This window comes from Phodopus roborovskii, unplaced genomic scaffold (genome assembly GCF_943737965.1).
Source record: "Phodopus roborovskii unplaced genomic scaffold, PHOROB, whole genome shotgun sequence".
Classification (NCBI taxonomy): domain Eukaryota; kingdom Metazoa; phylum Chordata; class Mammalia; order Rodentia; family Cricetidae; genus Phodopus; species Phodopus roborovskii.
This window is the reverse complement of record NW_026126416.1, coordinates 33372782-33511960: the sequence shown is the minus strand read 5'-3', so window position 1 is coordinate 33511960 and position 139179 is coordinate 33372782. Positions and strand designations below refer to the sequence as shown.

Below are 139179 nucleotides of genomic sequence, written 5' to 3'. Positions count from 1 at the left end.
AGATGAGGCTGGCTTTGAACTCACAGAGATCCTCCTATCTCTGTGTGTCCCTACTACCCCTCTGAGTGTTGGGATCAAAGGTATATGCCATCACTGCCTAGCTAAATTTTTATTTTATTGTTCATGTGTTTTGCCTGCATGTGTGTCTGTGTGAGGATGTCAGGTCCCCTGGAACTGGAGTTAACAACCATTGTGAGCTGCCATGTGGATTCTGGGAATTGAAAAAGTGTACCTAATAGCCTCTTTTCTTTTTAAGACAGGATCTTACTATGTAAACAGAGAATCTACGTGCCTCTGCCTCCCAAGTGCTAGGACTGAAAATGTGTGCCACCACAGTTGGTACCTGGTGCTTTTTAAATTCTGAGACAGAGTCTTATTAAATTTCTTAGGCTGCCCTTGAACTCTCTGTAGCTCAAGAGTCCTTGAATTTAAGATCCTCCTGCCACAAACTTTCCAGTATCTCAGATCATGGGTTTATGTTATAAGCTGGTCTCTTGCTTTATTTTAGGTCTCAGTTTGTGCTCTCTACTTAAATGTGACCTTTGAACAGTGTGATGAAACTGCATATCTTCACAGATAGACCTGGAGCAGATTGGGCACTGATACATTAAGCATATCTTTGGTTTAGTTTAAATTTGATAGATCACGGTGTCACCGCACACAGCAGCATTCTATTTAAGACATGTCAAGATAAATGTGAAGGTTTTTACTGGATGAGATGAAATATAGTGATGGTAGCGAAAGAGATCACTGGACATAAGAAGTGTAGAATTATGGAGTGGGCTATAGGAAAAAGGCAGATAGGTTTGCCCCTTGTGTATGGACCACTTTTTTTTTTTTTTTTTTTTCTTCCAAGACAGGGTTTCTCTGTATTGCTTTGGAGACTGTCCTGGAACTCACTCTGTAGACCAGGCTGGCCTCGAACTCACAGAGATCCGCCTGCCTCTGCCTCTGCTTCTCTAATGCTGGGACTAAAGGTATGTGCCACCAACGTCTGGCTTTTTTTTTAAGGTTTATTTATTATGTATGCAGCGGTCTGCCTGCATGCCAGAAGAGGACACCAGATCTCATAGATGATTGTGAGCCACCATTTGGTTGCTGGGAATTGAACTCAGAACCTCTGGAAGAACAGCCAATGCTCTTAAGCTTGGAAATATCTCTCCAACCCCAAGTACCACTTTTAAAAAAGTACAGATATCAAATAAATCACCCTTAAAAAATACCTTCATGCCAGGTGGTGGCCATGCACACCTTTCACCCCAGGACTCAGAGGCTAGAGGACTAGAGGTAGGCTGATCTCTGTGAGTTTGAGGCTAGCCTGGTCTACAGAGTAAGTTTCAGGACAGGCTCTAAAGCTACACAGAGAACCTGTCTTGAGATAAAAAACAAAACAACAAAAATTCATGTGGATGGAGAGATGACTGAGCAGTTAAGAGTTAAATTGCAGCTCTTCCCTAGGACCCAAGTGTGGTTCCCAGCCACCTGTAATTTGAGCTCCAGGGGATCTGACACTCTCTTCTGTCTTCCTCAGGCACATGTGCATGCATGTGTGTACACACATGCACAAATAAAAGTAATAAAAATCTCTTCATGTGTGCAGTATTGTGGAGACTTCATTGACACACTGTTTTTGCCATCTGTATCTAGGTTATAAAGGGTAAGCCATGTAGTGGTTTGATCAGGAATTCCCTAAGTAGCTTTCTGGATTGAGCTCCAGAAGTAGAGAGGGCAGTTTTCACACTATTAAGGTCTTTGTTGTCTATACACTATTGTAGTGTAACTAATATATGCTACACAAGGTGAAAGTGTACTTATCAGATACATTTATTCATTGGTGGAAAGCCCTCTTGTTTTTTGTTTTATTTTTATTTTTTTTTGCTACAGGGTCTTGCTCTCTACCCCAGGATGTCTGGAAATACTTTCAATCCTAGGCTGGCTTCAAACTTGTGTCAGTTTTCCTTTTCATCTTCCAAGTGCTGAGGTTACAGATTTATGGTCCCAAATAAGGAGTGTATGTGTGTGTGGTTTTTATCTGTCTGTCTACCTACCTACCTACCTACCTACCTACCTACCTACCTACCTACCTATTGGGTTTTTTCAAGATAGAGTTTCTCTATATAGCAGTTCTGGCTGTCCTGGAATTTGCTTTGTCAACATGGCTGGCCTTGAACTCACAGAGATCTGCTTGCCTCTGCCTCTGAGTGCCTCCCTGCAGTATGTTCACTTTGAAGTGCATAGATGTATGGAAGTCAGAGGACAACTTGAGGTAGTTGGTTCTGTCCTTTCACTGTATGGGTTCTGGGTATTGAGTAAAGGTTTTCAGGCTTATGGCTAGTTCCTTTTTCCTTCGGAGCCATCTTGCCAGCCCAGTTTTGGTAACTTTTAATGAATATCTACTAAATATAAATAATATCTACTGTTTCAAGGAAGGACTTGGTTGCAAGCTATAGTCAAAATTTCATTACTGTAATGAATTAGGTTACTTCTTAGGAAGAAAGGTGTACTTAGCTCACAGTTTTGGAGGCTGGAAGCCAACATCATGGTACAGACTCAGGCTCCATGACATCATGGTGAGAGACATGAATAGTTCCATGTGTCTTTCTGCTTACAAAGTTGTCAAAATTCAGTTGTGAAGTTGTAACTTCTGTAAGCCCCACTTCTACACACCATAGCCAAATCAATTTCCTCTTCTCTTAATAGCATCAAGTAATTCTCTGCGGATCAAACTACTGCAAGAAGCTGGGTGTTGTGGCACATGCCTTTAGTTCCAACAGTAGGCACTTAGATCTCTGTGCCAGGACAGCCAGGGCCACAGAGTGAGGCTTTACCTCAAAACAAAACAAACTACTGTAAGAGTTAGAGTAACAAAGCATATTCAAACTAGAGCAAGAGTATATCTAAATACATGTTCTAATGAGTTGGTGTTAAAACTAAATTCTCAAGTCCTTAAATTGATAAAAAAAATTGCTTAGCAGGTACAGGTGCCTGCTGCCAAGCTTGATAATTTGAACTCAGTCCTTGAGACCCAGGTGAAAGGTTCTGGTGGAAGGAGAGAACTGACTCTCACAGGTTGTCCTTTGACTTCCAAAGCTTTACCATAGATGCACGCATGTGCGTGTGTACACACACAGGAGATAAATGTAAAAATTTAAGTTCAGTTCCCAAAACCAATGCCAGGCAACAAATAGCTGCCCTTTTCTGGGTCCACAGGCACTTTCACTCACATGTGCATAAACCCATACACATATACACATAATTTAAAATAATGGGGCTGGAGAGATGGCTCAGGGATTAAGAGCATTTGTTGCTCTTACCGAGGACTTGGATTCTGTTCCGAATACATGGTATCTGTAACTATTTAGTTATCTGTAACTTCAGTTTGTGGGAGACTCCTTAGGCACCAGCTATTTGGTGTGTATACATATATGCAGGCAAGACACTCATATACATAAAGTAAATCTAAAAAATTAAAATCTTAAAAAAAAGGGAGAGATTATTGTTCATATTGCAACATGGATGAATGCAGATATATAATGCTAAATGAAAGAAGTCATACTCATGCCAGTGAAATAGCTCAGCAGTCAAACCTGATAACCTGAATTCAATCCCCAGGACTCACATGGTAGCAAACAGACACCCAAAAGTCCTCTGACCTCCACATACATATACACACACAAAAAAAATAATTTAAAAAAATATACAATGAAAAGTAAGAAGCCATACCCAAAGAGGCTCCAGACCATGTGATTCCATTCTTGTACCAATCTCTGATGGGTTGCTGGGAAAGGAGGAGGAAATTGTGAGGGATGGTGGAGTCCTATACCTTGATTTTAGTAGTGTTAAACTGTATGTATTTGCTAATTTCTTAGAGCCATCCTATATGAATGATGTGTGTGTGTCTGTCTGTGTGTGTGTGTGTGTGTGTGTGTGTGTGTGTGTGTGTGAGAGAGAGAGAGAGAGAGAGAGAGAGAGAGAGAGAGTGTGTGTTTATTTATATTTAGTTATTCAAGACAGGGTTTCTCTGTGTAACCCTAGTTCTAGAACTTACTTCGTAGACCTGACTGGCCTCAGTCTCATAGACTTATGCCTGCCTCTGCCTCCAGAGTGCTGGGACTGAAGATGTATGTTGCCACGCCTTGCTATTTTAAACCATTAAGCATAAATATTGCCATTCAATGCATTTGGTCTATAGGAGTTACCTTTGGTCAAAAGGGGTGTCTTGTGACTTTTAGCCTTTTCAGAATCTGTGCTCATTTTTCAATGACATGAGAAGAGTGAATCTCATGACTGCTTATGAAGAAGAAGAAGCATGTCAGCTGTTAATCTCAGAAGGTCATTTTCTCATCCTGGTCAAGGAAGGACAGTACTCCTAAAATAGAAGGAGACTGACAGAAGAAAACAAATGCTTTTCGTAACAGTCTTCTACTTTAAAATCTATCCTGTACTTCACTTCTAATTGCATAGCACTGCAGCATCAAGGATTGCTACTGCCCATATCGATTAACTGCACTTTGTCTGGCACAGTTGGAAATGTGTTTAGACTAGTAGTAAATCATGACTGCATTAGGAGCCAGGATTCTAATGCCAGGTCAAGTCCTGTACTCTCATGTACTCGCTGTTACTCAGTACAGTATACAGCTTAAGAGACATTACTTAGCCTCTTCTGCTCCATATGCTGCTTTTAAAAATGTGTGTGTAAGTGCTAGAGGGATGGCTTAATAGTTGAGAGCACTGGCTGCTCTTTCTTTCAGAGGTCCTGGCTTTAATTCCCAGTGCCCATATGTCAGCTTAAACTCTCTCTATCCAGTTCCAGGGAGTCCAGACATTCTTGCATGCAAGGAAAACATCATTGCACATAAAATAAAAAGTTATTTTTACATGTGTGTATATATGATGCCTGTATGTGTATGGTGAGTGTGTATGAGCTGACATGCGCAGACGCCAGAGTACAGCTTCTTGGAGTCTGTTCTTTCCTTCCACTTTAATGTGGATTCTGAGAATCATCAGGTCATCAGGCTTTTGAAGAAAGCATTGAGCCATTTCACCAGCCCTCCTTTATCTTTAAGTGGGGTGAAAATACATATTGTGGGTTGTTGTGAAGAACAAGTGTCAGATGCTAAGAAAAGTGCCAGGCATCTCATAAGAGCAGTTCAATTGTCAGCTGGTATATTGCAGAGAGTGCAGCAAGTGACTCTTGTTTTTAAACAACCAGGCTGAGACTATTGGAGAAGTAATAGGAAACCATGTGACAATGGACAATCACTGCTACCACCCTTGTATTTAAGTCACCAGCTCAGGGCAGAGATAGTGAATGGGAGTGTTGGGAGTATCAGATTAGAATTCTGTCCAGAACATGTTTTACTTATTGTGTGACCCTGGATTATATAACAGAAAGATAGCTCCTTTTTTCTGATTCACATTTTCAAAGTATAAAATGGCTTCAGGAACTTACAGGTTGTAAGCTTATTAGATAGAATAGGCACAAAGCTAAATTTACAGTAAACTACAGTAAAAGTTCCTGTGTTGGTTCTTTGCCATTTGGAACATGAAGCAGATTGCCTCTACAAGCATAGCTATTACCATCATTTTCGGTTATTGATACTTGGCAGTGTAGAGAGGAATCTGAAAATCTGAAGGTATCCTCAGTTCCATATCCCGTCTCTTTCACTCCCTCAAAGGAGGGCAGATTTTGAAGCCTCAGTTTTTCACTGTGAATACTGGTCTTGTCTGCTCATGTGCTCAGTGCTCATGGGTATGTACTCAGTTGAAAGCACAGGCACGAAGAGATCAAGGTGGCACTTTTTTTGTTGTGTACGACTGATGTGACTCTTTCTGTCTGTTTAGGAGCTCTTGTCCCTGGCGAAGCGGAAGCGCAGTGACTCTGAGGAAAAGGAGCCTCCTGTGAGTCAGCCTGCAGCCTCGTCAGACTCCGAGACATCGGACAGTGATGATGAGGTAGGTTTGGAGGAGCTAGGCCTGTGTGATTGGCAAGTAGTTGATGATGATTCCTGACTTTCTGATGCCTGATGACCTTGCTTCCTTAAACTAAGACCTACAAGAACTTAGGAGGGAAAAGAAACTGTGAAAAGAAAGCTTTGAATTATGTGCCTTACATGGTGGCCATTTTCTGTGATGGAAGGGCCAAATAGTTGTTACCTTTCAAAGAATTCTCTATGTATCCTTGGCTGTACTGGAACTAGTTCTGTAGACTATAGTCTACAGAGATCCACCTGCTTCTGTCTCCTGATCTCTTGAGTGCTGGGATTAATGGTGTGCCCCACCACTGCCTGATCAATTTTTTTTTTTTTTTTTAAAGAAGAATGTCATCTTTGAAATCCTGCTTTCATGTTAGAAAACAAATTCTAAGTCAGACATGTTCATGCCTATGATCTCACCATTCAGGAAGCTGAAGCAGTAGGATCAAGAGTTCAAGGCCAGCCTGGGTTATACAAGACCCAGTTTCAGGAGAAAGTTAATACAGAAAAAAAAACAAAAAAACAAAACAAAAAAAAAAACACGCCATATTAACTTTAGTGATCAATATTAGACACAAAGCTTTCTTTAGGAAGATTGATTTGCCATCCCTCAAAGTGATGGCATTAACTTCAGAGGAAAGTAAAAAGCAAATCAAACAGCTAGCTGTTCATTGCCCAAACCAGGGTAGTTTTCTCAAATGTTTAACGACGAAAGCAAAGCCCTGAAATACCCGGACCATGGGTAGAAGATGGGCAGGGGTTTGACTTAAAGAACTTTCACCGTAGTGATTTCCTAGAGGGAGAGACGTTGCCCTCTGTTCAATCTCTTGTTCTACAGTCTAGGAGAATACTTGCAACAAATTTAGAAATGTTTATTTAATAAAATGAAGTTTAATTAACATCCAAACAGTATTCACCAGTTCCCATTTTATGTAAGTTGAGAATGTTTGCATTCTGACTGACTGAAGTAATGTTCTTCTAGTCTTAAATAATTCGGTAAACCTCTAGGTGGTGGTGACATGTGCCTTTATGCCTTAGTCCCAGTACTTGGGAGACAGAGACAGGCAGATCTCTTTGAGATCCAGGCCAGCCTGGTCTACAGAGTGAGTTGCAGGACAGGCTCTAAACCTACAGAGAGAAACCCTGTCTCAAAAAACCCAAGTAAACAAACAAAACAAAAACCAAAATTCAGTAAACCTAAAATTTCTTCCCAAAGTAAGACACAGTAAATGTTTATTCCTTTTCTGGTGCAGGGACTGTAATTTGCCTTAATACCTGACCTATTACAAAATTTGTAGGGCCTATGAACTAGATTTTGAGTTTTTAAAAAATATATAAACAATACAGAAAATCTTGTTACTTTGTTTTGAGATAGGGTTTCCCTCTGTAGTCCTGATTGGCAAGAAATTTACTGTGTAGCTGGAACTGACTTTAAACTCATGAGCCTCCTGCCCCTTCCTACCTCCTACACTGTGGGGTTAGAGGCTTGTGCCACCACACTCCTACCCCTTCATTCTTCTTGACTGCTCTACTAGAAAGGTAGAGTATGTCAACTCCACAGCATTAGGGCTCACAGCCGGTACTAGAGTAGATCCAGTGTCCTGATAAACCTTTGTGGTTAGGGTTCCCTTTGTTCTGACTACATGAGCATTCTTTACCTTAGCCAAGCATGATGACCCTAACATTGGAGAGGCTGAGGCAGGAAGATCTTTAATTTGAGACTAGCTGAGACTATACATTAGGATCCTGTCTCAAAGAAGAAGAAACACCCAAACAAGCCAAGCCATCATTCTCTTTCCACTCCTCAGCTATTTGTGTGAGTCAGGAGGAAAGGCTTTATTGTGAGTTTATACCCTGTCACCCATGGAAAGGAATTTCAAGGTTTATTTCTAATTGTCTGTTTATGTGTGGGTATGTGCACATGAGTGTGGGTGCCTGAAGGGGCTAGTAGAGAGCATTAGATCCCCTTAAGCTGGAATTACAGGTAGTTTTGAATTGCCTGATATAGGTCACCAGCCCTCTGTTGTAAGAGCAGCCAGTGTCCTTAACCATTTAGCCATCTCTCCAGCACCCTGTACAAAGTTCTTAACTCCTGCTGCTGTCCCCAGGCCCATAGCCCCACCTGATGGGGACAACCTTTTCATCTGTCCCAGTACAGAACACTTCAGTTTTAGAGCAAGTGTTTTACTACTTTGGACAGCTGGGAAGTTAACAAAGTTTTATTTTGTTTTGTTTTCCTCTTTTTTTTTTTTTTTTTTTTTTTTTTCCGATTTTCATTCTACTCCTGATAGTAGAGAACTCAGTGGTGGTACCATGATCCAGAATTAGTTTGCTATAGATTTTTTTGGTTGGGTAGGGTAGTGAAGAATCCATGAAATATGAAATTAGAGATAGGAACTATTGCCTTTCTTTCTCTGCCATAATGAATGTCCAGCCACACATCTGTCTGGAGTAAAATAGTACTGTGCTATATTTTTTCTGCTTTGATTTTTACATCTTTGCTGTTTGCTAACCAGCCTCTTTAAAACTTTTGGTTGTTGAAGTGACCATCCTCAGTCAGATGGAGTATACATGTACCAGAAGCAACACTGGAGGTTTTTCAAATGTACTCCTTTAGTTTTGTCTTTTTGTTCCTTTGTTCCTTGGCTTGAGACAAGATCTCAATATATGCAGCAGTGCTGGGATTACTGGTATTAGCCACTGTACCTGACTACTTTTGTCATTAGTAGTTTTTGGTCCTCTTATATTTTGTACGATGGAAAATTGATAAGAATAGTTAATTTTAACCTTTAAATTTTTTACCTATCTGTCTGTGTATCTGTTTGGTTTTTCAGGGCAGGGTTTCTGGAACTGTCTCAGTGGATGAGGCTGGGATTAAAGGCATGCACCACCAATATGCCACCACTGCCTGGCCCTTTTAAAATTTTTATTTACTATTCTGTGGGCGAGTGAGTGTAGCATGTGTGTTTGGGCACCCTTGCCATGATGCACAGATAGAGGTAAGAGGACAACTTATAAGAGGAATCAGTTCTTTATTCCTCCATGTGGGTTACAGGAACTGAACTCAGGTCATTGGGCTTGATAGCATGTGCCTTTACTGGCTGAGCTACAAACCAAGATCAGCTAGTTTATAAGGTCAGTGGTAGCTGGCCATGGGAGCACAGACCTGTTATCCAGCACTTAAGTGGAGGCAACATGATCAGACGTTCAGGTCATCTTTACCTGCATATTAAGTTCAAGGCCAGTCTAGCAGGTGGAGGAGTTAATGAGAAATGTCATAAAGAGAAAAGCTCCCTGATTTTAGAGCTACTTAGTTGAATAGGGGATGGGGGAGTGGAGAAAACTTATGACAATTTCCTATCTAGGAGAATATATACACTAGACAGTAAGTATAAGATCCACCAAGTGTGGGAATAAGTGAATGTTTGATATATAGTAATTTTTTTAAAGGTGAAACCCTAGGTTTAATAAATATACTAATGTATTTATGGGGTAAGTGATTCTTGTGACACGCATAAAATAAGCAAAGCTCTTTCTGTTTCATATGGACCAAGCCTCAGAAACTGGAAAGACTTCAGTGGCTGAAGGTCATAATACTGGGATGAAGGTGTAGCTCACAATTAGAGTGCATGCTTGACACCTTTAATCCCAGCACTGAGAAGGGGAGTGAAAGGCACTTGGATCTCTTGAGTTCAAGGCCAGCTTGATCTACAGAGTGAGTTCCAGGACAGCCAAGGCTACACAGAGAAACCTTGTCTCAGTTGGAAAAAAATTCACTTGCTGCTCTTGCAGATGATCTCGGTTTGGTTCCCAGCACCCACATGTCAGTTTGCCTACTCTCCCTCTAACTCCAGTTTTATTAGATTCAAGGCTCTCTCCTGGAATCTATGGGTACCAGGCAGTCATGTGGTACACATATATACGTGCCAGAAAAATACTAATACTGATAAAATAAAAATAAATCTTAAAAACATAACAAAATCAAAAGTTCATGAATTCAGCTGGGTAGCGGTGGTGCATGCATTTAATCCCAGCACTAGGGAGACAGAGGCAGGCAGATCTCTTTGAGTTCGAGGCCAGCCTGGTCTACAAAGCTACACAGAGAAACCCTGTCTCGGAAAATTAAAAAATAAAAGAAAAAAGAAATAGCAGAAGTTTCTGCCTGAACAATAATTATTAATTTACTCTTTTAAATGTTTGATTTTTAAATTTTTATTAATTAATTAGTTTTTTGAGGTGGGTCTCATATAGTCCAGGCTGGCCTCAAACTTGATATGTAGCAGAGAATATGACTATGCAATTCTAAGATTTTTCTCCTCCCACCTCCCAAGTGCTTCGATTATAGGCATTTACTACCATGCCTAGAGAGAGGTAGGTAGGTGTGGGTGTGTGTGTGTGTGTGTGGGGGGGTGTGTGTTCTGGAACTCCTTCACTGAAATCTGCCTGCCTCTGCCTCCCAAGTGCTGAGATTAAAGGTGTGCACCACCATCCAGCCTCCCACTTGTGGTTTTCTCTCTATAACTAGACTATAAATTTGTCTGATTTAGTACAAGGATTCTTTATGCTTTTAAGAAATTATGTGATCACCAGATTATAAAATACAACAGTACCATTTGTACTCTGATTAGTTATATAATAGAAATAAGAAATTTATGGTGTTTATTGTGTGTGTGTGTGTGTGTGTACGTACGTGTATGTGCGTGCGCGCACATGCTACAGCATACATTATGGAAGTTATAGTGCAACTTCCTTTCACCATGTGCGCTTGCTCTAGGGAGCAAACTCAAGTTGCAGGTTAGACAACAAACACCTTTAACCACTGAGCCCTTCCACTAGCCTTCTTTATGTGATTGGTGCTGACATTAAGTTGCATTTACTGTTCAACTCATTTTCTGTATTCAGGAGTGGGTGATGGGGACAACTTCAGGAGTCATGCTATCTCAAATATCTTTGTTGTTTTGGTCACTGTGGGGTCTGTAACAGTGAATACAGAAGCCCTCTGATAATTGCTTTGACATCAGCACAAGAAAGGAGGGAGAAAAACAATCTCAATGGAAGTTCTGATTTTTTTTCCCCCAACATAAAAATAGTTTGTTACGTTTATGTAGAACATGGATTTTGTTTTGTTTTGTTTTGTTGACAGGGTCTCTCTGACTGTCTTGCTTGCTGTGAAGACCAGGATGGCCTCAAATTCACAGAGGTCTTCCTGCCTGCCTCTGCCTCCTGAATGCTGGGATTAAACTTGGGCACTGCCACTCCTTGCTGTTTTTGTTTTTGTTTTTTTTTTTTTCTTTTTTTTTTTTTTTTTTTTTTTTCTCTTTCATTTTTAATTTTCTTTGGTTTTTCGAGATAGGGGTTTTATGTGAAACAGTCCTGGCTGTCCTGGAACTTGATTTGTAGATCAGGCTGGCCTCGAACTCACAGAGATCCACCTGCCTCTGCCACCCAGCTGTCTGTCTGTTTGTTTGTTTGTTTGTTTGAGACGGGTCTAATATGTTCCAGCTTGGCTTCAAATTCACCCTGTGGCCAAAAATGGACTTGAGCTTTTTAAAGAGTGTGTGTTGCGCATGTGAGTGCAGTACTGGTGGAAGCTGGAGCTGTTGGCACTGGACTGATGGGGAGCTGAAACCTGGTCTTCTGCTGATGAGGCATCTCTCCGATCTGAGTTGACCTTCTGATCTTCATGACTCCAGTTGTGGTGTGTTGGAGATCAAAACCGGGCCTTCCTGTGTGCTGTTAGCCCCACTGAGCTCCACACACAACTAGAACATGGTTTATAATGAGATTGCACCCACCTTTCTTACTCTGTCTCCTTTTAGTCTCATGTTACCCCTAGTAAACAGTGAAGTCAATGTGTTACTTGTATTTTATAGATAAGAAAACAGTCTCAGGTTAAAGGCTTAGCTCTCTTCCAATTCTTTTGACCCAATTCCAGCACTGTTTGTTAGTAGCCTAGCTATTATTCTTGAGCACTATTTACTTGAAATGTTTTTATTTCACATAAAAATTCAATTCAGAACCAGCACAGGGATAGATTATAGGAGACCATGCCTATAATCCCTTTGCTAGGTGATGAGCTTCTGTTCAAACTCATTCCTGGCAATGTAGTGGATTTGAGGCCAGCCTGGGCTCCATAAGACCCTGGTTCAAGGGATGGGGGGGGGCGTGGTTTCTGCTCTGGGTCCCAAGACCTGGGCGTGTAGGTATGTTTGCCTCTTAGAGGCTCTCTGAAATCTGGAAGTGTCTTTGTTCTCCTGCCTCCAGAATATTTATAGCACTCAGTATCTAGAGGCTACCCAAGTCTGAAGGAAGCAACCACTTCTACCCTATGTTCCTTCTCTTTCATTTGTTTGGAGGGAAACTGGTCCCAGGCTGCTTGTAACATCCACACACCCTAAGATGATATGGGTAGTATATATAGTACACATCTTGTGATTTGTTATTCAACTGCTGCTCATTAAGCTGTTACCTCAGTGAGAGGCAGACTGTAGTCTGTTTTTTAAATAAGAAATGTCTTCCCTCTAGTCTTTAGTTTGGGCTTGCTTTGCTGTGTGTTTGTATAGCCACTTGCCTGTGTTATGTGAGGCTTACATACAGTTTGCTTAGGAGAGCAGCAGGATGCCAGTGTGTATGAGAGTCCTGACTGACAACCCGATCCTCCTCCTTTTCTTGGTAGTTTGTGGATAGCTCACACTAGAGATGTTCTGTTCTTGCCTTTGTACTCAAGAGTTCAGATGCAGACCAGAGGCTTTACACTGGCATAATTCCTCTGACACTTTTAATCTTCAGGGAAAAAGTAAACAAAACACTGAAGTTCAGAAATCGTGTCTTCTCAGATATCTCTTTTGTGGCCGTTAGTGTCTAGAATAATAAATACAGAGAACCTTCCTGACAAACACCCAGTCCATATAAAATCTTATAGTGTTTAGGGTCTTAGAGATCATTTAGACTCTTGATAGGCATTGAAAAGCTTCCCCTTCACTACTGCCTCAATCCTCAAAACAAATCATCGGAAGCCAGCTCATTTCCTGTACTTGATCCTCAATGAAGAACACAGCGGGACATCATCAGTTCTGGCCTGTTTCCCGTCACTCCCCATTTACTGTCCTACACTGACAGCTAAAGACTTCATCTTTCCTCCTCAGTCAGGAGAATAAGGCTTATGAAGGGAGAAGGGATAGGTGAGTAGTCTCTAACGTAATGGCCAGAGGAAGATATTCCTGTATCATTTCTTCTTGCCAGTAAGTCTTGACTATTTTCATTTATGCTTTGAGTCTGTATTTAGGACTCAAATGAGTATAAATTTTAGTATAAAATATTGCAACTGTGACCTATTCTATAGGGGCAAAAAATTTTTGATTATTGGAACCCTTTGAGTCTTCCCCAAAATGCTCAGATTTTAAGTATTTATTTTTGGCTAGTGGAAATACAGGTAATTCTTCCCACTCTGGTGCTGGGAACTAAACAAAGGGCATTGCATGTGATAGCCAAGTGTTCTGCCATTGAGCATACCTTCAGCCAGAAAATTGCTTTTTAAAAGAATTTTTATTTTGTGTGTGTGTTCATGTGTGCATGCATGAATCATAGCACATGTAGGTCAGAGGACAACTTTCAGGAGTTGGTTCTCTACTCTGTCCATCTTGAGATTGGCTCAGGTTGTCGACCATGGCAGCAAGTGCCCTTACTGAACCATTTCATGAGCCCCAGAAATCTAATGTTAGGTGTAATATTCTAATCCTTAAAGGGTCACATTGCATAATCGGTTATTTTCCTTTGGTGTCATGAGCTCATTGAGTCAGCCTCATGAGGTGGGCAGCATTGATATCTGTTAAAAACTGTTGGAAGGAAAACAGCCAATGTTCTTTTCACATTCAGGTTTAGCAAAAAGCTTCTTTTTAAATCAGCATTTAGATTTTTTCTGTTTTTACCCTTGTTTTAGTCCTCCACATAAAGCAGTGAGTATCATATGCAACAAACAGATGAGAGGCAGCTCAGGCAGAAAAAGAGAGTGGAAGGAGAAGGAAGCCAGGTAACTTTATAGTCCTTCCTCGTTGGGTTCACTGTGTGACTTCACATTTAGGCAGTTTTTGCTCTGGTCAAGACCCACCTCCCCTGGGAGTTCAGAGTTTGGCTCTGTTGCTCATTGAAACCCACAACTGTAGGCAAAAATAGACCTAGCTACTCTGACTCACATGACCCTGGTAGCTCAATCTTTTACTCTGAACCACCTCCTATTTCCGCTGAGGTGGAGTCTAGAGTACCAAACACTGGAAAAGGTAGATTGAGGCTATTTGCCTAACTGAGATGTAAATAACAAGTACTGTGTGTATGTTTGTGTTATTTCTTGTAACAATCATTGGAACAATGTACATTATTGACTCTTAATACTGTCTTTGTAGAAAATTGATGAATTTTTAGTTCAGTTAACTAAAAAGGAAATTGAACATATGGACTATTTTGAATTAATTTAAATTGACTTAAATTTCCTGTGACATTTAAAACTAGAAATGCCTGAAACTTCAAATGTAAGAGAAAATTATAATTTCTTTCTAGATGGTGATCAAGATATTGAAATATAACAGTTTAGAAACTTAATTTGCCTATACAAGTCACATTCACTCACATTTTATTTCAGAATATATAGTTTTATCTTCATTACTCTTTAAATGAAAAAATAAATGACAGTAAATTATATTACACCTATAATCCCAACACCCAGGAGGATTACCAGTTTGAGTTCAACTGAGATAGTTTTCAACAATATTTTATCAGTTGAATGTGGGTCTTATAAGGGCATAACTTCTATGGACTGCCTCTCCAGAGTTATCAAAACAACAGCAAACACTATTCAGCATAAAATAATGTACTGGTCCTTGTGAGCCATGTACAGAGTAAGATGCTGTTTTTGTTAAGTAGTAGCTTTAGAAATTTTAGTTTTCAGAATTGAATAGTCTGTGGTGATGAAGGGATTGTCATAATTTAGTGCACAGTCCTTATAGAAAATTAAAAAGTAGACTAAAACTCATCAAGTACTTTTCACCTAAAGTCATTCTATAATAGCAGGTTAAAGTAGCAAAAATCTTTGGGCTGGAAGTACAAACATGTGCTGCCTGTTGTTTTAATTACTCAAATTGCAGGTTCCTTAAATTTAGAAGTCCAGGATCTCATGAAACATTGTTAAATTGTAATCCAGATTACTACTACTACTACTACTACTACTACTACTACTTCTTTGCTGCTGCTGCTGTTGTTGTTAATGTGTATGGGTGTTTTGCTTGCATATATATCTATGTAAACTTTGGGTGCCTGGTACCACAGAAGCCAGAAAAGGATATTGGATTCCCTGGGATTGGAGTTAAAAGATGGCTGTGAGCTCTGGGAACTAAACCTGGGTCCTCTGAAAGAGCAGCTAATGCTCTTGACTTGTGAGTCATCTCTTCAACCCCCAGTCTTTATAATGTTGCAGTCAGTAAAGTCCTTGCAATGCAGGTATGAAGATAGGGGTTCAGATCCCCAGCATCCACATAGAAGCTGGGTGTCATCGTGGTGCATAACCCTACTACTGGGTCAGTGTAAACAAGAAGGCCTATCAGTGAGCTCTAGGCTCAGTGAGAGACCCTGTCTCAAACACTAAAGTGGAGAGCAGTAGAGGAAGACACTTGGCATTGACCTATAGCATGTACATGCACACGCATCATGTGCAGACATGTCCCCATGTACATGTACACTACCCACAGAAAAATAAGGGAAAGTCACAGGAAGCAGGAGACACTATTGCTACAGGGTATTTTGTGAGTTCTTTGACCGCTCCAAATCTAGTTCTGCAATTACTAGCAATGTGACTGACTCAGTGCCTGTCTCTGACTGAATGGGATCATCTGTAAGAACAGTACGGGCTCTTAACAGTTGAGCTGTCTCTCCAGCCTCATAGGCCAGATTGGTAAACAAGATTCCTACTCAGACTTAACAATCTAACTTTACTTACTGCTTCCTTGGAGTTGACAAAAAGTAGCCTGTCCTTTTCCCCTGTGTTTTTGTCTATTTTTCCTGCAGAAAGTTCTCTGTCTTCCTGAGACACAGCTGAGTGCTCAGCCATCCTGTGTGCTCAGCCAGCATGGCAGCCCTCAGCAATTACTGCCCTCTGCACTACAGAAATTAGGAAAAGCTTTGTGTTTGTTTTTTAAAGTCTGACTATGCAGTTCCAGGCTAGCTTCAGAGTCAGAATCTTCCTGCCTCCCCTTCAAGAATACTGGTATTATAAGCATGTATCACCTCATTAAAGTGCCTAGTCCTATTTCAATTTTCCTTTTTTCCCCCCCTTATAGTGGACATTTGGGAGCAATAAAAATAAGAAGAAAGGAAAAGCCAGAAAAATAGAGAAGAAAGGAACCATGAAGAAACAAGCCAACAAAACTGCCTCCTCAGGCAGTTCAGACAAAGACAGTTCAGCTGAGAGCTCAGCTCCTGAGGAAGGTGAGCTCAGTACCCAGCCCAGAAGGAGGCTGTGAGGATGGGAGGAGGAGCCTGGGTGACAGCTGGGCCTCTGCTGTTAGAGCTGGAGACTTAGTTGTTTTCAGTCTGTACTACCAAAGGGCTGTTAAGGCTGCTGGAGTCTGACCATAGATCCCTGCATCAGCCACCTCTCAATATTAGGGACCTTCTCATTCTTTTTCTGGGTAATTAATGGTCTAAGAAGGGAAATCTTTGAAACAATACCAATTCCCATAGAAAATATTCTTCCATGAAGACAGTTCAGAAATTTAGCTGTTTTTGTCAATACTAGTTTGACAGTTGCACTTGTTCCAGGACTAGAATGGTAACCTATATTTTCTTGCCTCCTCCCCCTCCCCAAAAAAAAAAAGCCTACCCTGGTTTGAAGCCCATGTTCATGAATGTAAGCTGAACCAAACAAATTCTGGTATAACTGATGACTTTATATCCATTAGTAATACATGCTTTTTTGTTTTGTTTTTGGTTTTTTGCTATTCAGGTCAAACTGGCCTTGTATTCTCTATGTAGTTCCTGGTTAGCCTTGAACTGGTGATCCTTCTGTCTCAAACTTCTGAGTCTGAGAAAAATAAAAAAGAATACAGAATTATCAAAATCCACTGGATAGGCTTGAATTTGTGAGGAACAAGATGTTTATGCAGTCTAAAAGCATCACCTAGTACACACTATCCTTTATACAGGGAAATCTGGGAATAGTATCTAACCACCTAATACAAATTACCAGTGCTATTAGTCACAGACAGATGTCAGGTACCCTTGCTGTGACATGGAAAGGGAAGGTAGAGGAGACTTGCCTAGGGGGAGGGGAAAAACTATAGCACACCTAGACCTAGCATAGGTGCCTAGTCAGGGCTGGCACAGTAGGAGGAGGGGCAAGGTGACACTTTTAAAGGGAGTTGGACTGTAGCTTGGTGGCAGCCCTCTTGTCTGTCACTCTCAAAGTCCTGGGTTTCGTCCCCAGCACCATGAGGTCGAGGCAGCGAAGGACATAAATCACTTTTGGAATAATATGCTTACCAAATTCATAGCCTAAATTCTTTCTTGACAGAACAAACCAACTAAAACAAGTTGGGGATCATTGTTGCTATTTAAATGTAAATGAAATAAAACTAATATTTAAAATTTAGTTTCTCCGTTGCACTACTCACATTTCAGTTGTCTGGCAGCTGCCATTCAAGTGAAGACTTATTAATTTATAAAGAATACAGGCTGAGGTGGAGAGATGGTTCAGTGGTTAAGGGCATGTACACTCTTCGAGAAGACCTAAGTTAGGTTCACAGTAAATCACCTGTGACTCTAGCGCCAAGAGAAGGTGATGCTCTGGCCTCTGAAGGCACTGTACTCATACATAGACACAAACACACATGCACACGTATATACAAGAAATTAAAAATAAATGAATAAAAGTAGGACTGGAGAGATGGTTCAGTGGTTGGGAGCACTGGCTGGTTTTCCAGAGGACCCGGGTTCAATTCCCAGCACCCACAGGGCAGCTCACAACTGTATGTAACTCCTATCCTAGTCTGAAACCTCACTCAGATATGCATGCAGGCAAAATACCAGCACACATAAAGTGTGTGTGTGTATGTGTGTGTGTGTGTGTGTGTGTGTGTGTGTGTGTGTATATATATATATATATATATATATATATATATATATATATATATATTAAAGACAGGTTTTCTCTGTAGCTTTGCAAAGTGTCCTGGAACTCTCTGTAGACCATGTTGGCCTCGAACTTACAGAGATCCACCTGCCTCTGCCTCTGGAGTCCTGGAATTAATGGTGTTCACCACCATTGCCCAGCTAAAATAAATTATTAAAAAAAATAATAAAAGTTTTAAAAGATTGCGGGTTTATTCATTCGTGAATATAAAGACTGAGATGTTCAAGACAGGGCATTCCCCTTTGGTACAGCTTTTTGCTGGGGCAGACTCTACAGAATCCAGAGGTAGGCAAGGTGTGGTAGTAAACACTCTCAATCTTAACACTTGTAGGGCAGAGGCAGGACAGCCTGATCTACATAAAGAGTTCCAGGCCAGGCAGGGCTGCATGGTGAGATGGGGGTTAACTTTTCCTGTTGCTGTAATAAAATAAAGGAGCAAAGATTTGTTTTGACTTATAAATTTTGGGAAATAGCCCACCATGGCAGGAAAGGAAGGCATGGAGGCAACAGGCTACATTGCACCTACCATCATGAAGCAGAGAGAGAGGAATGCTGGCCCATAGTTTGCTTTCTTTCTTTGTTTTGTGCATCCAGGACTTAAATCCAGGAAGTGGTACCTTCCCAGGCAGGCCTGCATCTAGATCTAGACAGGTTGACAGTCTTCACCATCACAGAATAAGCTTCACATCACAAAATTCTCTTAAACAATATAGCAGGCCTTAATTCTTCAAAACCGTAATGGCATTGAAAGACAGAGACTGATGCAAGGTTTGGTGGTGCACCCCTGTAGTGTCAGGTGCTCTGGAGGCTGAGGCAGTGCAATCACATGAACTCAGGATTTGGAGGCCAGTCTGGACAACATAGTTAGCCTCCAGCTCAAAACAAAATTAATTGGGCTTGCTGGATGGCTCAGATGATCAAGATGGCTTGCCAGCAAACCTGAGAACTGAGTTAGATCCCTGGGACCCCAGATGATAGGAGATCATTGTCTCCAAAGGTTGTCCTCATGAGCCCTGACACATGCACGCATACACACTAAATAAGTAAATGTAATAAAAAATTAGTTAATTAAAAATTAAGAAATAGGCCGGGCAGTGGTGCCAAGGCCTTTAAACCTAGCACTTGGGAGGCAGAGGCAGGTAGATCTCTGTGAGTTCCAGGCCAGCCTGGTTTACACAGTGATTGCCAGGACAGGCTCCAAATCTACACAGAAAAACCCTGTCTCAAAAAACAAAAAGAAAAAGGGGAAAAAAAAAAAAAATAGAAAGGCTGATCCTTATCAAAAGATACTGGAGAGATGTGTAAAGTTTTATAAGCAGTGTTAACAAGTGAATCTTAAGAGAGTATGAAAGTCAACCTACTTTTGTTTTACTTTTTTAAAACAGGATTTCCCTATGTAGTCCTGGCTGTCCTGGAACTAGTTTTATAGACCAGGCTGTCCTCTGCCTCCTGGGTGCTGGGGTTAAAGTTGTACATCACTATGCAGAGCTAATCTTACAGGTTGTTTTTATAGGTAATTTTTTTCACAGTAACAAAGTTGAGTTGAAAGATGAGTATGGTAGGTAGCATTGGCCTTTAAACCTAAAACTCAGGAGGCAGAAGCAAGAAGAGTTTGAAGTCATCTTGTGCTACGTAACAAACCCTGTCTCAAATAGAAAAGGATGTCCTGTTTTATTTTTCCAGCCTGAATTTTCCAAATCTGTTAGCGTTTACCAAAGGCAGGTTAAGGAGACACTCCAAATGAATGGAAATGAATGGAAATGGCAGTGTGCCATTTCATCTAGGAGAGCCAAGGGGTGTCGAGTGTCATAATGGGCTCACCTCATGTAGTGTGAATTTATGTTGGTCTTTTATTACAGGTGAAGTGTCAGATTCTGACAGCAACAGCTCCTCTTCTAGTTCAGATTCAGACTCATCGTCAGAAGATGAAGAGTTCCATGATGGCTATGGAGAGGACCTTATGGGAGATGAGGAGGACAGGGCCCGACTGGAGCAGATGACGGAGAAGGAGAGGGAGCAGGAGCTCTTCAACCGTATAGAAAAGAGGGAGGTGCTGAAAAGAAGGTAAGGCTGTCTCCATCCTGTGTGCTCAGTTTGTTTCTCACAGTTTGATTTCAGGTTATTTTCAGGCTCACAGGAGTGTGAGGCTGTAACCATATAATTATTCTGTTTTCTCATTCATTATAGTCCAATAAGTTACATGAGATACCAAACACACTTCATCTCCCAGGAGGCTTTGTAAAAGATAATTTTGTGGGGTTTTTTCTATGTATGTTTGTTTGTTTGTTTGTTTGAGACAGGGTTTCTCTGTATTGCTTTGGAGTTGTCCTAGAACTAGCTCTGTAGACTAGGCTGGCCTTGAACTCAAAAAGATCCGCCTGCCTCTTTCTCCCGGGTGCTGGGATTAAAGGTGTGCACCACCAATGCCTGGCATGAAAGATAGTTTTGCCAAACTATAATAACTAAGATTTTGAGAGCTGCCAAGATGGCTCAGTGGGTAAAAGCAATTGCTGCCAAGTCTAGTGACCTGAGTTCGATCCCCAGATGCCATGTGATGGAAGGAGAAAACTGACCCCCAAAAGTTGTCTTCTGACCGCTATAGTTTGTCAAGGCATATGTACATTCTCCCTACCACAAAATAGATAAATAAATAAAGCTGTAAAAGATTGTGAGCATGTGTAAGTCACATGTTTGGTTGGGTGTAGTAATGCACTTTCAGCTCTTGAGTGTTTTAGCTCCCCAGCAGGTTGAGATGCAGTCCTTACGAAACTGAAGGAAATCTGATCATTGGAGTGGACAATTGGACAATTATACAGTGTAAACCAAATAGTCTACTTAAGGTCAGTTTTACTAGTAGGTGTTATCCAGTAGGTTTTTCATTAGTTTCTAGTTCTGGTGGTAGAACCTAGGGCCTCAGGCATGCTAAACAAGATTTCTACTACTGAGCTGTGTCCCCCTTTTTGATTTTTATTTTGAGACAAGTTTTTGTTGGATATAATGGCGCATAGTGTTAATCCCAGCACTTATGAGGTAGAGGCAGGTGGATCTCTTGAGTTTTTGGCCAGCCTAGTCTACATAATGAGTTTCAGGATAGCCAAAGCTACATAGTGAGACCATGTCTCAAAAAAACAAAGCACACAAAGTAAATAAAATATAATTAATTTTTTACCTATTTATTTAGTTATGGTTTTTCAAAGCTGAGTTTCTCTTTGTAGCCCTGACTGCCCTGGAACTCACTTTATAGACCAGTCTGGCCTCTGCCTACTGAGTGCTGGAATTAAAAGCATGTGCCACTACCACCACTGTAATTATTTTTTAAAAATAATAAATAAATAAAAGATAAAGTATATTATTTCATTTCTACTAGACAAAAATTATTGAGAAAGCATTAATCTTGATTTTTATATTGTATGTATGTATGTGTGTATGTATGTATGTATGTGTTTGTTGTGTGTATGTAGGTACTCATGTCTATGTGGTCTGCATATGAAAGTCAGAAGAGGGTATCAAGTGTCTTCTCGTATTCTGCCTATTCATTTATGTCAGGATTTATCCTGGACTCTGGTTTTCTTGGCTAAGCTGGAAGCCAGCAAGCCATACTGATCATTCTGTCTCCATCCCCTTTAGATCTGGAATTATAGGAATGTGTAGACTACCTGGTTTGTTATGTGGATGCTGGGATCAGAACTCTGTATCTCTTTTAATCACTGAGTCATCTCTCCAGCTCTTGAATTTAGATGTCAATTTATTAATTAGCAAAAGTAATGTGAGCCAATTGGTAGCAAGGACCTATAATCCCAGCACTTAGGAAGCCAGGGTAGGAGTATTGCTGTAAGATTAAGGCCAGACTGGGGCTCCAAAATGATACTGTCGTAAATAAAACAAAAGGCTGAAATGTTGGACTGGTGATCAGCTCAGTTGTAAATTGCTTGCATGACTTCCCCAAAAGACACAGGCTTAGTCACTGCTCTGCTGTGCGAGCTGAAGTGTTTAGAAGCTGCTTCAGACGCTGGGGCAAAAAGTTCTTTCTCACCTCCCAAACTGGTAAAAGTAAACTTGGCTTTTGTCTTAGGTAACAGAGTGCCCAGAACTAGCTCCTTTCCTGTCTACCTAGTATTTTGAAAAGAAAATTGAAGCACCTTGACAGTTAGACCATTGCCTCAGGGAGCCTGTTTATTCCTTCTGGAGACCATATTAAGTTTCGGGAGTTATCCTCGACAAGAATGTTAGACTTGCAGTCAGCAGAAAGTGGTAGGCATTCATTTTCAGTGTGAATGCCTCCAAGGTAACCAATATTACAAAAAACAGGATTTGACATATTGCACTGGAGTTGTGGGTGAGGAAGGGTGATTTCTAAAGATTGGCTTTATTTTTGAAGCAGGGTCTCACCTTGTATCTCTGGATAACCTAGAACCTGGTATATAGAGCAGGTTGGCCTTGACCTCACAGAGATCACCTGCCTCTGCCTCCTGAGTGTTGTGGTTAAAAGCATGTGTCACCTCACTGTGAGTTTTACCTTTTTAGGGGAGGAGAGGAGAGGAGCTGGGGATCAAACCCAGACAGCTTTTCTCAAACCCAGAGAGCTTTTCTCATGCTAGGGAAGTATGCTATCACTGATCCCCTTGTTTAAGTTTTTCCCCTTTAAGAAGCAGTTGACATTCAGGGACATTTTTTTAGCAACTAGAAGAATGTTGGAAGGTGATGACAAAACTACTCAGAATCAGAAACACAGTATTCTCTAGCTTAAGTGTTTAGCTCTGGAGCAATACAGCATAGCCACTGAGAAACTCTTCATCTTTTGTTGATATTTTGGAAAGTCTTTTGTTGTTGTTTTCTCAAGCTTTAATTTTGTTGTTTTCCTAAGCTTTAATTTTTTTTGTTGTTGCTTGTTTGTTTTGGTGTTTCCAGGCGGGGCTTCTTTGTGTTCCAGTTGGCTGTGTCCCAGAACTCACTCTGTAGACCAGATTGACCTCAAACTCACAGAGATTGACTGCCTCTGCCTCCTGAGTGCTAGGATTAAAGGTGTGCGCCACCACCACCTGCCCCCCCCTTTAAATTATTGTGTTTTAAATTTTATTTTGTATGTGGGTGTTTTGCTTACTTGTAAGTCTATGCACAATATGTGTGCCTGGAAACTGCAAATGCTAGAAGTGGGCATCAGATCACTTGGAACTAGAATTATAAATGGCTATCAGCCACCATATGTGTTCTGAGAATCCAACCTAGGTCCTCTAGAAATTCAGCCTGTACTCCTAAGCATTGAGGAGCCATCTTTCCAACCTCTAGAGACAGAACCTTGCTATGTTGTCCTGGTACCCCAGAGCTCAAATAGTCTGTCCACCTCAGCACCCACCTCTTGGTGGAATACAGGTGTATGCATTTGCTCAGCTTCACCTAGTATGCTTTAAATTAATCGATGTAGCATATATTGGCATTTCATTCCTTGTTAGAGCTGATTAGCATTCCATTATATGTATACTATAGTTTGTGAGTTTATTCAATTTCCATTAAAGTTGTTCCTGCTTTTTTTTCTACTATGAATAATGCTGTTATACAAGTTGATACAATTCAAATATTTAGATGCCTATATTCAGTTAATTTGGGTGTGTTCTGCTGCATTTTTGATACACAATTATTTTCTTTGAGACAGAGTCTCGTGTATCCCAGGCTGGCCTCAGACTTATTGATTAGCTGAGGATGACCAGATCTGAATATTTTCTCTCAAGTCTATTCCAACTTTATGCTTTTGAATAGTTTGTTTAAGTTTAGTTTATATGTGTGGCTATTTTGCCTGTCTATTTGGTGCCCAAGTCAGAAGAGGGCATCAGACTTCCTGGAGCTACAGACAACTGTGAGATGCCATTTGGGTGGGTACTGATAATGGAGCCTGGGTCCACTGGATGAGCAGACAGTGCTCTGTTAGGAGTAGGAAATCTCCTTAAAGGAGCCACACATGTCTCTGTCTCTAGCAACTGAGCCCAACTGAGAAAAATGCTGCTACCAAGAAGCTTTGCTTGTCTCTGTTCTTTTGTTTGTAAAACCCTTTTTTAAGCTTTTGTTAAGTTTTAAGTGTAAGTTTTCGTGCCCCATGGTGCAGGCGCCATTTTGTTACAAGTAGGTTTCCTGCCATCCTAGTCCCAGAGCCTCACCAGCCCCAAATAACACACAGAGACCTTATATTAGATATAATGCTGTTGGCCTAATACTAGCATTTCTTATTGGCTAGCTCTGTCTTAAATATTAACCCATTTCTATTAATCTAAGTATTTCCACATGGTCTTATCTTACCAAAGAGAGGACTCGGAATTCTGCTCTCTCGGTCCTACATCTTGAGTCTCCTCCTACCTACTTCCTGATCCTCCTTGTCTTCTAGTCCCACCTATCTTGGCCAACAGTGCTTTATTCATTAACCAATAAGAAAAACATATTTACAGAATGACATCTCCCATCAGTGCTTTAAATCATTGAACCATCTCTCTAGCCACACCGTCAATAATTTTAATGTACATACAGTACATTAGAGTTTCTTTTTTTTTTTTTTTTTATTTTAATTGGTGTTTTGCCTGCATGTATATCTGTATGAAAGAGTCATATCTTGGAGTTACAGACTGTTAGCTGCCATGTGTGTGTTGGGAATTGAATCCAGATCCTCTGGGAGAGCAGCCAATACTCTTAACCACTGAGCCATCTCTCCAGCCCCCATTGGAGTTTCTTTCAGGAAGCTAAGAAAATATTTTTTGTGTGTCTAAGACTCATGTTCCAAAATGTTTTACTCCTTTACTTACTTCCTGTCTTCTAGCCAAATAGAAACCGGCCTTTACATGTATTTTATTGCTTTTTAAAAACTAAATATCTTTTAACCAGGTTTGAAATTAAGAAAAAACTAAAAACAGCCAAAAAGAAAGAAAAGAAAGAAAAAAAGAAAAAGCAGGAAGAAGAACAAGAAAAGAAAAAGCTGACGCAGATTCAAGAATCTCAGGTAAAAGGCCATCCACAAGTGTACCTGAGTTTGTGGTGAGTGTTATGAAAACCAGTGCTATTAGCCTAGTCAGTCGTGCAGGTTATTTCATGCATCTTCACCCTGGTCTCATTAGTCTCTGAACACTAACTCACCATTGGCTACACTGACAAACTCCTTAGGACTTACTTGAGTCCGGATAAATAGGACCCTCTAGAGTTTGAGCATCCCTGGATGGTGAGTTGATAACCAGCTTGATTCTGTTTAATGAGACATGTGTCACCTCTTCATTTGAAGTAACATATCAAGAGATATTAGATCATAATATAGAGTGTCTTCCAGGAAGAGTTCACTCTGATAATTCATTAATTTTTTTATTTTATTTTGTGTGTGATAGGGTCTCACTGTGTAGCCTTGGCCATCCTGGAACTTGATAAATAGACCAGGCTGAGTGCTGGCATTTACAGGGATGCAATATTACACCCAGCCTGATGATTTTTTTTTAGGTTTTTCAAGATAGGGTTTCTCTGATAATTCTTAGGTTTTCTATCTATTAGGCAGGCAAAAAGAGGGGTTAGTTTTACTTCTACACCTTCTTTGTCCACAGGATCCCCTCTCTTAGATGGTGTTTTGTTTTGTGTTTTTAAGACTGGGTCTTACTATGTAGCCCTGGCTGTCCTAGAATCCCTCTGTATACCAGACTGACCTTGAACTCAGAGATCCATCTGCCTCTGCCTCCTGAGTGCTGGAACTAAAGTCATGGGCCACAATGCTCAGACAGGTTTTTAAGTTTGTACAGTAGGTATTCACAGGGTTGAAAGTGTTAGTTATTGGCATAGAGATTCTTAGCAACACAATAAAAAGAGCATCCCCGCATACCTCCACAGGTAACCTCCCACAATAAAGAGCGGCGTTCCAAGCGTGATGAGAAACTAGATAAGAAATCTCAAGCCATGGAGGAGCTAAAAGCAGAGAGAGAGAAACGGAAAAACAGAACAGGTAAGTGGGGGAATGAATTTTGACTTGTCTTCCCTTTTTTAGCTCTATATTTTATGGAAGATTCCATATATAATGGCAATAGTATAGTAATTATCTTTCTCATTATTTAGTCTCTCCATATTCATAGTCTTTCTTGTTAATCTATATTCCCCTTTTTCCATTCAGTAATCTTGAAGTGAATGCCAACATCACCATGTTTTAACAGTAATAATTCAACATCTCTATAGACAAGAGCCCCAGTGTTATTTCTTTTTGTGGGTGCTGGAGACAGAAGCCAGGGCTTTATTCATGTTAGCCAGGCCTCTCCATTATGCTATATTCCCAGCTCCAGGACTCAGGTGGGGGTTTGCTTTGTTTTGTTTATCTGAAAGCAGTGTTTCATAGCCCATGCTGGCCTTAGACTCACCGAGTAGCTAAGGATAAACTTGACTCCTGATCCTACCCCCTACTTTCTGAGGCTTGTACCATTAGGCTCAGTCTCATAAATCTCACTAACTCCTTTTTTATTGTTTGTTTGTTTAAAGATTTATTTATTTATTTATATAGTTTATGTACATAGATGCTCTGTCTTCATGCACACCAGAAGAGGGCATTAGATCCCACCATGTGAGCCACCATGTGGTTGCTGGGAATTGAACTCAAGACCTCTGGAAGAGTAGCCAGTGCTCTTAACCGCTGAGCCCTCTCTCCAGCCCTCTGTTTTTTGTTTTTGAGATAAGGTTTCACTATGTAGTCCTGCCTGGCCTGGAACTTGCTGTGGGACCAGGCTGGCCTTAGCAAAGATCTGCCTGCCTGTGCCTCTCACATACTGGAATTGAAAGCATTTGCCACCATGCCCTGTTAAACTTTTCTTTCTTTCTTTTTAAATTTAAATGTAATTTTTAACATTATTTCAAGATTGTATATCTGTGTGTGTGTTTATACCACACACATAACAGGGCATAACAGGGCATCAGATCCCCTGAAACTGGAGATACAATCAGTTGCAAGCCCTATGGGTATTGGGAACTGAACCCAGATCCCCTGTGAGAGCAGCAAGTATTCATAACTGCTGAGCCATCTCTCCAGCCTCTACATATAACGGCTATGCCATAAACACAAGCACGTGCGTGCACATGCACACATGCACATGGAGTAGCAAGGCTGGAGAGATGCCTCAGTGGTTAAGAGTGCATCCTACACAGTCATGAAGAACTGTAGTTTAGATCCAGCACCCACATAACAAGCTGGGCATTTTATAAATGCCTAAAACTACAGTACTGAGGAATCTAATACCTTCTTGGCCTCTGTACACAAGCAGGAGCATGAACCCACCCACACACATGTATATAGACACATACACATAAATAAACCTTTTTGAGGGGGTTAATTTTGATTGTTTTGTTTTTTTGAGACAGGGTTTCTCTGTGTAGACAGCCCTGGCTGTCCTGGAATTATGTAGACCAGGCTAGCTTCAAACTCATAGAGATCTGCCTGCCTCTGATACCCAAGTGCTCGATTAAAGGTGTACATCACCATTGCCTGGCTGTTTTGGGTTTTTTTGAGACAGGGTTTCTTTGTGTACCCTGTCTGTCCTGTAACTCAGCCTGTACATCAGGCTGGCTTCAAACTCAGAGATCCACCTACCTCTGCCTCGGTAGTGCTAGGATTAAAGTTATGTGCCGCCACTGCCTATCAATAATTTTTTTTTTTTTTTAAAGTATTGAATCTCTCATGATCCAATGTATCCTTAGTGTTTGGCTTCCTCATCTGCAGAGATCCCCTGAGCCTTGTAAGGAGAGGGTATGATGTAGATGCTCCATATAGGACTGGGCATTCTATAGTCTTATTCTCTGTACATGGACCAGTTGTAGGAATTTTGTTTCTGGAGACAGGGTTTCTCTGTAGGTTTGGATCCTGTCCTGGACTGGCCTGTAACAGAGATCCTTCTGCCTCTGCCTCCCAAATACTGGGATTAAAGGTACGCACCCCCACCTGCTAGGAATTTATTTTTAATATCTCTGTGAATTTATCCATGTTTTGTTTTATTCTGGTATTACTGTTATTCTTCATATTAGTCAACCAGTTATGGACCCTTGACAAGATCCCAATACTGCTTTCTTCAAACCCTTCTTTCCCTCCCCCTTTGTTAGTAAAATTCCTTCCCAGGAAGAGACATAACATTTACTCCTCCTCCCAAGGTTCCAAGGAGGCATGATACCACCAGAGTTCACTCTGGAGAATCATTGAGTTTATTGGGCATCCCTTTTTGGTTTTTTGTTTTGTTTTGAAACAGGGTTTCTCTGTAGCTTTGGAGGCTGTCCTGGAACTTGCTCAATAAACCAGACTGGCCTCAAAGTCACAGAGATCCACCTGCCTCTGCCTCCTGAGTGCTGGGATTAAAAGTGAGCCACCAACACCCAGCTTTTATTGGGCATCCTTACAAACATGATTGTGTTTGTCAGGTTTCTCTAAGAGTAACAACTTATAGAGTGATTGATATATATATATATATATATATATATATATATATATATGTATGTATGTATGTATGTATGTGTGTGTGTGTGTGTGTGTGATATATATATATATATATATATATATATATATATATATATATGGGATTTATTACAGTGACTTGTAGGCTGTGGTCCAGCTGATGTACCGAAGGTTCAAAAATCCAGTAATTATTCAGTCTTTAGTATATACCGGAATCCTAAAGAAGTAGGCACTAAGGCCAGCATAGGAATGAACTTGCTAGCAAGGGTGGGAGGAAGCAAGCAAAAAGAGAGAGCTTCCCTCTTTGGTGACCTTTATATAGACTCCAACAGAGGGTGTGGCCCAGATTGGAGGCAGGTCTTCCCACCTCAAAGATCCAGTTAGAAATGGATCTTCTCACTTCAATTTGATCCAATTAAGCGAAAACAAACAAACCACTCACAGGTGTGCCCAGCCATTTTCTGTTGTAATTTCATATTTCGTCAAGTTGACAACCAAGAATAGCCAAGACAATGGGTGAAATAATACAGGGCTGTACGTGTTCCTCCCTCCAAAAGCTATATCCGGCAGAGATGAGGGCTCCCCTGAATAGATGGAGCAGCCCCACCCTTCTAGCCCCCACCCTACACTCTAGCCTTCCCTGAAGTCTCAAGCAGTTAAGGCAGATTTACAGCAGGTAGTAGGAATCTACTGTATATTCCGGTGAGGGTTTTGTGACTCTCTCCACTCCTCCCTGAAAGGATGTAAATAGTCAAGCCCAGCTAGGATAATCCCTTCACAGAGGAGTGAAGCTGAACTCCCCAAGATTGCTTTTGCTTGGGCTCAAAGGATAGTCATGCACCATAAATACCCTGTTCTTTCTCTTTTCCTGCCCAAGTCAAGGTTGGACTGGAAACCCTGTACATCTTAGGCAAGTGCTTTTTATCATTGACCAAAGCCTATACCTTTAGTCTTTTAGGAGTGGTAGGATGCTGGGAATGGAACCTAGGGTTTCAGGCATGCCAGCCATGGATTCTGATATTAAACCACATCCTTAGAGTGCCCCAACCTCTCTAGTCTATATGTTCTCTTGTTTTGTAGATTTGGAATTAGCCATTTCTCATAATAACCCTTTCTGCTGATACGGTAGAGAAGCTACAGCATGGGCAGAAGAATATTCATTCTACTGATTATTCCTTCCATTTTTGTGCCCTTTCAGTGTAAAGAACTGGGACTTTGGTTCATTTGTTTGTTGCTTTTTAAGGATAACATTAAAATTTAGGGCTGGGAAGATGGCTCAGCTGTTAAGAGCTCTGGCTGCTCTTTCAGAGGACCTGGGTTAATTCACAACACCCACATGACTGCATACAACCATTGAAATGCCACTTTCAGGGAATTTGGTGCCCTCTTCTGGCCAGGTATGTACATGGTACATAGATGTACATGAAAACAAATTAGCCATACATATAAAATAATAATTTTGTTAAAATCAAACAAAAAAATAAAATCAACACTCCGGAGACAGAGACAGGCAGATCTCTGTGAGTTTGAGGCCAACCTGATGTATAGAGTGAGTTCCAGGACAGCCATGGCTACATAGGTCATAGGTTCTCTTATCTGTGCTTTTGAGCTGTGGTCCTTGTCCTGTTTCCCTTTGAATTCAGTTAATTTCCTACAGTGTTGCACAGAATTCAGGCATGCTTAGGTTTGTTGGTCTGTTTGAGACAAGATCTGAAATTCTGTGCAGTTGTAGTTGACCTTAAATTTGTAATTCTTGTGTTTTCATCTCCTGAGTGCTAGGATTACAGGTGTATACCATCAGGCCTAGTTAGATTATTATAAAGTTAGTTCATTATAAAGGCTATTACAAAGGATACAGCCGAAGTGAATCATAGGGTGGGACATTTGCAAGGAAACTCCCCTATCTCTGGACAGGTCACCCTCCAGGATCTTCCACTGGTTCAACTACCCAGCTTTCCATGTCCTATCCTATGTTTTTTGTTTTTGAGGCTTCATTACATAGGGAAATTGAGCAAATCATTGGCCATTGGTAATCTGCTTAACCTTCAGCCCCTCTCTCCTCCCTAGAGAATCTGAGTCTCAGCCCTCTAATACTACCTTGGTCTTTCCAGGGACCAGACCCTGTTCTGAAGCTACCTATGGGCTTGCAGCCACCAGTCAACTCACTAGCATACTAAAAGACACTATCACTTTGAAGATGCCATGGATTTTAGGAGTTGTGTGCCAGGAAAGGGAATGAAGATGTATTTCGTAATGTCACACAAGGTATATTAAGCAAAGTTCAGCTTCCACATCCTTCTACTTGATGCCTTGCCCCCTCCCATAGTGAGCATCATTTAACATTTCATATATATACCAAGGGAATGGGGTGTCACTTGGTAGGAACTTTGCTATCAATGCACAAAGCTCTGGGTTTGATCTCCAGCAAGTACTAACCAGGCATGATGGCACACCTCTAATCCTAGAATTTGGCCGCAGTGGTTGGAACAGTAGAATCAGAAGTCTGAGGTTATCATTGGCCACGTGGCATGTTCAAAGCCAGTTTAAAATATATCAGACCCCTGTTTCTCTGTTTAGTTCCTGTCTTCTTTTTTATAAACATAAAGACAGACATACATGCTGTCTTCCTTCATTAGTAGGTAGCATACTATACATACATACCTTCTTACCTTCCTTTCTTCCTTGTTAGTTTTGTATTCTGGGTTTTTTTCCTGGTTTGGGGATTAGGGTGGATTTTTTATTGTTGTCTGAGTTTTGTAACTACTGGAGAAAGAACCCTCCTGCAACTATGTATATAAGAACTTTTTTACTTATTTTATGTTGTATATAAGGAGGCACATACATGCCTTACATGTGGGATTCAGAAGACATCTTTTGAGAGTGGGTTCTCTCCTTCTGCCATATGAATTCTAGGGAATCAAACTCAGCTTGGCAGAATTGGTGGCAAGCACCTTTTGAGCCACTTCCCCAACCTATTTTTTTTTTTGTTTGTTTGTTTGTTTGTTTGTTTTGAGACAGGATCTTACTAAATTACCCACACTTGCCTTGAAATCAACTTCCTCCTGGCTCAGCTTCCCAAGTGCCTGAGAGTATAGACAAGTACCAACCACTACACCAGACTCTACTTCCTTTCCTTTATATAGCTGCTAGAAGACTACCATCTTTTGTGAATTACATTTCATTGCCAGCCAGGAGAATTCACAGCATTCACAAGACAGTCTCCATCACCAAGAGAAAAACTTGCATTCGAATAAAACAACACTCATCTGTGTTTGCATGCTGTTCAGACCACCTTTGTGTTGAGCAGCTAAGTAGTTAAAACAGTACAGTGAGCCAGAAGGCTACAGTGTTTACACTGGCCCTTTAAAACTCACCTGTCACTTAGAAAGCAGTATTGTCTCTCTTCCTTTTTTAATTATATCTATGTGCGTGTATTCATGCATCAGAGGATGCCAGGAGAGGGCACCAGATCCTCTGGAGCTAAGTTAGAGGTGGGTGTTGGAACTGAATCAGGTCCTCTGGGAGAGCAATCGTAATTCCTAATTGTGAGCCATCTCTCCAGCACAGCTCTCCTTTTTGACTCACAGCTTTACTGAAATGGAGGTGACATGAGTGACTTGAGTGGTACTCCGAGTTTGCTTTCACTCTTCTGCCATTGCATAGTACTATAAATTCAAAATAAAGTTTTCCTTAAACTCTAGGAAGATAATGATAATGGCCCAGTATGGTGATGAAAGCTTGTGATCCCAAACTAAAGCAGGAGGGGAAAAAAGGTGTGTGTGTATGTGTGTGTGTTTGTTTTGTTTTTTGTTTTCTTTCCTTTTGCAAGACAGGATTTCTCTGTGTAGTTTTGGAGCCTGTCCTGGAACTCTTTGGTAGACCAGATTGGCCTCGAATTCACAGGATCTGCCTGCCTGTGCCTCTTGAGTGCTGGGATTAAAGGTATGCACCACCACCTGACCAGGAGAATTTTGAGTTCACAGATAGCCAAGACTACATAGTGAGATTGTGTCAAAAGCTGAACAGTGCTGGTGGGAAGGTCAGTGGTGAAGAGTGCTTGGTGGTCTTTTATCAGACATGAGTTCTGTTCCCAGTACATATCTCAGGAGATTCTCAGGTACCTGTGACTCCAGCTCCAGGAGCTCTGACGTTTTGTCCTCCGTGGGCACCTTCATATAATGGGGGTGGGAGAGGGGAGACTAGAATTACGAGTTTTCTTCAATCTTTCCTATCTAGCTTCAAGCATCTTGAGTACAGTAAAGACAAGGGAGCCAGCAAAATAGCTCAACAGGTGAAAGGCATTTGCCCCCTTGCCCCTGAGACTAACAACCTGAGTTCAATTTCTAGAACCCACATGATGGAAGGAGAGGCCTGACTCCTGCCTGTTGTCCTCTGACCTCCCTCCTTATACATACATCCATACATCCATGAAGTCATCGAAAGCCTTTTCTTAAAGAGAGCAGGGCCTGAACATATAGCTCACTGGTAGAAGAACACTTGCCTAGCATGTTCAATCCCCAGTATGTAGAGAGGGTTGGGGAATGTCACTATGGTTGGTATCCTTTCTACCTCTTCATAACAACCTTCTGACTTTTATGTTTTTTGTTTGTGGGACCTGACTGTGGTGCCTGAGTATTTAACTGTGGTTTACCCTAGCATGGCTCAGGTTATCATAGTGCAGTCTAGAAAGGGTAGATTGTCTGCTCAGGTCTTTTTTCCTGTGTTCCAGTTCTTTTCAAAGGTGGAGAGTACATAGGTAAATGTTTCCTCTTTTGTTCTAGCTGAGCTCCTCGCCAAAAAACAGCCATTGAAAACCAGTGAGGTCTACTCTGATGATGAGGAGGAGGAAGATGATGACAAGTCCAGTGAGAAATCAGACCGTTCATCCCGAACGTCATCATCTGACGAAGAGGAAGAGTAAGTTGTGTCTATTTTCATCTAGCAGGATAGGTGGAGTGAAAGAGTTTATTTTGTATTAAAGGTTCCATCATTAAGGGAGGCCAAAGAAAGAACCTAAAGCCTAAACCAACAGAAAAATGCTGCTTATGCCTTGCTCAGTATGGCTCTTGACCAGCCAGCTTTTTCATATAACCCAGGACTGTCTGCCCAGGGATGCTACTGCCTACAGTTGGACCCTTCCACAGCAGTCATCAGCAAGAAAATGTCTCATAGACATGCTCACATACCATTCTGATTAAATCAGACAATCCCCAATTTTGTGTTCCTCTTCCCAGATGCTTCAAGTTGACGACTAAGATTAGCTGTCACAGGAGGGTTCTTGGAAGAGAAGCTTAGTGTAGGTGCAGGGGTTGCATCTTTGGCTTGATTCAGTCTTCTGGATTCTGCATTCATTTCCCTGCCTCTGGCTGCATCCACTGGACATTTTCCCTGTGCCTAGCAGATAGGACCTGACTGCATGTCACCTCAAACTGTCCTGTAGCTTCTTTTCTGGAGTGGAACATCAGGCAGTGCAGGGCACACTACTGTAGATTACAGTTCTTGTCTGGTCCTTTAATTTCACCTACTAAGTTGATCACATGCTGTTTGGTAGGGTAGGTACTGAGATTTTTATGTCTGTCTTTCTGGTGGTTTTGTAGTGCATACTGACTATCCTTTGTTTCTCACAGGAAAGAAGAAATCCCTCCAAAATCACAGCCAGTCTCCTTACCTGAGGAATTGAATCGAGTTCGATTATCAAGGCATAAGCTAGAACGTTGGTGTCACATGCCCTTCTTTGCTAAAACTGTCACAGGCTGTTTTGTGCGGATTGGCATTGGAAACCACAATAGCAAGCCAGTTTACCGGGTTGGTATTCTTCCCTTGGACATTTCTGCATATTTTAAATATAATGATTGTCTGCTGGGAGTGGGAGCTGCTGAACAAATCTGTTATTCTTCTGCCACCATTTGACTGTATTAGTCAGCTTCCCTTATAACTAGAAAAAGTAGCCCACGCCTATAATTCCAGCACTTGGGAGGCTAGTTTGAGGATTGCTGTGAGTTTGAAGCCAGTCTGGGCTACAGAGTGAGGCCTTTTCTCAAGAACAGAAAAGTCCAAGTATGGTAACACAGACCTATAATCCTAGCACTTGAGAGACAGAGGCAGGAGAATTGCCATAAGCATCTAGTTTGCAGAGGAAATTCTAGGCTTGCCAGTGCTATTAAGACCGTGAGGGACCACGTGGTGGTCTGGCTCCTGAGTGTCCCCCATATGGTAGGCAATTCTGGGAGGTGGCAGAAACCACTGGGAAGTTCTGTTGGCTTGTTCTTGGTTATTTTTTGTCTTGTTTTGTTTTTCAACACAGGGTTCCTCTGTCTAGTTCTGACTGTCTTGAAACTGTATGTAAACTAGGCTGGCCTTGAACTCAAGAGATCTGCCTGCCTCTGCCTTCCAAGTGCTAGGATTAAAGTCAGGCACTACTGCCCAGCCTCCATCAGGGTCTTTTGTTTTTCGAGACAGAGTTTCTCTGTGTAGACAGTGCTGGCTGTCCTGGAACTCGGCTCTATACAAGGCATTGGCCTCTAGCTCTGATATCCCTCTGCCTCTGCCTCACAAGTGCTAGGATTAAAGGTGTGCACCACTACTGCCCAGCTCAAACCTTTTTGTTTGTTTGTTTGTTTGTTTGTTTGTTTTGTTTTTTGTTTGTTTGTTTGTTTTTCCTGTATTGCTTCAGAGCCTGATCTGGAACTCACTCTGCAGACCAAGCTGGCCTCAAACTCACAGAAATCCACCTGCCTCTTCCTCCCAAGTGCTGGGACTAAAGGTGTGTGCCACCAATGCCCCACTCAAACTTTTCTTTAAAAACAAAACAATATAAATAAGAGCCAGAAGAGCCAGGTTGTAGCCCAATGCTAGAAGCTTGGACTGGGTGCTTGGAAAACAGAGCCAAGAGACTTGTTTAAGTTCAAGAACAGCCTGGCCAACATAGTGAATCCCTGTCTCATTTTAAAAAAGAAAAAGAAAACATAGATATAGATAGATCAGGGAGGAGGTCTTGAGAGTAGCTCAGTGAGTGAGTGCATTTGTCACCAGGTCAATGCTCAGAACCCACATGGTGCCAAGAGAAAAACCGCTCCATAGCTTGTCATCTGAGCTCCTCATATGCCTTGGCAAGAACATTCATTTAGCCAGAATGGGGCAGGGTGAGATGTTTCAGTTCATAAAGGCACTTGTCACCAAACCTGACAGCAGAGTTGGAGAGAACTGACTCTCATAAAGGCATCTGAGCGTACACACACAAAATAAATGAGTAGAGTAAATTTTTGTTTTGTTTTTTAAGGATGTCAGTCACTTACCTAACATAATTCCACACTCATCAACAATGAAAAAAGAAGAATTGACCTTTGGCATTTCTATAATGGGACCCCCAGACTAACTTCCTTTTCTGCTGGACCTTGCTTGCCCTGAGCATAAGGCTTATTAGCAGCCTTAGCCATCTGAATTCTAAGGATGAGACAGGCCCCTGTGGGTTCCTCTTTATGGCTCTTCTGTGTTTGGTAGAATCAAAAGATGGTGTGGAAAGCTCTGGCAGAGGCTTTTTAGTGGTATCTGTTCTTTCTCTTAGGTGGCTGAGATCACAGGTGTTGTGGAAACTGCCAAAGTTTACCAGCTGGGTGGTACCCGAACAAACAAAGGGCTTCAGCTACGGTAAGAGGCACTTCCTGAGCCAGGCATGAAGATATACCCCAGTAATCCTAGCACTCCAGTGGCTGTAGCAGGAGGATCACTGCAAGTTCGAGGCCAGCCTGGTGTGCATGGTGAACTCCAGGCCACCTAGAATTACCTAATGAGATATGCCTTCCCTCTCATCTTCCTCACCTCCTCCTCTGTCTTTTTTGAGATAAGGTCTTGCTGTATAACCCAAGCTGAACACAAACTCATAATTCAGCCTCCATCTTCCAAGGGTTTGGATCACCTGTGTGCCACCACATCCAGGTGTAAGAGGTCCTTCTGTGATGGAGTTAGCTCCCTTTGCAGACTTACTGCTTCTTGGGCTATCATTGCCTCCAATATGATGTTGGTAGCATTGTGCACTAAGTGTGGTCCCCACAATGCACAGAGGAAGCTTGGGTCTATGTTTCTTAGAGAGCAGTTACTGTCTCTGGAAGGGAACTAGGCTGCAATGCGTTAGGGTATACAGAAGGACAGTAACCAGGTCCATGAAACCTTCCTGCCAGAGGCAGAGACATTTTCTGTGAGGACAGTCAGGAGACTTGTTTCCTTCTGTTCCTTAACTCCCATAACTAGCCTCACCTTTGACAAGTAAGGTTAGCTTTCTAGACCCATTTTCCTCTTCAGTGAAATGGAAATGTCATTTACCTGATCTACTCTGTCCCTAGCATTCTTCTTGACAGTAGGAAAAAGGAGCCGACAAATGCACAAATCCCTGCCCCTTCCCTGATAAACCCTAAGAATTCTGAAGACCCCATATCAGGAGGTATAAAAGGAATTTGCCATGATTATGTAGCAGATATCAAGTAACAGATATGGCTATCGACTTGCCCAATTCTTGTCACCACAGTCTTTCCACTCCCCTTCCAAATCCTTGTCCCACAACCTCCCTGGTTTGTTTTTTAAAAAAGGGGGGGGGGAGTTGGGGGGTTAGCAAGATGGCTCAGAGGATAAAGGTGCTTGCTCCCACGATGACGACCTGAGTTCAGTCCCTGGGACCCATGTGGTGGAAGGGAGGGAATCAGCTCTTGCACGTTGTCCTCTGTGACACTTGCTTGCAGTTACTAGCACACATACACAAATTTAGTATTTTTTTTGTTTGTTTGTTTTAATGAGAGCTTGTTGAGGTGCTGGAGAGATGGCTGAGCTGTTAAAAGCACTGACTATTCTTTTAGACCCCAGTTCAATTCCCAGCACCCACATGGCAGCTCACCACTGTCTGTAACTTCTGTTCCAAGGGATCCGACACCCTCATACAGACATTTCATGCAGGCAAAACACCAGTGTACATAAGATAAAAATTATTATTAAATAAAATAAGAGCTGGTGGAAGAGCTGGAGATGAAGACTCAGTTAAGAGTACTTATTGCTCTTTTAGAGGGCCTGGGTTCAGTTTCTGTACCCACATGGTAACTCATGACCATATATAAGTATTTCTGGCCTTCCCAGGCACACATACATAGGTACTTGTGGACAGATACATATATACATTAAAAAAAAAATTAAAGAAGTAAAAAAGAGCTGGTTGGGCTAGTGTTCAGAGAAATCTCTAAGAGGATAGAACTGAGTCCCTCAACTTTGCCAAGCAAAGGTCAGTAGAAGCACTGTTCTTCAGGTCATCCCAGGAACTGTGAAGAGTGCAGACTGATACTGATGGGCTCTGGAGGGTTTTATGATAAACAGAGTTCTGAAGCACTTGCCAGGAATCCAGGAGTCCTTGGTTTCCACTGTTAGTTTTGTAAGCTCAGCTCTGGATACCGATTTAAATGACCCCTGTGAGATTTATTTTGTGGTTGGGTTTAGTAGGTCTAGTTAGTGCTTTGGTGGTACAGTTTTTAATGTTTCCTTGGTAATTCAGAGGGTAGCCAGGATTGAGACCAGAGACGACACAGATAACATACACAGTATGGTATGCTTGCTTAGCTGGTTACAGTCAACATGCACATGTCTCTCTTTTATGTAGGCACGGCAATGACCAACGAGTGTTCCGCCTAGAGTTTGTGTCAAATCAAGAATTCACAGAAAGTGAATTCATGAAGTGGAAAGAAGCAGTAAGTGACTAGGCTGCTAGCAGTTGTGTGTGAACATGTTCTTTCCTAAACCCCTTACTGACAGCTTTTTTTTTTTTTTTTTTTTTTTTTAATATTACATTTTGGTCCAGATGTTTTCTGCTGGCATGCAATTGCCCACTCTAGATGAAATCAATAAAAAGGAATTATCTATTAAAGATGCTCTCAATTATAAATTCAATGATCAGGACATTGAGGAGGTAAGAAACCTGAATCACAGGGCCTGGGTTCTTTAAGAACAAGTTTGGAGAAGATCAAACTTGTCTTGACATTTTCTATTATATGTGAAATTAATTAAAGGATGCTTAATGCTGATATTGTCTTATTTATACTTCATGAAGCTTTCCCTATACGTTCTCATCTACAGTGAGACTACATAGATTCAAGTCTATTAGGATGTGTATTCCCCTATGCTTGGTTCTTCTAGAATTTTCTTTCTCCAAAACATTTTGGTAAAATTCTTGGATCTCTGTTCTCTTGGACAGGGGCTAGCCTTATCATACCAGGCCTTTTGTGCTGCTGCTCTTTATTGACAGCCCCTTCAGACTGTCCCGAGTCTCCATGACCCCAGAAGCAGCATAGCATCCCTTGAAATGAATTTGCTTACCCTCTGGGGTGTGCCACTGCTATAGGATAAGCAGTCCCCTTTAACCAGCACCTAAACTCCTAAGTGGGCTCAATTAGTCCATCTACAAAACAAATTTAGGAATTCCTCACTGCTGATGTCTCCTTCTGGTACAGATTGTAAAAGAGAAAGAAAGGTTCAGAAAAGCTCCACCAAACTATGCTATGAAGAAGACTCAGCTGCTAAAGGAAAAGGTAGGACTTATGCTCAAGCCCCTTTTCTTGTCTTGTTAGATGGAAAAATGACACACTCTGCTGCCAAATCAATGATAGCAGGATGGGGAGAACATGCTGGGTTCTATGATAAGCAAAATGGTATTCTTGATATCCAGGCAGCTTTCCTTCTTGTAAATGCAGTCAATCTTGTTTTTCCATTTTCCTTACTTTCTTGTGCCTTAGTTTTGTTTTATTACGAACCCCACTATGGCAGGTGGTTTTCCATTCCATCCATCACAATAGGATGGACCTCATTAGGGAAATTTAGCCATGTGGGCCTATATTCTAAGGTTAAGTAATGTTGCATCATTACTATCTGGGCTCCTAAAGCCCGGTAACTAATGGGAAGATAGGTTGTCCTACTGTGTGTGTTTTGGGTGGGATGACACCGACACCTTGACTTTGCAAAGTACTTTTTTCACACTGTTTGTCCACATTTCCTATCATTGGTTAATCATGTGGGGTGCTCACCTTACCTGTGCGGTGTGAGATATTTAATAAAGAGCTGGTAGCAGCCAAGAGCTCAATGTCTCTGTGTATACAGGCCATGGCTGAGGACCTGGGAGATCAGGACAAAGCCAAACAAATCCAAGACCAGCTAAATGAGCTGGAGGAGCGGGCAGAAGCCCTGGACCGCCAGCGGACCAAGAACATATCTGCTATCAGGTGTGTTAGTGATTCTGTTTTGATAAGCACCCTGTCCTTGGCTGGCCTGTAGCCTTGTACATTCAGTGCTACACAGACCCCACAGGTCTCTGATGTGCCGAGGTTCCAAGCTGCCCCACCCCTCTCACAGCCCACTGACCCACCCCTCTTACTTTGTAGCTACATCAACCAGCGGAATCGGGAGTGGAACATTGTGGAGTCTGAGAAGGCTCTGGTGGTAAGTTTTAAATTTCACATGGATTACTGGAAAAAAAAACAAACCCTCGAGTAAAATGATGGGGGTTCCAGCATGCTGTCACACCTGTAATACAGCACTTGGGAGGTGGCAGCAGGAGATCAGTAATTCAAGGCCTGCCTCAGCTGCAATACTGCCTGAGACTAGTCTGCATTATATAAGACTTTAAAAAAAAATAATAAAATAAAATTAGGACTAGTGAGATGGCTGAGCCTGTAAAAATGCTTGCCATATGAGCTTGGGGGCTTGAATTCAAGCCCTGGAACCCACATAAAGGTGGGAGGGGCGGAACCAGCTCTACAAACTCATCCTTTGACCTCCACACATTTGTAATCTTGGCAGGCATGCACCTCCCCACAGATAACAAAATAATTTAGGTTAAACAAATAAAATATTTTTTGTATATATCCATGTCTGCTTTTAAGTTATTGAAATGACATGTACTTTTAGCATGAGTTTACTCTGCTTCATATCTGCTCATAGCATTTTTAACATAAGATACAAAGTAATGGTTTTCTTGCCTATGCTGCCCTTACATTCATTTATCTTTGGAGTTGGTGATCCTGTACTCATTTAGTTGTGTGGGGGATGATGGGGGTGGCATGTTCTTGCTCCTGTTGGGGAAGGTTTGGTTCTTGATTCTGTATCTGTTTTGTTGGGGGGAGGTTCTTGCTCCTGTATCTTTTTATAGGGGGAGGTTTGGTTTTGGGGCCTGTATGTATTAGGAGGGTTGTTATTCCTGTATCTATCTTGCTGTGGGCAGATTTGGTCCTTGCTCCTGTACCTGTTCTGTTGGGGTTGATTGTTGCTCCAGCATCCATTCTGTTGGGAGTTGTTTTATTTTTGTTCTTGTTCTGGTTCTGCAGTGTCCAGCCTTGAACTCCAGCCTTATTTGTGCTAGGCAATTGCTTTATCACTGAAAAGCACAGACAGCTTTTGAATTTTTTTCTAGTTCCTTGCAAAGATGTTATTTATATGTAAGATTAGAACGAATGAGAGGAGGGGGAGGAGATCTAATGCATGTTTTCTGCTTTAGGCTGAAAGTCACAACATGAAAAACCAGCAGATGGATCCCTTTACTAGGCGGCAATGCAAACCCACCATCGTGTCCAATGTGAGCACCTGAAGAGGACATTTTTAGTTGGGACCTAGATTCTAGGACATAAAATGAATTCCATTAGGAAATTAAAGAAGTTAAAAATAATGTTTTTTTAGCTGGGATTTTCTTGCCTTGAGCTTGGCTTTGGATTCCTTCTTTATCTTGCTATAGGGCATACAGATAGTGAAAACCTAGGAGTTAACTCTGTATCAGGGTGCATTTTTCAGTGCACAGATGTTAGCATAGGATAAGTCCCTGATCCACAGTGCTTGGGACTAGAAACATTCCAGAGTTCAGGCATCTTTAGACTCGGAAATATTTGCAGTATATATAGTGATACCTTGGGAATGAGACCCAGGCCTATAGAAGAAATACATTTGTTTCCAATGTGTGTATACATCACCTGAAGGTAACTTGTATTCATAATTTTAGTACCCAGTTTTGACTGTACGTGAGATCAGATGTGGAATTTTCCACATGTGGCACCTTCATGGTGCACAAAATTTTAGATATTGAAACATGGGTTTTTGGGTTTTCATTACTAGAGTTTGCATGTATGTTGGTTACCATGGAGGCTTGGTGGGCTTTTTTGAAGGTTTTAATTGTGACTTTTTGCCACTGACTTGAGGGAAATTCCACTGAGCTGCTAATGGATGCCCAGTAGTACTTGTGATGTTAGTGGGAGTAAGTGGAAAAGAATCTGGCATGGGACTGTGAATGTTAGGTAGTCTTTAAAATAATTCATGTATTTTCTCTCCCAGTCCAGAGACCCAGCTGTTCAGGCTGCCATTTTGGCCCAGCTAAATGCGAAGTACGGTTCTGGAGTATTACCAGATGCTCCAAAGGAAATGAGCAAGGCAAGTATAGTACCACTGCGAGGCTGTGGAGCCGGGCTGCTGGCTGGGACCTCAGAGGCCACCTTGCCTTGTGTAGGCCTCGTGTTTGTATAGGGAGGAATGTGGATTGTGCTTGTGGTCCTTCCTTCAGTTACTTACGAGTGTAATCACTGCCTTGTGACTGATTCTAAACTACTACTTAATGAGGCCTTCCTTGACTGTGTCCAGGCTACCAACATCTAGACTTCTGCAGCACACTTTCTCGTATAGAAAACAGTGTGTCCTGTGTATCTTTTGGAGTAATTAGAAGAAACAGGTGACGAGTAAGGATCAGACAGTTGTTACAAGAAAGGCAAAAATAGTAATCCAGGAAAGGCTCATTTATTTAGTTGTTTGATTGATTTTTCTTTTCCCTGACACAGTCTTACTGTGGCCTTGTCTAGACTCGAACTTGCAGAGACCCTTCTGCCTCTGCATCCTTCGATGCTGAGGTTATAGATGTCATGGTACATGCCTATAATCCAAGTACTCAGGAAGTGGATCATCAAGAGTTTGAGGGCCAGCCTCTGTTTCAAGAAACAGGAAGTAAATAGGAGCTGGGGGCGTGGCTCAGTTGGTAGAGTCCTCCCTAGTGCAGCACACCCAGCACCACATGAAGCTGGGGTTGCTTGTGCCCATTATGCTTCCCCAGGGAGCTGATGTTTCCCTGGCTGACACATGAATGCCTTGAGTCTTGGGTCAGAAAGGGGCCTATTGTCTTAAGCCCACCTTTTTCATTCATATGCCACAGACTTATTGTAAGATATTATATTTTATATGCATATACATACATATATATATATTGTTTTAAGAAAAGGTGTTAAAGGGGTAGGAGGCTAGTGAGATGACTCAGTTGGTAAATTCTTCCCTTGAAAGCATGAAAACTTGAATTTGATCCCTAGAACATGTGTAAAAATGCCTAGCATAATGGTTTACATCTGTAATCTCAGTGCTGAGGAGGCAGAGAAGAACTCCTGGACTTTCTGGGAGCTAGCCTAGCTTAATTGGTAAGCTAAAGGCCAATGGGAGATCTGTCTGAAAGGAGATAAGTAGTATTTCTAAGGTTCACACACAAGGTCATTGTCCACATATGTGTACATTAAAAAAGATGGAGGTACTTGTAAAAAGCATATGATTTTGTACAAGAGCTTTGATTATCAGTGGTGCTGTTTCTTTGAATCTATTTGTATTTTATTTATCTTATGTGTATGAATGTTTTACCTGCATTTATATATGTCTACCACATGACGTGTCTGTAGAGGTCAGAAGAAGGCATCTGGTCCCCTGGAGCTGGGGTTATAAATGGTTGTGAACTTTCATGTGGTTGCTGAGAACTGATTCCAGGTTCTCCGAAAGTGCTGTTAACCGCTGAGCCTGCCCTCCAGCCTCTCTGTTTGCATTTATGTTTTATAGTTTGTTTCCTTTTCTCGTTGCAGGGTCAGGGAAAGGATAAAGATTTGAATTCTAAGTCAGCCAGTGACCTCTCAGAAGACTTGTTCAAGGTCCATGATTTTGATGTGAAGATTGACTTACAGGTTCCAAGCTCAGGTGTGTCTGTGTTGGGACTTGGAGGGGGCACTAAAGGACTAGATAAATTCATGGGTCTCTCAGCTTGGAGTCTTGACTGTGGGGAAGAAAAGGGAGTGCCTGCTTCTCATGATCCATAGAGGCAAGGTCAGATAGCCCACAGGTCCTTCTTGAGAGAGCAGGCTCTGGTCAGCAAGGCTACCTGAAGAAGAGAAGCCAAGATCCTTAGTTTGCCAATTTGTTCTTTCCCAGAGTCCAAAGCTTTGGCCATCACCTCAAAGGCCCCACCAGCCAAGGATGGAGCTCCAAGGAGATCTCTGAACTTAGAAGACTACAAAAAACGACGGGGGCTTATTTGAGCACTCCCAGCCTGCTGCTTCCAACTCTGCATGCCCTGTCAGGGTCTGACTTTCCTCTTTTCCTCTGATTTGCCCTCTTTGGGCTGAAGCAGCCATGGAACTGGGAAGAGACTCTAAACTGCCAGTCATTGTAATATAAACCATTTGCTGTATAGACCTCCCTTGTTTGCACCATCTCCTACCAACCCCCAGGCCCCACCCAAGGTGGATCTGTTCCATGTCTTTAGATTTGTGTTTGCCCTCCCCACCGCTTTTGGTTGTTAACTAGCACAGTCTGGCCACTCTGCACATTCAGTATTACGGTAGAACTGGGGTCTGCGATAGAGTTCCTGGTGGCAACAGTGGCAGCACACCTGTCCTCTTCTGGCTGCCTTGGGCCCAACCACTGAACATGGCACCTAACCCTTGCAGAGACAGTGGGGACTGAGCATCTGCCATCCTCCTTCCTCTCTTCATCTTTCCCTTCTTCCTGTGTCCATGGAAGAGGGGTTTCAAAAACAGTTTAGTTTCCAAAAAGTGTACATTTATGGGGAGGGAGGGGGTCTAATTTGAAAGAATGTGTGTGTGGGTGTGTGTATGTGTGTGTGTGGATTTTTTATCATTTTTTAAAATGCAGTACTCTTTGTATCAGTCTGTCATGGATCTACAGCTGTTTCAGATTTTTTTTTTTTTTTTTTTTTTTTTTTTTGAGCTGTACTTGAGCATCTGAAACTGCAAGAAAGAAACTGATTAAATGTGATTCTTCTTACTAAACAGGCCTGACTGCTGTAGCTGTGTGACTTCCCCTCTCTCCCAGCACTGCCCTACCCCACAGGAAATGTCCCTCTAGCCCCTTGCCCCACAGGCTGTGTCCTGGCGGGTGGGCAGGAAGCTCATGGCAGGTCCCAGGGAGGGTAGCCAAAGAGTCTTGCTCATTTCATAGGCACAGCCTGTGGCTTCTTGACTGAACGTAGTGTGTCTCTTCCCCTCCCAGTGTTCCTGTCTTTCCTAGTTGACTCTATTTGATGTTTGGCAAGAATAACATTTTGTTTAGTTTTTTAAAGAAATAATTGAACATGAATGTGGAGAGCAAACAAAAAGACATAGGTTACAAATGTTACCAGCATGTGAAGTGGTGCGCATGTGTGTCTGTGTGTGTGCGTCTGTGTGTGTGCATATGTATGTATGGTAAGCGCATATATATATTGTTGTGCAGCTAGGGTGAAGCCAGCAAAGCGGTGTGTATGTCGTTATGAAATGTTTGAAGAGTTAAGCTGACTGCTTGATAATCATTCTCAGGTGTAAAGCTCCAACTGTAAATAAAAGTGGCATTTAACAAATCTTTTCAGAACAAAGTACAGCTGATGCTTCCCTCCAAGCACTAGGCTAAAAAAGCAGCGAGAGCTGCTGATCTTCACACAGAGAGGACCTGAACTCCTCCTGTAGAATGAAGAGATGGTGGGAAATCATGGAATTAAGTAGTATTTAAACAAAAATGGATTTAGTAGTTCTGATGGTTGAGTAAAGCCTCTGTGTTGCTTTATTTTAGTTTACATTTTTACTTTTTTAAAAAGCAGCAACGGATGGTTTTGAAGAAGTATTGTGACTGTAGAATCTGGAAATGTGGCTGTGCCCCAGCTGTTGTAGCTATGGCACAGAGGTGGGCAAAGGACCGGTAATGGACTCCTTGCAGTCGTATGTACTTGAAGAGTCCATGGATGGAAGCTCTATAGACTGTTGTGTAAATGTGGGATCACAGCTGTTGAACACCACCTGTACTCTAACAGAGTCCTGGAGCTGCTGGGACCTCTCCTATCATGTCAGACTTGGACTTTTTTCTTCTTGTTTAAAGGACATAAAAATCATAGAATCCATATAACCTGTGGAGTCATCCTGACCCACATGTAGATCTGTATCTAGTATCATTTGGATTTGGACAAGTGTCAATGACATTATGGCTGTGTAATAAAATTTTTATTAAAACTGCCACTGTAGCCCCTTTGCCACTCCCCATCTGCAGCTGCTGAAACCCTCATGCTGAGATGCCAAAGCACAGGGCAGGGAGAAAGCCCACCGGAGAAGATTGAAAGGTAACCTGGCAACTGAGCAGCCTGTCTGGTGATTGCAGGCAACATTCAGCATCTCCCTGCAGTCTCAACTGAAGCAGGACCCCTGAGCCAGGATCTCAGCCAGTCCCACCAAACGGGCTTTCTAGTGGGTCAGTTAGTCTTTCATCTGCTGCACAGCCTCAGCGGCCCATCCACCACTCCAGCGTTGCTTCAGTGGTGAATGGCCTAGTACCCAAGGCTGCTGTCTACATTTTCTTCAGTTCTGGGAACTAACAGTCTCCAGCTGTCTAGGTCATCCTGTCTGTAGATCTCACAGTGACAGAGAAAGTCTGTTATTTTTGCGTGTGTGTGAAGTCCTGACTTGTCACTCAAACTGTAAAGATATTTGTAAATAAACTTGACATTTTAACGAGGGATGAGATTTAGTACAAAGCCTGCATCCCACGTGGCACCCTTAAGTCCCGCTTGAAAGTCCAAAGAACTCCTTTGCCCCCATCCCCACCCCTCTTCAGGTTCTGCATCCCAGAATGAAACCAGACCTCCTCTGTTCTTTTTGTTTTTGGTTTGGTTTGGTTTTTGAGGCGGGGTTTCTCTGTGTACCCCTGGCTGTCCTGGAACTCTCTGTAGACCCTGGCCCAGAACTCACAGACCCACATTCTTTGCCTCCACTGTGCAACACTACTGCCCAGCTGTCCTCAACTCTGAAGCAGCGTGAGTTCCAGCACGATGTAATGGAGCCTAGTGTGCTGCCTAACCCCATGGAGAACCTGGTCCTAACAGCTTTCTCTGCCCTAGGTACTGTTCTTTTGCCTTCTTTGTGGGGCAGGAGGCCAAGGGCACAGTATAGCTGGTTTGCAGCAACCCTGCCACACATGGTGAGGTGTGTGAGAGCTCCCATGGTGCTGAGGCTGAGCAGCAAAGACCTGCAGTCACCCTCTACAGAGTGCAAGCCGGGTGCAGGGCTGCCAAGATGGCACCCACAAGTCTACCAGGTGTTACACCCACCGCTTGACTATTAGGTGCGGTGAGACTGTAGAGCACAGAATGGGTGGACAATCAAGCAACTTATGTTTCAGTGTCTCGTTGCTGTGGGGCAGCCACTTGCTTCCTAACTGGAAGAGGGTGACCTCCAATACAGGTGAAGGGTGTGAGACAGCTTCATCTCAGCTTCTCCCATGGGAGGAGACTTCTTCGAGTGGCCCAGCTGCTCTAAGGAGCCAGGAAGCCATTCAACTCAGCTCAAGATTACTTACTTATTATTTTGCGTGATTTCAAAGGTCAACGGCTGACACTGAGTTCCTTTGGGCAGTACTGGGGACTACAAGGAGCAGCATTTGTAAGAGGGTGGACTGCTTCTTTAAGGCTGCAGAGGGAGGCCTACAGCCTTGTCTGGTGGGTAGAACCTGGGATCTAGCCACTGGAGCATAGGCACATCTAGGAACTGCAGCCTGCTCCACACCCAAGATAGCCAAGGCCAGAGGCAGCAGTCCCAGCAGTCCGTTTTGCCAACCACCACTTTATCCTGGGGGACAACCCATTTCTCTGACATAGTACGCCATCTTTAAGTGAAAAATGTGCTGGGCATGGTGGCCCATGTCTAATCCCACCAAAACCAAAACGGGGTTAGATAAATTGGCAGTGCTTGCCTGGCATTCAACAAGGCTCTAGGCTCAATCCTAACAGGGAATGTTGGATGGATAGATTAAAAAAAAAAAAAAGGCTACCTAGCCAATCTGGCTTGGGGAATCTTCCAGAGGCCTTACTCCTGTCTCTGGCCTTCCAACATACACACCACCAAGAGTATTGAAACTCATGCCAGAAAAATAGAAATTTGATTCTTCCCATAACTACATTGAAGCTGGGTCCAGAAGTGCAAGTTTATCTCTATCGACTTAGCCTGGAGAACTCACTAGCCAAAAAGTCACTTGCAGGAAGTGTTCCTGAGACTTACCTCGGCCGTGGGTGTCCTTCCAGCGCCCCCTAGCGCAGCTAACCCCAGTCAGGGAGCACCTAGCCTCGAGGAGCACTTACTGGACCATGGAAAAACTAAAATGAAAGGAGGGGAAAGGATCAAACTGACATCCGGCCAGGACCACCCAGCCGCGGGCTCCCCACGTAACAGAAACCTAGGCTTCCTGTCGGTTGGATTCTAGAAACGCGGCAACGGAAAGGTGGAGCCTGTGGATGGTTAAACGGGTGTGGGTGTGTCTTACTGGATCTGATGGGTCCTGGGTCTTGGCAGCCCTAGTAGGAGCTGCGGCACGAGGCCTGCACCTGTTTGAGCATGCATATGTGGGAATGTGTCGCCCACCCCCTTCATCCCCTCCAAGCTGGAGACTCCCCAGACAGCAAGGTCTTGACACTCAGACTTATCCTGATACATGATACCAGGTGACTTGGTGACCTAAGCTCACATGCAGAGGCCTCTTGCTTCTGGGACCCTGAGCCAATGGCAGCTTCTCCTGGTTCCTGCTTCCGGTTGACTCTGATGTTTTGTGAACCAGGCCCCCTGGGAGGAGATCTAGCCTGCAGGTTTGGAGTTTTAGTTGAGGGCTGCATCTCCTATCCCTTCCACTGGGAAAGGCAGGGAAGTTCCTTGATGAGTACTTCCTATAGGTAGACCCAGTGCATTCCTAGTGTCCTTGGGGCTTTAGCAGCATCAGTTTCACCATGATCTCATGCCATGAGGGAGATTGTCACCTCCAAGAAGCTGCCCACTGGGGGAGACCCTGCAGTTCCCTGCCCTCAAGAGAAGGTGGAGAGACGGGCTCCTAAGAGAAGGCAAACCTTGTTCTGAAGTGTGTCAGGAGAGAAGGTTGTAACAGCACATAAATGGTGAACTGGTTCGTTTTTGACAAGGGTGACATTATGGAGGGTCAGCCAACTGCTAATCCCCAGCTATCATTATGACTGACTGTTCCAGAATATTGCCAAAAAGACTAAGCTATTGGTATGGGACAGATTGTGGAAGAAGAGAGGAAACCCAGAATCAAGAAGTGCTAGCCGCTGGGAAGACCCCCTTGTACATTTCCTTCTCCAGAAGGGTACCTCTTCCACACCCTAAAATTGAGATTGGGTCCTGGTTCCCACCAGCCTTCTATCCAGAATGCCCTAGGAAGAACCAAACATCAGTGACCACTTGAGAATGTTAGATGTCCACAAAGAAACAGAGACCAGGATTCATGGGGTTACACTGACAATCCATTGGAGACTGTGAAGGAAGCTCTGTAGCATTCTATTGCCAGTTTGTTGGCTAGCTCCTTTGTGGTTTTCTTCCATAGAAAATAGGAAATAGGGCTGGAGAGATGGCTCAGCTGTTAAAGGCTAGGCTCACACCAAAAATATAAGAAAATAGGAAATAATAATCATTCCCCATAACAGGGCCATTTGTTCCTACATCCTTTGCATCTAGCACAATGTCTGCTTCATTGCAGCTACTCAACAGGTGTTTGCTTGCTCTGTGACTGAGTCAAGAGGCACTGGAGAGTTAGCTCAGCAATGAGAGTCCTTTTCCAGAAGACTGTAACTCCAGTCCCACGGACCTGACACCCTCTTCTGGCCTCTGTGAGCACTGGGTATTCATGTGGCACACAGATAGGCATGCAGGCAAAACACCCAGACACACACACACACACACACACACACACACACACACACACACACGTTTTGAGCCTGGGTTTTTCTGTGTAGCCTAAAGACCCACCCTCCTCTGCCCCCCAAGTGCTAGGATTAAAAGTGTGTGCCACCACACCTGGTGTGTGTGTGTGTGTGTGTGTGTGTGTGTGTAAAATTTAAAGAAGCTTGAAAATTTGCACCTGGCCTGTTAGAAGTGGGGATAGTGAGCAGTAGTTTTGCTTCAGCACATGGAGTAGAAAAGGATAAAGATAAATTAGACACCACCCCTGCCACATACACACACTACACACCCTGCACACACCACACATACATACACACCCACACCCACATCACACACACACACACACACACACCCCTCATGTTACTCATTCCATTTCCAGGCCTCCCCTTTCCCATATTTTGTAGCCTATGGTTTTCACCCACCAGAAAAGACTGCCTGCACACACATTGAGGCCAGAGGGCCAGGCACAGAGAGAGACTCATGCACCTTAGGATGTAGTATCCAAAGGTATATGAAGACCACCCCACTGAGATGCCTCAAGAGAACAGGCTAAAAACTGGGTGTAGTGGTACATGCCTGTGATCCCAGCCATCAGACTGAGTCAAGATTGGAGGTGGTGGTGCACAACTTTAATTCCACACTCAGAAGGCAGAGGCAGGTGGATCTCTGTGAGTTCCAGGCCACCCTGATCTACAGAGTGAGTTCCAGGACAGCCTCCAAAGCTACAGAGAAACCCTGTCTCAAAGAATAAAAGAAGAGTTGTGTTCTGGGTTTTCTCCCAGCCTACTTATATCCCAGCATTGCCCACATACTGCCTGGCACACAGGTACCCAGTGGCACAGGCGTTCTTTCCTCCCTCTTCTCATCTTCTTCTGTCAGGTCCCAGTCCACCCTCTGAGGAAACCCCTCTGAATTCCCTGGTACAAGCTGGCGTAGCTCTAGGCCTTACATTTCAAAGACCGAGCCTCCTACCTGCCCCAGAAAATGTGTGCATGTCCATTCTTTCGGTCCCTTGACTTACCCGTGAAAGGGGCAAGAGCTCAAATTTGTGTTTTCTCGTGTACTTTCATCCCTTACACACACACACACACACACACACACACACACTCCTTTTCTTCCTTTGTCAGTCCCCTGGGATCTTTTTTACTTTGCCAAAGGTTCTCATTCTGTCTGGATTCTTCTGGCCCATTTTAAATTTTGGCTGAAGAGAGAAAAGGGAAGGCACATGCATACCCTGCCTTTCAGTGTAGGAGGCAATTCTCCTGGAGATGCATCAGCCATTGAAGGCTCTGAGTGTCCAGTGAGGGTACCCCCAATCTTCTGGCATTAAGGGGAAGGCAGAAGAGTCTGGCTTCTGCTCACAGTAGCCCTGTAGCTCAGCTGACCGGCATGCGAAGTCCTCAGACCTATCCAAGGACTGAACTCTGTCAGTACTCTCTTCCCAGTAGCACAGCACAGCCACAACTCTACACCAGGTGAGGTTTTCTTCTATTTACAAACAGGGTTGAAAAAAAGTGCCTAAGAAATGGTAGACTGGCTGTCTACTACAACATAGAGCTTCACACCTTTTTTCCTTTCTTTCGTGTTGGGCACAGAATCCAGCATTTGCTACAAGCTAGGCAGGCAAGTGCTGTACCACTGAGCTGCACACCCAAACCCATCTCTAAATTTTACTCTCACAGCAACCCTGTAAAGTTGACAGCTCCTCTATGAAGGCGAATCAGCAGTTCAGAGAGGAAAGGACTCTTTCGAAGCCATAAAGCTCCAAAAGAAGGGGTGGGGAGGAGAAAGAATTTAGGAACTCCAGCTCCAGTGAGGGGCTGGAGAGGGCGGGGAAAATGCAGGCCACGAGTAGCTGGGATACTTGGAGAAAGTCAGGCTCCGCCTCTTGACCTTGTTCTCTGCCCGCCGGGAAGTCGAGAGCTTTGAGGGATGGGGGTGGGGAGCAATCTCAGCTCGATCCTGGGCAGGCAATCTCCAGTTGGGTGCAAGACTTGGGGTGTGGCTTCCTTGGATGGCTGATGGCCTTGAACTCTGGATTAAGGGGCCCAGGCCAGAGGAAAGCCCCAGAGGCTCAGAAACCTTTGACCAGGGAGGTTGAAACACGGAAGAGTACGAGGAGCAAGCATAGCTTCTTTCTGGGCAGGTCAAGACCCTTGGATCCCATTGAAGGAATTCTTGAAAAGCAGGGGAAAACACAGGATTCAGAGGCGGAGCAGTCCTTCCCGCCTCCTCGAGGGCAGGTCGAGAAAGGCAGTGGGGGCCCGACCCGAGCCTTCCTTACGACTCTGGGGGAACTGCAAGGGATCTGCGGCTGCGAGGACCGCGGGAGGCCCGCGCTTTCTCAGAAAGTGAAAGGAGTGGGCGGGGGGCGCGGCCGGGGCGGGGCCGGGCGGGCGTTGCCGAGGCCCCGCCCCGGGGCAGTCCCAAGCCCCAGGCGCTGAGCGTCTCCAGTCCCCGCCGCGCCGCGGGCTGGTGGGCTCGGCTGCTGCTTTAGTACCGGGAAATGACCCTGCCCGGGCGCCCGACGGGCATGGCGCGGCCACGGGGTGCGGGGCCTTGCAGCCCTGGGCTGGAGCGGGCCCCGCGCCGGAGCGTCGGGGAGCTGCGCCTGCTCTTCGAGGCGCGCTGCGCCGCGGTTGCCGCCGCAGCAGCCGCAGGGGAACCCCGGGCCCGCGGGGCCAAACGGCGTGGGGGACAAGTGCCCAACGGGCTCCCGCGGGCTGCCCCTGCCCCAGTGATCCCGCAGCTCACCGTGACAACCGAGGAGGACGTGGCCCCGGCCAGCCCCGGGCCGCCAGAGCGGGAGGGGGACTGGCTCCCGGCCGCTGGCTCGCACCTGCAGCAGCCACGCCGCCTCTCCACCTCGTCCCTCTCCTCCACCGGCTCCTCGTCGGTGCTCGAGGACTCGGAGGACGATCTACTGAGCGACAGTGAGAGCCGGAGCCGCGGCAATGTGCAGCTGGAAGCTAGCGAGGACGTGGGGCAGGTACGGGCCGCGGGGGCGGGGCCAGCGGGGGCTGCGCGCCCGCCCGGGACTGGGTCCTGGCTCTGCTGGGACCGGCTCGCGTCCCCCGCCGAGAGTTCATACCTCACTGCTTGGGAGATACTTGGGGGGCGGAGAGAGACCCCAGGACGGCCTCTCGCCTTGGCTCGTTTTCGGGGGCTAGGCAGGTGATGGTGGCTGAGCGCTTGGGCGTCTAAAGGAGGGTGAGGAGTACGCGACCCACCGGGAGGGAACCAGCCGGTCCACAGGCATACCTGGGTAACTGTCAGGACTGGAGCGATCAGAGCCCTGTAGCCTTGCCCCGGGAGCCCTGGGAGAGAAAGGGGCGCGTGAGCTCTTGCCTCCTTCTCCTCCCCCTCTCGGTGCCGCGGCCCCACCCCCGCCGTTGCCACGGTTTCCCTCTCTTGAGTGGGAGTGGAGCGGAGCTCCTGGCTCTGCTTCGGAGGCGCTGCCGTCTGCTCCCCGCGCGCGCACGAGGCGTGGACGCGGGAAGGGAGGGGCGCGGGACTGGTAGCTCTGGAACCGAGCGGAACCAAGATCCACCTGGTGCGCCCCCTCCTCCCCCTGGCTCCTAAGGGTGGTGGGGAAGGTAAACTGAAGCTGACGGGGACGGGATTAGTGTGTTAGTTGCTGCCTCTAGTAGCATAGATGTTCCAGAGCCCTCAAATAGCACCGGCTAGTGTGGAGTGAAGTCATTATTCGTGGTGTGGCCCTCCTTGGACATCAGGGCCATTCCTCGATTCCCACCTCTGTACTGAGGATTGAACCCAGGGTCTCAAACACAACACGGTAGGCAAATACTCCACCACTAAACATCCCCAGCCCTCTTTTATTTTGAGACAGTCTCACTAAATTGCCAAGTTAAAAATCAAACACAGTAGGTAGTAGCCCATTCAGGCTTTGAACTTGTGGGTCGTCCTGCTTCAATAATCCCCCTTGTTTTAGCTGTGGCCGGATAGCTAGATTAACTGTCCGTGGACTGTGCAGCGTTGCTGTAGATGCATTTTACGCAAGCGTTCCTCGAGTGGAAAGAGAGGCCGGGAATGCCCCGCTCTGCTTCAGTACCCTCCAGCCCTGCCCAGAAGGCCGGCTCCTGGTGACTTGCAGTGAGAGTAAGACACACGCCTGCGTTGCCTAGACGCCTTGAGAAGAGCGCCAAGGTGTGGCCTGGGCCTTCTGAACTTGGCATCCCTGCCCACTGGGATTGGACCGATCGAGGGAGGCTGTGTAAACGACTCGAAGTACGACTGTGACTCATAGAAGTACAATACCAAAAGAGAGGGGGTTGTCACAAAAGAGAAAACAAGGGAGCTCACAGCAAGGCTGTTGTCTCTCGTTCCGCTTCCTGTGGCCAGGTGTAAGGGGGGGGGGGCTTAGTCGTGAGTCCACTGCGCCCCTCGCCCTGACAGGCCAGCGTACCCTCAGGCAGGTGGTCATTCTTGGGGCGACTCCAGACTACGTACTGACTGAGGCGAATGCTGCCGAGGCTTCCCCAAGACCCTGGCTTGTGAGCAGTGGGAGGACCTCAGAAGAGCCCTAGCGGTAGATCGGCCACTCCCCCGCTCAAATCTCTGACACCTGAGAGGCCCGCCCTCGGAAAGGGCGCTACTGCTGAGCTGGGAGGACCCGGACTGGGACTCAGGCACACCCGCTTCCCTGTTCCACCAGGGAAAGGCTGCTCGCTGCAGGACCCGTAGTCCAAATCTGGGTGTAGGAAGCCCCTGCAGGGGTCAGGACATCAAGGACAAGCCGAAGTTATTTATCCCCTGCAAGTCCTCATCGTCCTCTCCCACCCTGAGGGTTGGCATCTCAGGGAGTCCTCCAGGAGCAGATTCAGATGGCCTCTCATGGCCTTTCAAACTCTCAGACTGTGTCTTCCAGGCCTTCCCAACCCCCAGCCCGCCGGGGCCTCCCCGAAGGCAAACAACCCCGGAGCTACAGATAAGCCTGGAGCTGTTGACAGAGGCTGCCTGCGTCTGCGTGGAAGGGCCAGGAGCGGACTTTGCCTCACAGCAGGCCCCACAGCATGCCCGCCCAGGTTGCCCTTAAGGGCTTCCCCAGGCAGAGCGGGGTCCCACTGACTGTTAAGGATGCACCTGGGGAAAGATGGTGGTTGCACTCTAGGGCTACTACCTAGCCATTGTCCCATACCCAACCCAAGGCCCTAGAAGGCTCGCTCTGCGTGCCTCAGCCATGCTCTCTGATCTTCCCTTTTACTTCCGAGGGCTTGTACAGCCTGCTCAGAGCAGGTAATGTAGAGCTGGGTAGCTTTGCTCCCTCCAGTGGTCTTTCCTCTGTTGGAAGGAAAATTCAGGAATAGGAAAGCTGAGCAAGCCAAGAGAGTAGCTGAAGATCTACTCCAAGGGCAGGTGCTGTGACTCTGAGGCCTTGGCTGTCTCCTCAGACAATTGTGGGGGTGACCCAAGCAGAAGAAAGGGCATTTGGTTCTTATGTGGTTTTATTTTCTCAGTAACTCAGGCTAGGTAAGGAGACCTGGATGCTGTTCCCTCCTGGACTCAGAACCCCCCCCACACACATCATTTTCCACTAATTATAGAGCAGAATTTAGGTTAACAGACTTCCTTTTTAAAAAGCAAATGCCCATGGGAAGGTGAAGTCGTGGGTCACTTATACCTTAGTGCAAATCGTTTTGTGAGTTTAAATTGATTGCTTTCCCGACCATCACCACAGGGAGTGCTCGTTTGACAGGGCAATTGGAACATGGGGAGGGTGTTGGGCTGGTAGAAGCTTCAACCAGGACTGGTGATTCTATGGAATGGTGGTTCTCAACTTTCTTTTCTTTCTTTTCCAAGGCAGGGTTTCTCTGTGTAGCCCTAGCTGCCCTGGACCTAGCTTTTGTAGATCAGGCTGGCCTCACATTCACAGAGACCTGCTTGCCTCTGCCTCCTGAGTGCTGGGACTAAAGGTGTGTGCCACCACTGCTTCTCAACCTTCCTAATGCTTCATCCCTTGAATACAGTCCCTCATGTTGTCATGGTGACCTACCCCCCACCATAAAATTATTTTCATTGCTACTCTAATCTTGCCACTGTAAATATCTGTTTTCTGACTGTCTTAGTCAACATCTGTGAAAAGTTCATTCGTCCCCCAAAGGGGTCAAGACTGACAGGACAAAAAGCTCTGTTATAGAAGCAGGGAACAGGATGGGAGCTAAAGACAGAAAAGGATGCAGTCGGGCAGAAAATAAGCTGTCTGGGTTGATGGGAAGAACAGACGAGCCTAGAAAAGGGAGGACCTGAGACTGGGACACAGCAAGTCCCTGCCTATGGAGACACACTCCCTGCTCATCTGTAGGGTGAGAGATTATCAGAGGGTCCTCCTGTGCCATCATCAGGGAGTCCTGGACACGAACCTCTTGGCCTTTGCACCAAATGTCCAGGTAACATGTGGCTGTGTGTTGGTTGGTAGAAGCAGCCAATCCATGGAGGGAAGGCTGGGCCATATCTTCCCTGCTGTTCTTTATGAGCCAAAATCCTTACCCACGAACCCAAGAATGGTCCTCTAGCAGGCTTTCTGGATGCATTATATTCCCTGCAGAAGGAATCCCTTTTAAGAGGGAAGATGGCAATGAGTTGGCTTCCACAGCGCTTACATCAACTGGTTCCATGATTGGCCATATCTGTTATTGGCAAGGTAGCTATGTCTTGTTATAGGAAACCTCAAGAGGCATCTGGGAGGCTCAGCTGAGATAATGGACATGGAAGCTCTTTGTTACCTGCATAGTTAGAATCTGCTGCTGTTTGCTCATATAAGACTCATAAAACCAAGGCAGCAAAGAGACAAGTTGATACTGTTACCATACATTAACCAATCAACCAAGTGGTAGTATATACTTTTTTTTTTTTTTTTTTTTTTTTTTTTTTTTTGAGTCAGGGTTTCTCTATGTAGCTTTGTAGACCAGGCTGTCCTTGAATTCACAGAGATCCACCGGCCTCTGCCTCCTGAGTGCTGGGATTAAAGGCATGCACCACCACCACCCAGTATATATACATTTTAAAAGATTTATCTCAAATGTTTCTCAAGCTGGCCTCAAAATTCTGGGTTCACACAATCTTCCCTTTTCAGCATCCAAAGCAACTAGGCCTTCAGACATCTGCCACCATGTTTAATCAACCGGCTTCTACCAGGGTCCTCTTCCCTGAATTCCCTGCAAATCCTCTCACTGAAACTAGGAGACCCCAAAATGATGGATAGTACAGTTCCCTTACACAGCCCAGCTGGCCCTCCCGCCAGGGATGACTGCAGAACTAGATGTATCCCGATTAAGTCCATTCATTCCCCCACTCTTCCCTACAATTTTTCTTTTTCCTTCTTGAGGCAGCATTTCTTTGTGTAGCCCTGGCTGTCCTGGAACTCACTCTGTAGACCAGGCTGGCCTTGAACTCAAAGATCCACCTGTCTCTACCTCCTGAGTACTGGGATTAAAGGTGTGCGCCACCATCAGGCTTCCCTCAAAATTTTGTTAGGCTTCTCAAACCACCTGAGCATTTCACCATTAGACTCATCCTTTGGATGAGGGCAGTGGTGACAGACCCTCAGGCCCGGCTTAGAGATCGAGGCCTTCATGACACCATATAACTATAAGTTGTTTCACCTTGTAAAAGTGGCCTGTTATGTGGTATCCCATTTGACCCCCAGCAGGAAAATATAGAAACTGCTAGAATGACTGGACCATGGTAAGGAAGTTGACTGATAGAGAGCATAAGCTAGAGCCTAGGAGTCCAGAAGCAGGGCGTGAGGATGCCAGCTTCTCCGAACCATGGTTTCCTTGTGCAATGGGACTGCTAGCAGCATGCATTCATGCTACATATGGGCATCAGGATCCCCGTGATTGTCAAGTTGAATGTGAGAAAAGAGCTATAGGATGCTTCTACTAAATACATACTACATCCATCACCTTCCTGGAATTTTACTTAAGGATTTGAGAGGAAGGGAGTTTTATAATAAAACTTGGGTTTATTATGCAGCAAAATGCAAACCTTGTATGTATTTAAAGATTTATAAAAGGAGTTTTGAAAGATGTCATGCTTCTAGTGGGCTGCTTCTGGCTACACCCCCGATCCCTGGGGATTGGACATGTGATCACGCCCTAGTGTGCCATGTTGGGAAAGTGAGAGCAGTGATGACTGTGGGAGGTGATGAGAAGGTACCTGGTGTGCAGTAGGCAGTCAGTAAATGGTGGCTCGTGTTAGGGCAGCCGCTACATCCTCCCAGAGGAAACAGGCCCACACGGATGCTTGAACTCACTGAAGGGAACCAGAGCTGGGAGCGACTGCTCACTCCTCACCCAGCCCAGTGCTTGCTTGTCACCAACCCCTCTTCACAGGCAAGGCTTTTTGGTCAGCACTCCCTTTTGGCAAAGGGGTCAGTTCCAGGGTTCTAATAATCCCTCTATAAGACAAGTATCTGTGGAACAAGGCTTCAGACAAAGAGAAGATAAAGGACTGCTGAGCTTAGGGGAAAGATCCAGGGTGTAAGGAGCTTTCAGGATTGGGTGGGAAGCAGAATAATGGCCTTGAGGCAAGAGATAACACCCCCAAATGCCTACATTTACCTGCAGTTTTATCTAAGAGGACAGGCCTCAGCTTTGCATTTCATCTTTGGGCCTTAGGTTTCTCCAACCAGATCACAACCAGGGCTGTCGTGGGCTTTTGGCTTTGTCAGCTAGTAAGATGTGTGGGATTCAAGGGCAGCTAGAGGGTCTTTTCAAAGTCCTGGCAGGCTGCCCTCCCTTCCCCGGTCCTGTGTAAAGGGTTGGTTGTGATTGGTCTGCCTCCCTGTGTGAGAGAATTAGGTCCCAAGTGAATAAATCCAGTATCTAAATTTGGCCCAATTCTCTCCATGCCAAGGAACTAGATGAGGAAAATCAAACTCAAGCTACACTCATTACAACAATTAAGAAAGAATGAGTGTTCCCCCATTACACAGATGAAAAACAAACAAACAAAAAGTAAACAATACATAGAAGCATTTTTCTCAGGTCTCCTGAGGCTTTGATAGAAATGCAGATTTCTTAGTTGCATCCCTGATTTACTCAGGATGTGCCTGTGGAAGACCTCAGGCACAGCATCAAGGGTGGTTGTCAAGTGATTCTGATATTCATCAAGTTAAAACCTCCAGAGCAATTCAGTATCTGCCCCCTCAATGGCAGAGCGAGTTTCAGCCCTGAGCCTTCTGATGCTGAATCTCGGGCTCCTGTCAGACTGTTTGAGATGCTAGAACAACCCTATCTCTGCTTGTCTCAGTACCTGCCACACTGGCTCATAATATAGCTCACAATACATTTTCTTTGGGTAGATGAGTGAGTGAGTAGTGAATGCTTGGATTAAAGACCTTGCTTGCTGCTGCGGGGGGAGGGGGTCAGGTTGAATTCCCACACTGTGGGGTGGGGAGATGCTCACACGTTACAGAGATGCCGACCTGGACTTGTTGCTTTCAGAAAAGTCACTGGCAGAAGATCCGTACCATGGTCAATCTGCCGGTCATGAGTCCTTTCAAAAAGCGCTACTCGTGGGTGCAGTTAGCAGGGCACACAGGTAGGTGAGCATCAGTGCATGTGGGTGAGGTTGTTGTGACAGGAAGGGGCTGGGCAGTTCCAACTAGTGTCCTTCTGCAGGGAGTTTCAAAGCTGCCGGCACCAGTGGCCTGATCCTGAAGCGCAGTTCCGAGCCAGAACACTACTGCCTGGTGCGGCTGATGGCTGATGTGCTGCGCGGGTGTGTTCCCACTTTCCATGGTGTAGTGGAGCGGGATGGTGAAAGCTACTTGCAGTTACAGGACCTGCTCGATGGCTTTGATGGGCCTTGCGTGCTTGACTGCAAGATGGGTGTCAGGTTCGTGCCCTCTCTCTTGGTCGGGCAGAATCAGTGGGGGAACCAAGGAACTAGGACAAAAGCTCACGTGGGGGGTTGCTTTCTTGCTCTCACAGAACTTACCTGGAGGAGGAGCTGACCAAAGCCCGAGAGAGGCCCAAGCTGCGGAAGGACATGTACAAGAAGATGCTGGCGGTAGACCCTGAGGCACCTACTGAGGAGGAGCACGCACAGCGCGCTGTCACCAAACCACGCTACATGCAGTGGCGCGAGGGCATCAGCTCCAGCACTACACTCGGCTTCCGCATAGAGGGCATCAAGGTGGGTCACGATTCCCTCCCTGACTTTGCAGAGCTTTTCTTCTGCCCCAACTTCAGTGCTTGGGTATCCTTAGTTTCCTGACCTCCTGCCTCAACGGCCATCAGGAGACGCCCTCTGGTGGTCATCCCTTGGTTCCCAGAGGTTAAGGCCCCAGGGAGGTATCACTGCCCTTTGCATGATCCTCTCTCCCCTCAGATGGGTCCGGGTCCCTGACACTCCTTGCCCACCTCCTTCAGAAAGCCGACGGATCTTGCAGCACTGATTTCAAAACTACACGAAGCCGAGAGCAGGTGACTCGTGTCTTTGAGGAGTTCATGCAAGGAGATGCTGAAGTGCTGGTAAGAGGAGGTTCCCAGGACCCTGAGGTTTGGGCACACCCGTTTACAAGGGTGCGTGCCTCTTGGTTATTCTTTCTAATGGCCTTACCTATGCCAGCCCCAGTGGTACAGTGGTAGCACTCCCCTTGTTGTAGTATCATTGCTTTTCCTCCTCTCCTATGAGAGCCACGTGGGGGGTTGTGTCTTCCTCACCACAGTATTTGGCAAGCTGAAATGCATGGTGCTTCTCAGTGTCAGTAGAGCCTCCCTTGGAGTGAAATTAATTTGTCCACACTGACCCTTCCAGAGGAGGTATCTGAACCGCCTACAGCAGATCCGGGACACCCTGGAAATCTCAGATTTCTTTAGAAGGCACGAGGTAAGAGGTGGGTGGGCTCAGGGGCTGGACTTGTGTTTTATGAAAGAGAGAAATGGGTAGGGGGACTCTCTGGGAGAAGCAGGTGGCCTGACTGCCATGGGGGTTGGCAGGTGATCGGCAGCTCACTCCTCTTCGTGCATGACCATTGCCATCGTGCTGGTGTATGGCTCATCGATTTTGGCAAGACCACGCCCCTCCCCGATGGCCAGATCCTGGATCATCGGAGACCCTGGGAGGAGGGCAACCGTGAGGACGGCTATTTGCTGGGGCTGGACAATCTCATTGGCATCTTGGCCAGCCTGGCCGAGAGATGAGGCTGAGCCCTTGTCCTCCTCACTTGGGCCGGCTGGTCAGACAGATGTGGACCTGTGGCTGCATCCCCATAATGCATGCCAACAAGAGACTGGAACCCCGCTGGGCGGGCAGTTCACATGGTCCTGCAGGACCAGGTGCCATCCACTAAGGGGGTATACTACCAATACCAGGAGTTGGCCTCTACACAAGCCTGTTTCCTAGAGCTGAATGACACTAGTTTACAGGAGGGGAAGGAAACAATGGGCTTCTCCCTCAACCCAGCTCTTCTCAAGTGGCTTTACACCTCTCTAGAGGGGCCAGATCCAGAATTTTATTTCACAGTGTATAGACTTCCTGGTCTACCCTCCTACACTACAGTGGACACCCTTCCTAATAAAACTCAAAGACACAGCTTGTGTGACTCAAGATTCTTCCCCTTCACTCCTGGTCCTCTCTTCCTTAGTTCCAGACTCTTCCAAGTTCACTAAGAAATGAAGAATGAAAAGGGCTTTTTGTTGTTGCTATTTTGTTTTGTTTTTTGTTTTTAATTATTCTTAGAAATATTTGTGGCAGTGGGGATGGGCTGGATGAAAGGACAATTCGGGATTCCCAACTGAGTCCTGCAGTGGGTGGGTGAGTGGCCTCTGGTTCCAAAGATTGAGAGTGGCCAGGCCCATCCCCAAGAGGGTTTGGGCTGGTTTCCAGTGTAGAAAGGCCAGGCTGCCAGGACAGCCCTGAGACATGTCTAAGCATGCACCACAGACTGCAGGGGGCAGAGGCTAATGGAATAACAAGCCATCTAGATGCCTGGAAAGGAATGCGAGGAGGGGCCATTGCTGCAGTCAAAGCCTGAGTCTTCGCCCTTGGGGCTCCTTGGGGTCCAAGAGCCATATGTGGGGTTCCAAAGGTTCTGAGGTCGGAGGTGTTTGGATTTGAGGGCCTTAAGGCCAGACGGCAGCCAAGAGCCTAGAAGGCCTCCTCCCCAGCGTTTGAAGTTCTCTGAACTCAGCTCCAGGGCCTGTGGGGATCTGAGACCCTCTAATGACCTGTTCCCCAGCCCAGAAGCCCCTTCCTCAGCTAGAGTCGGCCCTGGTTCCCCTGGCAGGGGTGAATTCAGCACATCAGGATCCTATAAGGGAGAGTGGGGGAACAGGAAACAGGCTTCCTTCCCGTCCTACAAAACCAGGATAGTTAGAGGAGATCAAAGGGATATGCGAGAGTTGGGGGGCAGAGGCACACCTGCGTGCAATATTGGAGGCGCTCCAAGATGCTGGCAAAGTCAGGGCGGAGCTCAGGTTGATGTTGCCAACACTGGGTCATGATTCTGTACCTAGGGAAGAGACAGGAGTTGATGCTTCCTAAAATCTCGAGGGACCTCCCTCCCTGGGCAGCCCCGTTAACTCACACTGGCACAGGGCAGTTCCTAGGAGGGTCCATCCGGTTCCCTGTGACAATGAAGTCTAGAACCTCCTGGTTGGTATGCCCAGGGTAGGGCATATAACCCAGTGAGAAGATCTCCCAGAGCAGTACTCCAAAAGACCTGTACCGCGGGTGGGAGGAACAAATAAGAAGCATCAAGTTCAGCCTCCTCTGCTCTCAAATGGCCTGAAAGGTAGGATTAGCCTCAGGGCGGAGGGGAAGGCCAGGGAGCCATGCTATTACCAGGAGTCTGTCTTGGATGTGAAAATGCCCTCCAGGAGAGCTTCTGGGGGCATCCACTTGACAGGGAGCAAGGCCCGGCCCCCTTTTCGGTAGTAACTGGCCCTATAGAAAAGAGGGAATGCGATGAGATTTTCAAATACTGTCAAGTGAGTCTCCTTGGAGCAGCAGCTTTCCCACCTCACAGTTCCTGCTCACCGGTAGATATCTCTCGCCATCCCAAAGTCTCCAATCTTAGCCACCCGACTGGGTCCAGTGCAGCTCAGCAGACAGTTACGGGCAGCAATGTCTCTATAGAACAGACCAAATCGTCACTGCCAGTACTCAGCTGCTCTGGGTATTTCTGATGTGTTTCTTTAATAAGTTTTATATGGGGGATGTTCCTTGAGGGGACAAATGGGGCTGAGGGTCTCCTGAGTCAGGATTGCTTCCAACCTGTGGATAAAGTGATTTTCTTCCAGGTAGTGGCAGCCCCGGGCAATATCCTGCGCCAGCTTCAACAGGTCATGCATGGCCAGGGGTGATGGCTGGCTCTGGATTGGACAGAAGGGACATAAGTTGATCCTGGTCTTAGGAAAAATGGCCAGGGCCTGTGAAGCTTGGAGAAGAGTCTTACCAGGTGTGGTCTGCTATGTCTCAGAAAACTCTTCATATCTCCACCAGACATCAGCTCCAGCAGGATAAGGCGAGGGACAGCCTGGAAGCTGAGCCCCACACAGCGTACAATGTTCTGATGGCTGAACTTGCTGAGTAGGAATGGTGCACATACCCCATCAGCAGCATTTTCTAGACCCTACTAAACTACAGAAAACCTCTGTGCCCTAGCATGCTTCCTCTGAGCCCTTCCTGTAGGCCGACCTGCCTCCCACCGCACCCTTGCCTGATGCCCTCAAGTGCACCTGATGATGAGAGCCTCCATGAGAAAGTCCAACTCATCCTGACGGGAGCAGAGCTCTGGCAGCGTCTGGGAAGGGAAAGTAGAACATTCCTGAGCTTTGGCTGGGTGCTTTAGGAGGGTGATTAACAAAGGCTGTAGCTCCAGTCCATCCCTCCATGGTGTCTACCCCAACCAGAAGCCCTACCCCTTCTTACCTTGATAGCCACCTGCAGAGGGCTGGAGTACCCAGGAAGACCAATTACTAGCCCCTCATACACCTCCCCAAAGGCACCATGGCCAAGGGCTCTACAAGAAAGCAAATTGGAAGGGACTGGGTCTATAGACGGAATAGTGCCCCCTATCTCTTTTGCTCCCTCCGTATATGTTCAGATGACTCTATCTAAGCTCTCTGTGGGTCGTGGATGTTCTCAGGCACAAACTTGCAAAGATAATGCTGACACACAGAGCTGGGGCAAAAGAGAGGGCGGGTAGGCCCATGTCAGGGTACTAATGTGGGATAAGGCCTCTCCTTGTGCTAATGCAGGCCCTGCTGGGGAAAGGCAACCTGTGGGTTTCAGACAGTCATGTTCCCAGGTCTCTGTACTCAGAACTGGGGCAAAAATTGACCCTTTTACATGTTACTTTGCCTCTTGGACTTATGGGGTTTCCATCACTTTTGTATAAAGGATTTGAATCGATGCTCTCTGGGATTCATAATGCACCATAACAGGAAGAAGGGCAGGGGGGGGGGATGTTCAGGGTGCATAGCATCTCAGAAGGAACCAGAGAACTCACCTGAGTAGAGTGACATTGGCTGGGGAAACCTCAGTGAGCCCTGGGGGCAGAGGACAGGACTGAGCAGGGCTGAGCCCCATCTGGCAGTAATAGGGGTTGGGGGCTGTCCTGATGGCAGAGGTGCGAAGCTTGCTCAGCTGGAGCTCAGGGCTTGGCGGCCTGGTCCCCCACAGGTTCTGATACCTCTTCTGGCTCGCTGGGGGGGGGGGTGAGAAGAACCAAGGTATACACTCTGCCTGCACCCATTAGGCCCACTCTGCTCCCCGTGCCCAGAGCACCTTTCTAAAATACATTTTTCCCCCATGACTCCCCAACTTCTCCTAAAAGTCTAGGGGAATCTACTATTGCTCTGTGGGAATAAAGGCCCTGAAGTAAGCCACATTTGCCCTGGAGGTCTTTGGGTTCCAGCAGAACAGCCAGTTCCTGCTTCTCCAGTCCCTTGACACCTGTAAGGTGTCATTGTAAGAAGGCCTTATGGGGTTTACAGTGGGCGATCTTAGCTTCCCCTGGAGGCCCATCACAGCCTAGCAGAGAAGGGCCACCCTGCACAGCCATGCCTGTAGATGCCCATACCTAGAATCAGGACTCCACACATCAGGACACTCAGTGTCAAGGCTGCTACTAGAGCTCCCATCAGAATCAGGGGGTTTGCGGTGGTTGGCAGGTCTAGGGAGAAAGAAAGTCATGCCTTAAGTATTTTTCTTATTTGTTTTGTGGGGTGTTTGTTTGTTTGTTTGTTTGTTGAGACACAGGCTTGCCTGAGCTTCTTAAGTTTTGCTTAACCTACCCACTTCTGGGATTACAAATATGTGTACCATCTCTGGGTACCCTTAAATCTTATCCAGCTCATGATGTTACCCACCCAGACAATAGCAACTCTCCCTCCAGAGAAGCCCTTAACTATTTGATCCTTCCATAGCAACTGCCATTTTTAGATACAGATCTATATCTAAATATCCAGCTTGCCTCCCTCAGTAGCCTACATGTCCTTGACAGAGGAATGTGCCCTGATGTGTTTCCAGCCCTCTACCTGGCACTCCATACAGCGCCTGCTGGCACACACAGGCCTTTACACTGTCTTTCTTAGTGCCCTGCTGCTCCTACCAACCTGTGACCCAGAAGTCAGATGGAGGGCAAAGACAAGACATACCCATGCAAGTGACACCATCCACGGCCAGCTCCATGCCCTCTGGGCATGTGCATGCAGCCATCTGGAGCTCTGCCTGCCACTGGCAGTCTTTGAACAGGCAATGACTACAGTCCGGGTGCTTTCGGATTTCCACCTCCCCATGGCCCTCTGTGACTGTGAGAGAAAGAATAGATACAGTGTGGGGGGGGGTGAGTAGGGATGGGACACACAGGACTTGCCAGCCATTAGGTTCATTCAAGCTCAGGAGTTTAGGATAAGCAGCAATACCAACCACACCAACATGCAGGGTGATGATGAAGCCTGGGGGCTTTTTTTTGTTTTGTTTTGGTTTTTGTTTTTGGTTTATTTTATTCAGAAGCAGAGATACACATGCTTGGAATTCAATTTTCTCCTTCTGCCATGGATTTTGAGCAACAAATTCAAGTCATCAGGCTTAAGAGGCAAGGGTTTTGCCAGCTGAGCCATCTTGGTAGCCCAACCTAGGGGACCCCAGTCAAGCCTGTACATTACATCTTCTGGGACCCTTAAGCCCTGAGGTGTTTGGAGAGAATTCATAGCAAGGATACTTACTAGCAGTTTACAATACCTGTACTAGAGTTACAGCTAACAGACATTTCTCAAATGTTCCTGTGCCATTTAAGAATTGAGTGTCTCCCTTACTCAGACTAGACACAGGAATGGGTGGGGTATGTGTACATTAGTCCTGCTTCAACAAGATGATGGGACAGACTTAGCAGACTTCCTAGAGGAGGCCTTACCCTCTCCAAGAAACAGAAGAGAGTTGGGGGATGAAGTATGGGGAGTGGGAGGAGCAGAGGGAGGGGGAACTGGGATTGGAATGTAAAAAATAAATTAAGAAAAAAACAAACAGGTTAAAAAAAAAAAAAGAACTGGGTATTTCAGCTTGAAGCAGATGGTACCTATGGTTGTGGGTCCAGGGATCCAGGAGGATGGTTGGCTAGACTAAGAGGTAGGAGGTTGGGGCAAATACCTGCCAAAGGCTGCAGGTAGAGCTCACTGCTGGGGTGTACAAAGGATATGCCATCTTCCCCATCAGCCCAGAGGATGTCAGACTCTGAAGTATCACCACCTTGAAACAGAGTAATAATGGTTTAACTACAAAAAAGGGGAGAGGGGTGGAGGAGGAGGCGAGGAGCACACAGCTGCCTCCCTGCAGTGGGGAAGCTAAGATCGCCCACTGTAAACCCCATAAGGCCTTCTTACGATGACACCTTACAGGTGTCAAGGGACTGGAGAAGCAGGAATTGGCTGTTCTGCTGGAACCCAAAGACCTGGCATAGCCTTGGGGGTCACCCTTTCTCTGTTTGAGCCCTTCCAGACCTATGTACTCAACTGAGAAGTTCAGCCCACAAATTCCATTTCTGTGTGAACTAAGGGATGTGTTGTAAAGTATTTATGAACAGTCAGTCCAGTCCTGGCAGACTGGGGTTCCACTTCTTCACATCAGTGTCCTCAAACTCTGGAGCATCAGGACCAATTAAAATGGATGTCCAGCACCTTCCCCTGGAGTCATAGATTCTGGAGGCTGGCCATGAATTTCTCTTTAACCACCAGCAATTAATTTTCTTTTTAATATTTGACCAACACCCTTCCCAGCTTTCATCCCTGAATTTGTATTTCTAACTACTTCTGTGATGAACACACTTTGAGAACTACTTATTTATCTTTTCCCTTCCCCTTCCCAGCTCAGCTTGCAAACAAAGCCGGCCTTAGATTTTGGTCAAGTAAGGATTTAGTTTGATTTGCAATTGATTTGGGCTTTTCTCTTTTGTTTTTAAGTCAGGGTTCTGGCTGGCCTAGAATTTGCAGAGATCTGCCCGTTTCTGCTTCCCAAGTACTAGGATTAAAGGAATATGCTCCCAATCTTGGCTAAATTAGCTCTTTGTAAGACAAAACCATCCTGTAGCCCAGCCTGTCCTCAAACTTTCTCTGTTGCTACTTCGCTTGAAATCCTTCTGCCTCGACCATGCACGTGCAGGCGAGTGTGCCACCACGCCCAGGTCTGACCTTTCTCAGAGCACCGATTGTGGCTTGGCACGGTGGAGAGTGGGGCATTCCCTATCTATTCTCTGGAAAGCTCGGACCAGATTCTTAGGCTCTATCCTCACATCACCCGGGCCGTCCGGCTACCTTCCCCAAGGGTGCACCTACCCCGGTAGCCGCCGCCGCCGCCCCCGGCCGAACAAGCCCCGCCACCGCCCCCGAAGCCTCCAGCCGCCGCCCAGCGGAGCATGGTCCAGGCCTCCTCGCAGCCCTCGCCGCCCTCAGCCCCTTCCCGCAGTGAGCGTCCGGCCTGCGGAGAGGGAGCCCGCGATGCCCAGCCGCCGCCTCCACCTGCAAAGCGACAGAGAGCGAATAGCAGCGGCGGTGCGCGGCGGCCGGCCCTCCCCTCCGCCCCGCGCGCTCACCTGCTGCGCCCCCTCTCCCGCCGCTCCCAGGCGCCGCCGTGCGGTTCTCCAGTTTCTCCGGGGCCGCCTCAGTCCGGCCTCGGTCGTGTCGCCTCCAGTAGGACCTCCCGCCGCCTCCCGCCGCCACCAGCAGCGGCTCCAGCTCCCCGGCGCGCAACTACGGGGCCAGTGGCTGGTGAAGGGCCACGCCCGTGTACTGAGGAAACCCGCTCCCCCAGGAGCCCACACGGAGAGAGGGGCCTGGGACCCTAACGCCCAGCTAGGGGTCGAGGCGATCAGCGCCCTGTGCACCTACCCGGAAGATGTAGGTGGCACCCCCGCCACCCCCGCCCCCGCCGGCCCAGCGTCTCCAGTCTGGGACCCTTTCGGTCCCCGTTGCCGCATGCTCTCCAGTGGCCCAAGACTCTCCAAGACAGACGAACTGGCTCTCAGGGCTCCTCTGAGTGGCACCAAGGTGGAAATCTGCGTGACCAGGGACCCTCTTTTCCCCCGTGCTGTGTCCAGGCACCAAGGATACTTTCCCCAGCCCTTTCCCCGCTCGCTCCGCTTACTCCTGGACAGGCGTCCTCGCCCTGCTGACCCACAAGGATGTACAACGGCTCCCCGCGAGTAAGGAAGAAGACCGCGGAGAGGAAGATGCCGTGCGCCCGTGACAGGTGGTTCCTGGCGCCTTTGCCGCCCGCGGCTCCATAGGCGGAGATCCTGCGGGAAGAGGGTGCAGGGTTTCACGCCCCGGTCCTGGGCCAGGCTGCAGCAGCGCAAGGTCGGAAACCCGGGATCGGGAAAGTTGCTAAGAGGCTTAGTATGATCCACTGTGAAGAGAGATGGGCAGACCGGGTTTGCAGTTAGGTTCCACGCCTGTTTCAGGAGTGTTAATGGAGATGGCGGGAAGGGACAAGCCCCATTTGGAGCCTGTGTTGATTAGACGGACATCCTGTCGAGGGTAACAGGATCCCGGCTACCTGCTAACTCCGCCCTATTACCACACTTCTTGCTGGAAGGACAAGCAATGGAAGTGACTGGCAATAGGAATCGCTGCGGAATACTTCAAGACGAAAAGTATGGTGCTCTGGGCCCTGCTTAGCCTAGCAGGCGATTGCCATCCTCTCTCTTGCCAGGCACTTACAGATACTGGCCGGTGTCTGGCACACGCCACAGCTGCACGCCTTTCAGAGGCCCAGCAGCTCCCACTGTCACCATCACGCTGCTTCCTGTGTATGCCCCGTTGCACTGTGTTTGTGTGGGGCCCCGCCGGCCGCTGGCGCCACAGGTGTTGAACACCCAAGGCCCCTGAGTGCCTAGATTCAAGGGAGAAGGAAAGAGTGGAGTTCCTGCCCAGGCGTAGGGATCTGGTGATGTTGAGCAAAGAAAACTGAGGAGGCTGAAGCTCACCTAGAGGATTCGGGAGGGAAGCTGGCTCCAGTCTACTTGGCGTGGGAGTGACTTTCTGCTCCTGGAAGTTGGAGACTAGCACCCGCAAGGACGAGGATGTTAGAAAAGGTGGCTGGAACTCCGAGTTGGAGCAAAGAATAGTTCCTGAAAGGCGACCGGAAGGAAGAGGGGTTAGAAGAAGGTGCAGAATGTGAATGAGAGGCATGAGATTGATGACCACTCAACAGTATCCTAATTGTAGCCACACCCCTAATGCCATCCAGCCTGCTCACACCAGAGCCTGAAACCAGAGACTTAACCACCCAACCAGGCATTCCGAGCCCCGCAAGGAGTCTGCATATACCAGGTTCTCCATTTCAGAGTTCTTTTCATTGAGTGACTTGGAGGCTGTACCGTGCCACCACGTACAGCGCCACCACCACCCCTTTCCTCCATTTAGATTGGTGTCCTTACTCCCAGGTAGATGTGTGCATGCTCCGCACTTCTCTTGCTGCATTCAGCCAGAGAGCTTTGGTTCGAGGCCACCTTAGAAGGAACCATTGAGACCTGGTCTATCTCTGACGCAGTCCCAAATCTAGGTGCCTCTGGTTGGCTGGTAACTCTGACTTACCGGCAGCTCCCAGCCACAGCAGCAGCTGGCAGGAGCAGCTCATCGCAGGATCCTTTGATTCCAGCTAAGGGCGTAGTCTCAGAGTCATCCCCCACTACCCTGCAGACCTGTAGCAGGCCTGGCTACGCCCACATGTCAAGGAGGGAGCAAGAGGAGGAAAAGGCGGGGAATGTGGGCAGTGAGGTACCCGAGCTTCCGGGAGGAGCTCTGCTGAACTCCCACCGAAGTGCTCTTAGTCACTTGCCACTGGCTCTTCAGCTGGCCACCCTAACGATTAGGATGAGTTCGTGGTAGAACAAGTTGGCCCTATTTTATTGGTTTGAGATAGCAGCCTGGAGGCAGCTTGCCACATCCTAGCCCATGGCAGTAGCTTCTGTGGTTTTCAGGATAGGTACAGAACGAATGGCTTTATTGGTGGCATTGCTGGGACTAATGTATATACCACAATGCCTTGCAGGAGTACTCTTTAAATCGTCCCCAGTAAGGCATTATTTCTTGTCATTGCTGTGGTTATCAGTGCCTTTCTGACCACATGACAGAAAGAACATCCTAATACCTCAGGACATGATTTTCTGGATTTGTTACGCACAGTTCTGTTGTCCTGTGCACAACTTGTTACTGCCATGACTAGACAAGGTGTCTGAGAACTCCAGCAATGTAGCTCACACTTCTAATCCAGCCCCTGCCAGGTGGAGAGAACTCAGTGTTCAAGGTTTTCCTCTGCTATCAAACTGGATGCCAGCCTGAGCTCCATGAGACCTCCTTTCAGAAAGCTAATCAAAATGTAAAGAAAGATGTCAGGGGATCCAAGTGCTAGCGCTACCCGCTAGGAAATGCATAGTAGCACAGCCACAGTCCACACCTGCCAATCATACTAGGAAACGCCTGAAAGTCACAAGACAGCCACATACTAAGAGGGCCGCTGTATTAAGCCTACAGGTATTGTATCCTCTATCTTTTGTTCAAAATACTAATGTTAAACCAGGCATGGTGGCTCATGCCTGTAATTCCAGCACTTGGAAGGCTGAAGAGGAAGGGCTGCCATGAGTTCCAGGCCACCCTGAGCTGAGCTGGAGTAATACTTTGTCTCAGAACAGCAACAACAAAAACACCAAAAACCCACAAAAAACAAAAACAAGAACTCCCTACAAGAATAAATCTTTTGCAAAACATCTCCTTCAACCATCAGCAGAGGAAAAGAGACAGGGTGTCACCTGGTACCCAGTGCTAATTTCAAATCCATGGGTGTGAACTCCCCAGGATGCTAACTATCCCTTCAAGGTCATTAGCCCTGCACAAATAATATTCTTGTGTGTTATGGGAGGAGGCACACTGGATCAAGATGAGGGAGAACCTGCAGGGCGGTAGTGGCACATGCCTTTGATCCCAGCACTCAGGAGGCAGAGGCAGAAGGATCTCTGTGAGTTCAAGGCCAGCCTGGTCTACAGAGTGAATTCCATGACAGGCTCCAAAGCTACACAGAGAAACCCTGTCTTGTAAAAAATAAAACAAACAAAACAAAGATGAGGGAGGACCATCCCAATAAATATTTACTGGATTGAAAGTGGCTGATGCCTGTTTTAACAGGAGAAAACTGAAGTTGTGCCTACTTAGTAAATTCTGAGATGGATGTGGTGGCACATGCCTTTAATCTAAGCATTTGGGAGGCAGAGGCAGGCAGATCTCTGAGTATGAGGCCAGTGTAGCCTACAGAGTGAGTTCCAGGGCACCCAGGACTACACAGAGAAAGCCAAACAAACAAAAAACCCTCGAAAGTGGTGTGATGACACATGCCCATAATCCCAGCACTTTGGAGGTAAAGGCAGGAGGATCAGTTCAAAGCCATCCTAAGCTACACACGGAGTTCAAAGCCAACCTGATTCTCATGCAACTCTATATAAAATAAAATACAGGGCCAGTGAGATTGTGGCCAGCAAAATGTAAATAAAACAGGGCCAGTGAAAGGTGCTTGACTTAGATCCCTGGGACCCATATGGTGGAAAGAGAACTCACTCTACTAAGTGCTTCTCTGAACCTCACTTCTTACACACACACACACACACACACACACACACACACAGAGAGAGAGAGAGAGAGAGAGAGAGAAGAGAGAGAGAGAATGTAATGTAAAGTTAAAAGGCTGAGGGCAGTGGTGCACACTTGTTTTAAAAGTAAGTAAATAAAGGGAAATAAGACAATTTATGTTTTGATCTACTCCTCCCAGTCATGGTCCTACTAAGGAAAGTCCACTGTGTGGGGCTGGAGGACAGCTCAGCAGGTAAGTACACTGGTTTGGTTTCCAGTACTCACAGCAGACAGATCATAACCACCTCCAGGGGGATCCAACATTATCCTCCCGTCTCCGTGGGTACCTGCACACATGCCATCCATACATACAGATACATACACATAAGCTTTAAAAAAAAAATCCACTGGAAATGGTATTTGGAAAGTGCTAGATCAGGCTGGCATTTGGCTTCACTGACCCCTGACCTTCCAGGGTCCTACACAGAGTTCTCCAGGACAAACATCTTTACCATCTTCAGATGGAGACTGTTCTTACCTCCAACTGTGATGTTTTTCTACCACCTCTCTACTTGAGATAATCCACCCTTGCTACCAACTCTGAACACAACAAAACCAGTCCAGACTAGAAAAGAATTTATTTCAACGGGTAGCACAGCAATCATACACCCTGGCCTGGTGAAGACTGGAGGTGGGTGAGGAGAGGGGAATCAGACTGTTCTGTGCCCACAGTCGGGTCAACAGCTAAGTCACCCTCCACTCCTAGTACAGCCCTCAGAGGCCCCAGATCCTGAGCTCCGGTATCGGGATGTAAAAAGAGTTCCTTCTGTTCTAAAAAAGGCTCATAAACAATGCAGTGTCAGGAAGGCAAGCCTTGTGTTCCTTTGTCCCCCACTTTCCCTTATGAAATGATGTCCTGTATGAGCAGGCTTCCACTGGCAAGCCCTAGGAGAATATATCCATCTCTAGCTGATGCCAAGAGCTCTACGTCTTGAATCCTCCATTCTGGAGCACCTCTGTGGGCAATGTCTGAAGGTACTGCTGTCTCAGGCGAGGCAACTGGGAATACAGCTCAAAGCCCTCTGGGAGGCTGGAGTTGGGAAGCTTATAGTGGAGGAGATGCTGCCGAAGACCCTGTAGAGAGGGCAAAAACCATGAAGTGGGTGGTGAGCCTGTTGAGGTTCGGTTCCTTAAGTCCCCTGAATCTTTCACCTTCCCAATACCCACAATCCTACCTCCTCTGCCAGCAGCCATGTTTTCTGCAGCATATTCTTTCGGGCAGCCTTCACCTCATCCTAGGAGCATTAGAGGAAGATGTGGGACTTTAATTCTCACCTCCCCCCCAACTGGCCCACTGGCTCCCTCCTTCACTTTGAATATGGAGCTGTGACTTACTGAAGTCTTTGGGTCTTGGGAGAAGATGAAACTATTGACATGAGCCACGGCAACAGTGTAGAGGACAGGGCACCAATGTGGACGGAGTGCGCCAGTAACCAGGGCCCGGAAGTAGAGCTGAAGGAGAGGCAGGTTGTCTTCAGCAGGCTCTGTGTAGCAATCCAAGGGCACAGGCAGCTGTATGGATGGAAATGATAAGCTGAGGGCGAGGGTGGAAATGTGCATCATTGGACAGTAGTGGATGGCTGCTGGTCACACGTGACCAGATCATAAGGGCAGAGATCAGGTCCTAGAAAGAAAAGACATTTCCTTTCTTTAGTGCATGGGTGAAAGCTAAAGAGCAAAGACTAGAGCTGGGGCATGCTTTGTGCCTGAGCAACTTCCGGGGATGCATAAAGCCTCGGGTTCCATTCCCAGCATACAAACAGTCTGTCTTCCTTTCTTCCATTCCTTTTTTTTTTTTAATTATTATTATTATTTTTCTGAGACAGGGTTTCTATGTGTAGCCTTTGGAGCCTGTCCTGGAACTCATGGAGATCCACCTGCCTCTGCCTCCCAAGTGCTGAGATTAAAGGCATGCACCACCACTGCCCAGTCAGTATTGATTTCTTAAACATATTTAATGATAGCTAACACTTATGATGTAAGGCTAAATAAAAAATTCCAATTTTATAAAAATATACAAGTATACAAAAGAGACTAGAAAAAATGCAAATAAAAGCAATTGTTACTGAGCCAGGACTGGAAGTGCATGCTAATCATGGGTTACAGAGAAAGACACAGTCTCAAAACTTTTTTTTCTTTTTTTGAGACAGAGTCTCTATGTAGTTCTGGCTATCCTGGAACTCGCTCTGTAGACTGGGCTGGCCTCAGACTCAAAAAGACTCAACCGCCTCTGCCTGTGGTGTGCTGGGACTAAAGGTGTATACTACCACACACCTGACTCTGAAACTTTTTTTATTATTTACTTATTTATTTTAATCATTTATTTATTTACTTATTTATTTCGTCTTTGGAAACAGAGTTTGTCTGTGTAATAGTCCTGCCTGTCCTGGAACTCTGTTATGTACACCAGGCTGGTCTCAAACCCACAGAGATCTGCCTGCCTCTGCCTCTTGAGCACATGGACCACGCCAAGTGTAAGCTTGACCACCCTTTAGGACTTTGTTTCTTAGCCTTACTTCCAGTAAGTGCTCCACAGAAATTTCTCAAAAGAGTCAAATTCTCCCCAAACTTCCATACCAGGTCAAACCACTCCCCCCACCCCATAACACCTTTTCCTTATGGGAAGCCTACTTTGATTGTTCTAAAAATTCTCAACTCTAACTTAACATGCCAAGAATTTGAGTAATTAAGGATGGTTTTGGTTTTGGTCTTGGCCTGTCTTTCATCTAGACTGTAGGCGTCTACAAGCAGAAGCCAAACCTTGTTATTATGAATGTCTACTCTGTGCCAGATACCACGGTAAAAACCCTTCTATTCTCTACCATCCTGGAGCCTTCAAAGCCCCCAAAAAGTAAAATGAGGAACTGAGGCCCACCATAGCTCCGCACGGCTCAGGACTGCCCCCAAGTGTCCAGTACAGGGGTCCAGGGGTCCTAGGCAGCCCTGAGAGGCTGAGAACATACCTGAGTCAGTGGCAGGCCTAGGGCTCGCAAGACTCCCACGTGCTCCCCAAAGAGGGCAAGGCGGAAGGTGACACTGAACCGTCGCTGCAGAGGAAGGAGGACCAGGGCCCCAAACAAGTGGTCCCCAAAAGAGACAGCCTCAAAGTGGTCTAAGAAGCTGGCATAGAGGTCAGGAAAAGACGCCAGGCCAGGGAGTGGGCAGTCCAGGTTGAGGCTTGGCAGGACTTGGGGTCGACAGAGCCGTGCCAAAAGAGCCGCCACCAGATGCTGTACAGGACTCTCTCGGAATAGCTCACTGTCCACCAGGAACACACACATGAGCCTTGCCAGGCGGGCGGCAGGAGGCACAGCCGAGAGGGCCTCAGGGCGCCAGCTCTCCAGAACTAGCACCCACTGTAGGGCCCTCACAGCGACGCCTACAGTGTCAGCGGCAGGAAGCCCAGAGGGAGTATCTGAAGCCCGATGGTAGAGATGTATCAGTGGCTGGAAGGGCCAGTCAGTGGGCAGCAGTGGCTCCTTAGGAACGGGCAGTAGCAGGCTTGAGACTCGCAGCAGCTCCCCACGGTATAAGGCTTGGGAAGTCAGCAGGCTGGCTCGGGCTGGTGAACATTGAGCCAGGTAGCAGCTGCGGATGCTGGGGAGATCGTGGCAAGCCTGAACTAGGAGTGCTCCTCGTCTGCATTGAGGATCCCCAGTGTTCCCTAAGGACAGTCCATCAGAGAAGTCAGCTGCCTCTGGACCCCCTGATGCATTTTCCCTGTAACAAGGACACAAAAGCCAAAACTGAGGGCTGGAACCATAGCATCTAGACAGCGGTGCCAGCTCGCTAGGGTTTCCAAATCCAGTCCTGTGTTGTGTCTTTCTGCTCCTCTCACACCACAATGTTGCATAGCAGTTAGGAGACAGGACAGAGGCAAGTTTACTTAAACTTCTGTGCCTGATCTCTAGCTGTACTGGGATTACGGTGTGTTCCACCCAGCTCCTATTTACTTATTTGTTTACTTTTGAGACAGTCTCATTCTCATATATCCCAGGCTGACCCAGAACTTGACAGGTAGCCAAGGCTGGACTTGAACTCCCGATTCTCTTGCTGCTACCTCCCAAGTGCTGGGATGACATGTGTGCATCACCATGCCAGGTCCCCCAGTTGAGTCAGAGCCTCATACATGCCACAGGTGCTCTACTTTCAACTACATCCCTAGCTCATGTACCATTTTCTAAGCCAATGTCATACTTTCAGTCTTACCATTCTTGGGTGGGATGAAGATGAGTAGCCTCATCTTCACTACACTGAGGGAATAACAAAAGCATAATATATGAAGGAAAGAGACTAAAGCCTAGATTTCCTGGCTCTAAGATGCTGTTTTGTTAACAAAACTCAGCGGCACCCAAAAGTGCCAAGCACTTGATGCCGGAAACCCCTGGACTCACGGCAGGAACTCCAGCCGGAACACACAGCTCAGCAGCAGCTCTTGAGCGAGGTATTCACTTCCAGGCAGCAGCCGGCTCAGCAGGACCAAGGCCATGGCATGATGGAGGGCAGTGTTGGCGACTAGCTCTGGTTTCAGGGTTGCCTGGGGAGGGAAGATGGTGTTATCAGTGCAGGGAGGGCAGCATGGAGGGTACAGAGCAGAGAGGACTGAGGGTATGAACAGAAAGATGGAGGGTATCAATCAGGGAGTAGGGACTAAAGTAGGGACTGCATGGTCTAGTGGAAACAGTACAGGCAACAGAGAAGCAGGGGGGACAGCAGGGTGGGGCTGACTCTGCAGACAGAAACCCACCGCTTTCTGGGTTAGGGAGAGCACCAGGTACTGCAGGTGGTACTCATGGCGCAGGGCCCAGGCAGAGAAAGGTGTGAGCTGTGGGGCAGGCACGGGGGCCACACACTGAAGAAAGTAGTTCTGGAGCCCTGGAGCAGCTAACACAGCAGCCAGCTGAGGAGAGAGTGTGCACATCTGGAAACTGACTCTACCATCTGCTAGGGCTCCCCCACAGCTGGCCTCTCCCAGCCACTCAGAAAAATGAGGCCTCCCTTCTCCTGGCCACCTCCCCCTCCCTTCTCCTGGCCACCTCCCCCTCCCTTCTCCTGGCCACCTCCCCCTCCCTTCTCCTGGCCACCTCCCCCTCCCTTCTCCTGGCCACCTCCCCCTCCCTTCTCCTGGCCACCTCCCCCTCCCTTCTCCTGGCCACCTCCCTCTTTTCCTGCCCCTGCTAGCTTGAGGTAGGGAATGCCTGGCCTCTGAGTAGGTACCCAAAGCTTACCTGTCCACAAAGCCCCTTGTGGGTCCGGACCAGAATGTTGAGGAGAGAGAGGAGGGCAGTGAGGAATGGGAAGGGTGAGGCTGAGCCAGCCACACTGAGAGGGGGACAGCCTCCTGCACAGCCCAGTGACACAAGGCTGGGGACAGCTTCAGGAGCAGGAGCACAGGACAGCGGATTGCAGAGCGGGGAGCAGTGCCTGCAGGGAGAATGTTGATGCTGAGGGGACTCTGGTCTGGTGAATGCAAGCCGGAACCTAGCTGTGCAGATCACTGTGTTCCTTAGAGGCCCAAGGGCTTTTCCCTGCTGGGAATCTGGGTTTCTTCCAAGCCCCTAAGGGTCCACGTCCTGGGATGGATTAGGAGACCCAGGAGCCCCTCAGGAGAGGACATGCCTCCTCTGCACATTCCACACAGAACATACCTCAAGGAATCCCACAGATGGCCCAGAGAAGGATGACTAAGCAATGGCAGCAAGAACTCATCCAACAAGCGCTCCATGTCCTGAAGCCAATCCTCTGGGCACGAGCCTGACTGGAAGACCAAAGGGTCACTGAGCTGATGGGCCAAAACACCCACTTTTCTTTTTTCTTCCTTCTTGTTAATTAATTTTTTATTTTATGCACATTGGTGTTTTTCCTGCATGTATATCTGTGTGAAGGTGTCAGAATTCTGGGAACTGGAGTTACAGACAGTTGTGAGCTGCCAGTGGGTGCTGGGAAACTGAACTCAGGAACTCTGGGAGTGCTCTTAAACACTAAGCCATCTCTCCAGCCCCCAAACACCCATGTTTTCAGCCCTGAGCTTGCTATGGTACACATCTAGCGGTACATAGATGTACCTGCTAGGGGTCTCTGGTCCCATTAACAAGGTTCTTGGAAGCTCCACTGGGAAACACAAGTGGAGTCAGAACAGGAGGAAGTGGGCAGGATGCAGAGGAAGGCAGGCAGGCAGGCTGCACTCACCTGCTGGCTCCAGGCCTGATAGTAGGCACCCAGGAACAGCAGGCAGGCACTGGGCACTGGGCCCAGGGCACTCCACACATCAGGTCTGGGCAGCAACTTTAGGATCTGCTTTAGACATGGCTCAACCAGTGGCTGAAGTCCAGATACCTGTGTCCAGGTGATTGAAGAAGGGATGGCCGACACACAGGCCTCAGCAGAGCCACTGCCAGAGTGCCAAAAGGGGCAAAGGTGAGGATCTGGCCACCTTACTCCCTGTGGAGGAGCACTCCCATCCTTTCTGGGCATGCCTGCTGGCAGGCTCGGAGCTGGCCTACCTGGTGGGCTCAGGATGTGTGCTGCTAGCTGCCAGGGTCAGCTGGGTAAGAAGAGTGAGTAGAGAGGCCATCCGCTGCATGGACAGTGGCTGTGGGGGACAGGTGCTGAGCTCTGTAGGCAGGGTCTGCAAGGCCCGCATGAGCACTGGGTACAGCTCCCTGGGGAAGGACAACGGACCTTCACTGTATGAAGAAACCAAGATGAGAGCACAAAGCACTGCCCTGCCAGGAGCTTCAATCTGGTGAAAGAGGATCAGGACGGAGAAAGCCCCAGGACTGAGACACTGTACAAGGCTAGGGCCTGAAAACTGGGGAGGCTGCAACCCTTCAATGATGCCCCACAACAGGGAACTGACATCTGATTTCATCAATATACTAGCTTTTGTCCAAGACTGCAGCTAACCCTCTCTTTCCGAGAAGGTCCTAACTCCCAAGCCATCATGCAGCAGATATCCCCTCATCACTCTTGGCCTCCCTTCCTTGGGATCTGGAACAAAACTGAAGGAACATACACACAAGGAATAACAGCAGGGTTCTACAAGAGGCCTACTTCTTGCCCCTCCTCACCTGTAAAGGTCACTGCCCTGGCCATAGGAAGCAACCACAGCCCACAGACGGAAGGCCTCTGTGCTCAGCATTTCCGCTTCCTCAGGTGGCAAGGCCAGTTCCTGTGGAGCTTCAGCGATGAATCGGCACAGACGGCTCCTGAAGTCAAAGCTGCTCAACTGAGGACGAGCAAGCACAAGGTGTGGTATTGGGATCATCCAACTAGTATCGGGCTCCCTCTTGGAAACAGGCTCAAGCTGGTCCCATTCTAAGTCTCTGCTGCAGTAGGGCCTATGGCAGGGCTGAAAGACCTCGGGCCCCTCCTTCATCTTTTTTTTTTTTTTTTTTAAACATTTGTTGGGGGCTACAGGTGCTCACATGCACATGGAACTCAAACGAAATTCACTGTCACAGTCTCCTTCTTCCAGGTGGGTTCTGGAGTCAGGCCTCAGGCCATCAGGCTTGGCAACAGTGCCTTTACCTACTGAGCCATCTCACTGACTAGTGTGTTTTTTCCTTCTTTTTAGACAGTGTTTGCTAGGTACTTTTTCTGCCTGGCTACAGGTGATGAGTGCTGTATGTAGTAACTCTGGATCAGGTTTGCATCAGAGAACCCTCCCCACATTAGGAGACCAGAATAGGTCCAACAGAGCCAGGTGCCCAGGCTCCTGCCTGATGGTTTCTGTTGAATTTCTGAGCAACTGGACTAGAAAGGAAGAGGAAGGTTGAGTGACGTAGCTATTCAGAAGTCTTTGATCATGCTTAATCCAGCTCAAACCAGCCCTATCTTACTTATGTGCTCTCCTTTTTTTGTCCTGTGTCCTGCTTACCAGTCGGGCAGCAATATTCCTCCCAGCTGAAGCCAGTACTCTAAACAGTTTCATGGCAGCGGCACAGGGCACTTTATATAGACTGGAAGTAGGCCCCACCGGCATGGGGGACCAACTGGTAGGCAGGAACTCTTGAACTATGGTCTCTATTAGCCGAGGACACTCCAGGACCTGCAGGAGACAGGAGGAAAAGGGAGGCAGAGAGGACGAAGATGAAGTCCATCAGCTGGGCACAGCTCACTCGCTTATGCCTAAATCTTAATATTCAGGATGTTGACGAAGGATTTCCACATGTTCCAGGCCAGCCTGAGCTACACCATGAGCTCTAGGCCAGTCTGCGCTGTAACGAGATCCTATCTCAAAACAACAGCAGCAACAAAAACAATGATAACAAAAGCCATAAAATAAAGAAGGAAGAGCCATGGGGTTGTTTGCCTATTCATTGCCCTCCTTTCCCTCTCACCCTCGTGGCTGACTCCAGGGAATGTCGGGCCAGGCGGATAAGCACAGCTAGGATGTCAAGAACCACAGAGGGTCCTGGGCAGGTCACCTCCAGTATATAGCGCAGCCGAGGCAGCAGATTGGTAGTCAGGAGCCCCTAGGACTCAGAAAAGAAACCCATTGCCACATGAGGTAGAGACAATAGTCTTGATATTGCCCAACAAATCTGCCCATTGGGTCAAGGACTAGAGTGCACATTTCCCTCTACCTTGATGACATCATGTCTGGCCAGGTCGGGTGGAGGACGGCTTTCTTCCTCAGGGGTCTTCTTTGCCTTTCCAGTTGTAGGTTCTTCATCCTCACCTTCATCATCTTTGTCCTCCTGACTGGGCATCAGAGGGAACACCAAAGCTCCATGATACCAAGAGAAGGTGCTGTCAAGGAGCTCCTGCCAGAGGATGGGGCAGAGGCAGGAAGAGATGGAAAGGCAAGAAATGGTTTCTGGGTAGAGCCATATTCCCCCTCCTGACACGCACAAACAGCAGAGGCAAGGCTCCCAGGCTTTTGATGTTGAGAAGAGGCTGCCACCTGCTTCCCTAGTCTCCACTCTGCCTGCAAGCCTTGAATGAGGAGCAGAACCCTGCCACCCCTGAACCCCACTCCTATCCCTGACATACCTCATCTCCAGGAGTTACTAGCAGAGTACGAAGAGCCCGGACAGCTGCTGCAATGACACCATCCACCCTGTCATCCAGAGAGAAGCGCAGCAGGAAGAGGAAACCAGCATCCAAGAGGAGGCGCAAGATACTGCCCTCTAGGCGGTCTCCAAACTCACCAGCCTGGGCCTTGGGGTAAGAGGGATAAAACTCTGTTGAAGATGCAGAAGTTGTATAGAACCTTTGCTGTCCCATGACCCTGCATTTGTCCCAATCCTAGTACGACCCATAGTGAAAAGAAAAAGAGTTTAAGATCAAGGGGTGAAGGATGGGGTGGGACTAGAAAGGACCAGTCCAGCAGTCCACTTACCCGGCTGATGATCTGGGACAATACATGCAATGCTAGCACTCTCTGTTGGGACACCTGGCTACGGGTCAGATGGAACAGCTCCTGTAGAGAGTACCCTGCTCTCTGGTGCAGGGACAAAACATCAGAAGGAACTAAGACACAGGGCAGTGACTCCCAAATGCCCAGGCAGGTGTTGAGAAAAAGGCAACATAAGCAAGTGATATCCCTGCTCTCCTTCTTAGAGCCTCAAGCTGATAAAGAATACAGGGCATGGACATAGCAATGGTGGCACAAAGCAAACAGGCATACAGTAGCTGATGATTTTGTTTGTACAGATTTGTTTACTTTATGTGGATTTTTTTTTCTATATGTACATCTATCCATACACCAGAAGAGGTCATCTGATCCCATAAGACTATAGTTACAGATGGCTGTGAGCCACCACATGGGTGCTGGGATTTGAACCCATGACCTCTGAAAGAGCAGCTGGTGGTACTCTTAACTACTGACCATCTTTCAGGCCCAGCAGCTTATGTTTAATGTGGAAAAGGAATCTGGTCTCAGTGGGTGGGCACAGCTTCAATGGCCCAACGTGGGATAAGAGTATAGACATCCTTGGAGTGAGTCCTGTTAGGCTGTGAAAATAGGGCTATTGTGGGGCCACGTCAGCAGAGTGGTATAGCAGAGGTAAAGGAGGCAGAGCTAGAGGACCTAGACTACCCTGCCAAGCTGAGGAGCTAGGACCTCATTCTGTGAGCAACTTTCCAAGGTAAGGGATGGCTTGAGTTAGGTCAGAGGCAAACAGGATGGCAGCCCCATGAGGAGAGGGATGGGATGGCCTGAGTGAAAACGTGCAAGGCCTGGCTTTGAGTTCCAGAACAGAGCAAGATGACAGTAGGAGGCACAGCATCGACTCTAAGAAACTGGGTGACAGCAAGGCCACGAGCTGGAACAGGGCACATAGGTCAAAGGCAACTGACCAGAGCTCCTCTTCTGTTAGACACCTACCAAAAGCTGCCCAGTCTTCTTTGGGTCCCAAGCCTTACCTCTGCCTCTTCTCCATGGTGGTGCAGGCCCAGATGGGTGGGCAGATCCACGTCGGGCGCCAGCAGCTCTCCTTGAAGGCTGAATCGGGCCTGCATTCTCTAAGAGACAGAAAAGGGCTTGGCGCAGCAGCAACTTGTCCATACTCAACCACCTTAACCTCAAGCCTTTTAGAATCAGGGCTGGGCTCTATCTCTGCCTGGAAACGAAGTTCATTTCCTTAAGGCCAGGCAGGAGATGGGAGAGAATCTGAGAGCACAGAAGAGCTGTCTCTCAAGGCTCAGTACTGGGCAGAAGGGCAGCAGCCCAAACCACCTGGTTCCCCTCACCTCCTGTGTTTGCTGTCGCCGGGGCGGGGGCAGGTCCTGGGTCCAGCGGAGCTTCTCCAGCTCAACAGTTTCCATATGGAGCCATTCTTTGTGGGGGGTCACAGGCAGTTTCAGTGCTAGGGAGGGAGAAGCACAGTATTCTTCCAGGCCCTCAGCTCATCTGTCTGTAAGATTCCCCACTGGAAGAGAGCAGCTACCACAGGGCCCCTGCACTGAATCTAGCAGCTCCTACCCTCAGCTAAGGCTAAATGGTATGGCTTGGAGGCTGGAACCCCTAGGAACTAGACGAATGTTTCAACTATAGCAGACACAGTCAGTCCTGGCTCAAGCCCCTAGCTGACTCCAAAAACTTATTTGAAGGAGAAAGGACAAAAGAAAGAACAGAAAAAGAAGACAGGACACCACATGCCAAGGAAGGTACAACAGTCCTCTCTCTGGTACCAGACCACTGAAGGGGCAAGGGAACAGGGTCAAAGAAGAGGGCAGCTATGCAGCTCCAATGCTGCAGGATATTGAAACACCTCTACCACATCCTCCAGCTTCTTCACCCCCACCCCACCCCCACTCAACCTGCCTGGCTGGCCCAGCAGTCCTCCAGGAGCAGGAGGTTCCGGATCATAATTCAATTTCCTCTTTTGTTAATCCCTAATGGAATAATCTTGTTTCTGGGAAATAAAATGCTTCCACTGGCCTCTGCTTCTGGTCTAGCATGTCTGCAGTCCTGTATCAGATTCTTCCCCCCTTGCCCTGGCCCTGCCATCCCCCTGCAACCGAAAGGAGAGGGATGAAGCAAGAGCTGTGCACCTGCAGCGAGAGCAGGAAGATGCTGGGGGAGGGGGAGAGCTTGAGGGGGGGGAGAGCCTGGGGGGGGGTAGAGCCTGGGGGGGGGAAGCCTCGGTCACATCTTGCTGCCTGTCATGGTAACAGGACAAGATAACAGAAGTGTGTGCAGGAAGATGTAAATGAGGACTAGCTGAGCCAATTTACAGGCACTAATGACGACTAACATTCCATGTCCAAGGGTAGAGCAGAGGAGCATCTCCCCTATCTCCCCATCGGCAAGCCAAGGAGAAAGGATAGCTTATTTCTACTTTTCTTTTTCTTTCTTTCTTTCTTTTTTTTTTTTTTTTTTTTAACATTTGTTCATTTTGTGTATGAGGGAAAGGATTCAGGCATTATGCTGGCCTGCCCTTGTCACCTGACAGAATGCACTCAGGCAGCATCCTTTGCAGGTGCAAAGAACCCCTTAAAAAGAAAGACCCCGCCCACATACGCTCTCTTCTCTTTTTCAGCGCTGTTCCACATAGGTTCCAGAGATCTAACTCGGGCTGTCAGGCTTGGTGGCAAGCACCTTTATCCTCTGAGCCACCTCAGCAGCCCACTGCCCTCTTTTGTAGCCTTGGCTGTCCCGGAACTTGATGTGCAGACATCAGGTTGGTCTCAAACTCAGACTCACCTGACTCTGCCTCTCAAGGGTGCAAGAATTAAAGGTGTGAGCTACCTGGCTACTTTTCTTTGGCTGTCCTAGAACTTGCTCTGTAGACCAGGCTGGCCTTGGACTCACCAAGATCTGCCTGCCTCTGCCTCCGTGAGTGCTGGGATTAAAGGCATAAGTCACCACTGCCCAGCTTTCCTCTCTAACATATCAAACGAAGTTGTCTATCTTCCACACCTGGGACTCTCGGCTCCAGCTTATCCTCCATCCTGGGCTCGCTGGGAGAAGTTGACAAGATGGACTCTTCTGTGGTGACAGGAACGATGGGTCTTCCTGGGCTATGCTCCTTGGTGGCCTTTGTTCCTGCTTGCTCCATGGCATGGTTATGAGATCTCAAGAAGGCAACCAAGCTGGGGTCTAGGGTGAAGGTGGAGAGAATTAGAAGCAGGGGTGGGCACTCCCTAGCCACCTGCACGCCTGACACTTGCAGAAAGCCTCCTACCTGTGGGTGGGTGCCAAGGACAGGATAAACTGGCTCCCAGTCTTGGCCCAGGACCCCTGCACTCACTCTCTTGTGGCCCTTTGATAACTCTGCCAGCCCACACTGTGTAGCCTGGGGCCTATCCCCCATGGTCCCTGTTCTCCACATGCCTGAACCACTGAGTACCACCAGGTGAGAAGTCTGGAGTAGCTGTGGTTTTAGCAAATGTTAACTAGAGCCGAAAGGAACGCACTTAGCCGAACAATTTCTTTCATTTTTTCCCAATCAGTTTGTATTGAATACATACTACACATGTGCTCAATATATAGTGGGAACAAGACTGACCAGAGGAAAGTTGTGCATACTACACATGTGCTCAATATATAGTGGGAACAAGACTGACCAGAGGAAAGTTGTGGCACACTACTCTATCACATGTATAACAGGAAGTACTGTAGTTACACTAAAGGAAAAAAGTACAGCTGTAATAAAGCATAGCATGAACTACAACAGGTAATACAGTAATACTACCTGCTGTAGTATACATAATGGGGCAGGCGTGGACAGACACTAAATCTCAGATTTAACCCTGTATCTGTATCTAAATCCAATCCATAGGACTAGATGTATAAAGCACTTTGCCTGGCACGTGCAAGGCTCTGGGTTTCACTCCCCCACTTCCACCCATCAATCCGTTCTATACTGTTCACCATCTATGTGACTTGGGGGGAATTTCTTAAATTTCTGAGCCTCACATTTTTTCCCCTTTGAAATATTTTTTGTTGTTGCTGTTTTAAGTTGTTACTGGGGGTATGGGGAGGTTATGTGTGCTGTGATGTACATGTGGAAGTCAGAGGACAACTTAGTGGGATCTGTTCTCTCTTCTACCTTCAGATGGGTTCCAAGAATCAGACCCTGGCCATCAAGCTGGCTCAGCAGGCACCTGTACCCACTGAGCGACCTCATCAGCTTCAAGGTTTATGTTTTTGAGGAAGGGTCTCACAGACACAGAAGGCCTCAAACTAGCCATGTAGGTGAGCATGAACTCTGGTCCTCCTTCCTCTCCCTTACTGGGATTAAAGACCTGTACCAACCTGAGCAGCAGAGTCTGGGTTAATTCTGGTTTTGAGGCAGAGATTCTCTGTGTAGCCTGGACTGCCCTGGAACTCACTCTGTAGACCAGGCTGACCTCAAACTCAGAGATCCTCCTGCCTCTGCCTCCTGAGTGCTGGGATTAAAGCCATGCACTACTACTACCCAGCTACTTTTTTTGTTTTTTGTTTTTGTTTTTTTTTTTTTCATTAGTAAAATTAAGTTAATACCATGTCTTTCCCAGGACAAAACAGAAGAAATGCATGAAAGTATTCAACATATAGCACATCAATTTCTAATGCCACTGACTAGATCAATTCTCAAAACACATTTGTCCTGTACTTGTATATACTTTAGTGGCCCATGCTTCCCTCAACTCCTTTAGGGGCCACAGGTATAGCTCAATGGCACAGCATTTTCCTACAGTATGTAAGGACCAAGGTTCAATCCCAATACCAAAATAAAGAAACACACAGCGAAGTGCCTGGCACTCACAGTAGGTCTTCCCCAACAAGCGGTGACCCCTTCCTAGCCTGACCCCAGTAGGAAGACCTAGGACCCATACCAAGTTGAGCCAGTAACTGCTGTTGCTCCTTCAGGATCTCCCTGGGATCCATGGCTTGCAGTCTTGCTACATTCTCTTCGTGGATGGTCTGGACTTCCTGCTCAGACGCCTGGCTGCTCAGCCCCTTCCCTGTGACCAGATTTGATCTGTGGAAGTCATGGATGCCCTCTGGAAACTGGCTGCCTTTGTCCCTAGAGGAGGGAGTCTCAGAGGGCACAGCACCTGAAAGAAGTGTACAGTTTTATTATTCTGCCTTCCTGGAGCTACCTAGACCCTCTGATCAATTCAATAAGACCAGTGAAGGCCCTGGGACTCTCCTGGACACAGAATGCAAACCACACAGCATTCTAGGAACTCTGGGGAGGCAAGGTGGCAGCTTCTCATTCACTCTTCCCTTAAGACTTACATGGGAAGACGTCCCACAGAATCAGCAAAGCCCCACATAGGATCTACCACCAGGGGTTTACCCCACGCTCTTCCCTTCCCTAGTAGTTCACATCATTAATGAAAAGTTGGCCAATATCTTTCAGTCTCTACCAGATACTTCTAACCTCCCCTCAGTACTCACTCTTCACCACTCAGCCATCTCTCCAGCCCCAATGCCTTGGTTTTTAATAGTGTGGATGATTAGCTCTCAAGGATTAGGGGCAGAATTAATTACTCACCCTCCCTTAGTAGTTTCTATTTAAAATCAATTAAAAAGTATACTTGAAGGAGCCATAGACTAGGTTGGCCTGATCCATCTGCCTCTGCCTCCTGAGTGCCAGCATTAAAGGAGTGTGCCACCATGCCAAGCTGTTATTTATTCTTTCTTTATTTAAAAAATTTTGTTGACAGGTGGTGGTGGCACATGCTTTTAATTTCAGCACTTGAGAGGCAGAAGCAAACATATCTTTGTGAATTTGAAGCAAGATTGGTCAACAAAGTTCCAGGACAGCAAGGCCTACACAGAGAAAAGCAAAATAAACAAATAAAAAAATAAATTTTTTTAAGATTTATTTAGCCTGGAACTGGAGTTATGGATAGATGAGTCACCATTTAGGTGCTCAGAACAGAACTTGGACCTCTGAAAGCAAAGAAAGATAAAAGGAAAGAAAGGATAAATAAATGTACATTTGAGAGACTGAAATTGTAGCTCTGTTGTTAACACACACATCCTTGCAAGGATACACGAAGCCCTGGGTTTAATCCCTATATACACATAAATCAGGCATGATGACATGTGTAGAAGCAGGAGGATCACAATTTTAAAATCCTCCTCCATTACAGGGTGAGGTCAATACATTAGATGGAATACATTAGATCTGTTTCTGCTCCATTCCAACAACCAAAATAAATAAATAAATAATAAAAGTTCATCTATAAGAGACAAAAAACAAAAAGCTAAACTCAATCATTTCAGCCCAGCAACACTCACCCTCTGGTGGGTCTATGCTGGGGACAACTCCCCCAGCTGCTGAGACCCTGTTTTCAGTCATCCTCTTTGCTGCAATCTCTTGGGCAAAGATGCTCCTCTTACCGGATGCTGCCGTTTTCCCCTACAGGGCAAAGAGAAACCAAGCTGCTGATATTAATTACCTGCTCTTCCTTAGCTCCTTAACCAAGGCTCTGGGTCAAAGAGGAAAGAAACCTTCTCAGAGAAAGTAGAACTTCTGGGATATGGTGGTACACTGTTCTTCCAGAAGACCTGAATTCAATTCCCAGCACCCTCAGTCGACAGCTCACAAGTACCTACAACTCAGTTCTGCAAGCACCAGCACTTGTGTGCACTACCCACCCATACAAATAAGGTTCAAAAAATTTTTTTGGTTTTGTTTTTTGAGACAGGGTTTCTCAGCATAGCCTCAGCTGTCCTGGAGCTCACTCTGTAGACCATGCTGGCCTCGAACTCACAGAGATCTGCCAGCCTCTGCCTCTGGAGCGCTGGGACTAAAGGTTTGTGCCACCACACCCAGCTTAGTCTTAAAAATAAAAGGACTTTCCCAAAGTACTAGACAAAATTTACACTGAGACTCATTCATTCCCTAAGCACTACCTGTGCCGAACAGTTTTATGCCAACTTGACACAAGTCAGAGTTATGTGAAAGGAGGGAAACCTCGACTGAGGAAATGCTTCCATAAGATTTAGCTATAGGGCATTTTCTTAATCGGTGATTAATGGGGGAAGGCCCAGCCCATTGCGGGTGGGGCCACCTCTGGGCTGGTGGACTTGGGTTCTGTAAGAAAGCTGGCCAAGCAAGCCATAAGGAGCAAGCCAGTTAGCAGCACTCCTCCATGGCCTCTGCATCTGCTCCTGACACCAGGTTCCTTCCCTGTTTAAGTTCCTGTCCTGACTTCTTTCAAAATGAACTATGATATGGAAATGTAATTGAAATAAACCCTTTCATCCCCAGGTTGCTTCTGAGCATGGCGTTTTGCTGCAGCAATATAAACCCTAAGACCCCACGGAAGGTAACCCTGCTTACCTGTCTCACCTGTGAGCGATGGAACACAGGAGGGAAAGCAACACCACTGGGCACAGGCAGAGTCACAGGGACTGAACTTGTATCTCGTTCCTGTGGCAACAAAACACAAAGCAGTGAAGATGCACGGGTTCTCCAGGCTGAACCCTAGTCCACTGGCCCTAGGACCCTCACTCCAGGGGTTCATGAACCCACATTGGATCCAGTCTAGGTTGTTCTAACCTAGCTCCAAACTGACTGGAGTGGAGAAGTCTACATTTCTTCAGCACTCTCCACTCACAAACCCTTTCCTTCCCCAAATGGGATGTTTGCCCCACCCAGCTGTGCTAACACGTACAATAATTTTAGACAAGACGGCGGTGATGTGCTGGTCATGCCTGCTCAGTCTCTCTTCAGGATCTTCATCATGAGGCAGGGGGTGGCCAGGGCTGGGTCTGGCTCTCTTTGTAGGAGCAGGCACCAGAGCTGGGGGCAAATCTGGGAGATCTGATAGAAGGAATCCAAATGTTGAGTATATACACACTTTCCTAAGAAAATACCAGGGCTTGGGGCAGCAACAGAAAAGAAGACAGCTGCTGTGGGTCCTGGCTCACGCTGTGTTATCTTGGGTATAACACTAACCTCTCTGAGCAGTTTCTCCATCTATATAATGGAGCTGTAGAGCTGCAGAGCAGCGTGTGGTGGGAGATACACCTGGTATCCCAGGATTTGCTAGGCTTAGGCAGTAGACTGCCACAAGTTCAAAATCGTTTTATGCTAAATAGTGAGCTCCAAACAAGCTAGAGCCACAGAATGAGACCCTTTGTCTGCAAACAAAATAAAATACAAAAAAATAAAAACAAAATTTCAGCAACAGAGGTTACAGTTAGAGCAGAACTGTGCCACCTCAGCATGAAAGTGGGCTCCCTCAGGCTGACTCCTCTCTCCTCACGCCATGCCTGCAGGCACTCACCGTCCAGCATCACCACATCCCGACGGTCCTGCCGTGGAAGCTGGTCTGGATGAGCATCACCAAATCTCCGACTTCCTTTCACCAGCTGCACTGCGGGTGCCGCACCAGCCTCGAGGAACTGACTCTGGAAGCGCAGGAGGTCCACCTCAGACTCTCCAGGCTTTGGTCTGGACAGCATCATGACACTCAAGCTGTAACCTTTGTATGACTCCTTCCAGTACTGTTTTCCTGGTGTGGAGAATCACTCTCATTCACCCCTAAAAGCAATAAAACAATAACTTTATAAGCAAGCACTGGTTATGTTCTTTCTGAGTTCATGTGAACTCACTCCTCTTTTCCATTTCTTTCTCCCTCAGCAGTCCCTGGCCATCAATCTAGTAAAATTACTTATAGGCAAGGCAAGGGTGGTAGCACACACCTGTAAGCCCAGCATGTGGGAGTGAAGGCAAGAGGGTAAAGAGTTCAAGGTGATCCTTGGCTACACAGTACGTTCAAAAGCCAGCCTACGATACAGTACACCCTGTACTAAAAACCAAGAGTGGGTGTGGTGGTGCAGAAGGCAGAGGTAGGTGGATCTCTGTGAGTTTGAGGCTGGCCTGGCCTACCTAGTGAGGCCTATGACAGCTAAGGTTACATAATGAGACCCTGTCTCAACGAAACAAAACAACAACCAAAAAGGACATATTGCTAATTTAGGTTGTTTACACTCTGCGGGTGACAAAACTCTCAAAATGTTCTCAAATTAGATGATGTTGGTAGCAACCTTATAGATGTAGTAAAAAGCCACTGAATTGTACACTTAAAAAAGATAAATTCACCAGGTGTGGTGGCACACGCCATAGAGAGGCAAAAGCTAGAGGATCTCTGTGAATTTGAGGCTAGTTTGGTCTTCAGAGAGAGATCTTGCCAAAGAAAATAAACAAATAAATCAACAAGGGCTCAACAGCTCAACCAATAAAGACACTTGCTACCAAGCCTGGCAACCTGAATTGAATCCCCAACCCATATGGTCAAAAGAAAGAACCATCTCCTGCAAGCTGTCCTCTGCCCTGCACAAGTACACCAGCATGTGTGCCTACCTCCACAAAATACATTAAACAAATAATGTAATAAAAATAAAATGTAGTTCAAGGCCAGTACTGTCTACAAAGCTACACAGAGGAAACCCTGTCTGGAAAAACCAAAAAAAAAAAAAAAAAGATAAAAAATCTGGCACATGGGAGAGTCCAGTACACTACACCAGCTGTCTTCTAAAAGCTAAGGACAAGAAGCAAGGAAAGACAAGCCAGACAAGTCCCTTACTCTTTGCCCAGTCCTATGCAGGATTAGATGCAATAACTATACTTACTAGGCCAGTATAGAAAACATACCTAACACAAGGGTAAAGAGACCAGAAATGTCAAAATAATCCCATGAGTGTGTAACTTAAGGAACAGTACCAAAAGTCAGCTGTGATTGGCTATACCCGTTACCCTAGCACTTGGGAGGCTAAAGCAGGATTGAGAATCTCAAGACAATAATAATATGACAAAACCTTGTCCCCAAAAAGTAAAAAACAAAAACAAAAATAAAAGCATTACCCCAAAAAAGCTTTTTGAGAGTTTTCTCTGGTGTGTGTGTGTGTTTGTGTGAGCAGTCAGGAGTAGGTCAGTGGCAAAGTGTTTGCCTAGCATGCAGAAGGCCTTGGTTTCATTGCCCAGTAAACACACACACACACACACACACACACACACACACACACACACACACACACGGCTGTGGCTGATGTGGGTAGCTAAGCAGTTCATTTTGAAATCAGTGAGCCAGAAATAAAATAACAGTTCCACTACCTCCTAGAGTGAAATTAGGCAAATTATTTAAGCTATTCCAAATTCATTTTCAACTAAAAAATGCACAGGGCTAGGCCACTGGTAATCCTAGCATTTGGAAAGTTGAGGCAGAAGGATCAGGAGTTTCAAGTTAGCCTGGGATAACGAAACCTTTCAAAACAATAATAAAAGATCATTGCACGAAACATGCCTACCACAGTATCTGTTATATAAGTAAACTTCAGTGAATGAAAACAGCTAGTTCCGTGCTACGGAAAGAAGCAAATGTACTCCCCCACAAACTGCAGGGGAGATTTGTCTAAAATCAATTTGTGCTACAAGTTACACCCTGAATCACAATAAGGATGGCTCCTACAGATGAACTCGGAAGCCAAGGAAAACTAACGATGGATTTACTGGGTTTTCGAATTGCCTCTTACACCGCAGCCTTTACGTTGACGACACAAACGGAGACAGCGCCTAAGATTCTACTTAAGCATCTTGGATCACACCTGTCAGCCACCGAAAATGAAGAACTATGCCCTGGGTCTCGTAACACAGGAGTCTCGGCCACTGCTGTGCAAAGACTTCCAAGCAGGTTATGACAAAGTAATCGGACACCTTGCTCCTGGGTTCTCCGCCTGAGCCACTTGAAGCGGATCTCTGCAACCAGCCACCTACTCGAACGAGGAACCCCTGGGCGCCGCCATGTTGCCCGTGCGGAGCTGCACTTCCGCCACCGCTAGAGTTCAGCTTCCGCCAATCCCCACCCCTACCCCGAGGCTCTCTGACTTGGCCGCGAGCACTTTAAGGCTCCCTGTCCCGTGTTGAACCTCTAAATCCCAAAGCAGCGAAGCCTGCAGCATCTAATCTCTATACAGATGCTTGGAACCCGCGCGTTTGGTGTACTGCAGACCCAGGTCTTTCAACACACACACAGCACCGCTGGCAGAGGCAAAGGATGGCACCGACGTCCTTCTGCACTCATCACCACCGTGCTTAGCCGCATCCTGTATTCCAGCACCAGTGCTCGCAGCAGCACACAAAAGCCTGCACATACACTAACGTGACCTCCCTAGTGTCTTTACGGAGAAGGTAACCGTGAGAGGGACCCAAAGAAAGCAACACTCCCAGAGAGTACTGTAAGAATTGGGGTGTTAGAGAGAAGATGGAAAAGAAAAGGGACTCTTTGTCATCAAGGTTGCAGCTTCCTAAGCACCCTTTCCCCTTTCCCCTGCCACCCCCTCCCCAAAAGTCTCTCCCCTTTAAGATCTAGCCAGGTTCAACAGTAAAACCTTTACTAATCAGGCCTGCCCACTGGACTGAACTTGGATGGTTTGAAATTTAAGCAGCTGCACTGATCACTTACATAGCAGGTTGCAGCATTTACTGGTTACCACTTCACAAGAGTTCTTTTGGCATTGTGGTATGGAAGGCTTGTGTAATCCCAGTACTTGGGGATTGATACAGGTTCAAGGTCTGCCTGGGCAACAGAGTGCTACCCTGTATGGGTTTTTTTTGTTTTTGTTTTTGTCATTTTGGTTTTTCAAGACAGGGTTTCTCTGTGTAGCTGTGGCTATCATAGAACTTACTCTGTAGAACATCTGCCTGCCTCTGCCTCCAGAATGCTGAGATTAAAGGCATGAGTCACCACCTCCTGGCTTTAAGACCCTGTTTTGTTTTTTAGATTTATTTATTTCCTTTTAAATATACAAAATTTTGCCCGCATGTATATTTGTGTACCATGTGCATGCCTGAGAAGCCAGAAGAGGGAGTCAAATTTCCTGGAACTGTAGTTACAGATGGTTGTGAGCCACCATGTGGGTGCTGGGAATCAAGCCAGGTCCTCTGAAAGGGCAACAGGTGCTCTTTAAAAAAATGTTTTTATATGTATTCATTTTATCATATAAATGTATTTATTAGTGTTTTGCTTGCATTTGTGTATTTTACCACTTGCATGCCTGGAGCCTAAGGAACTAAAAAGAAGGTGTCAAGATATCCCGGTCTTGGATATACTGGAATGGAGTTACAGACAGTGTGAGTCACTGTATGAATGCTAGAAGACCAACCTGGGTCATTTGCAAAAGCAACAAATGCTCTTAACTGATGAGCACTCTTTAGCCCAAGGCACTGTTTTGACAGAATAAAAAGTCCAGTCTATTAAAATAGGCAGAATTGTCCATTGTTCTTTGCCTCCATAATGCTCAACACTCTATTGCTATGCGCATTCTTATCCTTATAAATCATTGTTTGAGGCCATCCTAGGATAGCCAGAGTTAATTCAGTGGCTTAAAACTTTGACAGGATGGAAAGATGGCTCACTGATTAAGAGCACTGGGTGCTCTTCCAGAGAATCTGAGTTCAATTCCTAGCAACCACATGGTGGCTCACAACCATCTATACTGGGATCTGATGTCCTCTTCAATCCTAAAAGTGTACATGCAGATAGAGCACTCATCTTAAAAATACAAAAAACAAACAAACAAACAAACAAACAAAAACAGGGCTGGAGAGATGGCTTACTGGCTAAGAGCACTGACTGCTCTTCCAGAGGATCTGTGTTTAATTCCCAGGGCCCACATGGCAGCTCAAAACTGTCTGTTCCAGGGGAACCGACACCCATGGCAAAACACTGATGTACATAAAATAAAAATAAATCTAAAAAAAAATAAAACAACTTTAGCAGGCATCAGAATTTGCTGGAATGAAGCTGGACTGGTGATAAGCACCTGTAATCCCAGCACTGGGGATTTGAGGCAGGTGGGTTGCTGCAGTCCAAGGCCAGCCTGGACCCCCCCACACACACACACGCATGCACGCACGCACCCACCACTGCCTCTGCCACTGCTTCCTCCATCCTCCACCACCCATCACCCAGAACAATAAATCGGAGCAGTGGTGGTGTACACATTTAATCCCAGCACTTGGAGGCAGAGGCAGGAGGATCTCTGTAAATTCAAGGCCAGTTTGGTCTACAGAGTGAGTTCCAGGCCAGTCAGGGCTACACAAAGAAACCATCTCAATAAAGAAAAAAAAAAAAAAAAAAAAAAGAGTACAATAAAACACATATATAAACCCTACCCTTGGAGCCTCTGACTCACTAGTCTCTCATAGGACCCAAGAGTTTGTTCTCCTAACAAGTTTTTCAGGTAATGCTGCTGGTCAAGAATGACTTCAGATCTATGTAATCCTTCACAGATTCTCCAGGCCTCTGTCACATTGGTAAACGTCAGCTATGAGAATTTAGGCAGTCTTCTGATTTCAAATGGTACTAGAGCTAGTAAGTTCTGGAAGTAGGGGAAGGAACTAGGAACTGGCACAATGGCTGCAGAATGGAAGAAAGGAGGAAACCATTGCTCAGAATAAAATAATGAATCCAGGTGAACATGCAGCCAACTAACTACACCCCAGCCTGTTTGGTTTTGAACCCTCACAAGGTCTAAAGTAGCTCAAGTTGGCCTTGAATTTATTATGTAACCAAGGATGACCTTGAATTTTCAGATTCTCTTGCCTCCACCCCCCAGTGTTGGGAGCCACCACACCCAGCCATTACTGACAAACCTTAGCATCACTAAAGGTGAGACAGTTGCACAGTTTCCCTCTTGATGTGATGATGGCTTGGAAGTACAGAAGAGCTAAGAATTCTTGTCCAAAAAATTAGAATAGCTGGGCAGTGGTGACACACACCTTTAATCCCAGCACTCAGGAGGCAGAGACAGTAGGATCTATGTGAGTTTGAGGCCAGCCTGATCTACAAGAGCTAGCTCTAGGATAGCTAGGGCTATACAGAGAAACCCTGTCTCTAAATAAATAAATAAAATTACTTAAGAGCCTACCTTAAACAGAATATTCGGTCCTTATTTGTATCCTTTTGTTGTTACTGCTTCATTAAGACAGGGCAACCCAGGCTCTCTTGGAACTTACTATGTAGTTTAGCCTCAAATTTAGCCTACCCTCAACTTCTTGGAAATCCCCTTGCCAGAGTTTTGGGATTATAGCATAAGCCACTAAACCCACATGTAGCCTTTTGTTATTATTTTAATTATATACCTGTGTGCCTATCTTGTGAGGGTATGTGCGTGTGAGTGAGGCTGCCTTTAGAGGCCAGAAGTGTTAGGTACCTTCTGCAGCTAGAGTCACAGAGGGCTGTGAAGCTGCCTGATGTGGGCACTGGGACTTGAACTCTTCCTCTGGAAGAGCAGTATGTGCTCTCTTTTGTGGCTTTGTTTTATCTTTTGTATGCTTTTGTTTTTTGAGACAGGGTTTCTATGAGTAGAAACTGGCTGCCCTGGAACTAGCTTTGTAGCCAGGCTGGCCTCAAACTCAAAGATTCCACCTGCCTTGAGTGCTGGGATTAAAGGTGTGTGCCACCACTTGGGAGATGGGATTGCTGAGAATTGGAGCATACTAAGTATGCTCTTTACTACTGAGCTGAATCCGCAACTGGATTTTCTAGATATTTTATATTTTTCATTGATTTCTTTCTGCAGTGAAGAGTAGTACTGGTAGGATATATTGTAGAATATTTCTTAGGATGTGTCAGGTCCCAAAGTGCTAGGCTCTTCCTAGCACTTATCACAGGGCTCCCCAACCTAAACCTCTCCAGTCCAGGGCTTCCCCTCCCCCAGCTTCTGAGTCCTATATAATCCAACCATTCTGGCCAAGAGCTTTCTTTGCTCCTAACTGGCTTCCTCTTTGCCTCTTTGCCCTCTTGGCTTCTTCCCATGTGATTCTAAGGAAATGTGTAGTCTCCTCTGGAGAATACCTTTCTGCTTCATTTTCTGTGGGGCAAGGAGTGGCATGAGCTCCTGTTTAGCATTTGGTAGGCATAGCAACAGTTTCTACCACCCTTGGAATTCAACTATAGGCATTATTTTTCCTATTAAATCCCAGAGCAAACAATGTTTGCCTATAAAGAGATAAAGACCATAGTCTGTGGTCTTCCTCACTCCCCAGTGGGACCTGCCAACACTCATGAGCCAGGGCTTAGGAAAGAACTGGTCGTTGGGCACTGGTCAGGGGGATTGCCATGTCCCACAGCTCACCTTGGTTCCTTTCCTGTGGGGAGACACCTCAATTCTGAAGAAACTGATGTAACTGCTTCCCGGGACACTGGAAATTGGCATCAAGTGTCCTGCTACTGTGCGCAGTAGTTTGTGTATGTATGCCTGCCCACATGTATGCACATCCTATGTGTGACTGGTGTCTGAAGAGGAGGTCAGAGGATGTCAAATCCCTTGGAACTCGAGTTATAGATGGTTGTAAGCCATCGAGTGGGATTTGGGCATCAAACCAGGGTCTGCTGCAAGAGGAAAATGTGCCTAACCACTGAGCCATTTCTCTCCTCCCAATTTTTACCATTTAGTGGAGTAAGGAGATGCTATGATCCAACTTCAACCTGTCTATAATATGAGGCTGCCACTACCCCTTCCTCTCTTACCCATGTGAGAGCATGTTCTTCCCCTGAGGCAGATAGAGCTGCCTCTGGTTCTGTCCTGAGACAGGAACTCCAGGGACAGCTGCTTCTGTTAGGTCAACATTTCCTGTTAATTCAATTAGTTTCCCTCCAAGCAGTGCATTTACAGAAGGAAGGGAACTTTTGCAGGCATGCATTTGTACAGGCAGCCATCCTCCTCCAGTCTCTCTCTCTCTCTCTCTCTCTCTCTCTCTCTCTCTCTCTCTCTCACACACACACACACACACACACACACACACACACACACACACGAACAACACACTTTCTCCTCATCCACCCACAAAGCGTCAGTCACATTTAGAATTTGCACAAATGCACACCCTCTCACCCACCTACACATCTCTTCCACAAATTCACACCTGCTCACATACCCCTAGAAGCACATTCCTATGCTATGCTGGGGGGAGGGGAGCAGACTGAGTGGGTTATAAGAACTCAGGAACTAGCCACCCTTGTATAGGAGGGGAAAAAGCAGATCAGAACTCTATAGTTTTCTCCCTGCCACTTTGGCCCTGTAAGTAGAAATACTGAGAGCCAGGAGGGATATTGAAGTGAAATTAGGGAGAAAACATGGAGTCAGGGCTCCCTGTCCTTCAGGGAAAGTGTGTTCCCTGGCAGGATTGTAATGACTCAGGCTTGCAGCTAGGATGATTTTTTTTTTTTTTTTTGGTAAGTAGATAATAAAGCCACATCCATGACTTGCTGAAGAAGACAGTTTGGCTAGAATTCCGTATCAGCTCAGGAATGAAGGAAAGGAAGTAGAGCTGAGTTTGGCCTCTAGATTAACATTCTCCAGGAAGACTTTTTCTTTCTAATGTCAGCTGAAGTCTCTTGCTGGAGACTCCCTCTTGAAGTCGCCTCTAGAGAAGGTGTCGGCCCCTCAGCCATTGTGGCTTCCACTCCAGACTGTCTGCCACTCAAAATTCCAAAGCAATGGATTCTGGAAAAGAGCAGGTTTGTGTGGGTTTTAGTTTTCTTTCCTTTCTTCCTTCAGGAAAGTGTCCCGGAGCCATCTAAGATTTCCCAAGGAAATTGGCAGAGGGTTCAGCAGAAGTTAGGCCCCTGCTATCCAACTGTTGATGTATCTTCCTGTGCTGCCGCCTGGGGGCGCCTCCCGCTGGGTCTGAGATTGCCGCCAGCACTGCTGTTATCATTAAGATAATTAATTAATAAACAAGCACTGATGGGGCCAAGTGGAGGAAGAGGGAGGCGCCTGCTGCTCAGAAGGAGAATCCCTGGAAAGATCCGACGAGAGTGCCTTCTGGGACGTCTCACTGGTTAATTCCTTCTCCCCATCCCAGGACCTCTGCAAAGGGCCTTGTGGGTCCGCCTCTAGGGGGCAAGCAGAGGTGAGGACAAGCGTAGATAGGACTTGGCAGGTGTGATTTGGAACCAGTTCTGCATCTTCCTGACAGGATGTCTGTAGGCAGAGCCACCTCCAGTGATTACTGGTAGTGGAACAGGCAATTATTCATCCCTTTAACAAGTATCTGCCTATTTTTTTATGGGGTGCCTACCGTGCGCAAGGTATTCTACCATCATAGCAGATGTTCCACTGGCTAGTATGAAGACAATGCCAGTGTTCACGCTATGTCCTAGAAACTGCGGGGTAGAAAAAGGAAGCACGTGGGAAGAATGACAGCCCTCAAATAAACGGTGTTTTGGCTTTGGCCTGTGTCGGGTAGTCGTGGGGATAGAGATCTGACAGTTGTTAAAGATTGACCTTGGAAAACTCTAGACTACGACAAACTGGAAAACATCCTGGGAAGGTGGGCAGGAGCAAATGGTCTTTCTGATAGAATACTTGGCGATAAAAGGTATGCTACAGAGAACGAATAAAGAGGAAATTGGGTGAAAAGCTCAACGAAAGAGGTACTAGCAGATCTTGGTGGCGAGCTGCCACAGCCGTCTTGGAGCACGAGGGGTTTCGGTGTCTAGTGGGTGCTTTATGTTCTGCGAGGGCTGCGCGGGGTTCTGAGGTCAGGATCTAGAACAGTGTTGGGGTGTGGCAGGGGCTTCCAGAGCGGTTCTGAGGCGAGGATGCGGGGCGCCGCGCTGGAGACTGGAAAGTATTTGGGGAAAAGGAGGGGCGTGGCCGGGTGCCTGTCCAGAGAGCCAGGCAGGTCGTCCGCAGCGGCAGCGGAGTGGCCGGGGCGCGGGTCTGGCTGCACCGCCTGGAGGTGGGCGGGAGGTCGGGCTGCAGCGGCCGAGGTTAGCGCTCGGCTCTCGCCACCGGGGCTGCGCGCGGGGCGGGGGGGGGGCGGCACGAGCTCCGCGGAGGGCGGGCCGGGAGGAGGCGGCGGCTCGCAGGAGAACATGAATCAGCGGCGGCGGCGGCGGCGGCGGCTGTGGAAGGAGCGCGGTGGCCCAGCCGCGGCCCCGGGGACTCCTCGCTGCTGACGGCGGTGGCGGCGGCTCGAGGCGGCCGCGGGTCCGGGACGCCCCGACCGAGCGCCGCCCCCCGCCCCTCCCGCGGGCCTCCCGCCCCTCCTCTGCCGCCCTCCTCTCGGCGCTCGCGGGCCGGGCCCGGCATGGTGCGGCGTCGCCGCCGATGGCGCTGAGGCGGAGCATGGGGCGGCCGGGGCTCCCGCCGCTGCTGCTGGCCGGGCTGGCCTCTCTGCTGTTCCCCGAGTCCGCGGCCGCAGGTAAGGGTGGCCCGGGAGGCGGCGGGAAGCGGGGGGCTGCTGAGCGGCACGGCTGAGAGGCGCAGCCCAGGGACGGCAGCGGGAGAGACCCGGGCCTGGGCCGGCCAGAGGTTGGGGTCGGTGGCCGGGGCTGGAAGGCCGAGGCTAGGACGCAGCGGGTGTTGGCTGCCAGACCTCCGGCCGCGGCCCCCGCCCCCAACTTTCTTGCGCCCGGGGCTGGCTCCGTGCAAAGGAAGGGAGTGGGGGGTGTGGGCAGCCGGGGGTGCTTAGGACTGTATTTTCCCGCCTCTATCTTTCTAGTTGTTTGCTCCCTTTGCCCCGGTCCTGCGGATTCATTCTGCCTTCCGCACACCCCCGAAGGTTCCACTCTGAAACTACAGGGTCTAGGTTTGAGCACCCAGGGCTGTGAAGGTGCCGGATTCTAAAATACCTCTGACCGTACTCTAGTTCCTGTGGCCCTTAGCGCTCCCGGAAACCCGAATGTCGAAGAGCTTGGACTGGGTGAAGGTTACTGGTCCTTGTCAGGATTAGCTTTATGTTGCCACATAGCCTCTGAGACATTTCCCCGAGGCGGGAGGACAGTACCTTTGTCCGCAAGTTCACACTGTTCACATCTGGAACTACTGGGTGTAGAGGGGTGTAAGGCTATTTCTCCTTGTTCTGTGAGGGTGAAAGGAGTAGGGTAGAGGCAGGGGCCAGGGCAGCAGCCACCCAGTTGGCATTTCTTAAAACTGAGTTCTTTGCTATATCAGTCTCTCAAGGAGGGGAAGAGAAAGATAGTGGAAAGTATCTACAGGCTTTGAGGTGTGTATCTGATGCTCAGAGAGCCCAGGAATTTACCCAAGGTTGCACAGTAAAGCGCTGGAAGAGTCAGGTCTGGATTTCATTTATGCAGACACCTCACCTGCCTGTCTGTTTAAAATCATTTGAGGAGGGAGTGTGTGTGTGTGTGTCTGTGTGTGTGTGTGTGTGTGTGTGTGTGTGTATCTGTGTCCCCGCCCTTGCCTGAGGAGGGTAAGATTCCAATAGGTGGGTCTTGTTGATGCCACAATAGCTCAGGGGTCTTAGGCTCCTGCTTAGGGCCCCGCCCCTCCCTTCTGCCTCCCATTTTCCTAGCACCCGCCCCTGCACACATTCAGTCAGGTATTAATAGAGCAGGAGGCTGCCAGGAAGGCTGCCATGTGTTTGATCTGACGTGGTTTTGTAGCCATATGTTCTCCACTTCAGGGGAGCACTCCCTCCTTCTCTTCCTCGGCCTCCCTCCATTTGGCAGGGTGGGGTGCAGGGGTACCCGGGTACTGGCAGTAGTTCAGGGGCTTAACTGACACCCTGGGCAGAGAGCTAGCAGCCTGTTGCACTGGTTGGGTAGAGCAGTCATTCCCAGGACAGTGCCTGCTCCAGGAGGTGACAAGTCTCCACCTGTTGCAGCTATGGGGTAAGTGGTCCTTAGTGCTGAAGGAACTGGGCAGTGACAGAAAACTAGAGGTCTTGGCATGCCCTTTCCCCAACCTGGTTCAGGCCACCTTCCTTCTAATAGAATCCTGTCTCTGCTTCCTTGGCACTGGTTGAGAATGAGCCCTCTAGCATAGAAACTGCTTTCTAGTAGAGAGTGGGAGATGTTCCAGAGACAGGGGCTATCTCAGACTGACACATTGTCTTTCCCACCTCTCAGGCCTGAAGCTCATGGGAGCCCCAGTGAAGATGACGGTCTCTCAGGGGCAGCCAGTGAAGATCAACTGCAGTGTGGAGGGAATGGAGGACCCTGACATACACTGGATGAAGGATGGGGCTGTGGTCCAGAATGCAAGTCAGGTGTCCATCTCAATAAGCGAGCAGTACTGGATTGGCTTGCTCAGGTGCAGGACTGTGGTGTGGGATGACAGCGGGGGACAGACCTGTGCCCATTTCATAAGGGCCTGGGAACTGAGGCAGTGCTGATGTCTAGAGGTCTGTGGTTTTAAAATTTGGCAAACTGTGGAACTTTCTAGAACCTGGCCATGATAAAACCCAATTAAGTTTGCCCTGCAGAGTTGCCCACACCCTTTTTTGAAGTCAGGGTCTCATGTAGCTCTAGCTGGCTTGGAGCTCACATTCTCTCTTTGTATAGATGAGTCTAGCCTCAGACTCACAAGTCCACTTGCTTCAGCCTCTAGGGTGCTGGGATTAAAGGATCTGCCTCTCTTGATTCTTAGCAGTAAGTCTGATCTGCTGTCTCCACAGCCTGAAGTCAGTGGAGCGGTCTGATGCTGGCCTGTACTGGTGCCAGGTGAAGGATGGGGCAGAAACCAAGACCTCTCAGTCAGTGTGGCTCACTGTGGAAGGTGAGGAGGCCGTACTAGCTGTATGGGCTAAGAACTGACCTTCTACAGAAGAGAACTCAGTACTAGCTGGACTGACCTACTGTCTCCTATGGCCTAGGCTCTAGGCCAGTGGTTCTCAGCCTACCCAATGCTGTGGTGCCCCAACCATAAAATTATTTTCATTGCTACTTCATGACTGTAATTTTGCTACAGATATTAATCATAATGTAAATAGTTTTGGAAGTAGTTGCCAAAGGGATCGTGACCCACATGTTGAGAGCCACTGCTCAAGGCTCATCCAGACATCAGGGACTGACTCTACCTTCTGGAGTCTGGGTGTCTGAGAACCGAGGAGGCCAGTAGGACTCACAATCTCTGTCCAGTTTGTTTCAGCCTTCTGAGCAACATTAACTGTCAAGCATTCATCAGAAGCTGGCCCTTGTTCTGCCAAGAGGACCTACCAAAGGGGGGAGGGGTGGGGGAGGGGGAGGAGGCTCCACAGCTGCTGGAGCTCAGAGCTGTTCAGCCCTGGAAAACAAAGTGACTAAGAAAGTAACAAAGGGCCCTGAACAGGAGCTGGGGCCTGCCAGCAGAACTCTGCTAAAGCTCCTACCCACTCCCCTCCCAGGGTCTCCTCCCCCCACCTCCCCAGCCCAGCCTCTCCAGTACTCTGAGAAGGGCTGTCAGCAGGCCTGGGAAGGGACTGTGGGGGCTGGCAGCAGAATCTGCCTTGCCTAAGGGGGCTGCAGAAAAGGAAGATGACACGTGGGAAAACCCACGCTGTCCCCTCCCCACACTTGATGCCTATTTGTGGTTGACCCAATCCTAAGGGTCCTGTGGTGCTGGCCATACAGAGCACTTCAAATGGAAATGAACTTGTGATTTGAGCGGTGGGAAGCTAAGAGGTGGCTGGGCTAACTCCCCCTCCTTTTTTTCTCCCTAGGTGTGCCATTCTTCACCGTGGAACCAAAAGATGTGGCAGTGCCTCCCAACACCCCTTTTCAACTGTCTTGTGAGGCCGTGGGTCCTCCAGAACCTGTAACCATTTTCTGGTGGAGGGGACCTACTAAGGTTGGGGGGCCTACCCCCTCTCCCTCTATTTTAAATGTGACAGGTGAGTAGCTGATGGAGGGAGCTTTGAGCCGAGAGTGAGCTGGGTCACTGCCTGGAGGGAAGCACGTTAGAGATGGGATCTGCATAAATCTAAATTTGTTGTTTGAGCATCCAGAGCAAATCCCAGTGTCAGAGTTCGTGAGCCATGCCGTTGCTAAGCTCCTTAGTCAGGTGTGCTGTGCTGGCTAGGTGGGCTGATGAGGTGTGATCCTGCTGTGTGTGCTTACTGAGGGTGCTGGGACCTCCTTTCCTCTCCCACAGCAGTCTGGTCCTTGCACAGCTGGCCCTGAGAGAGGAATTATGTGAGATCAGGGGCACCCCCTTCCCCCCCTCCCCAGGGAAGGAGCCAGAAACCAGCCCACGCAGAGCTAGGGAGGAGTGTCTGGCAAAGTGGGAGAAGACAGCTCAGGCTACAGAAAGGGGAGTGGGGGAGGGTAAAGGGGAGAGGGAGGCCAGCATAAAGCACATAGGGAGGACCTCCTCACGGGATGGTCTTTTCTAGAAAAATTCCCAATCTGTTCATATCCCTATACAGTTATATCCCAAAGCAGTCACACTTGCACGCTCTCCCAGACCCTCAAGATCCTAGGCATATACATCACATGCTTGTGAGACTTGTCAGTCCATGAAACTAACTGTGCTTAGTTGAGGATTGAACTGTGTGAAATAGACGAGTCTGAGCTTGAAAGGGGAGTTCCTGGGGATTTGAATCTTGATGGAGGGACTGTAGGACCTGCTGGTGCCAGGGCAGGACCTGTTCAGAGAGAAGGCTGGGTTTGCAGCTTCCAGCTTCCCTCTAGATGTGCGTGGTTAGGACCCTCAGGCAGCCAGCCCTGTAATAATAAGCACTCAATGGAACTCCTGAACTCCTACTGCATACACCACACTGTGCTGGGCACCATAGGGAATGGAAGAAAAACAAAAGGCTGGAAGCCACTTTTCCAGCCTCCAAAGAATTGAGGATGGTTGGGTAGACAAGACACATGCATGAGGAGCTAAGTCTTACAAAGCCAAGGAGTTCCAAATGTGACAGTGACAGGGCAGAGAACAAACAAAAGGGCTCTGGTATGCACAATCAGGGAGTTGCCAGAGGAGGGAGGTTCCCTGTGCTGTTTGCAGGAGATGAGATTGAGGTGGGAGGCACGGCTATAAAATTGCCCTGAGCTCTCACTGTGTACTGTGCACTTTAAATCAATTACCTGATTCTTAAATTCTCCCATTCGACAGATGGGGAAACAGAACACTATCCAAGCCTTTTAGACTCCAAAGTCCTTGTTTCAGTCTACCATACATACCCTGCTCCCGGCTCCTCTCTTTGTCTAGAGGACTTCTAATGTTCTGGGGAGAGCCTGAATTGAAGTCCCCTCTTCCTAAACTCACTCACTCAGTGGGGGTTGCTGCTTCGGGGACTGACTAAGGTTTTCTGGCCCCAGGAGTGACCCAGCGCACCGAGTTTTCTTGTGAAGCTCACAACATAAAAGGCTTGGCCACTTCCCGACCAGCCATTGTTCGTCTTCAAGGTAGGGGGACACTGGCAGGGATGGGGGTGGGGTGAGGAGGATGGGGGCTATCTCAGCCAGCTGTCTAACAGAATTGACTGGCTTGCCAGCTTGCATCAACTCTGCAGGAATCTCCAGGTGAGGGGTAATTGGTGTAGCTCCCATTCCTAGTGGGAGCACCTGAGACCCTGCCACAGCAGAGACAAAAATAGAATCCTGACGTCACAGCAGATTTCCCATCACGAAGCAGAGTCCCTGAGAGGGAGGGAAGGATGGAGCCAGCAGGAGATGGTCAAGGCTTTTATTCAACCTTGTTTCTGTCTCTGGTATTGAGGGAAAGGGGGTGGGGGCAGCAGCCTAGCAGATGACAGGGGGCACCCAAAGTGTTGGTGCAGAGGGGGAGGAGAGAAGGAGAGAAGCCAGTCAGTATGCAAAGGTACTTATCCCTAGAGGCAGGGCAGCTGCCTGTTTCCACTTTTGTAGCTCCAGAGCACCCTTCCCCCACCTTATTCTTTGGGCAGGGTTCTCTATTCCAGTAGGCAGTTTCTACACACACCCCCCCCCCCAGGCTAGGCACTCTCCCAGGTATGAATAACAGTGTTCTACTGGCAACTGGTTTATGCATCCCTATGCCTTGGATATGCTGACTTAGCCATCTTTAGGGGGTACTTCAGGCCCCAGGACAAATTCAAGGCGTGACTTATGCCGTCGTCCATCCCCTCATGTTTTTATTGGGCACTGACCTTCCGTTCCTGTTCGCAGCACCTCCTGCAGCCCCCTTCAACGTCACAGTGACGACAATCAACAGCCGCAACGCTAGTGTGGCCTGGGTGCCAGGTGCTGATGGTTTAGCCCTGCTGCATTCCTGTACAGTGCAGGTAGGCTGAGACAAGCAGGCAGGCTCTCACTGACTAACAATTGGCATTCTGGCTGCACTGCCTGAGACTCTGGGTCTGCAGCACTATTCAGATGTTGTTCTTTGGTAGGAGGAGCCCAGGCTATTGTCTCTTCTGCCCTTTCTGTCCCGTGTCCCTTCTCTTAGTAACAGAGGGGCTCAAAGACTGTGCCTTCTTTGTGCTAGAAAGCAGGTCCAGATCAGACTTGGGTATCTGGAAAATTCTTTTCTTTTGTTTTTGGAGATAGGTTTCCTCTGTGTAACTCTGGCTGTCCTAGAACTTGCTCTGTAGACCAGGCTGGTCCCAAACTCACAGAGATCCATCTGCTTCTGCCTCCCAAGTACTGGGTGGCATGCGCCACCAATCCCTGGCTGGAAGATTATTCTTTCAATTTATTCCCCCCTTTCAGTGCTAGGGATCAAAACTGGGCCTCTGATATACTAGGTAAGCTTGAAGAGTTTTTCTGTTAACATAGCTGATGTGCTTCCTCATATCCTGCCACTGCCCCTCAAGAGAACAAGAGGACCAGAGGGGTCCTGAACCCTGGTGAATAGAAAAGGTGGGCAGGGTTGGTACACAACTAAGAACTACTGCAAGTTTGCTTGCTTTCATATTTACTCAAAGGAGACCCTTGTTTAATGAGACTCTTTCCATCCATCCATTTTTCCTGTGCTGGGGACAAACCCAGGGCCCTTTACATGCTAGACAAATACTCTATGTATTCCCAATCCTTAGTGAGAAACTTTGAAACTCTTTTAATCATGTCTCCAAGGCAGGATGGACCCTCCCCTGGCTTCACCTTGGCCACAGCCCTTTGTCCCTGGGCAGAGTCTGCAGGGCCAAGGAGACAAGCTTATCTGGTTCATCCTTACTACTACATAAATTCAGAATGTCTTGCCCTGGCTACCCTGAGTCCAGGGTCTGTGTGGGCTTCTCCTCTGGCCTATTCTTCCAAAGACAGACCTTGCTGTGATGTGTGTATATCTGTGTCTAATGTCAGCCATTGGGGATAAATGGGTGGTAGCAGCCAGTGTTGTCCACATCCATGCATTAGAAGGATGTCATGGTGTAGACTCATTCCTGAGGCCCAGCTCTTTAGGGCTACCACCCTTGAGAATTTGGAGAATTATAAGTGGAAACCCAACTTTCCAGGTGGTTTGAATATTTGCTTGTCAAGATAGCAACATAGGGCCAGGCATGGTGTTACACACCTATAATCAGAAGTTCAAGGCCAGCCTGGGCTATGTAAGACTTTGCCCCTGTCCCCCAAAAAGATGGAGGAGAATGGGGGAATGCTTGGAGATGTAGCTCAGTTGGTAGAGTGCTTGCCTAGCATATAGGAATCCCATCCCTAGCAACACCTAAAATCAGGCATTGTGTCACACACTTCTAATCCCAGCAATCAGGGGTTCAAGGATAGTCTCTTTTTACTTATTTGTTTTGGGTGGGTTTTGTTGTTGTTGTTTGTTTGTTTTTTGTTTTTGTTTTTGGAGACAGGGTTTCTCTGTTTTTGGAGGCTGTCCTGGAACTTGCTTTGTATACCAGGCTGGCCTTGAACTTACAGAGATCCACCTGCCTCTGCCTTCCAAGTGCTGGGATCCCAGGCATGAGCCAACACCACCCAGCTAAAGGATATTCTTGGCTATACAATGAATTCAGGGCTAGCTTCAGCTTCAGCTATTTGAGGCCTTCTTAGAGGAAACGGTGGAGGGAGCAAGAGATAATGACAAGAAACTAGGCTAGGGATATATATAGTACAATGAAATGCCACTAGTTTGACATACATAAGGCCGCACCTTTGATCCCCAACATGTCTAAAGAAGTAATAGATGTATTGGGTGATTTTTAATGTTTAAGTATTGAACTATATTGTATGTGAAGTGTCTGTGTGTGTAGGAATGCCAGGGATTGAACTCGGGTGTTTTTAAATGTTAAGTGACTATTCTACCGAGTTGTGACTTAGGCACACACATAGGCCTTTGTGTAAATGAGAAGCTGGTTCACAGAGCACTCTGCTCCCCACTTTTCACTCGAAAGGCTCTGAGCTTTGGGTTGGTGAGTAATCAGAGAGAGCAGTACTCTGGAACAGTTAAGCACTAAGTACAAATAGGCGGAGTTTTTTGGAGTTGCTGAGACTTCAAGAAAGTGACACTAGCCAGACATAATGGTGTATGCCTTAAATCTCAGCACTGGGGGAGGCTGAGGCAGGCAGACCTTTCAGTTCAAGGCCATCCTGGCCTACAGAGTAATTCTTGTTTGTTTTTGAGGCAGGATTTCTCTGTATACTTTGGAGCCTGTCCTGGAACTTGCTCTGTAGACCAGGCTGGCTTTGAACTCACAGAGATCCGCCTCCTGAGTGCTGGGGCTAAAAGCTGCACCACCAATGCCCAGCTCAGAGTGATTTTTAAAACAACCAGAGCTAAATAGTGAGACCCTGTCTCAAAAACAACAAAGGGGACACTTGTCCTGACTCCCACTCCTTCTTCCTGGGTATTGGACTCAGGACCTTGCCCATGAGCACTCATCTCTGAATAAGTAGGACTTCTCAAGCAAAAGCAGCAGCATCTGTGAAATACAGAGGTTAAACCTGGTTTGGTCTTGTGCTGGGGACAAGTTGGGGCAGGTTTTTGCTGACATACTTAGAGAAAACATCTGTTCAAGCTTCTATGCCATGCCTACCCTGTCTTCCATCTCAGAGACTTACCTGATATCATCAGTTTTGTGTCTTTATGTCTTGTTTCCTTTTTTTCTAAAGGTGGCACGGGCCCCGGGAGACTGGGAGGCCCTGGCTGTTGTGGTCCCTGTGCCGCCCTTTACCTGCCTGCTTCGGGACTTGGCCCCTGCCACCAACTACAGCCTTAGGGTGCGCTGTGCCAACGCCTTGGGGCCTTCCCCCTATGCTGACTGGGTGCCCTTTCAGACAAAGGGCCTAGGTAAGAAACTCAGCGAGAGAGGAGAGACTGGAGAGGGAAGCATCATTCAGTCAGTGCTTACTGAGCATGCACTGCATGCTACTACACACCACTTTGCTTATGGGAGGAACAGATAGGTAAGCAAGTTGGAAATGGTGGGACAGTACTCCAGGGTGGCCAATCAGAATCCTCTAAAGAGGGTTAGAATACAGCTCTGTGGTGGATCCCTTGAACTAGCATTCGGGAGGGGCTAAGTTCAATTCCCAGTACCTCTAAAAATAAAAATCCTCCCGGGATGGCCAGACTTCTGACATTGTGACACAAGATCATCTGTAAAGTTCAAACTGGAGAACCACAGGATTTAGGTAAAAAAGAAAGCTCATGTTTTAAATGCATTTATGATTTTGTTCATTCATAAGGCCCCTAGGCTCTGGGTTGGAAAGGCCTGGGCAACAGAGGCATGAGTGAGGTCTGCAGGATATCATTTTGTGGAAAAGTACAGCAAGGAAAAGACACAGAGCAAGTCAAAGAACACTGCCTTGGAATTTGCTTGTAGCTCTCTGGCTGTTAAAAGAGGCTGGGTGGGGGGAAGACCAAGCAGTACCAGGGTGATGAAGGGAACACTGTAGAGATGTGGGGGCTGGGCCCCTTCTGTCCTGTGCAGGCTGCCCTCTCCCCAGTGCAGGGGATGTTAGTAGTGGCAGCTGGCAGGCAAGCCCTTTTCTCACCCTCTGCTTTCTGAGCTGTGAAGCTCATAGGTTAATGATGGTGGCAAAAGTAGGGATCCTAACAACTTTCTTTGGGTACAGCACCAGCCAGAGCTCCCCAGAATCTCCATGCCCTTCGTACCGACTCAGGCCTTATCCTGGAATGGGAGGAAGTGATCCCTGAGGACCCTGGGGAAGCCCCCCTGGGACCTTACAAAGTGTCCTGGGTCCAAGAAAACGGAACCCAGGTAAGGAAGTTAGCCCTTTCTGCTTGCTTTACAATGCTGGAGGGTCTGACCCTCCTATAGTTCCAGGGAATATCCTCCACATCCTGTTAAGACCAACTTTCTTTCTCATTGGCTGGGATAGCCCTGTGGCCACTTTGTATGCAAAGCAGGAAACCTATGCCGGCCCCTACAAAAGGGGGAGGGGGGGACCTGGAGCACAGATAAAGCTTTGTCAGCTGCCCCAGCTCTACTTCCCCTCCTTCTCCTGAGGGGTGTTTGTGTTCCCTGTAGTCCAGGGCAGGAATGTGACTCTCATGGAGCTCTGTTCTACAGTCCCTATCACCCACTGTGCCCCAAAGGTTCCCAGATTCCTAGCTGAACTCTTTTCTGTCCTCCCTTCCCAGCTGGAGGCTTCCCCAGGCTCAGTGTGGGGGTGGGGCTTTTCCTGACTGCAGGATGAGCTGATGGTGGAAGGAACCAGGGCCAATGTGACCGGCTGGGATCCCCAGAAGGACCTGATTTTGCGTGTGTGTGTCTTCAATGCAGTTGGCTGTGGGCCCTGGAGTCAGCCACTGGTAGTGTCTTCTCATGACCATGCAGGTAAGGCATGCAGGTGGGGTAGGGGGCATCAAGGCTTGCAAGGATAACAGACTGATAAGAGGAGGCAGGTGACACCTGTCTTCCCAGGACACTTTGGTATCAGCCTGGCTCATGACATTGCCTTGTCCTCCCACAGGAAGGCAGGGCCCTCCCCACAGCCGCACATCCTGGGTGCCTGTGGTTCTGGGTGTGCTCACCGCCCTGATCACGGCTGCTGCCTTGGCCCTCATCCTGCTTCGAAAGAGACGGAAGGAGACACGGTTTGGGTAAGGAAGTGGGACTGTGGAGAAGGAGGTAGTTGGTGACACAAGGCCTTGTAATTTACCTGAAGTCCTGGATCTCTCTTTAGGCAAGCCTTTGACAGTGTCATGGCCCGGGGGGAACCAGCTGTACACTTTCGGGCAGCTCGGTCTTTCAATCGAGAAAGGCCTGAACGCATCGAGGCCACACGTAAGTGGTGGTGGATCATAGAAGGGAGAAAACAGGCTGTCTTGTGATGCTACCTTTTACCAACTTATTAATCCAACTAAAGCATCTGAGCCTTGATGAGCCCCGGAGTAATGAAAAAGACACCAAATTACCTGGTGGAGCGTATCACCACAATGTGGGTGATCCAGGCCCTGTGCTGAGGACAGGGAGCTGGGTGGAGGTGGCAGGCTGGAGTGTGGATTTGACTACAGCTCTGTCCCTTTCTCACCTCTTTGCTGCAGTGGATAGCCTGGGCATCAGTGATGAGTTAAAGGACAAGCTGGAGGACGTCCTCATCCCAGAGCAGCAGTTCACCCTTGGCCGGATGTTGGGCAAAGGTGTGGGGGCTCTGTGGCGACTGGCATGAGTTTGCCCTCTCTGAATGTGTTGTTCCTGTCACTTCCAGGGTGTTGATTTGGGTCAGCTCCTATAAACAAGATATACCTATGGATGCCTGATTTGGGGATGTTACAAAGGAATGGTGGCTAGAGGCAGGGAGGGCGGGGAGCCATTCCCAACACAGCCTCCTTTAAGAGCCTTAGGTGATGATGTCATGACCCTGTGGAGAGACATCTGGGGGAGAAGGGAGTAGGAAGCCTGAGGTGTCTCACCCTCTCACCCTCCTGGTTGGTTCCTTGCTTGCCTAGGAGAGTTCGGGTCAGTGCGGGAAGCCCAGCTGAAGCAGGAAGATGGTTCCTTGGTGAAAGTGGCAGTGAAGATGCTGAAGGGTGAGTTAGACAATTTGTTGCCAGTTGTGGGGGAGGGGTAAAGGGAGGAACAGATCCTAGCGGGCTGCAGTCTGGCCTGAGATTTCCCAAGAACCTAGTCAGCACTAGCAGGATGCTGACTGCAGCACGTGAATAATTCAAAGGCACAAGCCCACACACAGAGTCGTGCCCTAGCCTTGCTCTGTGCCGTGAGTGGTGACAGTCCTCGCGGTGCACTCTTGTGATTACAGCTGTGCTCGGTAGAGCTCATGGGCTGTCAAAACCAAAGGGAGCTGTCAGTAATCTCTACACTGGAGAGGCAGAGGCAGGGAGTGTTAGAAGTTTGAGGCCAGCCTGGGCTACATAGTGAGTTCCAAGTCAGCTTGTGAGACCTAAAAGAAAGGTCTAAGAACTCAAGCCTGGAGTGGTAATTCAGTGCTTGTAAGGCAGAAGGATCACAAGTTTGAATCGAGGCTGGACTGCAATCTCCTCAAAGAAACAAATGAGAAAAAAGTGAACAGGAAAACATTAGCAGGCAGAGAAAATGTTGAAAAGCACCATTTCCCTGGCCCCCTGTGACACCCAGGACTTTGGAAGGACCCGTCTTAGGAGCCTTGGGAGGGTGTGGCATGCATCTTCTTCCATTCCTCCCCCTTCCTTTTTCCTAGCTGACATCATTGCCTCAAGCGACATAGAAGAGTTCCTCAGAGAAGCAGCTTGCATGAAGGAGTTTGACCATCCACACGTGGCCAAGCTTGTTGGTGAGCCCAAGTGGAGGAGGCAGATATAGAATAGGGCTAAAAATATGCTCCACCAACGTGAGAGGGCAGCCTGGAGGAGAGGAGTTTGGATACCCAGTGAGCAAGCAGGGAGTGAGTGAGGTCCTGTCTGAAATCTGTGAGGAGCTTAGCTCAAAACTGCTCATGTGGGTGGAGGAGAGACAGAGGAATGTACCCAGGAGCAAGGAACAGCAGGCAGAGCCCTTCATGGGTACCCAGGCAGAAGCAAAAGTATGGTGGTGAAAGAGACTACAGCCAAGGACTTGATGGAAGCCAGCAGGTAGGGCCTGAGGCAGATACCTAGCTGTCCTTAAGCTTTTATGTGCCCAGTTCCTGACTCTCCCTTGTCTCCCAGGGGTGAGCCTCCGGAGCAGGGCTAAAGGTCGCCTCCCCATTCCCATGGTCATCCTGCCCTTCATGAAGCACGGAGACTTGCATGCCTTTCTGCTCGCCTCCCGAATTGGGGAGAACCCTTTTGTGAGTGCCTCAGATGGGGGTGTCCAGGAGGAAATGGGTGGGAGAATGATGCCTGGAAAAGGGACAAAGAACCTGGGGGAGAAGAGGCTTGGTGGGCAGGACTCAGAGAGTGGTCAGAGCCCAACTGTGTTTAACCTGGCTTCCTTTTCCCTCGAAGCCCTGCTGAGAATTTTGGGTCAGGCAAAGACATTTTTGGGAAGAAGACATTTGATTCTTTAGCTCTTTCTCAGGCTTTGACAACGCTTCCTTGGAAGGTCCTTGGTCCCTGTCTCGATGTCAGTGATTCTTAAGATAGTCTTTAGGTTTTCTGGCCAGGGAACCTCATTCTTTGTGCCTCCGAGGACTGGGAAGGTCCAACCTGAGCTTGCTCTGTCTGCCTACCAGAACCTGCCCCTCCAGACTCTGGTCCGGTTCATGGTGGACATTGCCTGTGGCATGGAGTACCTGAGCTCCCGGAACTTCATCCACCGAGACCTGGCAGCTCGAAATTGCATGTAGGAATTCTGGTGGCCTGGTGGGTGTGAGATAGCCAGTACCTCCTGGCACTTGCTGATGTCACCCCCTGCCTTGGATGGAACCTCCTATGCATGGGGATAGCCTGGCTTTAGTTAGTCTGTGAACACGGGAAAGACTGCCTTTCACTACCCCTTTTCAGGCTGGCGGAGGACATGACAGTGTGTGTGGCTGACTTTGGACTCTCCCGGAAAATCTACAGTGGGGACTATTATCGTCAGGGCTGTGCCTCCAAATTGCCTGTGAAGTGGCTGGCCCTGGAGAGCTTGGCTGACAACTTGTATACAGTATACAGCGATGTGGTGAGCTGGGTGGCACCATGGGGCTTGGTAATGTGAATAGGGTGGATTAGTGTGTGGGTGGATCTGCAGGACCCAAAGGGGTTCAACAAAGCTCTGCTCTCTGAGCTTTGATTACCTCGTTATAAGACCCTAGAATCCCAAAATCTGGCTCTGCTTAGCTCAGGAAACCTGGTAACACTCTCCTCCAACCCTGATTCTATACCAGTGGGCCTTCGGGGTGACCATGTGGGAAATCATGACTCGTGGGCAGACGCCATATGCTGGCATCGAAAATGCTGAGATTTACAACTACCTCATCGGCGGGAACCGCCTGAAGCAGCCTCCGGAGTGTATGGAGGAAGTGTGAGTATCTTGGGTAGAGGGTTATGGAAAGAGCTTTGGCTCATGGCTGCTACTATAGCTGCTATCCAGGATGAGCTCAGACTGGACTTATGTTAGCCCTTCTTTTGGTCCTTTTAGTTAAGAGTTAAGACTCTTAAGAGACTTAAGAGAAAGAAAACTCCCTGTTTTCTTTCTCCCTTTCTCATCCCCACACCTTGTCTCTCCTGGGAGGGGGAATTTTGAGACAGTTTCATTAGGCAGCGTAGGTAGGCCTCAAACTATGAATTCCCTTTGCCTCCATCTCCAGAATGCTGGAGTCACAGCCATGAACCACCATGCCTGGCTCCTACCCTACATTTCTTGCTCCAGGCTTTTCCTGTTTCTAGTTTGTAGGAAGAATCGGGAACCATAAAAGGCAGAGGACAGTCTGAGCAGCAGTGCAGTATCCTTGTCACTTAATGGGAACCCAGCTAGCCTGGACACCTAGCTCTAGCCCTGGGCCCCTTCACACAGGGATGCACGGGGCACCAGGAAAAAGAAGCGTCCCCTGACTGACTGTCTTTTCTTGGCCAGGACAAAGTGGGGCCTGGTCTTCTTTCTTGGTCTTGGCGTCCTCTTGAAGGAGAGGACCTGAGATCCTGGGAAGAAGGAAACTGATTCCTTTCTTTGCTGCAAGCCTAAAGTACCACAAGCAGGGCGGGACTCCGAATATAGTGTAAACAAACACTTGTGACAAGATGACATAATTGTCACTGACCTTAGCTGGGCCCACAAGGTATTCTTCCAGGCAATCTTTCTCCAGCCCTATAAGGAAAAGGCCTATTATCTCCATTTTGTGAATGAGGAAATAGGATTAAAGTGGCTAAGTAACATGGCCAAGGTCACACAGCTATTATGTGATTAAGTTGATACTTGAACCTAGATCCTTGTGGCTTTAGAGTTCATGTTCTCAACCATGAAATCAACTGTTTAGTCACTCTCTGACCCCCTTCAAGATAGAGTGGTCCAGGAGAGTGAATACATGTTCCTTTGTTCCACGTAGCTTTGGAGTGAGACCTTCAGAGTGCCCCAGCCATGAACAGGTGGAGGAAAGTGAGCCTGAATGGTGGTCTCCTCTCAGGCAGTGGATTTAAAGTGCCTGGAGCCTGGCACCAAAAGAAAAATTTTAAAGTCATTAATCCCAGTGCTCAGGAGGCAGAGACAGGTGGATCTCCATGAGTTTAAGGTCAGCCTAGTCTACAAATCAAGTTGCAGGACAGCCAGGGCTGTTACACAGAGAAACCCTGTCTAGGGACAAGCAAAACAAAACAGTTACTTATTTTGGTGATGGGAATAGAAGTCGGGCTGCATTTGATAAGCAAGTGTTCTACCACTGTGTTACACCCCAGCCCCCACTCATACTTCAGAAGGAAGGGAGTGCAGGAGCCAGCCCTGCTGCCTGTCCATTAAGCAGTGCTTTGTTAGGATTGAAAGCTTGGGTCTCCTTGTGGTTGTATCCAGCCTCAGCTCTTCTCTAGAGCTGCAGAAGCTGAGCTCTGGGGAGCAGTAGAGACAGACCCTGGCTCAGCCTTCTCCCAGACTGGAGCTGCTGTTGTCAATGAAGGGTGGGCGGACACTGGCCTCCCACCAGGCAGCCTGGAAGAAAGGTGCCAGTTGGCTTCTAGCACAGCCTGGAGAATATGTCCCAGTCTGGCCATATACCCGTAGTTCTGGACCATTCCCACAGCCGGCCTGGGGTCTGGCACGATTCTTCCTGCCATTGGGGCCTCTATTGGGAGGGCTCTTTTGTGAGACAGTACTTGGGGCCTTTGCCATACACAAGAGTCAGGCACTGCTGATTGCATTTTGTCTTAGGCCTTTCTCGGGAGAGATGGAGTGTGTGTGTGTGTGTGTGTGTGTCCATCCATCCGTGTCCATCTGTCCTTGGAAGCAGGGAAAGCTATAGGAGAATCTGTAAAGCTAGTGAAATAAGTGCAGGGTGGGGTATTCCTGACAGAGGAAGAGGGCTGGAAGCTGTTCTGAAAATGTAAGCGTACACGAGTGGGTTCTGCCTCTTGTGGACTTGGAACAAAAAGGAGAATGTACAAGCCTACCCCCTAAAAAGATAAACCTAAGTCCAGGGTCTGGGATATGGTAGCTCAGTGATAGAGTTCTTGCTTAGTATACACGAGGCCCAGGGTCTTCTGTGCCACAGAACAAAAACCAGGGGATGGTCATGACTCCAGGCTTCTGTGTAAGTCAGAAGTACTTGTATTTTACTATCATAGCTCAGTGACTTTGGGGAATTTGAGACAGGTTCTTACTTATCCTAGACCAGACTTGGCTATGTAGCCAAGGTCTACGTTAAACTTCAGATCCTCCTGCCTCCAACTCCCAGCCAGGCCTTTGTGCATACCGGGCAAGCATCCTACCAACTGAACTGCATCCCTAGTCCTGCCTGTCTTTTATTTTTTTGAAACAGGACTTTACTCTGCAGCTTTAGTATGCCTCATACTCACGGTATCTTAAGCCCATCTCAAACTGCATCTACCTCTGAGTGCTGGGTTACAGGTACTTTCTACCAGCTCTGGTACTTTCTACCTACGTGGCTTTATTAAGGATTGTTTTTCTTTTTGGTCTTTTGAGACAGGGTTTCTCTGTGTAACAATCTTGGCTGTCCTGGATTACTCTGTAGACCAGGCTGGCCTTGAGTTCACAGATTAAAGGTGTGTGCCACCACTGCCTGGCTCAAGGATTTTTTTTAAAGGTTTATTTTTGTTATGTTTTTAATTGTGTGGCTACCTGTCTGAGTGTGAGTGTATGGATGTGAGTGCTGGTATCTAAGAAGTCCAGAGATGTCAGAGCCCCCTAAAGCTGGAGTTACAGGTGCTTATGAGCTACCTGACATGGGTGCTGAGAACTGAACTTGATTCCTCTCCAAAAGCAGTGGTCACTCTTTAACTGTTGAGCCATCTCTCCAGCCTATAGTCAAGGTGCTTAATTTCTCCATGCTTCAATTTTTATGTTTTCAGAACAGGAACTGTTCAACGTAAGGCTGGCAAGACAGCTCAGCTGGTAAAGATGCTTGCTGCCAAGCCTAGACAACCTGAGTTTAATTCCAGCACCCACATGGAGAAAGCCAGTCCGAAACTTGTCCTTTGATTTATACATGTATGCTGTAACACATGTATATGAGTTCGTGAGCATGTGCACATTTATACACTAAATACATGTAATCTTAACCTGATGCATAGTAAGCTTTCTACCCTAGCGCTGAAGAACTATTTCCTACCTTAGTGTCACATGACTAAGAGGCCGTGGCCTCTTCTCACTCCTCTTTCTACCCCAGGTATGATCTCATGTACCAGTGCTGGAGCGCCGACCCAAAGCAGCGCCCAAGCTTCACATGTCTGCGAATGGAACTGGAGAACATTCTGGGCCACCTGTCTGTGTTGTCCACCAGCCAGGACCCCTTGTACATTAACATTGAGAGAGCTGAGCAGCCTACTGAGAGAGGCAGTCCTGAGCTGCCCTGTGGAGAGCAGCCTAGCAGCGAGGCAGGGGATGGCAGTGGTATAGGGGCAGTAGGTGGCATCCCCAATGACTGTCGATACATCTTCAGCCCCGGAGAGCTGACTGAGTCACCTGGGCAGTCGGAGCAGCAGCCAGAAAGCCCCCTCAACGAGACCCAGAGGCTGCTGCTGCTGCAGCAAGGGCTACTGCCTCACAGTAGCTGTTAACCCGCAGGCAGAGGACAGCTGGGGCCATCCACCTGACTCTGCTGGCCACTAAGCCCAGCCTGATCACAGCCCAGGCAGCAAGGTATGGAGGCTCCTGTGGTAGCCCTCCCAAGCTGTGCTGGCACCTGGACTGACCAAATTGCCCAATCCCAGTTCTTCCTGAAGCCACTCTGGCCAGCCTGGCATCAGTTCAGGCCTTGGTTTAGAGGTGAGCTAGAGCTGGTTGTCTGAATGCAGGCAGCTGGCAGGGGTGGTGGTGGTGGTAGCTGTGTTTCCATGGGTACCATGGGTGTGGATGCAATAGGGGAGGGTAGCAACAGCCCTGTGGGCCCCTACCCTCCTGGCTGAGCTGCTCCTACTTCTAGTGCATGCTTGGAGCTGCCTACAGCCTGGAGGCACATCAGTGCCCACCACACTTGGGTTTAAATGCTAGATTTGCCCCTCCAAGTCACAAAGAGATGTCCTTGTATTGTTCACTTTTAGGTGACAGGAAGGGATTGGCATACTCGGGTCCCAAGGCCCTGTGGCAGGAGATGGTGGGATATTCTCAGGTCTGAATCCTCATCACCTTCCTGTTCCCCACCCTGCCAAGGCCTGGAACTGGCTGGGCACCTCTGAGGCATGCGGGACAAAAGGCTCCAGAGACCTGACTTCTAAAGGCAGGGCTTTCTGAGCCTGGCAGACGGAGGGGCGCTGAGGGGCTTGCCCGGAAGTGAGCAAAGCTGTTCAGGACCCCTCCAAGCTTCCCACAGTCTGTCGAGCATGCTACCAAGTTCCCAAGTATCCCGAAAACTAACAGAGGCAGTTTTGTCTAAGCCCAGCCCTTCTACATGGTGACCCTTAGGTCCACCTTCCTCTAAATGGACATCTTCTTTTGTCCCAAGTCTCCAGAGAGAAATAAGCCTGATGGTTGATGTGGATGAGAGAATATCTGGAGCCAGGGCTGGGGTCTAGGCTCCAGGAACGTCCTGGAATGCATGGAGTAGGCCCTTGCTGTTAGGAACATTTCTAAGCTATTAAGTTGCTGTTTCAAAACAAATAAAATTGAAAACTAAAGAATCAGAGTTTTATTTTTAAAATTATTATTAATACCGGTTATGTTTTTGTTTTGGGTTTTTGTTGAGACAGGGTCTTTCCTAGGTATCCCTAGCTGGCCTGGAACTCAGACCTGCCTTGTCCTTCTGAGTGCTGGGATTAAATTACTGTGCTATCACACTCAACCTAAGGCTTTGTCTTCAAATGTTTACATTTTTTCTCCCTTCTAGTTCAGGAAACAATGAAGCATCTCTGCACAGAGAAAAGATTGGAAAGATATGCCAAAGTGTAGACAGCTGTTATCTTTACATGATATGATTAAGAAAGCCTTCCTCTCCCCTTTCTTAATTTTTTTTTAAAAACACAATATGCTTCTCCTTAGCAGATTAGACCCAGTAACTCCACATTAAAGATAATACATTGACACTCTAGGCAGATGCAGAATGCCTGTAATCCTGATGCCTAAGGGTAATAACCCCCACTAGGCTCTGGAAAATGCAAACAATTTTGACATCTAAGTTGGAACAGAGGCTGTTCTCTCCACCCTGTCAAGCATTTCCTTAGGCCCTTCCTCATCTCTTCATTCCTGCCAAGAACCTGAGAATCAGTGGTCAAAGAAAGGTGAACCCTTGAGGATTAGAAATACCAGAAACAATTCGTCTCAGTATTTCCACCTGCAACCTAGTTTCAGAGTGAGCCCTGGCATTGTGCAATAGGAGCAGGCTTCTGCTGGGGTGGAGGGAAATTAGGAGAGGCAGAGTGCCACAGCCCTGCTGGCTGAGGGCAATGGAATGAACCTTCCTGGAGCAGGTATCCTGAAAAACCTGTTGCTGGCTCTAAAGGTCTTGGTTCCCACATAGCTTATGAGAACTGAATTCAATTCCATGCAAATAGCTTTTCAAATACCTCATGCCCTGATTAGTTTTAACTGGAGGTGGTGATTAACTGTGAGATAATATTGGGAATTGACCAGAAGGCCCTCTCAAGTAATTGTCTGCAGGGAGCCTGTGACTAGGTTCATCTAATAAAGTGTTTCTAGAAGCGGAAATTTAACCTCCATCCTCTAGTACTGAAGAGAAGCAGAGGATACGATACACTAGAGTAAAATAAACAGGGAGGTTAGCTGGGTGACAACTTCCTAGCACCCCTGAGACCACCTTTAAACTGGTAAGTTGGTTTTTTTTTTCTAATTAAAAAAAAGTTATAAGACAGGCAGTGACCTTTGATCCCAGCATTTGATCAGCACTTGAGAAGCAGAGGCAGGCAGATCTCTGAGTTTGAGGCCAACTTGATCTTGAGTTTCAGGACAGCCAGGGCTACACAGAGAAACCCTGTCCTGGAGAGGGAAAAAAAAATTGTTAGTATGTTCTGTTTAAATATTGAGAGAGAGAGTATACGTATGTCTGTCTGCACAGGAGGTCAGAGGACAATATGCAGAAGTCAGTACTCTCCTTCCTCCTCGTGGGTCCAGGTATCAAACTCAGGTTATCAGGTTTGATGGCAGACACATTTGACCACTGAGCTTACCAGCCCTTAATATTTGTTACTACACTGTGTATGTGTATGAAGTCTGTTCTCTTCCACCATGTGGATCCCAGAAAAAAACAATCTATTTGAACTATTCGACCACACTTTCCAGCCCTATTTATTATTTATTTTTGTTTGTTTTATTTGTGACAGGATTTCTGTATGTAGCCTTGGCTGACCTGGAACTCCCTGTGTAGACTAGGCTGGCCTTGAATTTACAGAGATCTGCTGCCTCCTGAGTGCTGGGATTAAAGGTGTGTATCCACAATACTGGGTATTTATACTTACAATTTATTTTATTTGTTTGTGTGTTTTCTGTGTAACCCTGGCTGTCCTGTAACTCATTCTGTAGACAGGTCTGGACTCAAATTCAGCAATCTACCTGCTTCTGCTTCCTGAGTGCTGGGATTAAAGGTGTGCCATCTCCTTTTTCTTAATCTCTTGGGTTTTGGGTTTTTGGTGTTTTGTTTTGAGACAGTGTCTCTTTGATTCTGAACTGAGCCTGGAACTCACTATGTAGTCCAGGCTGGCCTGGCCTACATTTGCTGTGACACTCCAAGAGTCCTGGGATTACAGGTATATGCCACTGTGCTAGACAACAGTGGAATCACAAAACTCAGGGCCTTACTCATACTAGTGAGCATCCTACCACTGAGCAGCACCTCCCACCCTACAATGAGCCTTCAAACCCTTATTTATTGAAGTATAAGGCAGAAAGTACTTAGTCCTCAAGGATTTTTACAGACCCCCAACAGCAAGCAGTCAGATCAGAAAACAATATTCCCAGCACCCAAAAGCCACCCTTGGGATCTGTTCCAGTCTCTCATCTTCCCTTCTGTTCCTCAGAAGCAATCTCTAGCCTGGCAGGTCCTTGCCTGGGACTAATGCAGCTTTTCTTGAATGTGTATCCAAGGCAAAATGATTTTGCATTTGGCTTTTTTTTTTTTTTTAAGTTTGGTTTTTTGTTTTTGTTTTCCCTCTCTGTGTCCCTTAATTTATTTGTCATCATCCCCTCCTTCTCCTTCCTTTCTTCCTTTTTGTACTTCCAGGGACCAAGCCCAAGGTATGATACATACTAGGCATGTACTCTGTCACAGAGTACTTCTAGCACCAGCAAATAAATAACAGCAAAATGTGTTTTTAACAGCCTTGCAATGTAGCACAGTGAGGCCTTGGTCTCCATTCCCAGCAGGCTCCTGAGAGCTAGGGTCACACTGTACCACAGGCCCTCCTCATTCCAGCAACTTTTAGGAGTTTGGGACCAAAGGGGAAAGGTGGTTTTGTTTGTTTGTTTTTGAAGTGTGTGTTTGTGTGTGTGTGTGTAGGCTATCTGTCTTCCTCTATAACTCTCCACCTTACTTTTTGACACCAGAGTAGCTTATAGAGCCAACTAGTCTGTATAGCTAATGAGCTTGTCTCCACATCCTGTCCCTACCACTAAGGCTACAAGATACACTCATGCCTAGGATTTAGGCACTTCACACACTAAATCATCTCCCTAGCCCTTGTTTTTCTTTTAAACTTGTCCTTTAGTGCATAGGTCAGGTCTCACTGTGCAGCCCTAGCTGGCCTGGAACTTATGGATCTCTACCTGACTCTGACCCCTGAGTGCTGGGATCAAAGGTGTACACCACAGCTGGCCTGCTTCTCATAGTTTTGAAATAATTATCTCCCAGACAAATCATCTCAGAGACTTGTCAAAATGTAGTCTTCCATCATGAAGGTCTGAGGTAGGCCAAGATCTACCTTTTGATTTCTTTTTCTCTTTTACTTCCTTCCTTTTGCTTTTGGAACAGGGTCTCACTGTGTTGCTCCAGCTTACCTGGAACTCAGTATGTGGTTCAGGCTGGCCTCAAACTTACAGAGATCCACCTGCCTTTGTTTCCCAAAGCTGGACGTAAAATCCTGTGCCACCACAAAACAGCGTTTTCTTCCTTGCTCTTTAAAAATCTTTTTCTTTTCTTAACAAACTCTGACTATGTAGCCCAGGCTGCTCTCAAACTTGAAATCTTGCTAACTCCACCTCCCATTTGCTGGGAGACAGGGTTTCTCTGTGTAGCCTTGTAGACCAGGCTGGCCTCAAACTCACAGATCTGCCTTTGCCTCCATAGTGCTGGGGTTAAAGGCATGCACTACCATCACCCAGCTAGTCTCTGTTTCTAACATGCTCACCACTCACTGTGGCTGCTGCTGCTGGGAAAAACCACAATGAAGACTAATTCCAGGGGGCTGGAGAGATGGCTCAGCAGTTAGGAACACTGGCTGCTCTTCCAAAGGTCCTGAGTTCAATTCCCAGTACCACATAGTGACTCACAACCATCTCTAATGAAATTTGGTCACCTCTTCTGGCCTTCAGGCATACATGCAGCTAGAACATGGTATAAATAAATCTTTAAAAATTTTCAGGATTCCAAAACGTACAGTGAGATTTTAAAAAAAGACTTTACATGACTACAATATACAATCACTTAGCAATGTAATACAAATGGAAAAGATGGAAACAATTGAATCTCTGTTATTAAAATTTTAATGAATTTTTCTTTTTTTTAAAAAAGGTTATTTATTATGAATAAAGTATTCTGCCTACATGTGTCTGCATGCCAGAAGAGGCCATCAAATCTTGTTATAGATGGTTGTGAGCAACCATGTGGTTGCTGGGAATTGAACTCAAGACCTCTAGAAGAGCAGCCAGTGCTCTTAACCTCTGAGCCATCTCTCCAGCTCCGAATTTTTATTTTCTTATTATATTATTTTAACATTTATTTATTATTTGCATATTGCAGAAAGGCTTGAGTTTGAGTCCCAGCACAGGTAGTCCACAAGAACTTGTAACCTTAGCTCCAGGGGAGATACTAGGCCCCTGGTGTCCTAAGGCAACTTACTCACATACACAAACCACATACAATAAAAATGATATATTAAGGGGCTGGAGAGATGGCCCAGTTGTTCAGAGCACCAACTGTTCTTCTAGAAGTTCTGGGTTCAATTCCCAGCACATTACAGCTCATAACCAAATCTGTAACTCCAATTCCAGAGGATCCAACATCCTCTTCTGGCCTCTATGGGTGCCTGGCATACATGTGATACACAGACGTACATGTGTACACATAAAATTAAGTTAAAGTGCCAGGAAGACCCATAGTGACCCTGGGCCTGTCCCCACCCCCCACCCCCAGCTTGCTGAGCCTGGGAACTTCTGACTGCCAGGACTGGGAGGTTATGTTGGAGCCATTTCAGGAGCTGGGTCACACACGGGGTCACATGTGGCTTCTCTTCTCCCGGGCCTTGGCAGGGAAAGGCTCTGCTGGGTTGGAGGGGACACCATCGCCTTTGTCCCCAGTGTGGCAAACCTCCAGCTGTGAGAGGAGCAGGCACCCAGGCGACAGAACAGTACTTCAGGCGTCAGGAGAGGTGACTAACGGGCACCCAAGCATTTCCAAGTCACCTCAGTCAAGTTTTTCAACCTGCCACTGAAGACCAGATACTCCTTTGCTAAAGCTGTCTGAGTTTGCCTCCTCTGGTGGTTAAATTTATCCCAAGCACGACTTGATAGAGAGGAATACAAAAGAGCTTGAGCTCCAGTTCTTATGCCCAAAGGTCCACGGTCATGGTAACAGCTGAAGTCTGCCTGCACCTGGAGGCAGGGACACAGGAAGACTGGTGCTCAGTCCTAGTTAGACCGGTGGTCAGGTGATCAAGGTCGTCCTTAGGCGTACAGCAAGTTCAAGACCAGTCTGGACTACATGAGACCCTGTCTCAAACCAAACCAACCAACCCCAAATAAGATGGGCCTAGTGGCACAGGACTATAGTATCAGCTACTCAGCACAGGAAACTCAAGGCCTTCTTGGTCTTCAAAGTCAGCATGGCTATCCTGTCTCAAAATAATAAATAAAATTGAAGAGAGAGAAGGAGAGAGAGAGAGAAAGAAAACAATACCATGTTGCTCAGGTTCAAGTAAGTCTTCAGTTTATCAGGCAGCAAGGGCTACAGGCATGAACTACAGCACCCACCCACAACACCCTAGCGTCTACAGTACCCACCTAACACCCTAGTACCAACAGTACCTACCACAACATCCTAGTACCCACAGCACTCACCGAACACCCAGCACCTACAGCACCCACCCAACACCCTAGTACCCATAGTACCCACCCTAACACCCAACACTCACAGCACCTTCCCCAACACCCTAGTACCAACACTATCTACCCCAACACCCTAGTATCCACAGCACCTACCCCAACACCCAGCACCTACAGTACCTACCCCAACACCCTAGTACCCACAGCACCTACTCCAACACCCAGCACCCATAGCACCTACCTCAACACCCTAGAGATGTTCTAGAGCAGCAGACCTTGCTACTCCATAGTCTCAGTTCAAGTTAATATTTTCAGATGTTTCAAATTTTAAGTGCAATGGATGTGAATGGCATTCTTGATTACTGGTGATCGAGTATTGGGATGTTTATGGGAGACTGGATATGGTTATGATTTTCTACAGCTTTTGCTCATTTTTTGTATTGACGTTAGGAATTTGTTAAACATTTTGAGCCAGTTGTATCTCAGTTTTATGACAGACAAATCTTCTGGTTGTGGCTTGTTTCTTTCTTTGCTTTTTGACTCTATTTTTGAGACATGATCTTACTTTATACCCCAGGTTGTTCTGTTACTCACTGTAAAGCACATGGGTTATTCCCCTTCCTCAGCCTGCCAAGCACTGGGATTACAGGCATGAAACACGAACCATCCTGTCCTTTTTTTCTTTGACATGACATTGTATATCCCACCCAGGCTGGCCTCAAACCTGCTATGTAGTCCAAGATGGCCTCAAACTTCCAGTTTTCTTGCCTCTACCTGTTACCAGTTGATGGCTTTACAGGTCTATGTCACCATGTCTGGTTTATGTGGTATAGGTGCTCAAAGCCAAGGGTTTGTGCATGCTAAGCAAGTGGCCTACCAACTGAGCTTCATCCTTAGCTCATCATCATTATTATCATCATCATCGTTTTGATTTTTTTAGACAGGGTTTCTCTGTGTAGCTTTGTAGACCAGGCTGGCCTCCAACTCACAGAAATCTGCCTGCCTCTGCCTCCCCAGTGCTGGGATGAAAGGTGGGGGCCACCACAACCTGGCTTCATCCCTATGTAATCTTTCTTAATACTTTCAATTACAATGTAGCCAAACATATTTTTATTTATTTGTTTTTGTTTTAAGATTTATTATCTATATAGTGCAGGTCAGAAGAGGGCGCCAGATCCCATTAAAGATGGTTGTGAGCAATCATGTGGTTCCTGAGAATTGAACTCAGGACCCTGGGAAGAGCAGTCTGTGCTCTTAATTTTTGAGCCATCTCTCCAGCCCTATTTTTGTTTTTCAAGACAGAGTTTCTCTGTATTGCTTTGGAACCTGTCCTGGAACTTGCTCTGTAGGCCAGAGTGTCCTCGAACTCACAGAGTCTACCTGCCTCTGCCTCTCCAGTGCTGGATTAAAGGTGAGTGCCACCACCACCCAGCGCCAAACATTTTTTTATATATACTTGTAACAGGGTCTCTTGTAGTTCAGGCTAGTCTTGAATTTGCTATGTAGACAAGAATGACCTTTGAAATACTTTTGGAAAAAAATTGGAGAGCCTTATGATTTTTTTTAATGTTATGTATAGCAGTGTTTTGCATACAAGTATATAAGTGCATCATGTGTGTGCCTGGTGACTGCAGAGGCTAGAAGAGGGCATCAGGTCCTGTGGGACTGAAGTTACAGACAGCTGTGAGATACCCTATGGGTGCTGGGGATTGAACCTGGGTTCTCTCGAAGAGCAACCAGTGCTCTTAATGCTGAGCCATCTCTCCAGCCTATTTGTATTAATTGTGTGCATGTGTACACTGTGAAGTCAGAATACAACCTTTTGAGAGTCAGTTCTCTCCTACTATGTGGGACTCAGAGACTGAACTCAGAATTCAGGTCATCAGGAGTGGTAGTAAGTGCTTTAACAAGCTGAGCCATCTTGCCAGCCTCCTGAGGTCAAAGTTTTTATCTTAAATCTTATTTGGGCATGGTATGAGGCAAGTCCATTCCTTGTAAGTGGTTCACAAGTACAGTCTCAGCACTTGGATGACTGAGGCAGGGGAACAACTGTGAGTTACAGGCTAGCCTAGACTATAGAGTGAGACCCTGTCTCAAACCAAAGCAAACAAAAACCTTGATATGTCATTATGTTTATGTTTCCTTATTGCAGCACCACTTTCTGACCAGACAAGGTCACGTTCACTAAAAAAGAAAAAAGTATAAAGGCTGGGGTTGGTAGTGAAATATTTATCTTACACTCACATGCATTTGAGTTTAACCTCTAGAACACATAGAAACATGCTGGGGCATTTTGGCCCATAATTGTAATCCTAGCATTGGGGAGACAGACAGATAGATCCCTGGAGCTTGCTGGTCATCACTCTAGTGTAATTGATGAACTTTAGGTCAGTGACAGACCCTGTCTCAAAGGAGGTGGAGTTCCTGGTCTTCATATACATGCTATTTGTATATGTTTACACACACACACACACACACACACACACACACACACACACACACACACACAAATTACCAACTTCCTGGCCTCGGTGGCTCACACTTTTAATCTCAGCACTCAGGAGGCAGAGGCAAGTGGATCTCTGCGAGTTCGAGGCCAGCCTGGTCTACAGGACACCTCCAAAGCAATACAGAGAAACAAACAAACAAACACAAAACCAAAAAAAAAAACAAAACAACAAACAACAACAACAAAAAATTACCATCAGATGGTGGTGTCACACACCTTTAATCCCAGCACTCAGGAGGCAGAGGTGGGCAAATATCTGAGTTTAAGGCCAGCCTGGTCTACAGAGCGGGTTCCAGGACAGCCTCTAAAGCAATACAGAGAAACCCTGTCTCTCGAAAAACCAGACCAAAACAAAACAAAATACCAAGACCAAACAAACAAACAAAAATTCTGAGTTTAGGGCCAGCCTGGTATTACAAGTTCCAAGTTGGTCAGGACTATGAAGAGAAGCCCTGCATGGTGGTCTGGAAGAAAATGGCCCCGAAAAGAGGTGACACTATTAGGAGGTGTGACCTTGTTGGAATAGGTCTGGTCTTGTTGGAGGAAGTGTGTCATTGTGGAGGAGGGCTTTAGGATCTCATATTTGCTCAAGCCACACCCAGTAAGACAGTCTACTTCCTGCTGCCTGCATATCAACATGGAGTAGCTACCTCTCTAGTGCTATATCTCACCATGATGACAATACACCAAACATCTGAATTGTAATCAAGCCACTACAATTAAATGTTTTCTTTGTAAGAATTGTCATGGTCATGGTATCTCTTCACAGCAGTAGAAACCCTAAGACACCCTGTCTTGAAAAACAAGCATAAACACACACACACACACACACACACACACACACACACACACACACACACAAATTATAAACAAACCATTAACTATAGGCTGTGGGTAGGTGAGTATACAGAGTTGGAGAGAGTCCTGCAGGGGAACAGTAATTAGCAGGACCCAAACAAAATTTTTCCGGGCTCAGACATTAGCTAGCTCTGCTGGCCCAGGCTAATCTTAGGCTTCAGAGGAGTATTTAGTCTACAGAAGGTGTTCTTGTCATCAAGACTACTATGGGGTTTGGTTGTCTGAGATTCCCTGACTTTATAGCATTTTGATGCCACCCATTTATAGACATCCAAAACATGGAGCTCACTGAGGTCCAGGACCCGAGGCAGGAGCCTATCTGTCAGCTTTAAAAACACCCCAAGGAACAAGTCCATTTCTCTAATCCTCCCTTTCCTCCTGCCCTACAAGAGGACTTTAAACTGAGTATCCAGCTGCTCCTGACCATTTATCACATTCAACACCACCCTAGGCCTGGGGAAGAGGTTAGTGTATATAGGCCAGGGGAGATTGCAGGAGAAGGTCTCCATCTATGTGGTTATGGGAAAGCCCTCATCCCTGCTGGTTAAAGATTTTCCAGTGTGGCTTTTTGGGGGCTGGGAGTACCAACACCTCTGTAGGTAATTCCACAATAAACATAGGTTTGTAACTTAGGAGAAGGGGTAGACATTGTTTACGTTATGTTCCCTGCCTCCCCCAGAAGGACATCCTTGAACTTCTGATCCTCTGCCTCTTGCTTTCATCAGTACAAGAATTTTGTCAGTATCATAAAACTGGCTCTCCTTTTGTGATATTCTTTTTTTTAAAAAAATATATTTGATGATTATTTTTAATGATTTTTTATTTTGTTTGCATTCATGTTTTGCCTGCATATATATATCTGTGTGTAGGTGTTGGATCCCAGGAACTGGAGTCAGAGACAATTGTGAGCTGCCATGTGGGTGCTGGGAATTGAACCAAGGTCCTCTGAAAGAGTAGTCAGTGCTTTTAACCACTGAGCCACCTCTCCAACTCCTGTAATATTTATTTATTTATTTATTTATTTATTTATTTATTTATTTATTGGCAGTTCTCCAACTTTGTTTGACATTTAGCGGGTTAGTTCTCATCCATAGACTGTCTGGATATTTTTGATTGTGGTAACAGGCACGTATGTTACCAATGTGTGGAGCTTGTTTGGTGAGTTCTCATCCTTGTTACATTTTCTGAACAACAACAACAACAACAAAAAAAAAAACCATACACAGATATGGCATGGAACATTCCTTATTCCTTCGGCCCAGACGGCTCTATTGAACCTGATATTGATGTGTATATCTGGAGTTCCCATCTCCTTCATGGCAAATGTCTGGATTTCTTTGAGTGCCCAAGGAGCACGCTTCTTGCAGCCCATGCCACGGATGAGTTTGTAAATGTTGACGGTGTATTCTTGGGTCACCACCTTGTTGATGGCTGAACGTTCCTTCTGGCCACCCTTCTTTTTGAGAGCCATTCTGCCAGGCCCAAGTTGGAAAGCTATTTATTTACTTTTTATTGTATGCATATGAATGTTTGCCTTTTGTGTGATACTATGGGTGTGGTACTATGTATGTGTCTGGTGTCTGAGATGCCCTCAGGGCATTGGGTTGCCTAGAATTGTAGTTACTGATAGTTGTAAGCCAACATGTGGGTGCTGGGACTCAAGCCCAAGCCCCCTGAAAGAGTAGCCAGTGTCTTACCTGCTGAGGCCCCTCTCCAGCCCTTCTTTGAATATTTTGCACATGATGCTCTAGTGGATTGGTTGTTCTGAATCAGTTCTCCCTGGTGTATATTCATGCCCTCTCAATTTGGAGTCTCAAGTTCTATACTTGTATTTTTTAGTGACTTACAAAACACAGCCTCACACCTTCAAGAATTTGCCTCTTCTAATATCTTCCCTTACTTTTTATTATTTACTTAATTACTTGCCTTGGGGGTGGGGTGCAGTTGAGGCAGGATCTCATGTTTTGGAGACTGGCTTTGAACTTCTGACCCTCTTGCCTCTACCATTAAGGTCTGTGGTTACAGTCTGTGCCACACATCTGCCTTTCCATTTGTTTGGGCCTTCTTCCTATTTGTCTCTTTGCCTTCTCCACTTTGCAGGGATTCTTGGAAGGAGTTTATTATCCTTGGGGTTTAGAATGCCCAGTCTGCTCCTCTTCATGAGATCCTTAAAAAAAAAAAAAAAAAAAAAAAAAAAAAAAAAGAAAAAAGAAAAAAGAAAACCCAAAATGTCTTCTGGATCTTGAGGTGGGGTGGGTATAAGAGAGGTTAACAGAAAACAGAGATGGACTATTTTGGAGAAAATGGACCAGCAATCAGAGGGAGGAAGATAGCAGTGAGGGAGGAACAAAGTATAATGATGTATATGTATGCAAATGTCGCAATGAAACTCCCTATTTTGCCTTTTTTTTTTAGAGATTTATTTATTTATTATGCATAGTGTTCTGCTTGCATGTGTGCCTGCAGGCCAGAAGAGGGCACCAGATCTCATTATAGATGGTTGTGAGCTGGGAATTGAACTCAGGACCTCTGGAAGAGCAGCCAGTGTTCTTAACTGCTGGGCTATCTCTCCAGTCCCAAAACACATTATTTTAAATGCTATTTTTTTTAAGGTTAAGAAAAGAATAAAAGAAGACAGTGTGACTATATAGTCCAGGCCAGAACTTACCATTTACCTGTTTCCCAAATGTTCTTGTCCTAGGGTTGGGATTTGTAGGTGAGTATGTCACCACACCTGGTACTATATTTATTTATTTGTTTGTTTTTTTAATTTTTTGAGACAGGGTTTCTCTGTGTAGCTTTGTAGACCAGGCTGGCCTCGAACTCACAGAGATCGCCAGCCTCTGTCTCCCAATTGCTGGGATTAAAGACATGTGCTACCATCACCTAGCTTGAAATCTTTATTATTTTTTTATTACATCTATTATGTAAAGATGCCATGTCAGTGTATAAATGAGATCAGAGGACATGGTCAGATGACATGATCAGAGGACCACCTTCAGGAATCAGTTCTTTCCTTGGGCCATGTGGTTCCCAGGGATGGAATTCAGGGCACTAGTCTCAGTAGCAAGCACCTTCATCTACTGAGCCAATATCTGGCTGACCCAACCACCAGCTCTTATCAAACCTCTCTGAGGTGCTGCTGCATTCATTAGATGTGTGTTGGTGATTGAGGACAGGGGAGTTCTTGCTACTTTTAAGGTTGTCCCAGAACCAAGTTCTTTCCCTTCATCAACCTAACACAGATTCCAATCCCACACAGTCCTAGCAGTTTGATGGAGTAAATCATCACATGCATGAGATTGTGGATTTTGTTTGCTTTTTGAGATGGAGTTTCTCTGCATAGCCCTGGCTGTTCTGGAACTCACTCTGTAGACCATGCTGGCTTTGAACTCATACAGATATGCTTGCTTCTGCCTCCTGAGTGTTGAGAGCTGAGATTGTAGATTTTATTGACTGTCTTACCCCAGGCTTATGGAGATGTTACCCACAGCTGGGTTTGATAGCTATTTGCACTTTGCTATCTTTATTCATTTATTTTATTTATTTACTTATGTTTACTTAGAAGTAATGGAGATTTTACCTGGAAAGGTCTCTATCCCTGAACTATATCCCCAGCTCCTTTTTCACTTTTTATTTTGAGACAAAGCTTCTCTGTAAGTTGCTAGGAAGGCCTTGAACTTTCAGTCTTCCTGCCTCAGTCTCCAGAGTAGATGGGATTATAAGCCTTGCTCACTACTAATTATGACATAGGTTATTATCATTCAATTTTTTTTCTATGTGTGGTACTAGGCATTGAACTTTGCATATGTTAAGTCACATATGTGCACATGTGTGCTGAGATCAGAGAACAATCTCAGGTATCAATCCTTAGGTGCTTGCCTCCCACCTTTGAGACAGGTACCTTGTTGGCTTGGAATGTTGTGAGTAGGCTAGACTAGTATCTTTGCCTCCTGCCTAGCCATTACCGGGATTGCAAATGCATTTCATCACACTAGAAGTTTTATGTGGATGCTTAGGATAAGACTCAGGTCTTTGCTTTTCCAACTAAGCTATCTCTACTCCTCCTATTCCCCCTCTCCCCCATTTTTTTTTTGTTTTGTTTTGAGACAGGGTCTCTCTCTATATTTCTGGCTGCCCTGGAATTTGCTGTGTGTACCAATCTGACCTTGAACTAACAGAGATCTACCTGCCTCTGCCTCCCAAGTGCTAGGATCAAAGGTATGCACCAGCTTGCCTGGCTCTCAGCCCTTGTTTTTGAGACAGAGTCTCATAAGAGTCTCCACTTGCTGTGTAACCAAGGGAGGGTGACTTTGAACTCCTGATGCTAGGATTACAGATAAGTACAGGTTTGTGCAGTGCTGAGGCTCAAACCCAGGGCTTCACCAGCACTAGGCAAGCACACAACCCTCTGAGCTACCTATTCAGTTCTAAAACTTTCCTTTTTAGACTCAACAATCGCCACCCTGGGTCATTGTCAGTGGTCTTACTCCTCCAGGTTCATTTTGTAGTGAAGAATGTCACCCCAGTACATGAGCACTGAGTGTGGCTTTAGCTCCCCTTGCCTGGAGGACTTTCTGCCCTCTGTGCCTGGTTGTCACATCCCCATCCCTATAAGGACTTGTAGCCTGGAGCTCCAGTTCTGTCCATGATTTTGTGTTTCCATTTAGTTGAAGGTCTCAGAGATGGTAATCTTGTTTTGAACTCAACACTATCATTTTGGTGGGTTCTTTTGTTTTATCTATGGTTGCTATGCAATTACTGTGGGGTGCAGTGGAGAGGACACCCAGAGAGCAACATTTCAGAGCCACCTGGTTCAGAGTATGCCAGTGAATATCCAAGAACAAGGAACTGACAAGACACTGTGAGGAGCAAATCCCAGGAAGGCTTGGCTTCTGATCTGAAGGGATTAGGAAAGAAGGTGGCTCTTGTAATGCCACTGCTTTATCCGGATCAAAATGCTTTACCAGAAGTAGTTGAAACCTGTGTGGGCCCAGAGGAGAAAGAAAGAACTTCCTGGTGAGGGGTTGGGGAAAGCTTCTCTGATGGAGTGGTTTTGAAATAGCCCCCTTAAATGGGGTGAGGTGGGGGAGAGGGCAGGTAAACAGGATCTACAGAAGGCCCAGATGGCTAGAGGTTAGTGTACAGGCTATGGATTTCTCTTGGACCTAATTACGATCTGGACCCGGCCACTCCAGAGGTGTGAGCCTGGACAATTTATTTTCTGTCGGAGACTGGGTTTCATTATAAAGATAAACACAGCATCTTCAGTTCCATAAGGTTGTGAGGATAATTAGGGGTATGCAATGGAACATGTAAAGTCATAGCAGACTCTCAATGAGGTAACTCAGTCAGTAAAGCATTTGCCTCACAAGCATGAGGTCATAAGGTCTATCCCCAGATACAAATGCCAGGTGTAAGCTGGGCAGTGGGGGATCAGCAGGAGAGGAGTCGGGGACTGGGATTGGAATGTAAGATATAAATTAATAAATTTAAAGAACACTTTAAAGAAAAGAACATTTTATGCAGCCGGGTGGTGGTGGTACATGCCTTTAATCCCAGCACTTGGGAGGTAGAGGCAGGCAGATAGGTGAATTCAAGGCCAGCCTGATCTAGAGTGAGTTCCAGGACAGCCAGGGATACACAGCCAGGGATTTTTTTCCTGTTTCAGGAAAAAATAAGAAAAGAACAAAAGAAAGAACACTTGATGCTTTTACAGAGGACCCAGGTTCAGGTTCAATTCCTAGTACCCACATGCTGGCTCACAAATAGCTGTAATGTCAGTTCTAGGAGACAGAGTCCTTTTTTGGCCTCTGAAGACACATGCATGTACACGGTGCACAGACATATATGCAGACAAAACACCCATAAAATACAACAATAAATGTATTTAAAAAAAAAAAAAGCAATGGTAGTTAGTAACTACCACCATTATAGAGGGCCTTGATTATCAAGTGTCAGCCTTTGAAAAGCTTCCTGAAACAGTTACATACAGTAACAACCTAGGCCATTTTGACTGCCACCTCCCAGTTCTGTTTCTTCCCTCTGGCAAGCTCCTGGAAAGTCACCAAGACTATAGAGCCTTTGTAGTAGGCAGAATAGTGGCCCCTGGAAGGTGTGTGTGTGTGTGTGTGTGTGTGTGTGTGTGTGTCTCAATGGTACAGCATGTGCTCAGCAGGCACATTTTCCTGGATTCAATCCCCACCACTATAAAGCGAACCCCAGCTGTCTGCTTCCTCACCTTAGGCACCTGTACCTGTAGCTATGTTAGGCTCCATCAAAAAGGGAAACAAGGCTGCAGCTGGAATGGTGATCCCATCTGCAATGGGAAGATTGTCGTCTACTCGCTGGTGGATCTCACGAGAAGAGAAAAGCAACAGAGGACTGCCAAAGAGACGGCACTGGACATCCTTCACGTTTCTGGACCTGACTCGACAGGTAGAGGGGCCTCTAGAAATATGGTTTATGCGAACGACTAGCTTTGACTGGCCTCTTACACTGGATTAAGGGAGCAAATCAAGATGGAGCTACAGCAGTTCTTTGCCATCAAACTGAAACTAAATTCCTTATTTTATCTTATTTTTGCAGTGTAGCTGAGAATGCTTCCATCTCTTGAGAGCTGGGACTATGGTATCACAGCAAGGTTTGGTGGTGCTTGTTATGATAAAGCTCGAGGAACTTTGCACGGGGGACCGTGGTGGATTCCATGGCAGGCGAGGGTGACCCTGGCGGGGACAAACACGTCAGGCAGATAGAACTTAAGTGAGAAGTTCTATTAGAAAGAGAAGGGAGAGGAAGGAAAGAGAAAAGAGATAAAGAGATAGAGAAAACAGGAGAGAAGAGGGAGACAGAAGTCCTGTCTGCCCCAGCTCCAGCGGGAAGGCAGAATGGGAAGAGAGCTGGAAAAGAGAGCCTAAGTGGGCGGGGCCTGTCTTTTAAAGAGGTCCTCTGCGCATCACAGTAGTGGAACCCTGGGCTGACCAGGGCACTGCCCGAGTGATTCTGCCAGGTGACGGGCTGGTTAACATAATGCCTGAATCCTTACAGTGCTGGAAATCAAAACGAGGGCTTTGGGCATGTTAGGCAAATACTTTACCAGCTGAGCTTCATTTTCAGCCCTGTTTTTGTTGTTTTGTTAATCCCACAGACTCAAGGAGAAAGACCAGCAGCCCAAATCCTATAATGTCAATTCAAGACAAACTTGAGACAGATGAGACTTTGCCTCTTCAACAACAAAATATTGCTCAGGGTTGGAGAGATGGGTGAGTGGTTAAGACTGCTTCTTGCTCTTGCAGGGGTCCTGAGTTGGATCCCTATCGTGGGTTCAGAGCGGAGGCTTGCAGCAGGTGGATAGGGGTTTGTTAAAAAGTTGTGATCTGAGGGCCGAAAGGAAATAAACCAGCCCACACATGCGTTCCTGTTCCTCTCATCGCTCATTATTCTCCAAAAAGTGTTCTTCCCCAGAAGTTCCCCTCAAAAGCCCCTTTTAAGATTTCTCCTTAAAAGTTCTCTCTCTAGTATTTTCCCTCTATTAATGCTCCTTTTGTTTGTTTGTTTGTTTTTCGAGACAAGGCTTCTCTGTATTCTCTGTAGTTTTGGAGCCTGTCCTGGAATTAGCTCTTGTAGACCAGGTTGGCCTGGAACTCTCACAGAGCTCCGCCTGCCTCTGCCTCCCAAGTACTGGGATTAAAGGCGTGCATCACCAACGCCCGCCTTATTAAGGCTCTATTAAATTTCTCTTCCAACAGTTCTCCTTAAGAATTCTCCTAGAGTTCTAAGAATTCTCTAAAAGTTCCTTCTAAAAATTCTTTTGAGGTTCCTTTTTTTTTCTTATTTATTTATTTCTTATTTTACATATCAATCCCAGTTCCCTCTCCCTCCCTCACTTTTTCTCTCCCTCCCTCCCATGCCCCCTCCCATCCTCCCATCCCATCCCCCCCCACTCCACAGGGAGGGTAGTACCTTCCAGGAGGGGTCAACAAAATCTGTCAAGTCATTTGGAGTAGGGACTAGGCCCTCCCTCCTGCCTCTAGGTTAAGGGAGTATCCCTCCATGGGGAATATGCTCCCAAAGTCCTTAAGGTTCCTTCTAAAAAGTCTCCAAAAATTTCTTCTTCTAAAAGTTCTCCAAAAAGTTCCTTCTAAAAATTCTCTAGAGGTGCCTTTTCATTCTACAAGGCTTTTAGTTTTTGTATCCACAGGCACATTTAACAACTCTGTTGATGCAGCAAACTTTGATGATCCCTCATGGGAGGCCTCACTCTCCCTGGGGAGGGGATATGGGGCAGCATGGTTGGACAGGAGGGAGAGGGAACGGGGATTGGAAGGTAAAATAAGATTGCTTTTAATTTAAATAAAAATGTATTAAAAAACCAAAACCAAAACCAAACCAAACCAAACCAAAACTCTTCAACAATAGGGCATGCATATCTCTCAGAGCCAGGAAGGCCAATAGGGTTTTGAGAAAAGCAGGTGCCTCATGTCTCTGGTAAACTTAAGTCTCAGGGGGGACATGACTTGCAACACGTGCTGTTAGCTCATTAAAGGGAACTCCTCAGCACTGTATGAAAGGGGAAACTAAGGCTATGTAGTGTGAGATCCTGAGGCCGCTGTTTCCAGCCTCAGTAGGCAGTGGGCCACTCTTACCACTGAGAACCGGGTGAGAAGGAATTCCTTTCTCTGGGGCCTATTTGAGAATACAAAACAGCCAGTATATTATAGATGTACAGCCAGATTCATAGTAACACATATTCTGGAGTTGATACCTAGAATATTAATTGCTACGTCTGTAATAAATGATAAAGGCTTATTTATAGCATCTCACCTTTATTCAGTTTATTAAAAAAAAATGTGTGTAGATTTCTCTCCTTGGGCAGTGTAAACTATGGCTAAATAAAAGTCTGAAGATGACCTAAAGTAGAATAAATCATTAATACACTGCTGGGGTTATTTGGGATGAATCCCACTATGGAAAAGGGGAATGCTATGGCTTCACAATGGTTCTACAGAGATGACAGTAACTATTCAAAATGCAGGTATCCCCAAGGCTTTGCAAGTGGGGTTTCCTCCAATAGAATGCGTGATGATCTCACTGGGACAGCCTTGTGACTTTGTCAACTGAGATCTCATTGTATAATCCCTGTGGCCTGTAGAAATTTCCCATATTTCATTTAATAAATGCAGTGTATGATTTCTCTTTGTGTAATGGGCATGGAATAAAAAATAAAAGTAAAAGGATTAGTACTCCTATAATTCCCAAATTGATAAAAAGGTTCTATCATGAGTTATTAACAAAATTTTAAACTAAATTAACAAGGTAATTAGCTATGTCTTCTGTTGAAGAGAGCTGGAGCCTGGAAAGGCTAAGAGTATTGGTCTGAGAATGTAAAGTACCCATGTGTTTGCCTAGCTGGGAAGTATTCTAAACACATCTCAAGTGAGCCTGTGTCTGACATTTCTGAGCCATTATAAGGTAAAGGAGTGACATAAGTCCATCCAAAATCAGCATGGCACAATGTTGTTAGGTATGCCTAATAAAAACTGTAGTGAGTTATCAAAAGAGAAATGTTAGTTTAGGATGTTGCTTTTTCTATTAGTTTTTGATTAATTGTATTAAATTGATTAATCTGTGTATTGAAGCATTGTTAGACAGAGTTTACCTAAGTTAGTGGTGAGCATCTATAGGACCAAGGCTGTAGTTGAAATTGGCCTAATAAATTAAATTTGTTATCAAAGCAATAATAAACCATTTTAACTGTGAGAGAGTCATACCAACTGTCTTAAAACATACATAGTAAAATTTTTGCAACAGAATGATTGTCAGAGATACATAAGGAGATTGTCTAATAGCATATACAGTGCAGGATCATGGGCTGAATCTATGCAATTAACAATAGGACATTTAAAAAAGTTAGTCCAGCCCCTGGGCTATAGAGTTCAATACAGCAAAAAGGGGGTGGGGGTGGGGGTGGGGGTGGGGTGGGTAAGTGACATAGGGATGTAGAAGTCGGTCATGGTTGCTTCCTGCTGATGTGGGGTGAAGTTGGAGGTCTGGAAGGTTGGAACACAATGGAAACCAGGAAGAGCAGGCTGTTTTAGGCCGTGAGGCATGCAGGCAGCTTTGGAGCAGTCTGTGTCCTAAGAATGCAATAGGGCCCCCTGGAGTGAGAACTAGAGGGTGGGGTGCAGGGCTGCAGCAAGGCCATGGTCAGAGGAAGAGCTATCTGTGATACTTTGAATGATTATAAACCTGGTGGAATAAATGTATATTAATGGCAGAACATGAAGTTAAGGGATTTTAGAGAGAAACTTTCTCAGGTACACACTTGAAGTTTTTAAGTGCACAGCTTTGGCAGAAGAGAGAAGATCAACGCAGGTCAGGGAGAGAGGGAAAGTTTCTCTTGCCTCCCACAAGATTAGGCAGGTAGGAAAACACGCTGTAGACAAGTAATACTTATCTGAGTTTATTTTGACCTGTGATGATATTGGAGGATACAAATTGATCTCTTGAAGCTTATAAGAACATTTCTTTCTTCTTTTTTCTTTTTTTTCCTTTTTCCTTTTTGGTTTTTCAAGACAGGGTTTGTCCGTGGCTTTGGAGGTTGTCCTGGAACTAGCTCTTATAGATCAGGCTGGTCTGGAATTCACAGAGATTTGCCTGCCTCACCTCCTCAGTGCTAGGACTAAAGGAGTAAGCCACAACCGCCTGGCAAGAACCTTTCTTAAGAGGCAAAATGTTAGATATATCAGGTTATTATTTGTAGTCTGTATTGAAATCCATGTTGAAGAGGCAAAGAGACTCATTTTTTGAGTCATAATAGAAGTATGGAAACCTAAAAATAATTTTGGTTGCAGGTAGTAATATTCCCTTTCCTGTTTAGAAGGCTGTGTGTATATAAAGTACAGAGATGTCTCTATCAAAAATCAGAAAAAAATTTTAAGTTTTACATTTTAAAAATGGTAAAAGGGAATATAAAATACTATGCTTGTGGCTAAGCAGTATATCTAGACAATGATTATAGATGTTAAATTTAGATTTTGAGATTATTTTTGGAAAGGACTAACTTGGAGAATTGACCCTGTCCTTTTAATAGATAAAGGAAGGTGATTGACTCCAAAGTATATATATAATTAAAATATGACCATTGCAGAAACAAAGCAAAGAGCTAAGTAAGGAATTATTTATATCAACAATAATGTTTATAAATATAGTTTTTAATATTTAAGAGAATATATTAAAAGATTAATTGAATATATTTGAATAATATTATAAGATTAGTCAAAAATCCATTTTTAATTATTAATAGCTTATAGATTAAGTAAAATTTTAGTTAATAAGTTATATAGTTTATAATTAAAGTAAATTTATTCTTAACAGTTTATTTTTATCTAAATTAATTATTATATTATCATACATCATATATATTATATATTTGGGTCTGCTTACACCCACCTGTAACTCCAGATTCTAGGGACCTAAAGCCCTCTCCTAGCCTAATGGCCATCTGCATCCATGAACATACATATATACACACACACATATATGATTCAAAAATAAATATTTTTAGTGTTTTCTTTTGAGATTATAATATAACCACATTATTTTCTGCCTTCTCTTTCCTCCCTCCAAACCCTCCCTCATACCCTACTGGCTCTCTTTCAAATTCATGGACTCTTTTTTGTTGTTGTTTTTTGAGACAGGGTTTCTCTGTGTAGTCCTGGCTGTCCTGGAACTCACTCTGTAGACCAGGCTGGCCTTGAACTCAGAGATCTTCCTGCATCTCGAGTGTTGGAATCAAAAGCATTCAACACCACCACCACCTGGCTCGCTTCTTTCATTAATTTTGTGTGTGTGTGTGTGTGTGTGTTTGTGTGTGTGTGTGTGTGTGTGTGTGTGTGTGTCTCTGTGTGTGTATTCCTAAATATGAACACAACCTGCTTAGTCTGTATAATGTTACTTGTATGTATGTTTTCAGGGCTCACCATTTGATATTGAATAACCAGTTGCGGTGCCCTTCCCTGGGAAAGACAATTTTCCCACTCTTAGCATTTCTTAGTTGCTTATAGTCATGTGTAGGGTTGCAGCCTAGTAAGCTTTCCCTGTCTGTGTTGGCTTGTCTGTTGGTGTCATATTTCTTCAATTCATGCTTAGGCAGTCATTTGGTGAGACTTTATGGGTGTAGCTAAGAGACACCATCTCACAGCAAACTCCTTGTTCCTCTGGCTCTTAGAAAGTTTCAGCTTTCTTTACCACA

General features: G+C 46.6%; 6 protein-coding genes across 9 annotated transcripts in view; 3 read left to right on the top strand and 3 right to left on the bottom strand.

Moving 5' to 3' along the window:
• Rtf1 (RTF1 homolog, Paf1/RNA polymerase II complex component) overlaps positions 1–45894 on the top strand; it is a 54174-nt gene extending 8280 nt beyond the window's left edge. The window contains exons 2-18 of the mRNA XM_051183675.1: positions 5845–5955; positions 16301–16448; positions 20010–20214; positions 25015–25129; positions 25996–26107; positions 33367–33502; positions 34213–34390; positions 36150–36232; positions 38220–38307; positions 38418–38525; positions 39067–39144; positions 39710–39831; positions 39991–40048; positions 41103–41180; positions 41927–42022; positions 43477–43588; positions 43820–45894. Of these exons, the coding sequence (XP_051039632.1) occupies positions 5845–5955; positions 16301–16448; positions 20010–20214; positions 25015–25129; positions 25996–26107; positions 33367–33502; positions 34213–34390; positions 36150–36232; positions 38220–38307; positions 38418–38525; positions 39067–39144; positions 39710–39831; positions 39991–40048; positions 41103–41180; positions 41927–42022; positions 43477–43588; positions 43820–43926 (1935 nt within the window). The 3' untranslated portion in view covers positions 43927–45894. The remainder of the gene's footprint in view (positions 1–5844; positions 5956–16300; positions 16449–20009; positions 20215–25014; positions 25130–25995; positions 26108–33366; positions 33503–34212; positions 34391–36149; positions 36233–38219; positions 38308–38417; positions 38526–39066; positions 39145–39709; positions 39832–39990; positions 40049–41102; positions 41181–41926; positions 42023–43476; positions 43589–43819) is intronic.
• Positions 45895–52037: 6143 nt separating this feature from the next.
• Itpka (inositol-trisphosphate 3-kinase A) lies at positions 52038–61186 on the top strand. Of its 2 annotated transcripts, none has more exons than XM_051183669.1 (7): positions 52038–52600; positions 59079–59175; positions 59256–59472; positions 59568–59772; positions 60009–60110; positions 60351–60468; positions 60579–60726. In XM_051183669.1, the coding sequence occupies exons 1-6, from the start codon at positions 52118–52120 to the stop codon at positions 60456–60458; spliced, it is 1212 nt and encodes a 403-aa protein (XP_051039626.1). In that variant the 5' UTR covers positions 52038–52117; the 3' UTR covers positions 60459–60468; positions 60579–60726. The 2 variants fall into 2 exon arrangements, with proteins under 2 accessions (XP_051039626.1, XP_051039625.1); XM_051183668.1 differs by having other exon boundaries at positions 52042–52600; positions 60397–60468; positions 60579–61186.
• A 123-nt stretch (positions 61187–61309) lies between these two features.
• Positions 61310–69717, bottom strand: Ltk (leukocyte receptor tyrosine kinase). The gene is made up of 20 exons (XM_051183108.1): positions 69675–69717; positions 69065–69208; positions 68799–68970; positions 68224–68374; positions 67968–68111; positions 67673–67829; positions 67416–67598; positions 66235–66333; positions 65244–65396; positions 64667–64759; positions 64094–64289; positions 63514–63604; positions 63321–63385; positions 63038–63167; positions 62857–62954; positions 62620–62712; positions 62425–62526; positions 62168–62302; positions 62002–62092; positions 61310–61891 (listed from the first exon to the last, which is right to left on the bottom strand). Exons 1-20 carry the CDS (start codon positions 69715–69717, stop codon positions 61562–61564), a joined length of 2670 nt encoding a protein of 889 aa, XP_051039065.1. The 3' UTR covers positions 61310–61561.
• A 2601-nt stretch (positions 69718–72318) lies between these two features.
• Rpap1 (RNA polymerase II associated protein 1) lies at positions 72319–92011 on the bottom strand. Of its 2 annotated transcripts, none has more exons than XM_051183665.1 (25): positions 91874–92011; positions 89445–89701; positions 88830–88978; positions 88496–88585; positions 87448–87568; positions 86031–86252; positions 84130–84309; positions 82458–82573; positions 82131–82229; positions 81106–81207; positions 80757–80924; positions 80348–80527; positions 80102–80236; positions 79639–79809; positions 78830–78987; positions 78263–78421; positions 77949–78150; positions 77408–77517; positions 76988–77183; positions 76507–76659; positions 76154–76296; positions 74723–75479; positions 73095–73271; positions 72935–72994; positions 72319–72833 (listed from the first exon to the last, which is right to left on the bottom strand). In XM_051183665.1, exons 2-25 carry the CDS (start codon positions 89623–89625, stop codon positions 72684–72686), a joined length of 4179 nt encoding a protein of 1392 aa, XP_051039622.1. In that variant the 5' UTR covers positions 89626–89701; positions 91874–92011; the 3' UTR covers positions 72319–72683. The 2 variants fall into 2 exon arrangements, with proteins under 2 accessions (XP_051039622.1, XP_051039621.1); XM_051183664.1 differs by lacking the exon at positions 91874–92011 and adding an exon at positions 91765–91858.
• Positions 92012–98916: 6905 nt separating this feature from the next.
• On the top strand, positions 98917–117161 carry Tyro3 (TYRO3 protein tyrosine kinase). 2 transcript variants are annotated; one of them, XM_051183660.1, is made up of 19 exons: positions 98917–98939; positions 101046–101229; positions 101594–101694; positions 102617–102787; positions 104220–104306; positions 105048–105163; positions 107937–108114; positions 108903–109048; positions 109483–109627; positions 109764–109893; positions 109977–110077; positions 110338–110433; positions 110743–110823; positions 111471–111563; positions 111937–112058; positions 112443–112552; positions 112714–112873; positions 113079–113215; positions 116523–117161. In XM_051183660.1, exons 2-19 carry the CDS (start codon positions 101057–101059, stop codon positions 116911–116913), a joined length of 2538 nt encoding a protein of 845 aa, XP_051039617.1. In that variant the 5' UTR covers positions 98917–98939; positions 101046–101056; the 3' UTR covers positions 116914–117161. The 2 variants fall into 2 exon arrangements, with proteins under 2 accessions (XP_051039617.1, XP_051039616.1); XM_051183659.1 differs by lacking the exon at positions 98917–98939 and adding an exon at positions 99075–99373.
• A 5571-nt stretch (positions 117162–122732) lies between these two features.
• On the bottom strand, positions 122733–128397 carry LOC127221279 (60S ribosomal protein L31-like). The gene is made up of 2 exons (XM_051183162.1): positions 128149–128397; positions 122733–122831 (listed from the first exon to the last, which is right to left on the bottom strand). Exons 1-2 carry the CDS (start codon positions 128395–128397, stop codon positions 122733–122735), a joined length of 348 nt encoding a protein of 115 aa, XP_051039119.1.
• Between the last annotated feature and the right edge of the window lie 10782 nt (positions 128398–139179).

What these genes read in the sequence shown, in the direction of transcription:
- Ltk (XM_051183108.1), bottom strand. Translation starts at nt 69,717, where the DNA reads ATGAGCTGCTCCTGCCAGCTGCTGCTGTGGCTGGGAGCTGCCG. An exon ending in CTCTGCAGGTGGCTATCAAG is followed by an intron (nt 63,386 to 63,513) that starts GTAAGAAGGGGT and finishes TTCCCTTCCCAG; the next exon opens with ACGCTGCCAGAGCTCTGCTC. An exon ending in GACATAGCAGACCACACCTG is followed by an intron (nt 62,955 to 63,037) that starts GTAAGACTCTTC and finishes TGTCCAATCCAG; the next exon opens with AGCCAGCCATCACCCCTGGC.
- LOC127221279 (XM_051183162.1), bottom strand. Translation starts at nt 128,397, where the DNA reads ATGGCTCTCAAAAAGAAGGGTGGCCAGAAGGAACGTTCAGCCATCAAC. An exon ending in ATGTTCCATGCCATATCTGT is followed by an intron (nt 122,832 to 128,148) that starts GTATGGTTTTTT and finishes CTCCTCTCACAG; the next exon opens with CTGGAGGTTTGCCACACTGG.
- Itpka (XM_051183668.1), top strand. Translation starts at nt 52,118, where the DNA reads ATGACCCTGCCCGGGCGCCCGACGGGCATGGCGCGGCCACGGGGTGCG. An exon ending in GCAGTTAGCAGGGCACACAG is followed by an intron (nt 59,176 to 59,255) that starts GTAGGTGAGCAT and finishes GTCCTTCTGCAG; the next exon opens with GGAGTTTCAAAGCTGCCGGC. An exon ending in ATTTCTTTAGAAGGCACGAG is followed by an intron (nt 60,469 to 60,578) that starts GTAAGAGGTGGG and finishes GGGGGTTGGCAG; the next exon opens with GTGATCGGCAGCTCACTCCT.
- Tyro3 (XM_051183659.1), top strand. Translation starts at nt 99,280, where the DNA reads ATGGCGCTGAGGCGGAGCATGGGGCGGCCGGGGCTCCCGCCGCTGCTG. An exon ending in TCCAAGAAAACGGAACCCAG is followed by an intron (nt 109,049 to 109,482) that starts GTAAGGAAGTTA and finishes TCCTGACTGCAG; the next exon opens with GATGAGCTGATGGTGGAAGG. An exon ending in GGCAGTGAAGATGCTGAAGG is followed by an intron (nt 110,824 to 111,470) that starts GTGAGTTAGACA and finishes CCTTTTTCCTAG; the next exon opens with CTGACATCATTGCCTCAAGC.
- Rpap1 (XM_051183665.1), bottom strand. Translation starts at nt 89,625, where the DNA reads ATGATGCTGTCCAGACCAAAGCCTGGAGAGTCTGAGGTGGACCTCCTG. An exon ending in ATCGCTCACAGGTGAGACAG is followed by an intron (nt 87,569 to 88,495) that starts GTAAGCAGGGTT and finishes TTTGCCCTGTAG; the next exon opens with GGGAAAACGGCAGCATCCGG. An exon ending in TAGGCCTGCCACTGACTCAG is followed by an intron (nt 73,272 to 74,722) that starts GTATGTTCTCAG and finishes CCATCCATACAG; the next exon opens with CTGCCTGTGCCCTTGGATTG.